At 40.3% G+C, this 144179-nt stretch overlaps 5 protein-coding genes and 1 pseudogene across 10 annotated transcripts; 1 reads left to right on the forward strand and 5 right to left on the reverse strand.

Annotated features, from left to right (window-relative positions):
* Positions 1-8752: 8752 nt before the first annotated feature.
* dop1b.L (DOP1 leucine zipper like protein B L homeolog) lies at positions 8753-84233 on the reverse strand. Of its 3 annotated transcripts, none has more exons than XM_041581553.1 (37): positions 84016-84233; positions 76377-76535; positions 56520-56701; positions 54586-54756; positions 50037-50226; positions 48746-48844; positions 48179-48302; positions 47678-47787; positions 46625-46739; positions 45558-45678; positions 45192-45311; positions 44557-44659; positions 43612-43803; positions 42881-43517; positions 41540-41811; positions 40338-40490; positions 39164-39264; positions 38291-38481; positions 34972-36544; positions 30494-30605; positions 29083-29268; positions 28151-28276; positions 26429-26563; positions 24148-24203; positions 23363-23467; positions 22835-22901; positions 22024-22171; positions 20009-20094; positions 18551-18660; positions 17641-17787; positions 17450-17511; positions 16049-16177; positions 15681-15817; positions 15487-15539; positions 13840-13998; positions 9995-10124; positions 8753-9750 (listed from the first exon to the last, which is right to left on the reverse strand). In XM_041581553.1, the coding sequence occupies exons 2-37, from the start codon at positions 76512-76514 to the stop codon at positions 9496-9498; spliced, it is 6795 nt and encodes a 2264-aa protein (XP_041437487.1). In that variant the 5' UTR covers positions 76515-76535; positions 84016-84233; the 3' UTR covers positions 8753-9495. The 3 variants fall into 3 exon arrangements, with proteins under 3 accessions (XP_041437487.1, XP_041437488.1, XP_041437486.1); XM_041581554.1 differs by having other exon boundaries at positions 29083-29265; positions 34972-36547; XM_041581552.1 differs by having other exon boundaries at positions 34972-36547; positions 84016-84231.
* Positions 84234-87223: 2990 nt separating this feature from the next.
* cbr1.1.L (carbonyl reductase 1, gene 1 L homeolog) lies at positions 87224-109287 on the reverse strand. 2 transcript variants are annotated; one of them, XM_018245918.2, is made up of 4 exons: positions 109210-109287; positions 90868-91141; positions 88398-88505; positions 87224-87785 (listed from the first exon to the last, which is right to left on the reverse strand). In XM_018245918.2, exons 1-4 carry the CDS (start codon positions 109222-109224, stop codon positions 87349-87351), a joined length of 834 nt encoding a protein of 277 aa, XP_018101407.1. In that variant the 5' UTR covers positions 109225-109287; the 3' UTR covers positions 87224-87348. The 2 variants fall into 2 exon arrangements, with proteins under 2 accessions (XP_018101407.1, XP_018101406.1); XM_018245917.1 differs by lacking the exon at positions 109210-109287 and having other exon boundaries at positions 90868-91242.
* cbr1.2.L (carbonyl reductase 1, gene 2 L homeolog) lies at positions 98921-100972 on the reverse strand. The gene is made up of 3 exons (XM_018245916.2): positions 100609-100972; positions 100131-100238; positions 98921-99497 (listed from the first exon to the last, which is right to left on the reverse strand). Exons 1-3 carry the CDS (start codon positions 100895-100897, stop codon positions 99061-99063), a joined length of 834 nt encoding a protein of 277 aa, XP_018101405.2. The 5' UTR covers positions 100898-100972; the 3' UTR covers positions 98921-99060.
* On the reverse strand, positions 101528-103622 carry LOC121399812 (annotated as a pseudogene).
* LOC108707868 (carbonyl reductase [NADPH] 1) lies at positions 105520-109224 on the reverse strand. The gene is made up of 3 exons (XM_018245919.2): positions 108936-109224; positions 107448-107555; positions 105520-106045 (listed from the first exon to the last, which is right to left on the reverse strand). The coding sequence occupies exons 1-3, from the start codon at positions 109222-109224 to the stop codon at positions 105609-105611; spliced, it is 834 nt and encodes a 277-aa protein (XP_018101408.1). The 3' UTR covers positions 105520-105608.
* A 211-nt stretch (positions 109288-109498) lies between the features above and the next one.
* setd4.L (SET domain containing 4 L homeolog) lies at positions 109499-122152 on the forward strand. Of its 3 annotated transcripts, NM_001086205.1 has the most exon segments (13): positions 109499-109671; positions 111575-111671; positions 112708-112803; positions 113208-113245; positions 113720-113808; positions 114827-115256; positions 116710-116884; positions 117695-117776; positions 117928-118008; positions 119013-119136; positions 120295-120977; positions 121216-121477; positions 121587-122152. In NM_001086205.1, coding segments are annotated over 10 exon segments (1371 nt in total). In that variant the 5' UTR covers positions 109499-109671; positions 111575-111598; the 3' UTR covers positions 120478-120977; positions 121216-121477; positions 121587-122152.
* The last annotated feature ends 22027 nt before the right edge of the window (positions 122153-144179 follow it).

Below are 144179 nucleotides of genomic sequence, written 5' to 3' on the forward strand. Positions count from 1 at the left end.
CTCCCATTGACTTATATACAACTTCCGTAGGTCTGAGATGCCGGATTTTCAGATTCTGACTTTTTTCCATCCTCTGGGTTTAATAAATCTTGAAAAAATGTGAGGCTTTTTTTCCACTAAAAATCCAGAATTCGGACTATAATAAATAACCCCCTAAGTATCATGTCCTGATTTTGTTGATGATAAAAGAAAGATAGAGAATATTTTTAAAGGATAATGATATTCATTTGGAAAATCCTTTGTCTACAGCCCAGTCCCTTCTTAAAGGAGAGCTAAAGCCTAACTAAAGAAGTACCTAGAAATGTTATACATTATGTTTTGTGCTTCTGTACCAGCCCAAGGCAACCACAGCCCTTTAGCAGTAAAGATCTGTGTCTCCAAAGATGCCCCAGTAGCTCCCCATCTTCTTTTCTGCTGATTCACTGCACATGCTCTGTGCTGCTGTCACTTACTGAGCTTAGGGAGCCACTCACAATATACAGTACACATAGAATAGAAATGTCACAATATAAGGCTGATTAGTAATTAATACACATAATTACTACATGGCAGCACAGAAACCAGTGCAATTAGCATCAGAATTGAATAATCAGCAAACCTGTAGCATCAGCTTATATTACAGCCAGGGAAGCTCATTTTCTGCTGGATAATTAGTGACGAGCCCTAAGCTTAGCTTCTCAACAGCCAATCAGAGCCCACTGAGCATGTGAGTGTCACAGACACTTTCCAAGATGGTGACCCCCTGTGACAAGTTTGAAGTCCTGGATCATTGCTGCTATTGACAAGCTCAAACTTTAGCCTCGTGCAATAAGTTCAGTGTATAAAACATGACATTTTTAGCCACATTCATTATTTTTAGGCTTTAGTGCTCCTTTAAAGTTCCCCGTCCTGTCCCAACTCCCTTTCTGAAGACAGGAATCTGTTTGCCTCTCTTATTGCCATTTGTGACGACAGAGATGGGCAGGTTGGGAGACTTGGATGAAGACTTTTAGACCCATATATCAGATATTTTAAAGCTGTACTACAGTAAACATACACGTGACTGATACAAGAGCAAAAGAGCTCAGTAGGACTTCGGTTGTAATGATGAATTAATGCTACTAAATAGGTTCAAACCAAATGTCATTATAAACTAAGCCAAAGAGAATAGAATATACTTGCCTAGGACTCTAAAGCTGGTCATAGATGCAAAGATCTGATTGTTTGAATCCTCGAACGATCGGACTTCCCCATCTCCCGACCTGCCACTAACCATTCAGATCAAAGTAGAAAAGAATCAGCCGACGTTCTGCCCCTGACAGCAATCGTAGGAAAGTTATGTCCGACAAAGCTAGTGACAGTCTCCCACTGAAAATCGTCCGATCAGCAATACACTATCGGCAGCCAATAGAAATCATTTAACCTGTCCGATCGACCAAACGAGCGATCTCCATGAGACGAAAAATGACAGGACTCTCCACACACGGTCCGAAAATCATACGTATCGAGGATTCGTACGATCGGATCTGTCTGTCAGTCCCAACATGCTCCTGTAACGATCTCGTAAAGAGGAACCTTGTGTAGTGAGCAGTAATTTTGGATGCACAGGTGACCCTGTGGTTCCGGTGTTCACCGACGCCCTTTTGGGGCCCGGGCTTTCTGCTGCGGGAGCCAACAAGGAAGTGCGTAGGCAAAAAACGTAAAGAAGGTACCGGCAGGCAGAGCCTAGGGCGCCTGCACGGCTGCTGCGCCGGCTGGTTGAGTGCTTCTGCGCATGCGCGAAAATACCCTTCTGCGCATGCGCGAAAAGACGCTTCTGCGCATGCGGGAATTGACGCATGCATACTTGCACAGATGGGAACAAGCGGGCGGTCGGCAGAGAAGGGACCGGACTAGGGGTAGGAGTAAGTAAGTGCCTGGCGCCCCTCCACCGTTGCACCCTAGGCACGTGCCTACTCTGCCTATCCCTAGTTCCGGCCCTGCCGGCAGGGATCAAGAGGAAGCGAAGTCAGAGTCAGGCGAAAAGTAAAGGTCAGGCGGCAGGACACGTAGTCGAGGGTCAGGCAGAAGTCGCAAACCAGGAAAATCAGAAGTCAGTATAACGCTTGAGCAGGAACAGATAAACTGAAGCCAACAACAAAATGGAGTACTGGGCTTTTAAATGCAATTTGGCAACACAGATTCAAATTTGGCACTGATCGGACGCTCTGCGTCATGACAGGAGCATCAAGATGGATGGAAGGAGCCGAAGCAGGAAGTGCGTGCATCTACACTCGAAGAGAGACGCGCAGGGAGGTAACAGCTGGGAAGTATCTCCCGGCGCATCTTACAGCTCCTCCCTCATGTACTACAGGAGACATTCCAAGTATGTGAACAGGTACATTAACATGAATATTGCTACTTAAAAGGTAAAATCATTTTAAAGGGAAACTCCACCCAAAAACTATTTTTACATAGAGATAGAAAATTAAAGTTTAAGCAGCTTTCCAATATAGATGAATTGATTATATTAAAAAATATAAATGTTTTTTAAGTGATGTGTAAATATAATTGCTCATCACAATCGCTATTGTTTCTTTATGTCTTTTTGTTCACCTGGTTGTGACTCCTGAAATAATGTAACACGCTGATGCAGACCTCCTGCTTCTTTGAAGGGAAATAGGGTTAGGGAGTGCTTGGGGTGTCTGTGCCTATTATCTGTTGCTATATATACTGTATATATATATCATTTGTTTTTTATTCAAGTTCCAGCTTATTGTACAGAATGAGTTTGGGGTGTTAGTACCCACTGCCTCTCACCATTTATAACTTGCTTGGCCGTGGCTTGTCAGTACTCACACACACACATATATCTATCTATAAGCTGATTGTGAAAGTGCAGTTGCGTGCAATGTTCATGTGCGTTAATAACAGTAAAAAAATTATAACGGAAATGAAAAGGAAGAGTTGCAGGAAAGTGTGTGTTACATCAGGCAGAGGAGAGGAGGGGTTGAACTGTTCTTTAAAAACAAATTAAAACCAAAGCCACGTGAGGTGCCAAATAAACAGCCGGCCCCTCCTCTTCTGTCAGCTGATCAGTCACACGTAAAAACACTGAAACGAAACTTAAAGGAGAATTCAACCCTAAAGTTAAAAAAAAAAAAACATAACCCCTACCCTACATAGACCCCCTCCTCCCCCAGCCTAAGTGTTACCCAGTAAATGCCCCTAATGTTTTACTTACCCCTCGGTGCAGATTCAGGCTTCGGAGTTCACGGGTGGCAATTTCTTCTCTTTGGAAATCTTCGGAATGAGACCGTTGTGGCGGCGCAGGCGCAGTTGGAGCAATTTTCTGTTTCTCAACAACTGCCCATGCGCCAAAACTCACGAAAATTGCCAAATCGCGAATTTCTAAGTCGTGGGTTTCATTACGAAGATTACGGAAGAGAAGAAGTAAAACTTTAGGGGCATTTGCTGGGGGTAACACTTATGCTGGGGGGAGGAGAGAGGGCAGTTTATGTAGGGTAGGGGGTAAGGGTTTTTCTAACTTTAGGGTTGAATTCTCTTTTAAGAAGAGCAGGGGCTGCTATACATTACTATAGGACAGGGAACTTTCTATTCAGTGACACAGGAACACAATGTCAGTTAATTTAGGGGCCGATTCACTAAGGGTCGAATATTGAGGGTTAATATCGAAGTCGAAGGATTTAGCGCCGATAGTTCGATCGAAGGATAATTCCTTCGATCGAACGATAAAATCGAAGGATTTTAATCCAACGATTGAAGGAAAAAGTTAGCCAAGCCTATGGGGACCATCCCCATAGGCTAACATTGACTTCCGTAGCTTTTAGATGGCGAACTAGGGGGTTGAAGTTTTTTTTTAAAGAGACAGTACTTCGACTATCGAATGGTTGAACGATTTTTACTTCGAATCCTTCGATTCGAAGTCGTAGTCGAAGGTCGAAGAAGCCCATTCGATGGTCGAAGTAGCCCAAAAAAAAACTTTGAAATTCGAAGTTTTTTACCTTCGAATCCTTCACTCGAAGTTAGTGGATCGGCCCCTTACTGTATGAGACCTGTTTTATTTAGCCCCGAAATCAGACACAAGACCCTTCATCACTCCAAACTGTAGGACTACAATTAGCATTGCCACTCACTATTTTTTTCTAATGGGACTTTTTTGTCAAAATGAATTAAAGTCAATTGGGGTTTTTTCTTATTGCGACTTTTTTTGTCAATGCCCAGTAAATGCCCCTAATGTTTTACTTACCCCTCGGTGCAGATTCTGTCCAGCGGAGTTCACGGGTGGCAATTTCTTCTCTTCGGAATTCTTTGGAATAAGACCATTGTGGCGGTGCAGGCGCAGTTGGAGCAATTTTTTGTTTCTCAACAACTGCCCATGCGCTGAAACTCACGAAAATTGCCAAATCGCGGATTTCATTACGAAGATTACGGAAGAGAAGAAGTAAAACTTTAGGGGCATTTGCCAGGGTAACACTTATGCTGGGGGGAGGAGGGAGGGCAGTCTATGTAGGGTGGGGGGTAAGGGTTTTTCTAACTTTAGGGTTGAATTCTCCTTTAAGAAGAGCAGGGGCTGCTATACATTACTATAGGACAGGGAACTTTCTATTCAGTGACACAGGGACACAATGTCAGTTAATTTACTGTATGAGACCTGTTTTATTTAGCCCCAAAATCAGACACAAGACCCTTCATCACTCCAAACTGTAGGACTACAATTAGCATTGCCACTCACCATTTTTTTCTAATGGGACTTTTTTGGTCAAAATGAATTAAGTCAATGGGCATTATTTCTTATGGGACTTTTTTGTCAAAATGAATTAAAGTCAATGGTGCTTACAATTAGCCATTCTATAACATACTAAAAGTTAAAAGGTGAACCACCCCTTTAAAGGCCATTTTATTGCATATCTGGGTTTTATAATAATCCAATCACAAAGAGCAGGGAGTCTTCTTTCATCCATCTTTTATTAACATTTATTATTATACAAATTTGGAATATTTTGTAAATCTGTAATCCAGTCTCTAGAATGTTGCAGTTTGTATGAATGTCCGCTTATTCCTTCGTTGCAGTGAAAGTGATTATAGCGCAATAACAAACATTATTCAATTACATTCGTTTTAAAAAACATCATAAATTCACATTCAGAACACTAAACACACAGCACATCTCACGGACCAAAGAATCTGTACGGCATATCCAGAGATCTCGCTGGAATAAAACAACAATGAAAACAATTTGGTAAACATGTAAACAAAACTTTTTTTTTTGTTTTGGTTTAAACAATGTACAAAGATCTAGGACTCGTTTTTTGTCTGTTCAAGCTCAGAATGAATATTTTATATCTCAGGTGTCTGAATGTAAACTAAACAGAGATAAACAACAACCAGCACAATCTGGGTCCTTTTTCCATTTACTGTACAATTGTTTAGTGTCCCTTAAATTACAAACCCATGAGGATCCTATTGCACCTCCCCTGATACATTCCCTGGATTATAATAGATACAGATCACGTTTATGGTAAATTCCAAGCAGAGGAAAGAGCAAATCTATTGAAAGCAGTGCCCCTGTCTATTCTCTGTACTGGTGGTTCAGACTGTTGATACAACGTAAGACAAGGCAGCTGATTAACAGACCTGTCTTTGCTGCTGGGGAACTAAGACTTTTGCAACATTGTTTAAAAGGAAACAACCAGGAGTAAAGCGCAATTGTTTTTACAAACCACTGAAAAATCTTAATAAAGGTATATTGGAAGGTTGCTTAGAATTAGGTTATCTTTTCACATTTTTATATTGGGGTTGACTTACCCTTTAAGAATTTTTCACAAATTTTAGCCCAGTCCCTAACCTCTTTATCAAGTTACAGTGCAACAGCAATACTGTTAGAGATAAGAGATGAGCTGTCTATCAATGTTAACTCAATCATCCATTTCACATATTAGGGCAGAGACACACGGTCAGATTCGGGGAGATTAGTCTCCCGGCGACAAATCTCCTCTTCTTCGGGCGACTAATCTCACCGAACTGCCTTCCCGCCGGCTTGTGAGGCAACTACGGAAAATCGCTCCGAGTGCCATCCCGCCGATTTTCATTCTAGCCAGTGGGAAGGCAGTTTATCGCCGGCGACTAATCTCGATGAATCTGAGCGTGTGTCTCTGGTCTTACCAGGGGATTCCAGGAATATCTAGGAAAGCAAATACATATTCATAACTAGAGCTGCCACCTTTTTAGAGATAAAACACTGGCCTGCTTATCTATGTTATTTTAACTGGCATCAAGCAGAACATTTACTAGCTGGGCTGACAAAATACTGGCCAGGAGGCAACCACAGTCATCATAAATATTGGCTACTCATCAACTACATTGGGCCTCCTGGGGGCACATCCTTGTTAGGACACTTCCATGGCAAAGTTTAAAATCTCTAAGTTGAATATGTTGGCTTTGCACACTCAGAAAAAAAATTCCAAACAAAAGGTGGCATAAAAAAAGAATCTCTTTATATATACAGTATATATATATATATATATATATATATATATATAGTTCTTGCCACATTGCTGGCAAGTGTATCTGCTCCTTGTTCTTTTTGCCTCAAACATATAACTGGGTGGTATGTATCTATATCTGACAAATACTGTGATGTATATATTGCTTTGATGAAATATACTGTAACTTTGATGGATGTACATTATATTGCTATACTCTATATACAGAGATTCTGTTTCATACTATCTTTCGTTTGTATATTTTTCTCTGAGTGTGCAAACCTAACATGCAATACAGAGTCCTGGATTACTTAGAGGCACATTCATCAATATCTGAATTTCGAAATTCATGTGAATTTTTTTTTAACTCACATAAATTAGATGGCACTCGAAATTTGAATATTCGATTATTTATTAAATAATACCGATTCAAGTTTTTTTTCCCGAAAAAACTTGACTGTCAGGAAGGCTGCAAACATCTCCAAATTGCTCACTGGACCTCTCCCATTGACTTCTACAGCAATTCGGCAGGTTTTAGGTGGCGAATAGTCTAATTTGAATTCTTAAAGGGCCAGAGTAAGCTAAATCTTGAAAATCGATTTTCTTTTTAAAAAAACCCCAAAAAAACTCGAATCTAGTTTGGATAATTCCCTAGTCGAATTTGACAGTTTTGACCATGAAAAAATTCAACCCTTAATAAATCTGCCCCATAATGTGGGGGTACCTGTGGGTTGTTTGCACCTAGTATTGAACTTTTGCATGTTTTCGCTCCCTTGCTGGAGTGCCCTCTGTTGATCTGTATTTTTAAAAGCTCAAAATCCCAACACCCCAAGCAGATACAGGATGGTAAATGTTGCCTACGGATATTCATGGCAGACTCATGGGAATATGCCACGTTACCATGATATTCACGGAGTCCTTGATATGGTGGGTGCCATGAGCAGGGTGCTTATGGGTGCTACAGGGTTCTTGGGGAAAGACTGCAGTAAAGTGCTGCACATGCAGCTGGATGTGACTTATCAAGATTCTTTCATTGACTAAAACTTGTCAAAATTTCGCACACACCAAGAATAGAGATGACTTAAAAGGCTTTATGAAAAATAAAATGACTAGACTAATAATAACAAGCAACGTTCATAAAATACCCCCGGCATGAGAATAAGAAACAGAACATACAGAAATGTAAAAGAGTTAGGGATCGTCATAAATTATCAAAACAGCACAAGTCAAATAATATCTGCCAGAAGCCGATACAGCAAGACTGATTAATAATCAGAATATACAGACTGGGTCGGTCCTATGTTGTCATGTAATCTAATGTGGATTTTATAGTTTTTGTATTGTTTAATACAAAATCTGGCTCCATGATCGTTGTCCCTGCAGCTGGAGTTGTAAACAGTAAAGGGGATGTAAAGGCAAAAATAAAATCCAAAACAAATCTCTACACAGTCGCCAACTGCTCTACAGGGAAACAAACAAAGCTGCTTGAGTTCTGCATGGCTGACAAGTAAGACAGGGGCTCCCCGTGCTGTCCATAAGTATGATTGTTTCCCTGCAGAGCAGTTAGGGACCGTCTGACAATTCCTATCCACAGCAGTAAATGAAGGGAGAAATTCACTGCATACAGTCAGGTTTCTTATAAAAATGGTATACTTTTTTTTAATTAAAGTATATTGGAGATAGGTTTCTTTTTCATTAAAGAAAGTAAATGGGATTTTATTTTTTTGCCTTTACATGCCCTTTAACAAAGAGGATATTGAAGCTAGCAGAGAAGCACTATGGGAGTTATCCATTCCCCCAGGATTTTATCCATGCACTTCTTGTAATGGATTACATGACTAAACACATAACTGATGATATCACTAAACACCATTTATAAGAATATCTTTAGAGGTTAATAATGGCTCCGGTGTATTATAAATCCCATGTTATAGGTAATGGGATTAACATCTGCATTTTGCACTGAGCGATGATGGTTTATGCATCTAGAATAACTGCATATGAACAGTGTGATTATTATAATCATATAATACACAAAAGCCATGAATATCTTGTAAATTATATCCTTATAAACGGTTAGTTCTGATGTCATCACTTATAAACCGTGAGTTCTGATGTCAATTCTGTCACATGACTCACTAAAACTTGTGTATTATAATAAATAAAGTACCCCCAGTTGAAAAATATGAGGGGGTACTTTATTCACTATATGATAATATAATACACAAGAGCCATGAATATCCTGTAAATTATATCCTTATAAATGGTGCCTAGTGATATCGTTGGTTATAATCGGAGCTCAGTGATGTCATTTCTGTCACATGACTCACTGAGACTTGTGTATTATAATAAATAAAGTACCCCCTGTTGCAAAATACGAGGATATTAGAAGACCTTCAGCCTCGTGCTTTTATATCATCATGGAACTCCTTCGTAACTTACTGTATAATATCCTTATATTTTACAATAAAATAAAAATACTTTATTCACTATATAATGCAGCCTATGAGAAGGTCGGTGAAATATACACAAGCAGCTAATGTATCGTTTGACAAAGGAGAACCCGATCTGCATAGTGAAGGTAATAAATAAACATAATAATCTCTCGTTGGATATTATTTTGTTATACTACGGTCTAGTTCTGCATTCTGGAAAACGTTACTGCAGAAGGGAATCTCAAATGCATAGCTCCAAAAAATCTAAATATATACATATATATTACACTTCAGTAGTTTACTTTCCTGTTGAAAGAAAGAAAGAAAGAAAGAAAGAAAAAAAGAAAAAAAAGAAAGAAAGAAAGAAAGAAAGAAAGAAATTTCACTCACTGACATCTCCTGAAACCTGTTAGATCTATAAGGACTTTTAAAACCCTTAGGTTGATACAAGATTCTAAAGTCTAGTCGTTCTGCAGCTGTCTTACAATAGATGGTTCTAATATCTGCTTGTAGCATTCACAGCAATGAGTAATGCCGCATCCATCCCAACTGCTGTACAAAGGTAACGGAACAACTGCGTTTCCCTTGGTTTAAAGTCAACTTCCCAGTTTTTCCAAGAAATCCGACTCGACGTTCTCTTCTAGCTCCTTCAAAACCCTTGTGAAGTCTTCAACGGGGTATTCAATGGCGGGGTCTGAACCTTGAGATTGTCCAGATGTCTCCCCTTTTGCCTTGAACGCATAGCTGAGAGTTCTAAAAAATGGGGTGAGCTGTGTGATGGAAGATATGGAATGGAGATTCAGAAGAGGAAATTCAGTCCGCCTCCATTTAGGATCTTCAGTGGTCTTCTCCTGTAATTAGGAATGCAAACTATATCAAAATTGAGATTTAATATGCAGAACCATTTAGATCTATAATCACCCTGGCCACATACTGGGTGATTTTTAAGGCCTTTCCACCATATTGATTTTACATTGATCCAAACCGGAGTTCGGCAGAACTTAATTTGAACAGAAACTCAAAAGAATTAAAAAAGTCACTTCATTTATCTTAAACTAACCCTGTCCACGGCATTATAAATGGGGGGATACTTACCCCAAACCTGAATTTCAGTAGTTCCAATATTCGGAGCACATGAGGTTTGCATTCTTGGTAATTATCCACTTTTTCTGAAGGCACGCTGCAAGCTTCTGTGTCTACTTCAGGTACGAATGCCCATCTGTATCTGTAACACAGGGGTAACAACTTGATGAAGCAATGGGTAACAATGGAATTGTGCTGCCCTGCTGGAACCTATCAAGTGATGTGTTATAGCAGCCACAATTCATTGGCAGATGTTGTACCTTGGTGTTTGATTTGACCAGCCATATAGTTCTTTATTTGGCCAGAGACTCAGCATGATCGGCAAAGAACAAATGTGAGAGGTACATCATTTAATTGATACAGGAGAAAAAGGGGGAACTATTCAGTTCTAGCATTACACACAAGGGCACTCATCGACAAAAAGGATCTCTGAAATTATTGTCACCGTGGCTTTTCCAGTAATTTCAGTTAACTTGATATGCACCGTGTCAACCTGATGGTAATGTCATTATTCTTTCAATGTGCACAACTGAGAATCACAGGGCTCTCCGCTCTACTGAATGCAATTTACACTGTACATTGCTAGGCTCAAATCCTAACATCTTCATAGATTTTATAATTACAGGCTAATTTATTTCCTGCAACGCTCACCCTTCCCCCGGTTGGGTCCGGGTGCAACTGCCCCGGACCTCTCGCTTAATTCACCAAGATCCGTATGCATTAAAAGTAACCAGGTCAATCACTGCTCTGGATGTCTTGCCAAGGTGCAACGCCCGAACCCGCAGCTTTGAGAGACTTTCGTAGCAAATACAAAACCCTTGCGGTGTACAGATTAGTCGGCAGCGGTGAAATTAAAAGCAGTTTTATTTACCAGACAATCCTCTCCCTAACGCGTTTCGTGTGATCCCACACGTACTCATAGGAATGGGTACGTGTTACAAACATTTAATTTAAAAAGTATTGGGAGTTCACGTCACCACTGACACGTTTCCTCCCACTGATAACCCTGTTGGGTAAAGTTCTGCTTAGCAGCTGTTTTCAATCATGTTATCAGCATACAGTTTAAAGGTCTATTACATTTTTAACCACAATAATTTCAATAATCTATAAAATCGCATTCAAATGACTGCATAGGTATCACGGTATTTAAATGATTAAATCATTACATTCAATAAATTAGATTAAGTTTAAGATAGATTAAATCAATAAAATTCATTCAGCGCCACATTTCAAATAAATTGATTATAATACCGAACGGTCGACCATGTTATCATTATCAGGGTTTATTACTTGCAGGAAAAATCGATTTCGATCATTACTTCGCCACGTTATTATAAGTCTATGCTAATGGAATTCAAAGCCGTGTTCTCTCCCCAGCAGTTAGGATTGCCACCCGGCCGGTATTTACAAAATTACAAATTTACCGGCAATGTAGCTGCCGGTAAATTTGTAATACCCTTAAAAAGACCCCCTCGGCCAGCCCCCAATCCCCTTTAAACTTACCTTGTCCATCGGTTCTTCTCCTGCTCGGGCCGTGGCCCCGCCCCTTTATGCCATAACCCCGTCCCCTTTGACGTCACATAACACCCCCTTTTTGTACCCGCCCCCACCAGCCGGAATTTTTTGGGGGAAAAGGTGGCAACCCTACCAGCAGTTGGAGTGTGCAATGTGGATTGAAACAATGTTACTTCATTGAATCTAGAGTGCTTCCCATGATTTTATTTCATTTATTACATTGTTACCTATGTTATGGATACACTTGCGGGTACCGTATATACTCGAGTATAAGCCGAGTTTTTCAGCATCCAAAATGTGCTGAAAAAGTCTACCTCGGCTTATACTCGGGTCGGCGGGCAGTAGCCGAGATTGCAGTCACTTTTAATCATTCCTATACCAACAGTTCACTTGGGGAGAGACTGCAATATCCCACAATGCCCTCTGTTGGTTTTATGAAAGAATAACAGTGCGCCCTCTGTTGGTTATATCAAAGAATAACAGTGACTGCAATATCACACAGCGCCATCTGTTGCTTGTATCAAACAATAACAGTGACTGCAATATCACACAGCGCCATCTGTTGGTTATATCAAAGAATAACAGTAACTGCAATATCACACAGCGCCATCTGTTGGTTGTATCAAACAATAACAGTGACTGCAATATCACACAGCGCCATCTGTTGGTTATATCAAAGAATAACAGTGACTGCAATATCACACAGCGCCATCTGTTGGTTGTATCAAAGAATAACAGTGACTGCAATATCACACAGCGCCATCTGTTGGTTATATCAAAGAATAACAGTAACTGCAATATCACACAGCGCCATCTGTTGGTTGTATCAAACAATAACAGTGACTGCAATATCAAACGGCGCCATCTGTTGGTTATATCAAAGAATAACAGTGACTGCAATATCACACAGCGCCATCTGTTGGTTGTATCAAAGAATAACAGTGACTGCAATATCACACAGCGCCATCTGTTGGTTATATCAAAGAATAACAGTAACTGCAATATCACACAGCGCCATCTGTTGGTTGAATAAAGGATTAACAGTGATGGCAATATCACACAGCGCCATCTGTTGGTTATACGAAAGATCAGTGATGGTTTTATGACACACAGCACTCTCTGCACAATTCTCTGTCACCATCAACTTTGCAAAGAAGTCCGGTCGATCATGGGGGAGTCTCTTTGGCGGAAGGTGCGCTGCTGGGAGACAGGGCTGTAGTTGTGTCTAGGCTTATACTAGAGTCAATACGTTTTCCCAGTTTTCGTAGGTAAAATTAGGTACCTCGGCTTATACTCGGATCGGCTTATACTCGAGTATATACGGTATATTATTATTTCTACTTAGAACCACCTTAAAATGTTAATCTCCTAATTTTAAATCACTTAAAAAGAAGAATTGTCTGGTAAATAAAATTGCTTTTAACTTCACCGCTATCTACTGAATGTACATTGAGAGAGTATAAGAAATTGCAGGAATCTCAGGCTGTTGCCTAAGATACACACAAGGGCTGAAAAACCAGCCCCTGCATGCAACAAAAAAACTGTTTATCAAAGGGGTGGTTCACCTTTAGGGCGGGATGGCACTTGCGCCGCCAGGCAACTAAATCTCCTCGAATCTCCCCGTGTGACCTTACCCTTAAGTTAACTTTTAGTATTCGACTAATTCTAAGCGACTTTTAATTGGTCTTCATTAATTTTAATTATTACAAAAACATTATATTTTTATTACTCATCTATCTATTCAGGCCTCTCCTATTCATATTCCAGTCTCTTATTCAAATCAATGCATAGTTAATAGGGTCATTTGGACCGTAGCAACCAAATGGCTGAAATTGCAAACTGCTGCTAAATTAAAAAGCTAAATAACTTTAAAATCACAAATAATAAAAAATGAGAATTAATTGCAAATTGTCTCGGAATGTAAAGGTGAGGTGTACATGGAGAGATCCGCTCATTTGGCAATGTCGCCAAACGAGCGGATATCTCCCCGATATGTCCACCTTGAGGTAGGCAATATCGGGCTGATCCGATCGTGGGCCCTAGGGCCCAACTATCGGATACTAACGATGGCTAACCGGTGGTTGGATCGCGGGACCGCATCAACGAACAGATGCGGGCGCAATCCAACGGGACTTTTAGTTCCGTCCGATCGACATCTGGCCGACTTTCGCCATATATCGATTGGGGAAGCCCGTCGGAGGGCCCCATACACGGGCCAATAAGCTGCCGACTCGGGTCTGTCGCCAGCTTTTATCGGCCCGATTATGGCCACCTTAACTCTCTACATCATACTAAAAGTAAACTCCAAGGTGAACTACTCCTTTAAAACTGTTCAGACTTACAGTTGAAACAAAGGCATCTTATCTGGTGGTATCGAAAGAGCCGTATCCAAAAATTTGCAGGCAGAGAGGTAAAGTTCCAGTGCTCCCTGTTGGATTTCACAGTACATCGTTCCATTGACTTCAGCTGTTGCAGTCTTGTGTTTGTTTGCCTTGCTTGATCTGTAAATGACATGCAGTTGCATAACTACAGAGCAGCACTATAAGCAATATGTTATTGTAGGTATAAAGTAGCAACACTGTCATACAGAACTCTATCTGTAAAGTATGGCACCATTACATTTATACATGTGGGTTATATTAGCATGTGGAACTGTTTTGGGACACATACGCACCCTGGTAAGTAAAACAGAACAAGACCATACAGCAGGTTTAGCTAAAGGAACAATACCAACATCACTTTTTTCAACCCAATATTGGTAGATATCTTTCCTTGCTACACCCAAGGGTCATTTTGGAAACAGTTACAATGGCGCATATTTTATTGCACCTTTTTAGGAGCTACTGCATTAGCTTTTGTATTTTAAGCTTGATGGCACAAGTCTGTCTAAATTCGCCATTGCAGAATATGCCCCGTGTGCCATCAGTCTTCTTGTACATGAACTCAAAGGGGGGATTTCACCAAAGTGGACATAGTCCATTTTTGGAGGAAAAGTGGTAGTAAACTTCAATAAAATACTTTCTCCATATTCACAAACAGAAATTTGCCTAAATTCAGACTCAATCACCACTTTTCATTTTTTAGTGAATGAAAGACAGTTTACAGACACTTTTATGAATTTGTCTTTCAAATGATATAAATATGGAGCAGAAAAACATTTTTAAAATGGACTAAAGCTCAGTATAACTCTTGACCATGTGTCAGATCAATTCTAAGATAATTTGCTTTGCTTTGGTTCACCCAGTTTTTATTTCACACCTCCTATAGGTGCCCCATTGGGTAAGAATTGGCATATTAGTAGAAATTAGCATTTTATAGTCAGGGCACAAGTTTCTGCCTAACCCTATAGTCATAAAAGCCTCATTAAAAAAAACAGTGTATTTTATATGTAAAATGTTTCGAACTCACGCTTTTAGCTTAATGTTTTAGTTAAAAACATTAAGCTAGTTTTAGCAATATGAGCAATTTCAGTGAATATATTATCTAAAGGAAAAGTAAAGCCTCACAGCCATTATTTTTAGATTTAACAGCACTTGACCTTAGATAATAAAACATATTTCTGATACAAATCCCTATATTATGCAAAATAGCATTTTGTGTATTTAGAGCCTTATATCTTGTTACAGAAGTTGAATTACACAAACATACAGGCAGATTTAGAAAGCCCAGGTTATCCTGAAACAAATAATGTATCATTTTCCTAGGTAAAATAAACTTCCCTGGAAATTCCAATTTGATGGCTGATTGAGAGGTTTAGTAAGAGCTAAAGACAAGACAGCGAAAGACAAAATCTCAAAACTGCCTGTTTAAAAGACAAATGCACAAAGGTGGAGATAGAGGTTTGTGAATTGGGTGGGAAATCTGACATTTTTAGCTCCACTTTTATGTTGTCTCAATATCACCACTTTTCTCAATTCCCCCCAAAAACTGTTCTGCCTAGCGAGTCTGTAACTGATCACAACATGCTGGATTGAATGACACCAACTTACTTTGTTGGGACCTCTTCCATTAAATCCTCTTGAAGTTGGACAAATGTGTGGATCTTTAAATTAAAAAGAAACAAAAAGATAAACGTACTAAAATAAAATCCAGGGTGCGAGTGGATTCTATAATCTTGTGTGATTAATATATATTTTAACCATATCAACATTTTAGAATGATGACTTGATGAATGATTCCTTACCAGCTCAGTCACCATAATTGGCCACAGTGAAGTGAGATGCTGAGGGGATATCCTGAGCAACAGAACACGAAAAAATAGGTACATCTGAGCAGCCATGATGGGAGTCTGTCCCATACGGATATTTTCCGTCAGACGCTCTAAAAAAAATAAATAGTTAATGTTCATTCAAAAAAGAACTGGAACTATGAGAAAAGGTATTTATTCCACTAACAGAGCAAAGGTGCATAAAGTAATATAATTGTCAAATAATTTTAATCTTGGTGAATTTATTTTACAGGATTAATGATTGTGAAAAGTATACGCAGCACAAGTACTATTAATTGGACTCTTTATATTGTTTCTTAATACGGTATGAAACACAGATTTACCTTGTAACAGAGGCAGATACAGATGGTACTGATCAACTTCTCCACTGAACACAGCAAAGCCCTGGCGTTTCAATAGCATAGCTTTCTGCTCGCTGCTCGAGTACAGCTTTAGGGAGCTGCTGGGCATGTCTGCAACAACATCATACGTATCATATTAAACAAGGCAGCATGTAGATATGAATTCGATAGCAGGCAGATCTATCAATTGGTATGCTTGAATTGATTAATTAAAGGGATCTGACTTGCGTCAGAGGAACATCAATAATTAATTGAGGTAGAGCGATATTACCTTATTAATTGTGCTGTGTTGTAAAAATATACTACTTCTTTAAGAACACCTGGTGAAACACACCTACTGTTTAAACCAAAGGTAATGCGTTTTTTGAATTGAAAAATGACTTTCCAATAAAGTGCTTAGTAAACCAAAACCCTTAAACATTATGAAGTGCTAATGCAATAAATTAATTCTGATATTTCAGCTCTTTCGCCAATTTAAAGTGACAGTGCTCAGTAACTAAATTCTGATTTTCAGGCTATATAATTCCTGTATAATAGTGACTTAATAAAGTGGTTAAAAAATAAAATAAATCTATAACTATATCCAGAGATTGATTGCAGGTTTAAATGAATTCCCACTACGGTACTAACCCAAAACTCTAACCAGAACTGGATTAGGATCTAATGACAATTAAATAGCTAAAAAGTGAATATATGCCAAAGTACTCAATTCATTCAGTAAAGTCAATGCAAATGCTCGGATTTCATAGATAAGTATGAATAGGAAATAATAGATGGTGGAGAGTAGTCCCAATAGATCTATCTTATAATTTTGCTATCCTAGGGACCCCACAAAGGATAGAAAAGAACAAACCAAAAATTTTTGTAAAAAAACCCCCGAAGGTTTAAACTAAAATGGAATGAACCGTTATTGACTTTTTTAATAACGGTTCATACCATTTTAGTGTAAACCTTGCTCTTCTGAAAAACTGATTTCAGTGCAGAAGTCTTCTGCAGCAGCACTATTAACTGATGCGTTTTGAAAAAAACATGTTTCCCCATGTTTTCCCTTTGTGCTGATCTACTGCCCAAGACATAAATAGATCAGGTGCCCATTGTCCCATGGGTGTCACTTTATTTGCTGATGAATCTGACATCCTTTTTATACTGGATATTCATATGGTACATCATCACTACAACTCTAGTCTATTTACTCCTCTCCATGATGAACTGGTAAAAAAAAACAAAAATGTCCATTGAAGTCTACGGCCTTGGGATTCATGCTGATTACTAGGACTGGTAATAGCCAATATCTCAGGGCAACAGGGCAACTTTTAATTTTAATATGTATTGGTGTTGGAAATATCTTCTCTTATATAATAAAACCACAAACATTTTACTTACTCATTAAATCCTTAAACATTGTTTTCTCATGAGTCAAGAAGTGATCAATGATTGCCTTCCAGCTGCCGGAGAAGAAGAAACATCATTAAGAGGGATGAGGGTTGTTTTTAGGATCCCCCACACTGATGTTGTTTGTCTATTTCTACAATCTACTAAGCACCAGGAGAAAGCATAAGGTCTACTGAACTTACTGAACACAGGACGTGTCCATCTGGAAGAAGCCTGGATCCATGAACAAGTCCAAAACTTCCTTCTTCCAGGCTCGTTTCGTGTAGGCGTATCCACTGAGACTGCCCAGGAGCTGGGCACCAGCACGGAAACTGGGAATGTTGTATGCACTAGGAGAGCCAAGATCATCATCATCAGAGTTTGCACATATATGACTTACTGAACAAAAATGGCACCTACCACCCATGTATTTGATATCTATATTTACTAGGGAATTCAACTAAAAGGATTCAATCAACATCTACCATGTAGCTGTATTCAGGGTCAACAGTCTTAGTACCGCATACTAAATACTGGTCATAAGCTCCAACTATACTTAGAATTAGACTTTATTATCAAATTTGATTTCTTGATAGTCCTACATGGGGGTTAAAAACACAGTCGTATTATCTCATCCTGTTAAATTTTTCATATATCGTTCAAACTCAATAAAATATATGGATCTGTTATTCAGAATGCTCGGGACCTTTGGTTTTCCAGATAATGGATCTTTCTGCAAAGTCTACTAGTAAATCATGTAAACATTAATTAAACCCAATAGGCTGGTTTTGCCTCCAATAAAGATTAATTATGTCTTAGTTTGGATCAAGTAAAAGCGACTGTTTTATTATTACAGAGAAAAAGGAAATCATTTAAAAAAAAAAATCTGGATTATTTTGATAAAATGGAGTCTATGGGAGATGGCCATTCCGTAATTCGGAGCTTTCTGGATAATGGGTTTCCGGATAACGGATCCCATACCTGTATATGAAAAGGAATAAAAAAGGTACAACAAGCTGCAAGAAGAGCATAAACAAAAAAGTTTGCAGATAAATTGAGAGTTCTCATGCCCTATAAGTATTGGCTTCACAAACTTCAAGGTCCAGAATGTACCTGTGATTACGTAGGTAGGGAAACACGTAGTACAGGAGGCGGGATATTAGAGGTACAGCTTTCTCCTTCTCATCACTTCGGTACACCATGTCTAAAAGAGTAGCTAAAACCTTTAATCGCCAAGAGAGGGTAACAGAGGGTAATATGTTAGGATAACAGTTTTCATTAAGCTACAGGTCCAGCTATGCACTTTAACTTTCACAAGGTAATCTAAGACCAGACCACAAATCCAAAATACATATAGGTTTTAGGGGGTTATTTACTCAAATTTATCTGGTCTGGCTTTTTGGGGGCAAACTTGAATTTTTCATGGAAAAATAAAACTCAAATTTTTCCACATTTATTATACCCCAATGCTGCAAAAAGCCAGAAGATATGGGTTTTCGCTCAATTTTATCAGGTTTTTTTCCGATCAGATTTATTAATAAATAAGGCAAAATTGGCATGGGAGTTGGGTTGAGCTTTTTTCATTTTAAATATGAGATAAATTTGGATTTTAGTTAATGACACCCTTAGGGGCACATTTACTTAGGGTCTAATATCGCGTGTTAATTAACCCTCGATATTCGACCGTCGAAGTAAAATCCTTCGACTTCAAATATCGAAGTCAAAGGATTTAGCGCTATTCGATTAAATCCTTCGAATCGAACAGTTCGAAGGATTTTAATCCATCGATCGACCGATTTTCCTTCGATCAGAAATTGGCTAGAAAGACTATGGGGACCTTCCCCATAGGCTAACATTGATGCTCGGTAGGTTTTAGGTGGCGAAGTAGGTGGTCGAAGTTTTTTTTAATGAGACAGTACTTCGACTATCGAATGGTCGAATAGATTTTTAGTTAGAATCGTTCGATTCAAAGTCGAAGGTCGAAGTAGCCATTTCGATGGTCGTAGACAAAAAAATACTTTGAAATTCAAAGTATTTTTTATTCTATTCCTTCACTCGAGCTAAGTAAATGTGCCCCTTAATGTCACTGAATCGAGTGTAAAATTAGGTTTCATTTACAGTACTTGAGTCTACTATGAAATGCTTACAGAACACAAAAGAGTTACTGGGAATGTCAATTTGTATGTAATGACATGTATGCAATGACTTATGTCCTTACATGCAGGGCCAGTGTACTGATCAATCTCTTCTATGATCAATTATACTTACAAGATAACAGACTGCTAGGGCTATGTAATAAAAGGCTCTAAATTTGCCCATGAGCAGTAACTCATAGCAACCAATCAGCAGGTAGCATTTAGTGGTCACCTGTTTAAAAGCAAACATCTTATTGGTTGTTATGCTTTTGACTGTTATACATTATCATGTAATTTCCACCCTAACATGGCTCAACCTGATAGGTTTTATATAAAGAACATTTATTCTTAGAACAAAAAGAGAAGGAATCGAGTTGCTGATTGGCTGCATTAGCAGGAACCTGGTATCTGTTGGTGACACATAAGCAGAACCCACCTCTGCGAGTAGAGACAGCGCCTGGACACTGTATATGGAGGGAGCAGAGGCTGACACCATGGACGACTGAGCTACCACAGAATCATCTGTAAACAGCAAATAGGAAACTCAGTCAGATATAATAGGAAACTAATACAAAGTGGAGAAGTTCACATATTTCCAATACACACTATATACAGTAACTCAAGGTCGTACTAGGGAACCCAGGGCCCACTGGGATGCTGTGTCAGGGCCCCCTGAGCCCCGACCCTGCAGCAAATCCCCCTCCAGACCCCGACCGTAGGCAGTTCATGCCCTCCCCCCGCAACCGCAAGCGTGAGACACAGATTACAGCTCACCACTAATTTTTGTGGTCACAGCAATAAGGCTGTGGCCACAAAATTAACATAGACAAATACAAGAGATCCTCTGCACTCAAACCATTATTAATATATTAAGGACATTGAAACATTTTGTGCCTTAAGCTACTAAAAATGCCTTCCCCTTTAAACAAAACAAGGATTGTTTGTCCATATATTGCAATATATTTAAGATGGCCAACTACGTCAAAGTCATTCCCGATATGCTGAGCAGAACCCCCGAGTTTCATTAAAGGGGAACTCTACACAAACATAACGTAAGCTTTCTAAAAAGCAAACATAATTTCAAGCAACTTTGCAATATACATCAATTAAAAAATATGTAGACGTTTCATGATTTTTAATAGTTTGGAACTGTTCCCTAAGCCTAGCCCCCTGCTCTCCTGCTGATCTGTCTGACTACTTTGCTGAGCTGGCTGACTACGGTTACACTGTGTCCTCAGCCTGCATCCTCCCCACCCCACAATTCCCTGCACAAGTGATTTCAATAAGGAACGGAACATCACAGTGCAATGCATTGTGGGTTATGTAGTTCCTGCATGTTGCCTGTAAACTGTGGAGAAGTTGTTACAATTTGTAACATCAGTGTTTAGTCCCTCCTTCCCTGCCAGGATTTCAAATGATGCAGAAAGAGAACTGTTAAACAGCTGGATTTCAGCATAGAAAATGGCATTTATTCATACTTTTTGAAGAAATGGGTAACTGATGTGTATATTAGGGGGATCTGTGTTATGTGGGCCTCTTTATCAAATTTTAGATTGGAAGCCGGAGTTCCCCTTTCAAGGCAGCTGTTGATACAATAGTTGCTACATAAAAATGTATGAACTAAATGTAGCAAATTGTAACAATTGTTACAATTAAATGTAACAGTTCAGAATCTGCGGTTGGATTACTGAGCTGATTTACCAGAGATTAACATTAATTGAAAAAAGTCTGAAAACAACTGAACTAAAGTTGATAACACACAAGGAGATTCCCAGTATTTTTGGACCCTTGTGATTTCCAGCTTGGCTGGTGGGTGGTAAAATGCTTAGGACTGTCCATGCTAGAGTCCTGCGCGGGTCCATTTTTTGGGACCCGAACCAGCAAGTACCTTATCCGCAACCCGGACCCGTGACCTGCTAACCATCAAGAATCAGGAAGTGCTGTCATTGTGAACCGGAAGTGACGTCATCGGAAGTAGACATGATCAGGGAAAAAAGGAGTAAAACAGGAAGTGCTGTCATTGTAAATCGGAAGTGACGTCATCGAAAGTAGCCGTGACCAGAAGAAAGTAGTGAATATCGATATTGAGAAGACCCGCGGCCCGACCCGCAATCCCGCAGAACCGCCGACCCGCAGGTATACCCGCACCTGGAACTTCTAAACGCAACCCACAGGGTACCGCAGGTTTTTGCGGGTAACCCGTGGGTACCCGACCCGCTGCAGGACTCTAGTCCATGCATTGACTGGATTAGGAATTTCCTGGGACCTGCTGGTGCACTCAGAGGTCAGGCGATTAGCTCTAGAAAATGCCAAACAATAGACATGTGATCCATGAGCCCACTGTCAGGGTCCAGGTGATCATACTATACAAAGACGCAAGAATTGTAAAAAGACAACCACTAAGATTATTCTCTTATATTTTACATGCAGTATGTACAGTAAATGTCTCACCATGTAACTCTTCTTCCTCTGCCTCAGTGTCGTCTAATGAAATTTGGGGCTGAGCCTTCACCTCCAGATTCCTGCTCAGCCAACTGGTCTGTTCTAGGGAAGAACCAGCAACATTCCCCACGGCCTCCAGGATCTTCTGTGTAACTTCCTGCAATGTGGGAAATACCTGGGTTATTCTAAAGCAACAAAGCAGGTTTTATGGAGGACATCATGTTAAAAGTAGAGTGAATATAGAAGAAAATGCATGAAACAATGCAGAGGTTGAGTGAGGATACAATGTAATGTGATATTAGCTTACTAAAAATTTTCTGTGGATTCCCATGCTCTTGTGCTTAATTGGAACTATCACGAAAATGAAAATTTAATATAAGCTTTAGCATAATAAAATAAGAAACTTTCTAAATAAAATTAATATTCTGCATTTTTTTCTGAAATAATCAAGTTTATATTCACTATTCCTCTCTCGGCATCTGTTTCTCTTCATTCTGTCTTCATGCAGCAGTTGGGTGTCAGACAGACAGTTAGATCCAATATAACTTATAGGGGGGCTCCTTTTACCATGAAAATATATTAATTCTCACTATTAAAATCGCCAGACATCATGTCTCTCTACATGCAGAATTTGTGCAAAGGGCAGTTATTTTGTTAGGCAGTTTTTGTGTTGTTGGGAATTACATTTACAAACAATTTTTGGAACAAGAGGGGGCAATTGCACATAAAAAGCAAACAAATGATACCAAGTAGGAATGCATGGAGGATACAGTGTTAGAGAACACATCAAATAATACATTGCATTTTTATGTAACTTTACCTGAAATTCCTTCTGGTCCTTCTTGCTTTCTAGATTAGGTGTTCTGGTCACAAAATCATTGAGCATACTGACAAGAGAGAAAGCAGGGTTTACAGATGATTATATAGAAATTACAGAAAGCAGAGCTTTTGTGTGGCTACTGGTGCACAAGCAAATCTTATGGAATATTGCATTCAGACCTACTAAACACATTTGGGTCCAGTAGAAGCTACAAATATATTCTATATGTCTATGTAGATATTAAATGATTTAATTAACTTTGGGGCAACAGAAACAGCTACAGCAATTAGCCGCCAATCTGATATAGCTGGTTAGATCAGTACCACAAACCCGCACTGTATTTTATGCTGCCCCATTCGTAGCAAACTGGTGTCTGCTTCATTTATTAAAATTAATTTAACCTAATTATTTTGTACAAGCACCCAATTTATTTTTCAGTATAACCGTTTCATGATTCAAGCATTTATTTTTATAGCGATAAACGATTATAATGTAAGAATATACTGTGTGTAGGAGATAAAAAATTACCTTAACAACAGGAAAAATCCAGGTGGAGCCAAGTTTAGTGGAACAGATTCTTTTAATAATGTCAGCAAGGACTGGGAATTTTCCTGCAAATCCGACCCTGAAAGCCTGTAGATAAAACCAGTACTAATAAACTAAATGAAGCCTCATACACAGCCCAATGTTCTATTACAATCTTTTATATTTTCTGGAACTGTTGCAGTTTAGGTATATGAGTGTCACACTGTGAGGCAGGAGTAATAAAGGCTTGCATTGCACATTGTGCACAGGTAGATGGTCTGAATGCTCTGTTATAGCTAGAATGCCTGAAATAAAGCACAGAAGGACTGCTGCTTACAGTGGGGATCAGATACACTGTGACTGAATGCCCTGTTATACAGATAACTTATACAGATAGCTAGAATCTCAGCTGCCATAAAGCAGGGCAAGACTGCTGCTTAAAATGGGGATCAGATAGAATGTATGCCACTATGAATGTTCTTGTGAATGTTTTCTAAATTGTAGGTAGGTAGGCATAACAGCACTGATTCAGTTTAGTACCCCTAAGAGCAGGGGTCCCCAACATTTTTTACTCTTGAGCCACACTTAAGTATAAAATAATGATGGAGAGCAACACAAGCATGCAAAAAGTTCCCGGGGCTTCCAAATAAGCTGTGATTGGGTATTGGTAGCCCCTATGTGGACTTACAGCAAACAGGAGGCTCGGTTTGGCAATATTTATGTTTTAATGTAACTAAAGCTTGCCTTTAAAAGACCAGTAACATAAAAAAAATTGTTTCTACATTTACCTTTGTATAAAAGTATAGCTGAACTGCAGCATTGGAATGTCAACTAAAGCCGACTTCTGGAAAAAAAGAAGAAAAAAAGCCATTGGAAGTGATAATGAAGTTAACCACAATAAAACGGACACATGGATTTTCAGACAAGGCAAAAAAACCAGTGGTTTAACACAAAGCTAGCAAATGTGTTGATGTAATAACAATATACGTATTTTTATTATTAGATTTGATTAAGTTCAATTACATGTGTCATCTGGCATATTGCAACAGACTACTGAGCATTGGTCATGTGACATTATTTCACAATAGCCAATGAGGAAGCTGGGAGTAAAGTAGACATTTGTTTGTAATGTATCTATTAGTCTGTGTCTAATGCAACTGTGCTGGATGAGTAATCCGGAAAACGTTTCACCAAATTGTGCATCATCTTTTACAGAGTGGTTGAAAAGTGCTGAGTTTTATGTAATTTATATTATTTTTTTAATATAAACCATTGGTGCAATGTCAGCCAGTGACTCTTAAAACTGTTCAGATATGGTCATCCGAAGCTGAAGGGACTCTCCAGGATTGTTTTAAGATGACAGACTGGGATACTTTTTTTTACAAAGAGGGGACTTAAATGGTTTTACAAACTGTATAACTGATTATGTAAAGTTTTGAGTTGTGTAATTCCTGTTAAGAAAGTTCACTGTTTTTCTAATAATAAACCTTGGGTAGTAAGGTGCTATTGAATAGGAAAACAGTGGCCTTTAGAAGCGGTGATAGGGAGGGAAAAAAGGAATATTTAGAGGGAGTTAAAAGTTGAAATCAAGGAGGGGAAAGAGATTCACAGAAGAAAACTTAAGATGAAAATCCAACAGAGGAATATTAAGGAAGTATGGAGAGCCATGAAAAAATAGAAAGAAAAAAATAGTCATAGAAAGAAGATCGATCAGAGATTAGAATGTGGTATTGAAAAGGTCAATGAGATTAATTCATTTTAATAGATTTGAGGTCTATAATGAATCTGAATGTCCCCTGTTAGAAAAAGAATAGTTATAATGAGGGCATGAGGGCACAAGGGATGAAGTTAGGAGGGAATTTCTTAGGATTTGCCCTGGGAAATCTGCAGGACCTTTGGTCTATGTCCTAGAGGTTTAAAGGGTTGTGCTACCCAGTTTTGCTTTCTTTTTACGTTGAGTGACTACTATGAGTGTTCCTGTTCTCTGGAAAACTTTGTGCCTTTTTCTTGTGCAAAGTGTAAGTACTCTAGTACTCTTGGTGACTATAGACCTATAGCACTGACTTTGCATGTTATGAAATTACTGGAGTGGTTAGTAAGGTAGTGGAGTTGTCGATCAATCTTTTGCAGTTTGCCTACCAACCCCATATTGGAGTGGAGGATACTACTATCTTCTTGTTAAAAAAGGCATGTGCCCAGTTGGATGAGATGGGTAGCTATTTAAGGATTCTGTTTTTTTATTTTTCAAGAGTTTCAATACTTTATATCCTGCTTTGCTTGGGCCTAAACTTCTGCAAATGCAGGTTGATGCTGAATTAGTGGCCTGGATCATTAACTAACTCACTGGCCTAAGGCTATGATTAAGTGCTGGATGACACGAAACACATAAGGCTATGTATTAATTTCTTTTGTGGCCTAAAGTTCTTTTACAAGCCTGTTTGTGGGATCTGTGAGTGCCTGCCGTTTTCTCCTTTAGTATTAGAAGGGGAAAGGATGCTGAATACTACTGACAGTTTTTTTGAGTTGTACTATAAACTGTTTACACTTAAATGTGGCCAAAACTAAGGAGATGGTAGTGGATTTTAGAAAATTGAGAATGGGGTTGGTGTAGCTATGTATAGTGCAGGAATATAAATACTTGGGTATTTTTATTGATAATATGCTAGATTGGGCTAAAAATACAGAGGTACTATATAGGAAGGGTATGGGAAGGATTGTTTTCCTTCGAATATTAAGATCATTTAATGATTGTAAGGAAATGCTGCTGCTCTTCAATCACTCAGTGGTAGCAAGGTACCACCAAAATCAGCAGAATTTCCTTACACAAGTTAAGGGGTATATTTATCAAGGGTCGAATTTCGAATTGAAAAAAACTTTGAAATTCGAATTCAAAAAGACCAACTGAAATTAAGTCGAAGTTTTTTTTTGGTGGAATAGGTCAGTTTTCGATCAAATAGGTCCGTATTCGGCCGAATTTGAATCGTACGAATCGCAGGAATAGCGCGTTAATGTCCACTATATATTATAATAATAACAAGACCTAATCTCCTAAAACATTAGCATTAATACCTCATCTCCTTTTATCTGTGGCGGCTTCTTGACAACCTCTTTCACCAGATGCAAAATTGAGTCTGTCTTCAGAGTCTTCAATGCGCACACAAGGTCAACAAGTGTGAGCTGAGACTCACTGGGCATTGGAAGTATCTGCAAAAATCATTGTAAATAGAATTACCAACTATAATGTATAATTTAAAAGGGCTTGTTTGATTTGTTTTCCAGGTTGCAGGCAAAGTTTTATTCCTTCTCTTTATATCTGGGCTAACATGGAGGTCATTCAAACAAGGTCTAAACTTGAATCTAAGTTCCTTTCAATAGGAACTAACCTATTGCATGTTCCTCCAAATAGGGACTTAGCTAGATGGTAAATTACTCACTACAAAGTCTAAAAACTAGTGGACCAATTCTTATTGTTTAGGGTTAAAGACTAATCTATGCTTGTGACTGTTAGAGGGGGACTAATAAGGTGTACAGGCCCACTCTGATTCATACATGTAAACCTGTATACAGGACCGCCATCAGAAATCATAGGGCCCCATACGACAACATTTCCTGGGCCCCCTGGGCTGCGCCCACCGCAAGCCCCACCTACAGGTCCGCCCTCCCCACCCCACAGGTCCGGCCCCCACCACACAGTAAAAAAAAAAAAATATTAGTGGCTAAGGTTCCCACATGTTAATAAAAAATAAAAAGATATTGGTGGTCAGGGCCCCCCCATAAAAAAATATTGGTGGCTACGAGCCCACGAGAAAAAAAAATTGGTGGCCAGTCCCCCCCCCACATTATAGGAAAATTGGTGGCCAGGGCCCCTTAAACGTCTATGCCTTCCCGAAGTCGGCAGCTCTCAGAAAGCAGGGGGGCCCGGATAATCATGTAAGTGTGGTGTGGCCGGGGCCCCCTACAACTCTCCCCCCTGTCCCCCCCTGATGGCTGCCCTGCCTGTATATCATTGCAATGACATGTTTCGTTCTATTTTGTATGTATCTTTTTGGTGCAAATAGAGTAGGGATGCACTGAATCCACTATTTTAGATTCGGTCGAACCCCCGAATCCTTCACAAAAGATTTGGTTGAATATTAAACCAACCAACCAAATCCGAATCCTAATTTGCATGTGCTAATTAGGGGTGGGAAGGGTAAAAATGTTTTACTTCCTTGTTTTGTTACAAAAAGTCACTCGATTTCCCTGCAAATTAGGATTCAGATTCGGTTCAGCTGGGCAGAAGGATTTGGCCGAATCCTGCTGAAAAAAGTCTGTATCCTGGCCGAATCCCAAACCGAATCCTGGATTCGGTGCATCCCTAAAATAAAGACATTAAAATAAACGAGTGGACCAGTTTCTCCAAACCCAATCCAAATAGAAGCCAGGTTCCATCCAAAAGGATGAAACCTAGAGCAAGTTATAACTATGTAACTATGTAACCTCCTCCCAACTGCGACCAACCTAAAAGACGGGTTCTTCCCAATAGTGCCTAAGCTATATAACAGGTTCTTTCCCTCAGCATAATGCATTTGCATTTATGCCAAACGGGGTCTTACTTGACTTAAGTTCCCCCAAAAAGCATCTAATGTAAAGGGTAAGTTCCCTGAGTCAGTCATATACTCACAAAAAGGACAAGTAAACATGCATTAGTAACCGGCCTAGCCTACATATAGGTAACTTTTATTGTACATTCATATTTTAAAAAGTGTCAGTATCACTTTAACATATCTCTCTAAGCATATGGGTCCTTACCTTGGCCTTACTGAGACTTTTGTTAAACCTCTTCTTCTTCCACACCGCAGCAACTGATGCAATAAGCTGCACCCCCAGGTGTGATGTCAAAGGGTTTAGGAAATCCAGGATTTTCTGTTTCAGAGTCTGTCCCAAACAAAGAAAACAATGAATTAGTGCATAAAAAGCAAATAGTTTAAAAAAATTGTGGTATGGGAAATGTATTAGCAGGATATATTACTGGGACCAGCTGAAAAAGCTTCTAAATGACATTTATCATACCAGAGTCCGTTCCTTTTGTATTTTTAGAGTCTGTACAGAGGGTTACCTTAAGTCTATGCTAGAACAGGTTATTATTCACCTCTCCTTAGCAACATTCTGTTAGAAAATATGTATAGTGACACTTGAAAAGACCAAACTTTGCACAGAAGTAAAGAATGCAGGAACATCTGTAGTTATACATAAAGCTTACTGTAGAGAAAGCATAACTTGTCACTGCTGGGGACAAGAGCGTGTAGGGGTCAGTTTGAATAGATTTTTTGTAAAAAATACAAGTTTTTATTTAGATTGTAAGCTCTTTCTCTTTTGGGCTGGGCCATCTTTACGTCAGCTACAGATTTTTTTTAAGTGTAATCTATATATATTTGATATATACCCACATTTATTGTACAGAGCTGTGGAATAAGTTGGTGATTTATAAATATATGATAATAATAATAAAGTCTTATATCCAACATTTAGGGAGGGGTCTAAAATAATTTTGCTGTGGGGCCCAGAATTCTTTGAATTATTCACCAAACCCTGCAGGTTTAGTATCTGAGAGTATTATTGTATGTATGCAATGAATAAATCCAATGATATTTGCAGATATAGCTAGTGGGTTTAGGTAGATGTTTTTATTTGTATTGCAACAGTGTATTCATGTATTGAAAAGCAGATCTATGATTTCTTACTTTGGTTGATTTGAAATACACTGAAGAAGACGCTTTGATGGTGCCCAGGAGATCCGAAGGTCGCTTTTCCCGTTCTTGCTTGCTGATGATGCTCCAGAGTAGGGACATGGTGTTAATGATGCGGGGGAGCTCTTCCAGCAGAGAATTGCGGGCATTCTTCAGATTAGCAGGGTCTGATGAAGAAGACTGAAAATAAAAGAGAAGTTTATATTTATTGCGCAGCTTGTCAGAGGGATTCTTCCGTTATCTCGGTGGTGTAATGCCAACACTATAATAGCCTATCTATAATGCATAAATACCCAAAACTACAGGGCTGACTGCCCTAGGGGGATAAAAGACTCCTGCAGGCCAAGTAGGTTATGACTAAAGCTGGTCTTACATGCCCAGGACTTTCTTGGCAGTGTGGCAATTTGTGATCATTCAGCCGACCATTTGGGCAAGTGTTTCACCTCAAGGGGACATCTTCAGCAGGCTATCCTGGGATCCTATAGCACCTCTTTCCTAACTGTGAGGCTTTCCTCTTAGGGGATTTGGAGCAGTGGCATGGGAGCTCAGAATAAAGGCCAGGTACACCTAAAAGAACAGCTTGGAAGATATGTTAGAGTTAGATTTGGAGAGAAAACATTTGTTGTCATCAATAATCTTCAAAATATGACTAATACACCAATATTGTCTTATATCTTTAACCTCGTTATTAGCTATGGAGGCCCTGACCAATGGTAAGACATTCAAGGGAGCACTGAAAAAGTGTAACATTCACTGCACTACAAGACAGCAGCCAAAATTACATTTTCCCCTCTTTCAGTGAGTGCATCAGACATCAGCAGTTAAAGGGATTCCGTTGTGATTTTTATGATGTAGTTTTTATTTCTAAATTACAATGTTTACACTGCAAATAATTCACTCTACAATATAAAATGTAATTCCTGACATTTATAATATTAATTTATAATATTTATATTGGTGTGCAGGTGCATCTCAGGTCATTGTGCCTGGTCATGTGCTTTCAGAAAGAGCCAGCACTTTAGGATGGAACTGCTTTCTGGCAGGCTGTTGTTTCTGCTACTCAATGTAACTGAATGTGTATCAGTGGGACCTGGATTTTACTATTGCGTGCTGTTCTGATCTACCAGGGAGCTGTTATCTTGTGTTAGGGAGCTGCTATCTGGTTACCTTCCCATTGTTCTGTTGTTAGGCTGCTGGAGGGGGAGGGAGGGGGTGATATCACTCCAACATGATTGGGGGGGCAGCTGGGAAACTGACAATATGTCTAGCACCATGTCAGATTTCAAAATTAAATATAAAATAGCAAAGATGATAAGCATTCATCAGCAACAAATTGCTTTGCTTGCCTATGTACCTTGTGAATACCTAGGTGATTAGGCAAAAAGTAGATATACAGAAACTTTACCTTTTTCGATTGTGTGGGATGGTCCAGTAGACAAAAATGGCCAATCATGGTAAGGCCTTCCAGGAGCGTGAGTGGGTAATCGGGAGAAACATTTTCTCTCTTAAACGTTGTGCTGTTGGCATGAGCAGAGTTTACAGTTTACTGCCTCACAAGGATACAGCTCCAAATGAACCCTTTAATCTTGGGGTGTCACCTCTCAAGCTGTAGTGAACTTCCTGTATTCCTATTCAACATCCCTATTCTACGTAGCTACAGAAGCCTAGTGAGGTTGTCTACATTACATTATACAGGTATGGCATTCGTTATTAGGAAACTCATTATCCAGAAAGCTCCGAAATACGGAAAGGCCGTCTCCCAAAGACTCCATTTTATCCAAATAATCCAAATTTTTAAAATTGATTTCCTTTTTCTCTGTAATAATAAAACAGAAGCTTGTACTTGATCCTAGGCATGCACCGAATACAATATTTTGGATTTGGTGAACCCCCGAATCCTTCTTGAAAGATTCGGCCGAATACTGAACCAAATCCAAATTTGCATATGTAAATTATGGGTGGGAAGGGGGAAAACATTTCTTACTTCCTTGTTTTGTGACAAAAGGTCACGTGACTTCCCGCCCCTAATTTGCATTTGCAAATTAGGATTCGGTTCGGCCAGGCAGAAGGATTCGGCCGATACCTGCCGCTAAAGCCCTAATCCTGGCTGAATCCTGAAAAAACAGCCTATTGAGTTTATTTAATGTTTACATGATTTTCTAGTAGATTTAAGGCATAATGATCCAAATTACGGATAGATGTTATCTTAAAAATCCCAGGTCCGAAACAGTCTAGATAATAGGTCCCATATCTGTACCATAAAAACATGTCTCATACTTAGAGCTTTCTTTCTTTTGTTACTTTTTCCAGCATGCTCTACAGGGCGAGGTGTAGTTCAACCAACCTCAATGCTTCTGCTCATAAGTGGAAAATGCAGGCTAAACGAAAAATCAATAATTCAGAGCTTTCTGGGTAACGAGTTTCCGAATAACGGATCCCTTACCTATACACTACAGTAGATTCCTTTTATTGTAAAGGATAAGACTATTGCAATCTCCTACTAGCCGGTCTTCCTGACTCCCATCTCTCTCCCCTCCAATCAATCTTAAACTCTGCTACCAGGATCATTCTGCTCTCTCCTAAAGGGAACCTGCTCAACCCCAACTAAAATCCCTAGCATGGCTGCCTGTTAAGCAAAGGATAGTATATAAAACACTTTTACTAACATTCTAAGCCCTTCACTCCTCTGCTCCTCACTACATTTCCTCTTGTCTCGCTATACATTCCTGGTGGTCTTCTCCGCTCCTTCTCTTAAAACGATCCACATCCACTGCCACCTCTCATCTCAAACCTTTCTATCTTGCTGCTCCTTAACTCTGGAATTCCATCGCTGAATTCCTCCGTAAGGAACCCTTCTCTTCAAGAAAAAACTAACCCCAAAATGTAATAAAAGGCACTAAGTTTGCCCAGGAGCAGTAACCCATAGCAACCAATAAGATGTTTGCTTTTAAACAAGTGACCAGTAAATGCTACCTGCCGATTGGTTGCTATGGGTTTCTGCTCCTGGGCAAAATTAGTGCTTTTATTACATAAACCCTTAAGAGTCTACCTTTTGGAGCACTAGAACATTAGCCTAGTCCTGTTCCTACTGACTATGCCTTACCTTGTGCATCTTTTTTCATCTCCAATTTGTGCATGTATGTTAGCCTCCCATCCACTTAGACTGTAAGCTCTACGGGGCAGGGATCTCCTTCCCACTATGTCTCTTACCACATAGCACTTAAGCTATTTGTCCTGATATGATTATGTTTTTTGTGATTTATCTTCCGTGTATACTTATATATATATATATATATATATATATAGAATTGTCTGTGGTGTCCGCACTCCTTAGCTTGTAAACTCGAGGTGCACGATCAATAAATCATAGATAAAGGTTGGAAGGATCAGCACACTCCATTTTGCGATGAAAAAAGTGTTTTTTATTATTAAACACACATAACTCCAACGTTTCGGTTCCGCCTGGGAACCTTTATCAAGGATGGTGTGCAAGATACAAACAGTGATTTATATACCCACCCCCCTAAGTGAATTTGGCGCCTTCATGACGTCACATGTCCATATACTGTCAGTAGTTTCAAAAAAAGTCTTTCTTTTCTGTGCTCATATGTGCCATTTCAACCTTTGACCACACGGTGTCAGTGTTGTGCCTCTCCAGAGGCTCTTATCTCCATATATTGTAACCTAACACCCAGTCACATAGTAAATCCCTTGAAGAAATTGAAACATATTACTTACAAGTAGTGGAGACTAATCACATCAATCATAGTAGTATTAGATTGTTACAATTACCTAAAAAATGGAAAAGATACTGTTACAACTTGGCACTTGGCATACATTTGTTGCAAATTAGGTTAGGAAACAGCTTAGCTGGAGTTGCCCATTGAGTCCTTTGGGCGATACACAATCCAACTCGTGTATCCAAAATGCTTCTCGTTTCAGCAATATATTATCAATATCGCCACGTCTTGGTGGTCTTTTAATCTGGTCGATTGGCATACACTTAAACGTTGATGGATCGTGTCTAGCTTCTTTCCAGTGTTTGGCTACTGGTTGCTGGGCAATATCCTGCTTACCTGGTTCAACTTTTCTCTCCGTATCCAGAGCTGCCCTGATGCTTGCCCTGTGCATATTAATCCTTTCTTTCAACTGCCTAGTTGTTTTGCCACAATAAACCAAGCCACATGGGCATTTTATAATGTAAATAACCCCACTGGAAGTACATGATAGGTTCTGTTTGATGGCATATTTTTTACCTGTCCTGGGGTGCCTAAACTCTTTCCCCAGGATCAGTGTGCTACATACTACACAGCCTGTACATCTATGGACACCGGGCCGGGCTGTTAAAAAATGCTGCACCTTGGGCTTTGTATATTTACTTACTGGATCGGACGGACTCAGATGTTCTTTGAGGTTTGTGCTTCTTGCATAACTGAACTTTGGCCTGTTGGAAACTTTAGAGCCTAGAACATCATCTTTTGCCACAATATCCCAATACTTCATTACAATGTCTTTTGTTGCCTTACTTTGGGGGTTATATTTACTGACATAGTATATGTCCCCTGTATCACTGTTTTTTGCCTCGTGTGCTTTGTTTTGTAGCAACTGTGCTCGTTCAATACATTTGACTGCATCTATAGTGTTTTGGATCAAACTACTGGGATATCCCCTTTCTAGAAACTTGTTTGCCATTTTTGATAAATCTTCTGCACACTGCTCAGGGACACTGTCTATTCTCACTACCCGCATCTCTGTGGGAGAGCTACTACTTGCTACTTGTTACAATGGACGTGCAAAGCCTTTACACTAGGCAGTTGAAAGAAAGGATTAATATGCACAGGGCAAGCATCAGGGCAGCTCTGGATACGGAGAGAAAAGTTGAACCAGGTAAGCAGGATATTGCCCAGCAACCAGTAGCCAAACACTGGAAAGAAGCTAGACACGATCCATCAACGTTTAAGTGTATGCCAATCGACCAGATTAAAAGACCACCAAGACGTGGCGATATTGATAATATATTGCTGAAACGAGAAGCATTTTGGATACACGAGTTGGATTGTGTATCGCCCAAAGGACTCAATGGGCAACTCCAGCTAAGCTGTTTCCTAACCTAATTTGCAACAAATGTATGCCAAGTGCCAAGTTGTAACAGTATCTTTTCCATTTTTTAGGTAATTGTAACAATCTAATACTACTATGATTGATGTGATTAGTCTCCACTACTTGTAAGTAATATGTTTCAATTTCTTCAAGGGATTTACTATGTGACTGGGTGTTAGGTTACAATATATGGAGATAAGAGCCTCTGGAGAGGCACAACACTGACACCGTGTGGTCAAAGGTTGAAATGGCACATATGAGCACAGAAAAGAAAGACTTTTTTTGAAACTACTGACAGTATATGGACATGTGACGTCATGAAGGCGCCAAATTCACTTAGGGGGGTGGGTATATAAATCACTGTTTGTATCTTGCACACCATCCTTGATAAAGGTTCCCAGGCGGAACCGAAACGTTGGAGTTATGTGTGTTTAATAATAAAAAACACTTTTTTCATCGCAAAATGGAGTGTGCTGATCCTTCCAACCTTTATTTATATATATATATATATATATATATATATATATATATATATATATATATATATATATATATATATATATATATATATATATATATATATATATAGTACTTTTCTTAACAGTACTTTGCAAATAAAGTTATACATACATAAAGATTAGAGCAAATTATGGTGTCCTTTAAAATGTTGGAGGTTATGCATGTTTCACTCTTTTATCCCTCGCAGTACATTCAGGGTTTTTCAACATTTTATAATCCTATATTTTCACATTAAAACAAATTTCACATTAAAATGAAATTTACCTAATCTTAAAAGCCTCATTTTCATACTGCTTTACAAGTTCATCCAGGTTTTTACAGATTTGCACGACAAATGGAGCAACTGTTAATCCCAACGATTTCCCAAAAAAGGGCAAAGAAGAGGTGACCAAAGCAACCCACTGGGGATGCATTCCATAGCCATAATCTGGGCGCAGAGCTTTTACAACAGCCGAGACAAACAAACCCTGGGAGGTTATGCTATGGGTCTGCACATATTGCATGGCGTTAATAGACTGCTGGAAGTTGATGCCCCGTTGCCATTCCTTAGTGAGGTCTCCTTGTGCATCCTGATCGTCTTGTAACTGCCGCAGATGATGCTCTAACACAATCAGCACCTGCAGAAGCTTCAGAAGCTCAATCTGAAGAGGGTGCTCACTCCATATCTGGTCTTGACCAAAATTAATTATTCCTTCCTCAAAAAAGCCTTCTTCCTTGTCTCTGTTCCCACTAGCTGACATCAGCTCGTACTTTTTCTGGCTTGTGTACATAGAAGCAGACAAAGACAATAGCACAAATTCTTGCACTTTGCATCTTTCCAGCAAACAGTGTATGAACTCAGCTTTCTTCCCCTCTGAGGATTTAGCAGTGCTGACCAGCTGAGACATTATTCTGATCAAAACTTCAACACTTTTCACTTGCACATCTCTGTTTCCAAGCACATCTTTGTGGCTGACCTTCAAATAACATGGATAATAGGAACGTAAGAAACTCAAGCAGAGGTAAGTCAGAAGTTCTATCAACAAAGAATGAGGGCACATCAGTGGGGACTGGGTTTGAAGTTTGCCGTAAAAGCTCTGTCCAACTAGGGCCTCCTGGTGCCTGGCAAGTAGGTTGTAGATTAAGTTGAGATGTGCAGTGGAGCTAGTGTCCATGGTGGTCGTAGCTACGGACTCAATAAACTCTTTGGGGTTGGTTTTTAGAATGGCTTCCAACACAGTAAAAGCATACAATACCCTCTTAGAATCATAGGGTTGTAGGTACAAAAGAATGTGTTTGAACAGAGCTTCAATCATCTCCTCCTTCTCCTTTTGTTGCTTTAGAATCTGAGAGCTTTTGATTGCCTGAAGCTCCACATCAGCTTCATCATCACTAGAGAGGGATTCAGAGGTCTGTGTTACATCTGATTCTGTGCGGACAAGACTTAATAATGCATTTTGTCTGGGCATGTCCATGTTTTGTTGGCCTGTGTTCTTAAGAATAGCTTGCCCTGCTGTGTTGTCTCTACAGTTCTGATCACTGCTGAGGTCCAGGGAGCTTGGAGAGAAGGATGAAGTGTTATCACTGCCATTATGCCCAGTGCTGGTATCTGCTGATTCTGTATGTTCACTGTCATCCTGCTCTAAAATATACGGAGCATCCCTAAAATCTGCTGTACGGTTCTCAGTCAACTCAATCTTTATTTTCTCTGGATCCTTCTCAACTTCAGCCCAAAGGGCATCTCTGTCCACGGTGTTAATCTGGGGTAAATTTTCCTCAGAACTGCTTAAAGGAGAGTCACGAAATCCTGCGGAGTCTTTCAATGAGGTTCTTTTCTTCCGACACCAGTAGTGGAACTCTTCTGAAAGAAAATAAAGGAAAGTTACATTTTGTTTCTAAGTTACTAATGGCAAATAAGCAACACATGACAAGATAATATTTTTTAATTTAATGTCCCTTTAAACATATCATTAGAGAGGCAGGAAAGTGGATTTAATATCACAGATTAGGTGCAGTATATTGACGACCTTGGAATTATCTACTGATGTTAGCAGATTGTGTTGCATTTTTAGTTTGTTTAAATGGCCCGGATAGGGGTACTCAGCACAATATGCACATAATGCTTGCTTCTAATGCAGAGCACATTCCAGGTGCCAAGTACATGCTTCTAGAGTGCTTTGTGTACCGTGGGGGCTCTGCTTTTGTACACATATGAAGGGACCTGCCAAATAACACCCGGATCCCACTTACCTGCAGCAAGGACAGTGCCCATACACAAATGCAGGACAGTGCTGCATACACAGACAGATGCAACTTGAGGGAGACAAAGTGCACCGTGAGCAATAGGTCTCAAAAAAACAACAAATGGCCTTGCTGCTTGCACATTCCATAGAAAACCCATTAACTTCTCATTCTAGAATAACTACTTTATTCTACTAATGAAGTGATCTCTAAGGGGCAGATTTACTAAGGTTCAAATGGTAAATTAGAATTTTTTTTTCAAAACCCACACATTCTAATTTAAAGGGCAAGTAAAATCTAAAATAGAATAAGGCTAGAAATGCTGTATTTTGTATACTTAACATAAACATGAACTTATTGCACTACAAGTCTAATCAATCACATGATTTATGCTTTCAAAGTTGGTTACAGGGGGTCACCATCTTGTAACTTTGTTAAACATCTTTGCAAGACCAGGACTGTGCACATGCTCAGTATGGTCTGGGCTGCTTAGGGATCGTCATAAATTATCAAAACAGCACAAGTCAAATAATATCTGCCAGAAGCCGATACAGAACGACTGATTAATAATCAGAATATGCAGACTGCACTGGGTCCTGTGTTAGTAGTTTTTGTATTGTTTAATACAAACTTTCTCCAACTCTCCAGAACCAGTGGCTGCAGCAAAATAATCCTCCAAATAGAATCCCAGTTTATCTGTTTAAATCTGGCTCCATGATCTTTGTCCCTGCAGCTGGAGTTGGAAACAGTAAAGTAAATAAAATCCAATACAAATCTCTACAGTAAGGTGGGGGCTCCCCCTGCTGTTCATAAGTATGATTGTTTCCCTGCAGAGCAGTTAGGGGCCATCAATCCACAGCAGTACATGAAGGGAGAATTTCACTGCATACAGTCAGGTTTCTTATGAAAACTGTGAACATTTTTTAAATAAAATAGAAAGTAAAAATGGGATTACATGCCCTTTAAAGCCACCAACTCAAATTTAAATGTGATATGTATCACACCTCGTCCCTGGAAACAGTTCTAATTCGACTATTCTCCACCTTAAACCTGTCGAGTTCATGTACAAGTCAATGGCAGAGGTCCCTTGAACTATTTAAAGATGTTAATAGTAGTGATGAGCCAAATTTTTGCCAAGTTTTGCTTCAAAAATGACGCTTCATAGACGGCAATGGGAGAAAAAAGCAGAGTTTTTTTTCGGAGGAAATTTGATTCAAGTTTTTGGGTTGGGACTATTCGATTGAATTTTAGACCCCATTTTCATAAATAACATACCATTCGAATTGTAAAGAAAATCTAATTTATTAGAGTTTTGAAAACTTCACATTACTTCAAAATTCGAACATAACCCTGTGTCTGCTACCTGAAGAGTTCTTCTGTTTGATGCAGTGGATAGAGTTCCGTTGAGTCTTTGGGTGGAGCAGGAGCAAGAAAACAGCTTCCAGAATCCGTGCAACATCATTCAAGGACAGGGCCCTTACCAGCCACCCCTGAGCAGCGGCTCCAATAGCACCGTCAGAGCAATTTAAGCTATCGAGGACCACAAATAAGGACCTAGAAACATAAAAAAAAAACTGTTATCCTGAGAAATCTGGGGATAAATGTCGATTTAATCTATATTCCTCTACACTTTTGAGGGGGAACATTAAAGCATGTCTGCCTGGTTTATTACGCCCCTTGCTGAATGTGTCTCCACCCAGGTTTTGAATTACTTAAAAGAAGATACACCTAATTATACATGTTATTGTTTCCTACCATTTAGTAGCTATATAGTGCAGTTCCCCCAGCTCTCCAGTACTATTGAAATCAAAGCGACTGGTGGTCGCATTGAGAGGTAATTTTAAACCAGTACACATAGCATCTAAGAGTTATGCTACTTATAGGTTCTGTGCATACTGGTTTTCAATTGGCTCCCTCTACAGAGAGGAAAGAGTGCACTCGGTGACCACTTTTATTTCAACAGAATCAGAGATCCAGATGGAGAACTGGAAAATTACAACTAGCAAACAAGAAACACACCAACAAAGGTATATTAGAAAGTAATAGAATCCTTAAACTAAATGGGAACCTTTTGCTTCCCTTTTAAACAACCACTATATTTTGGGTGCATATTATAGCTGTGAAACTTCTCTAAATTTCTTGTTAAAAATGAATAAATAAACTGTGATTTTAATTTTCTTCCTACAGCAGGAGATAATATAAAGATTTAATAATGCAGCCACCCTAATTAACCGACCTGTCAAAAGAACGGTTATGGGATGTGACTCTGCTCCCCTGAATCTCCCGTGTCAGATGCCAAATCACAGAAAACCGGAACAGCGCTTCCAGTCTGATCAACTGCGCAAGGGAAACAAATAAATATAAGTGAATTATTGCAATGCATAATAAGAGCACCAAACTCTAGAGAAAAGTGGTAATGTAAGGCTTTGGGTCATAGAACATAACTCATTGGGGGAAAGATTAGTTACAGCCAGGGCAATATCTGCAAGGAGTCCGTATGTTCTCCCACACTTGAAACACAAACAGGTACGTTAATTGGCTTAGGAATCTTAGATTGTAAGCTCCACTGGGGCAGGGACTAATGTCATTGATGTACAATCTCTGTAAAGGGCTGCAGAATATCCTGGCACTATTTATATATAAATAATAATACATGTTTTATTTAACATAAAACTTTTTATAAATTGAAAATATTGATAGCTATACAATTTAATGTAAAGCCCTCGGCATATACTCTATATAATATCCCAAAATATTTAATAAATATTTTTCTATTTTACATTTCACACAGATGTACATAACCCATCCAACGGTGAGATGGAAGAGCTGAAGCTTTATAGATACAATCTGGTATTTTCTATTTAATGTATAATGAATAGCTGCTTAAAATTACATTTCCTTTGTATTCATTAGGGATGCACCGAATCCACTATTTGGAATTCGTCCAAAACCCCAGAATCCTTCGCGAAATATTCGGGCGAATACCGAACCAAATCTGAATTTGCGTATGCAAATTAGGGGTGGGGAGGGAAAAACACTTTTTTACTTTGTTTTGTTACAAAAAGTCATGCAATTTCCCTCCCCGTCCCTAATTTGCATATGAAAATTAGGAATCGGATTTGTTCCGGCCTGGCAGAAAGTTTCGGCCGAATCCTGCTGAAAAAGGCCGAAGCCCGAATTCGGTGCATCCCTAGGAAAAAAAACTATTTTATGGTGGCGTTTTTCTATTAATTTTTATTTATAGAAAATAAAGGAAAGGAAACACTGCTGATTGATGCCGCATGAAATTGGAAAGCTAACAAAACCTTTAAAACACTGGACATCTCTCAGAACATCTCTCTGGCCAAATCACTGAAAATCTAAGGTCAGGACAGGAGGGAACAATATGTACAATACAATGTAGCCCTTACTTTGTCATTATGCAACAGAGTCTGGCAGATGATCTCTTCACAGATGCTAGCAGATGGAGCCAAGCAATGAAGTCTGTAGAACAGTTCCACGCAGGTGATGTGATGCTCCCGGGTTTCTATATTGAGCTGATTCCACAGTACATGTGCCACCCTCTAGTGGGAGACATTAAAGACATGTAAACCCTCCTCACAAAAATTTAATCAGTAAACAGCCTCTTTGAAATCTTTCGTTACCTGCCACTCTGGTTGTTAAAAGGTTAACAGTAAGGCTGCAGCATCCCCTTAATCACTTAGAATTCCTTCTCCACCTCTAACCCACTCTGGCTGTCTGGCTTTGGCTGTTGACTAATTAGCATGCTCAGTTCTTCTCAGCTCAGATCACTAAACACACCCTCCAGTCTAACAGCCAATGCAGAGATAGCATTGCTGGTTCCCATTGAAACTCTAGCTATCTGAGCCTATTTTTTTCTCCTAACCACCTCTCCTGAGCTCAGCTTAACCAGTACACTGATCATTCCCAGCAGAACTTTTTATCAAAGTATGTTGCAACACTGCATTCTGCATTGCATGAACTTTACAGCATACATGTATCAATGTTACTGATGATGTGTCAGAAGGAAAATGGCCACCGGGTGAAAGCTGCTATTTGTTTTAGGAAAATGTGATGGCGCCGGCAAATGGAGGGGGAATATGCAGTACAAATGATGGGGTTTGGGTGGGAAAGATATGCCCAAATACATGGTAGGAAAATGTAGGCTTTACATGTCCTTTAACAGCATGTTACAGAAATCTTTTTAGTGGTAGCTATGGCACATATTATATTGTATCAGCTGCATTGCACTGCAGAAATCATCCATAGTAAATCAATTGAATGTGAACTTTCCAACTCAGAGCCCTGTACTGCATACACTTTTCTCTTTATAGCTTATAGCTTTCTGGAACACTTACACAACTAATGAATGGGCCGCTACACCTTACTTTTTCCCTACGGATTTGTCTAATGGAAATATTAGGTGGTGAATGAATAAATATATATATGAAACATTTCTATATCAGCCATAGTTCTAAGGTTATCACTGAGAGTGATAGAAAATGATGATCACATAAGACAACATGTTATTATATTTCCTATTTTAGTGATGCACAGCCATGTAAAATAGAAGAAAAGAATACATATTTTATATGTCATTGAGCCAACATACCGGATAGAAATCAGTTTTATCAGCAATAAGTCTTAAAACTCCAGGTGACACAGGCGGGATTGTGACCATCTGGAGTTTCCCAAAAACCTCGCCGAACCCTGGAGTTTTACTCCTTTTCATTCGATCTTCCAGCACCAGAGAGAGGGACTGAGAGTGGTTGATGATTTCGAGCAGGGTAGAAATGGCCACATTTTGGATATAGCAGTCCTTCACACAGCAGCACACTGTCATGAGAGACTTGAACCACAGGGGGGAGCTAGTATCACCAGAACCTTATATGAAATGAAGAGAAAGGCAAATAAGTAGAGAGCAACATCCTGGACCCAGTACATAAAATTGCTTTTTCCCTTGAAGAGATACTAGGGCTCATTTCTGATCGTGATGGTGGAAAAAGTTTAATCAATTGAAATTACGTGCAATGTGATGAAATAATAGCATAATGGCACAATTTGCTTGGTGCAGATCAGTAGCACCTATTGACATAAACCTAGAACCACTGCTTTGTCCAAATTGGAAGTAATTCCAGAGTTTCCATGTGTCAGTGAGTAAACTTAAGCATTATTCATAACAGTAGATTGGGAGGGTGCTTTGGCACTCCCTGCAAAGAGCTAAATTTTGAGTCTATTTTAGCACTTTGCACTCACTTTTGTGATCATAAATGAGGCTATGTTTGGTTTGCAGATCTGCTGATAATGATACTGCTTAGATGATCTACCTACTTCTATGGTCTGAGGGACTGATTCCCTCAACAGACAATGGTTAACAATATGGTTATGATATTTCAAGTCTTATGAATAGTGAGGTTCCAAAAAAGTAGAGAATGCTGACACAAACAACTTAAATTAAAGGGATTCTGTCATGATTTTATGATGTCGTTTTTTTATTTCTAAATTACACTGCAAATAATTCACTGTCCAATATAAAATTTAATTCCTGAACCAGCAAGTGTATTATTTAGTTGTAATATTGAGTGATGTTCTTAGGCAGCTGTTATCTGGTTACCTTCCCATTGTTCTGTTGTGAGGCTTCTGGGGGGCGGGGGAGGGAGGGGGTGATATCACTCCAACTTGCTGTACAGCAGTAAAGAGTGACTGAAGTTTATCAGAGCACAAATCACATGACTGGGGGCAGCTGGGAAACTGGCAATATGTCTAGCCCATTTCTAGCCCCAATCTGTTTGCTATTTTGAGAAATGGATTTCAGTGCAGAATTCTGCTGTAACAGCACTATTAACTGATGCGTTTTCTTTTCCCATGACAGTATCCCTTTAAAGATTATTTTAGGCTTGCAGTTCACCACCATTATAGTGGCTATGTGATACAATAAAATGATCTCCCTTACCAGGCACTTGAGAAAGAACAGAATATAAATGCTCGGTCTCTTCTTCTGACATGTATACAGGGAAAGTTGCACAGTCCAGCAGCACATGACAAGCAGCGGCAAAGGCCTCCCTACAGTCCTCATTTATCTCCCCCATGTTCCGTAGTAAACGTTCAATATCCCACTCCTCCTCTGTGCCTTTATTTGTTGTCTTATTAGGGCTTTGTTTCAACACTGGGGCACGGGGTGTGAAGAAGTCTGTCAGCATCTGTTTGAACTGGGGTCCAGTGATCTGCTTTGGTTCCCATGAACCTCTCTTTTTTGTGTTCATGTCATTTTCAGTGATTACCCCATTCTCAGGTGAGTTTCGCCCTTCACCTTCAAGCTGGATCCTAAAGAGCTGTTTGCTTGCAAAGTTGGCCACCAGCTCCTGGAAACAGTGCAGAGTCATCTGCATGTTCCCTCCCTTCTTCCACACATCTCCCTTATCTGGGCAGACCCTTGGCATACGTAGGTGCTTAGACAGCTCCGGAGAAGAGGCACTCAGGCCAATGCCACTGTCCTCTGACTTGAGTGGGTGGAAGACTGGTTCATCATCTGCCATCTCCCCCTCAATGTCTGGAGGTGGATTCAACGTCTCTGATTCTTTCAATGGATCCTGAAATGGAAAGGAAACAATCAGGTCCATCTAAATTCTACCAGGACAATAAAATGGGTTGGAAAATATAAAGGTGGAGTAACCATAAGCCTACCATGTCTGAACTGGGTGTTTCCATGTCAAGAAATGCTGGTGGCATCTGCACTTTGCTGAGAACTTTAAAGCAAGTCTTTAGGGCAAGGGTCAGTTCCGGAAGGCTCAGGGCATCTATGTTATCAGACAGAGACTGAGCCATGAAACTCAGCATCTGAGGTAGGTACTGTGTCTGTACCTCTGAATAGAGTTCCTAAAGAAAATTGAAATAATTCAAGTGGTTAATTATTATAATCACACCTTCTATAATATTTTTGATAAAAACCTTCTTCCCTTGATTCACTATAGACATGAAATGAATAGCACATAATCCCATTTAACCACTAGATGAGCAGCACATGTAATATGGAAGCAGTAAGTTAAAATGTGTAGAACAATCTGTGAACTCTGCACCCATACTCAATTATAGTAAGCTCTGCAGCATTTTTACTTTGAGATTGTTTTCAAAATACATATGAAAAAAACTCTAAATTAGCAGGTAGATTATTTTTCTGTTTGATCAAATTTGCAATCCACATTAGTAATGTATGTTTTATACTTCAATGTAAGATTACACCTGAGTGAAATAATTCTCAGACAGGCCTAATAACTGGGCATATTTGCTAAGAAAAGTAATAGCTGATATGGCAACCCAATGGATTTGTTACAACTTGAGGCAGAAAATGGGAAAGGCTAAACAATGATCAATATTGCTATGATTCAGTTTGTTTTCACATTAATTTCTGTTTTCATGCTAGTAGAGCAGCTCAGATGTTTTGGGAAGTATATCTAGTAACAGAGCATTCTAAAATAGAAACAAAGGATTGGCTTTATGAGTCACTCTGGACATTTCGTGTATGGGAAAATATAGCAAAGATACTAAAATCAAGGACCTCCCACATCAAAGTGTCCCACAGCTAACCTTTGAAAGTGTGAACATATTTATAAAACTGAGAAACTTCCATACCAGAGGAATGACATCCAGAAGAAATACCAGCAAACTGCAAACTTCTGTAATACTGGGAGCTCTGCCCAAATAGTCACCAGCAGGGTTATCATGGTCCTTTCTCCTAATGGAGTAAAAAACAATTAACTGGAAAGCAAATCATTGATCACAATTAATAGACAAGTGTAATGTTACCAGGGCTTATAAGACTCAAGTAAAGCAGAAATAGAACACAGAACACTCTAAAAGCAACTTACATGGAGAGGGATAGAGGGAGTAGAACCATAGAAAGAACCTACATGGAGAGGGATAGAGGGAGTAGAGCAATGTGATGGTAGCTTATGGTGGGAGGAGTAGGGAGGAGGTAACACACGCAATGGGAGAGAGTAGGCCCATCTTATAGGTAGTGGGATAATTATTTTTAAATTCACACTTTGGGAGGCCAAAAACAATGATGGAAACCCCAATCTTTGGGTCTACATTGACTAGTCATATTGGCACGGATTTCCACACTATAACTGATTTCTGCACATCTAATCTGTCTAACGTCTAATAATCACAGTCAGGTTTCTTTCACGTTGGGTTTTTGCGGCATACTATTCATCAGCTTGACCAGTGAAAAATAACTAAAACACAAGGGTACGGCACCCGCTCACCTGAAGCTGTCCTCAAAGCAGATGGTCATGTAATCCCACAGAAAGTCTGAACTTAAAGATGAAATCAATAGGTTGACTGTTTTCACAATCTCAGAGGCATTCTTGTTTTCCTTAATGGCACTGTAAAATAAAATTGAGGAGTAAGATATTGAGTAGTCTTCTTCTAAACAATCCTAAGCAAATCCTGAATAAGATCATAGCGTGTAAAGAAAAGGTGAGATGGTGAGAGTGAAAGGCTTAAGTTATAGGGCATTCTGGGAACTATAGTTTTGCAGGAAAGGAGCTGCGGGTTATAAATAGTGGCACTTAAAGTGAGTATTTTTTCCCTGATTTCTGCCACCCCTTTGATTATTGCTACACACCCACCTTATAAGCGGGGCACCATTTTGGCTGTAGCTGAGCTGCATTTGTGTCCCCAACGCATCTCTGCAGTAAGCAATGAAGGCTCGCATCACTTCCAAGAAGAGTTCTCCCACCACTGGGGGGCCTGTAATTAGACAAAGGCACTGAAATGTAGGGCAAAGACATGAAACAAGGTACTGGTTTGGTGTAGGCAGGGTTTAAGGTGGATCATATAATTTAATAAAAATGGAGCGTATGCAAGATGGCCTTCCCGTAATTCGGAGATTTCTGGATAACAGGCTTCTGGATAACATACTTCCTATACACACACACAATTTTATATATATATATATATATATATATATATATATATATATATAACCCCATTCGGGGTTTACCTTGACGTGGTATGGTGGCTTATCAATTTTATGATCATAACTTTGTAACAAAATAACCCCTATTTGGGTACATATGCAATAGCATTTATTATACTTATATATATATATACACTTTAAAGCCTTTAGAGTGCTCCCACAACCCCCCTGTTTTGATATTATATATATATATATATATATATATCTATATATCTATATCTATATCTATATCTATATCTATATCTATATCTATATCTATATCTATATCTATATCTATATCTATATCTATATCTATATATATATCTATATCTATATCTATATATATATATATAGATATAGATATAGATATATAGATATATATATAATTTTTTTTCACATTTAACTTGCTGTCCCAGCACAAAGAAACAAGGGCACAGAGTACATTGCACCTGCTGCACCCACATATTCCTTTCACATGTCTATAGATGGGATGTGGCTGATAAAGCTGCAAAGAAGCTTTGTTGTCAGCAAGAACTGTACAGATATTGTACTCAAACATGACTAAAGCTGTGGGTTCCCTTCACCTGACATAACATAATCACATAATAACCCATTCTAGTGTTTTGCACAGTACAATACCCTTCTCTGCACATTCAGTGTATGAGTAATAGATCTCCCACATGATATATCAGCAGACAGAGCAAAAGATTGTAAGAACGGTACCAGGAGCTTACTTACCTATCTCAGGCTTGTCCAGGAGGCTAACAAGGATACGGAAAGGTTTCAGATAAACCAGCAGACCCTGCTCTGTGTCTGAGTCCAAGGTGTTCTGGTGCAGTATCTGCATTAAAGCCTAACCAGAGAGATAAAGGGGTTTAGATTTAATATGATTTGCATATATATTTAAGGATTTTACTTACACATAGACACTATAAAATAAAGGCTATAGCAAGAGTCAAAACTATAGAATTCTATATAAAATAACAATGGCAATATAGGTTACATCATCCCTTAGCGTAAATTACCAATACCCAAATTTTCCTGGCCTATATAACTCATTTTGCAGTCGAGTGCTTTTATATGGTCAGTGACATCTAATATCCTTATAATTTACAGAAGGGGGACATTATCCCTTATAATACATGAGTGATACTCAAAGTTCCCTGTATAACTCTGCCTGTAGCCTTGTGCCTTTATATGGTCACAGACCCCTCAGTGACTTCTAATATCCTTATAATTTACAGTAGGGGTACATTATCCCTTATAATACATGAGTTATACTCAGAATTCCCTGTATAACTCAGCCTGCAGCCTTGTGTCTTTATATGGTCACAGAACAACCTCTCAGTGACTTCTAATATCCTTATCATTTACAGTAGGGGGTACATTATTCCTTATAATACACGAGTGATACTCAGAGTTCCCTGTATAACTCAGCCTGCAGCCTTGTGCCTTTATATGGTCACAGAACAACCCCTCAGTGACTTCTAATATCCTTATCATTTACAGTAGGGGTACATTATCCCTTATAATACATGAGTGATACTCAGAGTTCCCTGTATAACTCAGCCTGCAGTCTTGTGTCTTTATATGGTCACAGACCCCTCAGTGCCTTCTAACATCCTTATAATTTACTATACAGTGTTCATATCACCTATGTTTATTAGATGCTATAATTTCGATGTTGTCAGGATAGAGCACAATGACAAAGTTCCAAAAAAATTATTTTGTTTGAAAAATAACTTTATTGCTTCTGACAGGGCTTTAAACAATGCACTTGCCTATTCCTACCTCAACCAAAAGCTCTTTGGAGTATTTTGCAAAGAAGTGGTTGCAGTACTCTTCGTCACCCAATGAGTCCTTTAGTTCTGGAGCCACATGCCTTCCCTTGATATCAGAACCTGTAAGATGACAAGGATTTAAACAGAAAAGGCAATTGGTCTGTGAAAATCACACATCAATGGAATTCCCTGCATTTCATGTATGTAAATCATGTAAAAAGCACTTTGTAAGTTAGACTTCTTTAAGGGCAGTGGAACAATATATTTGATAAATCTGTTCCACCATTGGGTAACAGTTGTGTCCTTGAAATTTGCCAGTGCACTACATGATTGGCTATACAGTATTTTAATACCAATGGGAGAGACGTGAATATACAGGGGACCCTCATTCCACTCACTGCAGTAACAAAACATCACCCCTCTGATTGGGCTACACAAAGAGTCAAATGCAGAATTGTAATGGCAATAAATACTAAACGGCCAATGTTCCCATTTCAACCTATCCACATACCCAGCAGCCAGGCAAACAGCCTCCTGTTCAGTGACATGTCTCTTCTTAACACGGTCTGGATGGATCCAGCAAGTATTCTCACCATGTCTGATCGGTGCAGCAGCACGGAGCATTCATCGGGGACCTAAACCAACAAAACACATCTTTAAAATACATGATAAAGTGTAGTATTTAAAGGGAAACTGTACTGCTTATCATAAAAAAAAAAGAAATATATATATATATATATATAGTACAAATAAGAGTGCAATGGGCAAGGCTATTCAAAAAGAAACGTTATATTCTACCTTAGGGTTGTGGACATCATATAAACTGAGGAGAATATGCAGAGGAGAACTCTATGCATACTGTATAACCAGCAACACCCTTATACCTTATGAATCTGATTTTAAGAAAAATAAACAAATGGCAAACTCTTCTAAGAATACCTACTTTCTTGTAAATCTGCAAGGCTAGGAGCTACATGCTCCAGGATAACATGCCTAATACAGGACACAGTGCTGATAATCTGAGCAAATTCAGCTCTTCTCACCCATGGAACTGTACTACCTCGGCAACATATCTTACCAGGCATGTGTTAAATGGAAAGAAGAACAGAAGAATTTCCAGTGTATTTCGCTGCACAAGGACGTTGGAATCCACGACTGATGCACACAGAGATTTTATCTGCAAAGAACCAAAAAAATTTAATTTTTGAATGAAAGTCTAGTAGTGTCAGTTTTAGTTTAATAAGTAGATTGCATTTCAGATAAGTATTGTACAGTTTCTAGACACTGTATACTTATCAAGTTCATTTTATGGCCAAACCGCCAAAAAGGCCTTTCCGTAAAGTCATACATGTTGATAATTTATTAAATGCGTGGTGAGTAGACACAGATTATACAGAAAAGCTGATTTTCAGCTGGAGCCCTATTCTTACAACCAGAAAACAAAGTGCTTAGTATTCCTTTAATTTAACTATGTTTTAATAGAATACAGAAATACTGGTTTTGCATGCACAGCTACAATATATACTGTATAGGAATTCTGATATACATGCAGTGGAGTAACTTGGTTTCTGGGCCCCACAGAATTTGTATAGGGCCCCATAATTTTTGAAATAAATATATGTGACAGGGAGCTAAAGCAAAACCACTGCCGATCGCTTGCTACCTTCTATATGGGAGTGTTGTATACACAAATCAATATCTGTCTATGTTCATTAAGATTGCAGCAGAAGAAACAATTCAAATTCCCTGTGGAGTCCCAGGAATGTGCTGGCATATTGTGTTGGCTGTAAAAGCTCCCCTGACTCTCTCCACTTTAAGGTGCTGTGGGGGAAATTAGAAGTGATCTCACTATCTGTACAGCTGGACTCTGCGTTCAATTCTCAATATTTAAAATACTAAAAAATATCACACAATATTTACCTGCTAACCCCCATGCACAACCTCCAATGAAATTAACTTCACTGCTAGAAATTCTGTCACTCTGTATATACTACAATACACTACTGTACCAGCTATTGCTGCATCAATATTAGCAAGTATTTACAAAGTATATAATGTATCTGAGAGTATAGTGTATGATGGTTTAGCTAAAAAAAATACAGTGTATGGAATTTTAATAAATAAAGTACCGACAGTTGTAAAATATGAGGATATTATAAGTTACCTCGCAGTTCCATGACCTGTATAAAAACACTCGGCCTTCGGCCTCGTGTTTTTATATGGTCATGAAACTCCTCGGTAACTTATAATATCCTTATATTTTACAAGAGGGGGTACTTTATTCACTATATATTGAAAGAAAATGACAGTTGGAATTTTGCTTATTTACATATGCTTTACATCATGATTGAATGAGATGTCAGACTTACAGCTAACTCCTGATCCTTTCCAAGCATGTAACTTTGTGATTGGACAGATAAATCTTTATTAATATGACTAACAACAAAGAGAGAAGCGGGAAGCCGAATGGAGCTGCTGACCAGGACACTTCCCCAGAGAGAGCCATAGAAGACATCTTGTCCCACCACCACAGCGAGACGCTGCAGCAGTTGGTCTGTCCTAGAAGAGGGAAAGAACAGAAATATAAATTATTACTAGACAGCATTTTGAATATTGGTGCTTTCCACCAGATAACGACAGTGGTCAAAACGCTGAAGGCCAAAAGAGCACATTTTATAGCACTTTTATGTAACAAACTCGGTAAAGACACATGTCAAACCCAAGTACCCAAATAGCTGCTGCGCACATTGTTGCAGAACCACAATTCAGCAGCTGCAAAAAAAAGAATGGAAGTTGTAAAACCACAACCGATGGATTATCATAATACTATCTATGCTATAATAATGGAAGGCCAATGTTTGTATTTCCATTACATTTTCTGGAGGCACATTTCATGGGAGCTGCCATGACGTTTGTTTTAAGGAAGAGAAGCCTGAAATGATCCACAGACTATAGTAACAAGTACATGGTATTGTGGTTTGACAATTTTAGGATCATAACTTTGTAACTAAAAAACCCTGTATTTGAAAATACATGCACTTGCACAGAAACTAAGTTACGGTACTAATGAAAGAAGGGACCAGGGAATGTGCATTGATCAATCCCCACAGTTAATTCTTACCATGCGAGACCTGGTCTAACTACAACTCCTTGTATCCTTTCAAAAGTTGAGCTACTAGAGTAATGCTTGGAGTTCTGACAACTGCGGTGCTCCAAAAGTTACTAGTCATTGACCTTTACTTACATTCTTGTGACCACATTATTATATGTCTCCTTGCCTGCAGCAAATTACATCTTTAGATGAAGCCCAATTAGCCAACAGGCTTATACTAATATTTATAATATTCCTTGCCAAGTTGATAATATGCTGAAGGGAACCGGTTAGACATGCCTTTAGGTTCCCACAGTGCATACAGTAGTATCCAGGATACATGGGAGGGAAGCTAATAATTTCCATTATAATTGGAGTGTACTCTGCTTTTTTATATACAGTAGATGTTCTTTCATTCCTTTTCTCTACCATAAACAAGATTAAAAAAAATAAAATTATATATATATATATATATATATATATATATATATATATATATAGATATATATAGATATATATAGATATATATATATATATATATATATATATATATATATATATATATATAATATATATATATATATATATATATATATATATATACACACACACACACACACACACACACACACACAGCACAGACAACTTTTTTCTAATTTTGGTTCTGCCACAATGAATTTTAAATGAAACAATTCAGATGCAGTTGAACTGCAGACTTTCAGCTTTAATTCAGTGGGTTGATCAAAAAGATTGCATAAAAATGTGAGGAACTAAATCCTTTTTTTTAACACAATCACTTCATTTCAGGGGCTCAAAAGTAATTGGACCACTGACTCAAAGGTTATTTCATGGGCAGGTGTGGGCAATTCCTTCGTTATATCATTATCAATGAAGCAGATAAAAGCCCTGGAGTTGATTTGGGGGGGGGGGGGTGCTTGTATGTGGAAGATTTTGCTGTGAATAGACAACATGCGGTCAAAGGAGCTCTCCATGCAGGTGAAACAAGCCATCTTTAAGCTGCAAAAACAGAAAAAACCCATCCGAGAAATTTCTACAATATTAGGAGTGGCAAAATCTACAGTTTGGTACATCCTGAGAAAGAAAGAAATCACTGGTGAACTCAGCAACGCAAAAAGACCTGGATGTCCACAGAAGACAACAGTGGTGGATGATCTCAGAATCATTTCCATGGTGAAGAGAAATCCCTTCACATCAGCCAAACAAGTGAACAACACTCTACAGGAGGTCGGTGTATCCATATCAAAGTCTACCATAAAGAGAAGACTGCATGAAAGTAAATACAGAGGGTGCACTGCAAGGTACAAGCCTCTCATAAGCATCAAGAATAGAAAGGCTAGATTGGACTTTGCTAAAAAAAAACATGTAAAAAAAACAGCACAGTTCTGGGAAAACATTCTTTGGACAGATGAAACCAAGATCAACCTCTACCAGAATGATGGCAAGAAAAAAGTCTGGAGAAGGCGTGGAACAGCTGATGATCCAAAGCATAGCACAGTTCTGTATAAAACATTTGGGAGGCAGTGTGATGGCTTGGGTGTGCATGGCTGCCAGTGGCACTGGGACACTAGTGTTTATCCATCATGTGACACAGGACAAAAGCACAAGAATGAATTCTGAGCTGTTCAGAGACACTGTCTGCTCAAATCCAGCGAAATGCAGTCAAAATGATTGGGAGGCAATTCATAATGACACAAAACATACAGCCAAAGCAACCCAGGAGTTATTAAAGCAAAGGAGTGGAATATTCTTGAATGGCCAAGTCAGTCACCTGATCTGAGCCTAATTGAGCTGCATTTCACTTGTTGAAGACTAAACTTGGGACAGAAAGGCCCACAAACAAACAGCAACTGAAAGCCGCTACAGTAAAGGCCTGGCAGAGCATAGAAAAGGAGGAAACCCAGAATCTGGTGATGTCCATGAGTTCAAGACTTCAGGCTGTAATTATCAGCAAAGGGTTTTCAACCAAGTATTAGAAATTAACATTTTATTTTCAGTTTTTTTAATTGTCCAATTACTTTTGAGCCCCTGAAATGAAGTGATTGTGTTAAAATAAGGCTTTAGTTCCTCACATTTTTATGCAATCTTTTTGTTCAACCCACTGAATTAAACCTGAAAGTCTACAGTTCAACTGCATCGGAGTTGTTTCATTTTAAATTCATTGTGGTACTGTATAGAACCAAAATTAGAAAAAAAAGTTTTGTCTGTCCAAAGATTTATGGGCCAAACTGTATATTTAAAGGAATACATTTTTAAAATATTATTTTTCTTTATAGTATTTAGAATTCTTCATTCTGCCACTAAGTGGAATATATACCAAAAACTACAAGCAAAACAGAGCCTCTGGAAAATGGCTGTTGCAAAGGCTCTAGACGTCCATGTAACCAGCCTTCTCAATGTTGCTGTCTCTCTTATGTAGATACACTTTAAGCATATTGCCTCCATAGACTTGTGAGGTATGGATCTGACCTAAAGAAGCATGTGGCGGGAGAATAAGGGTAAGGTAGACCTACATACAGCTTAAGCTGGCCATAGACGCAAAGATCAGATCGTACGAATCGAGGATTCGTACGATTTTCGGACCGTGTGTGGAGAGTCCCAAATTTTTGGTCTGGTGGAGAACAGTCGTTTGGTCGATCGGACAGGTTAAAAGATTTTTTCGGCTGCTGATAATATCTCTGCGTGTATTGCCGATCGCACGATTTTCAGTGGGAGACTGTCATTAGCTTTGGTCGGACATAACTTTCCTACGATTGTTGTCAGGGGCAGAACATCGGCTCATCTTTTCTTTTGTACTTTATTTGATCGGAATGGTTAGTGGCAGGTCGGGAGATGGGAAAGTCCAATCGTACGATGATTCGTAAGATCGGATCTTTGCGTCTATGGCCAGCTTTAGACACTGTCCATCTTCCCTCAAGCAAGAGAAATGCAGCTTTTTATCCAGAATAAAAGTCCAAGCTATAAATATGTATATTTTTGTTTTGTTTATGCTTACAGAAGAATAAAACAAAAAGGACCTGAATAAACAAGTGATTGTTTCCTTTTAAATGAAAACTAAACCCTAAAAATTAATATGGGTAAAAATGTCATATTTTATATACTGAACTTATTGCACGAGGATAAAGTTTCAGCTTGTCAATAAAAGCAATGATCCAGGACTTCAAACTTGTCACAGGGGGTCACCATCTTGGAAAGTGTCTGTGACACTCACATGCTCAGTGGGCTCTGAGCAGCTGTTGAGAAGCTAAGCTTAGGGCTCGTCACTAATTATCCAGCAGAAAATGAGCTTCCCCTGTAATATAAGCTGATGCTACAGGTTTGCTGATTATTAAATTCTGATGCTAATTGCACTGGTTTCTATGCTGCCATGTAGTAATTATCTGTACTAATTACTAATAAGCCTTATATTGTGACATTTCTATTCTATGTGTACTATATATTGTGAGTGGGTCCCTAAGCTCAGTAAGTGACAGCAGCACAGAGTAATCAGCAAAAAAGAAGATGGAGAGCTACTGGGGCATCTTTGGAGACACAGATCTTTACTGCTAAAGGGCTGTGGTTGCCTTGGGCTGGTACAGAAGCCCAAAACATAACGTACAATATTTCTAGCTACTTCTTTAGTTAAGCTTTAGTTCACCTTTAAGCCACATAGTGATCACAGTGCTGATGTTGTTATACCGTGTTAGCCAGTAATAGGGCAAAAAAATAACAAAAAGATGGTATAAAGGTGATACATGTATTGGCTAATTAAGATAATCGTAGCTAGCTTTCAGAACAATTTAAGTTCCTTTTTCAAGCTGAGCATTTACCTATCATAAATCTCAGATCCCTCCTCTAATCCAGGTAGCAATCCAGTGATGAAAGCCTGGAGACTGGGAAGCAGCGCCCTCTGCAGCGGGATGAAGTAGGTTTCATACAAGCCCAGAAGAATAGGCCTCACCGACATGGCTGCGTGGGACAGCAACGGAAAGAGCCCAGAGCTAAAAGAAAAAGATTAAAAAATATATGAATACATATAGTTTCCACTAGACATGAGTCCCTAACAACCAGGTCTGGACTTAGATTCAGTATCAACCCTGGTATTTCAGGTACACAGAGACCCAATAAATAGTAACTGTCTCTGGTATTTGCCTGAATCTATATATTGTCAGTCAAGGCCTGTAAACAGCTCTCCAGATGTTAACAGGATAATATTGGGAGTTGTAGTATGACAACATGTTTAGTGACACAGGTTAAACCAACTAGGGATAATAAAAGTTGGGAATTTGAATTAATTATAAGTCAATTCATACCTTACAGCAAGAGAACATAATGTATGTTTGCAATTTGCTTCTTTATGTATATGACAACCATATATCAAAATAAGTTACAATTACAGTGCAGTATGCATAACCGATAGTATCTTAAAGGGATACTGTCATGGGAAAACATGTTTTTTTCAAAACGCATCAGTTAATAGTGCTGCTCCAGCAGACTTCTACACTGAAATCCATTTCTCAAAAGAGCAAACAGATTTTGTTATATTCAGTTTTGAAATCTGACATGGGGCTAGACATATTGTTAGTTTCCCAGCTGCCCCCAGTCATGTGACTTGTGCTCTGATAAACTTCAGTCACTCTTTACTGCAGTACTACAAGTTGGAGTTGGGAGATCATCCCCTCCCTTCCCCCCCCAGCCTAACAACAGAACAATGGGAAGGAGAACGAGATAGCAGATCCCTAACACAAGATAACAGCTCCCTGGAAGATCTGAGTACAATACTCAATAGTATAAGACAAGTCCCACTGAGACGGATAACAGCCTGCCAGAAAGTAGTTCCATCCTAAAGTGCAGGCACAAGTCACATGACTGGGGCAGCTGGGAAACTGACAATATGTCTAGACCCATGTCAGATTTCAAAATTGAATATAAAAAAAATCTGTTTGCTCTTTTGAGAAATGGATTTCAGTGCAAAATTCTGCTGGAACAGCACTATCAACTGATGCGTTTTGGAAAAAACATGTTTTCCCATGACAATATGAATTTAAAGGACATGTAAACCCTACATTCTCCTACCATTTATATAAATCGGGAACATCTTCTCCACCCAAAATGCATCAGCTATACTGAGTATATCCACCCTCTGTTAGCCAGCACTATCAAATTTTACTAAAACAAATAGCAACTTTCACCGGCGGCCATTTTCCATCTAACACATCATCAATGATTTCCATTTGCAAACAGGACATGTATGCACTACAGTTCATGCAATGAAGAATGCAGGCTTACACAGTCAGAACATATTTATCCTGCTTGGATTGAGAACTGTAATAGTCACGATGAGCTCAGGAGAGGAGATTAGGTGAAAAAATAGAAGCAGATAGCTAGAGTTTCTATGAGAACCAGCAATGCTGTCTCTTCATTGCTAGGCTGGAGGTCATGTTTAGTAATCTGAACTGAGAAGAACTGAGCATGCTCAGTAGTCAACGGCCAAAGTAAATTCCCAAGGGGGGCTGAGTTGGTTAGAGGAGGAGAATGAATTCTAAGTGATTAAGGGGATGCTACATTACATTACTGTTATCTAAAGAGTTCAAAGAGGCTGTCCGCTGATTACATTTTTATGTGGGGGGTTTAAATGTCCTTTAATATGCAAACATGAAGCAGTAGGAAAAACAGACACTTATAGAGCTGATAAATGATACCTAAGATACTGGTCTTGAACAATGAGCCTTACATACACATTATAAAGAAACTTCGTTTTTACCTGTAGAGAAAGAGGTCTTTGGCCAGGCATTTTGTCCCAATAATCTTGAATATGATTTCGTAGGTCTCCAGGGCCTTTAAATGAACCCCACTGGGCAGGGCTGGGTGCAGGCATTGTGCCAATCGCTTGCTAATGATAATGCGCCTTGGGAGCAGGCAGTATTTTAAATTGCTCTGCAAAGCCTGCAAAACAAAAACATGTCACATTACGGATAATTCTTTCACAATAAAGCATGTGATTTTGGGTCATAAACACACAAACAAGCAGCAAGACTAAGATCCAGGGCCCAAAAGTGACGCAACAAGCTCCTAACCTTGGCCTGTCTGCTTAGTGCCCGTGTTTCTTTTAGGATCCAAAAAAGCCACAATTACTCTGACCAGGTAACCTCACGCACAAAAAAGTGGCCACATTTTAAGGGGGTTGTTCACCTTTAAATTAATTTTTAGCATGATGTAGAACATGATATTCTGAGACATATTGCAATTGGTTTTCATTTTTTATCATTTGTGGATTTTAAGTTATTTAGCAGCTCTCCAGTTTGCAATTTCAGCAATCTGGTTGCTAGGGTCCAAATTACCCTAGCAACCGTGCACTGATTTGAATAAGAGACTGGAATATGAATAGGAGAGGCCTGAATAGAAAGATGGGAAGTTGAAAGTGGCACTAACTATACATTGGTAGCCTTACAGAGCATTTGTTTTAAGATGGGGTCAGTGACCCCCATTTGAAAGCTGGAAAGAATCAAAGGAAGAAGACAAATAGTTAAAAACTATCAAAAATAAATAATGAAGACCAATTGAAAAGTTGCTTAGTATTGGCCATTCTATAACATACCCAAAATTAACTTGAAGGTGAATAACCCCTTTAAGTTAACTTTTATTATGTTATAGAATGTTAATTCTAAACAACTTTTCAAATGACCTTCAACTTTTCTATTTCTAGTTTTTGAATTACTTGCCTTCCTCCTTTGACTATTTCCAGCTTTCAAATGGGGGTCACTGACCCCCATCTAGAAAACAAATGCTATGTAAGGCTACAAATATATTGTTATTGCTACTTATTACTAATGTTTATATCCAGGCCCTCTCCTATTCATATTACAGTCTCTTAATCAATCAATCGATGCATGGTTGCTAAATTCATTTGGACCCTAGCAACCAAATTGCTGTGATTGCAAACTGGAGAACTGCTGAATAGAAGCTAAATAACTCTTACAGCTTACCAGTTGGTTGCTTGGTACTGTTTTACCCACTGGCTGTCAAGTCATAAAATCCCCAGCTCAGGGTTTAGCAATTAAATCTGATTATGTAGAGATCAGTTTAATCCCAAGTAACCTGGCTGTCAGAGATGCTAGGTAGGTTTTAAAAGTGATAACAACATGTTCTAGAATACATGTCAGTGTCGCTTTATATTGGAACAATTTGGTTGTAAGGGGCAATGACCCCAGAGAGCAGACTGTTTTTATTGTTATTATTTGTATTACTATTAGGGATGCACCGAATTCACTATTTTTGGATTCGGCCAAACCCCTGCATCCTTCGCAAAAGATTCGGCTGAATACCGAATTGAATCCTAATTTTCATATGCAAATTAGGGGTGGGAAGGGGGAAAACATTTTTTACTTCCTTGTTTTGTGACAAAAAGTCATGCGATTTCCCTCCCCGCCTCTAATTTGCATATGCAAATTAGGATTCAGATTCGGTTCGGCCAGGCAGAAGGATTCGGCCGAATCTTGCTGAAAAAGACTGAATCCTGAACCGAATTCTGGATTCGGTGCATCCCTAATTACTATCCTCTCTCTGTGTTTCAGTGTTTCAGTGAACAATAACATAACCTGGCTTCTTGCTGTAGCAGAAATGTCCCTGCTCAGGAAGTTAGGGCTGCAAAGGAAAATAAGTCCATTTACCCTGAGTAGATATTCAGATTTTGGTTGACGGTGTTACAGTAATTTGTGATAAGGCTGCAGATGATGGCGCAGATATTTAAGCAAACACGCATTGGGCACACCTCAAAGTTACACATGTAATGCAGAACCTGGGAAATGCCTGAATGACTGAATATAAGAGCACGCTTCCTTTGCTTTACATGCTGTCACAAAATACAAAGACACTAGTATTTATGTTTTTATACAATACTGGTCCTTCCTGTTGATCCTTAGAAGAAATGTTCAGCCTGTCCTATTATAATTGTGAAAAATCCATGAAAACCCCAATGGGGTGACCTTAACACCCTGTATAGCCGGCAGCCTGAACTGTTATATATTGGAGGGAGTGGTGGAGGGGAAAGGTGGGCTTTAAGGGCTGGGACACACTGGGCGATTTGGGGAGATTTAGTCGCCTGGCGACTTATCGCCGCGACTTTCCGCAACCAATCTTCCCCGAATGCCTCCCCTTGCTCTACGCCTAGCTAAAATGAAAAATCGCCTGCGTTAATCACACGCGGCGATTCGTTTTCCGAAGTCGCCCTTAGTTTCCTCGTGAAGCAGGTTCAGAAAACAAATCGCCGTGTGTGTTTAGCGCCGGCGACTTTTCATTTTATCCAGGCGCAGAGCGAGGGGAGGCATTCCGGGAGAAAAGTTGCGGCGATTAGTTGCCAGGCGACTAAATCTCCCCAAATCGCCCAGTGTGTCCCAGCCCTAAAGGTAGATGGATTCTGCTTCCCTACATGAACGTTCACAATGTGTCTGCCCTTAATCTGGCTTTGTAGGTAAGGTGACAAATCCTTTTATCATGGGCAAGCCCTATCTACCTGCACCTAAACCAGTCCTACCTGCCAGTGTACTTGGAGGTTAAAGGAACAGTAACACCAAAAGTCTATTAAAGTAATGAAAATATAATGTACTGTCGTGCTGTCGTCTGAATAAACACATTGTACACTACAGAGCTTGTCTGTTATCTGCTGTGTATCTTGTGCCTTTTCTCCTTTTTCAGCTATGAATGGCTGCCCCCATGGCTACACAACAGCTTGTTTATATAAACTATAGTAGTACTTATCTGTTATCTACTGTGTATTCTGTGCTTGAATGGCTGCCCCCATGGCTACACAGCAGCTTGTTTATATAAACTATAGTAGTACTTATCTGTTATCTACTGTGTATCCTGTGCTTGAATGGCTGCCCCCATGGCTAAACAGCAGCTTGTTTATATAAACTATAGTAGTACTTATCTGTTATCTACTGTGTATCCTGTGCTTGAATGGCTACCCCCATGGCTACACAGCAGCTTGTTTATATAAACTATAGTAGTACTTATCTGTTATCTACTGTGTATCCTGTGCTTGAATGGCTGCCCCCATGGCTACACAGCAGCTTGTTTATATAAACTATAGTAATACTTATCTGTTATCTACTGTGTATCCTGTGCTTGAATGGCTGCCCACATGGCTACACAACAACTTTTTTATATAAACTATAGTAGTGTTTCTGAAGCAAACACAGTGCAGGGCAGCAGTACATACTGGCATTCCTTTCAAACACTTACATTTTTTGGTGTTACTGTTCCTTTAAATAAGCAGAATTATGGCCGTTACAACTGCGCGGTATAAATGCCCCAGTACGGTCCAAAGCAAATGCAGCGACTGTAACGTCCTGGCACAGGGCTGAACTCGCTGCTCCAGGACATAACACACAACTCCAACGTGTCCAATGCAAACAATCACAGGGAAACACACAGTCATGCTGGATCCTCTGTCATTAAAGGGAAACTAACATGAATGTTCCCCTTTATATTTGCTTTTTGCCTATTTTTTGTACTTCGGTCTCCCTTTTGAAAGTGAACGTGAAAAGCAGTCCAGTTGCTAGGGACAGTTGTTTTGGCTACCAGTAAGAAGAATAATTGTGTAACTAGTTTTAGTTTTGTTATTATCAATTTTACTGCTCATCTATATACCAGGGCAGGTAAACGCTCAGATATTTCTGCAGAATTGTGCTTCCTGGGGGTTATTTCTATACAGGGATACTTTTATGGTAACTTTCTGTACAAGCTATAAGCAAACTATAAGCTGTTCCTGCTGAATGTGCTTAATACATCGGAAGGACACAATTGTCCATGCAGTGCCCCAAGAATCAGCTCATTGTTTTTGGAGAAATTAAATGAATTGGAAGTGGTACACATTAGAAAATGGCTTCCTCCAACAGCACCTTCATACTTAAATACAGGTTACCTGTTATCCAGAATGCTCGGGACCCGAGGTTTTCCGGATAACGGATCTTTCCATAATTTGGATCTTCATACCTTCTACTAGAAAATTGCGTAAACATTAAATAAACCCAATTTGCTTCCAATAAAGATTAATTATATATTAATTTCGGTCAAGTACAAGCTACTGTTTTGTTATTACAGAGAAAAAAGGCAAAAGGAAATTGTTTTTAAAATTTTGGATTATTTGGATAAAATGGAGTCCATTCTGTAATTCAGAGCATTCTGGATAACGGATTTCTGGATAATGGATCCTATACCTGTAATCCAAATTTTTAAAAATGATTTCCTTTTTCTCTGTAATAATAAAACAGTAGCTTGTACTTGCTCCCAACTAAGATATAATTAATCCTTATTGGAAGCAAAACCAGCCTATTGTGTTATCTTAATCTTTAAATGATTTTCCAGTACACTTAAGGTATGAAGATCCAAATTATGGAACGATCCATTATCTGGAAAATCCCAGGTCTCCGAGCATTCTGTATAAAAGATCCCATAGCCGTATTTGGATAAAATGGAGTTTATGGGAGCCGGCCTTTCCATAATTCGGTGCTTTCTGGATAAAGGGTTTCCCGGATAACAGATCCCATACCTGTACGGTAAAACACTAAGTGCTAAAATGCAAACTATATTTGCACAGATAATAAATCTCCCTTTCTTTTCCAACTAGTTCCCAAATTATCCATAGTGACCTTTTAATAAGGTGCTACAGGTGGGTCCCTTATCATAGCACAATGGGCTAATGGTAAATTCAGGCTTGAAAGACAGGTTCGGCGGCTTCCAATACAAGAGAGGAGGTTTAAGGAGCTCTTCCTTTGTACTAGATTACGAAGATTGTAAAACCTGCTTGTCACCTTTTTCAGTAAGCAAATTGTTGCCTTGGGATACAGAGTGTGCACTTTATCAGAATGATTTATATACCATATGCCAAATGTCACACAGGTGAAAATTTCTTTCAGATCCACTCAGCTCAACTGTATTCTAGTATTAAAGGGGTAGTTCATCTTTAAATTCATTTTTAGTATGTTATAGAATGGCCAATTCTAAGCAACCTTTCAGTTGTTTAATCAAATGTATTAAAGGGGTTGTTCACCTTTGTGTTAACTTGTAGTATGACGTAGAGAGGCAATTCGCAATTGGTTTTTATTTTTTTTATAAATTTGTGGTTTGAGTTATTTAGCTTTTTATTCAGCAGCTCTCCGGTTTGCAATTTCAGCAATCTGGTTGCTAGGCCCCAAACTACCCTAGCAACCATGCATTGATTTGAATAAGAGACTGGAATATAAATAGGAGAGGGTCTGAATGGAAAGATGAGTAAGAAAAAGTAGCAATAACAATAAATATGTAGCATTAGAGAGCATTTATTTCTAGACAGGGTCGGTGACCTCCATTTGAAGGTCAGAAAGAGTCAGAAGAAGGGAAATGATTTCAAAATTATAAAAAATAATGAAGACCAATTGAAAAGTTGCTTAGAATTAACCAGTCTATAACATAAAATAAGTTAAGTTAAAGGGGTTGTTCACCTTCCAAACACTTTTTTCAGTTCAGTTGGTTTCAGACTGTTTCCCAGAAATAAAGACTTTTTTCAATTACTTTCCATTATTTATTTTTTACTGTTTTTGCAACATCTAAGTGTAAAGTTGAATGTTTGTGTCTCTGGTGTTTGAGTCTGGCAGCTCAGTAATTCAGGTGCAGATTCTGAACTGTTACAATTTTGCAACATTTAGTTGATCCATTTCTCAGCAGCATCTCTTGGAGTATTAGTAACTATTGTATCAATTCTAACAGCTGCCTGTAATGAAACTCAGAGATTCTGCTCTGGGGGGACAAAGATATGAAATGTATCAACTAAATGTATTCATTTAGAACAGTTTACAGGGTCAGCAACCCCCCCCCCCCCAACCAGAGCCATTTAGAAGGTGAAAATTACACTTTACACTTCAATATTAGAAAAACAGTGACACAAAGAAAATAGAAAGTCATTGGAAAAAGTCGTTATTTCTGGTGATCTATCTGAAAACAACTTGTTGTTTGAAGGTGAACAACCCCTTTAAAGATTAAAGGTATTGTTTCCCTGCACTAGTAGAACTGGTGTTTTTGCTTCAGAAACACAACTATAGTTCATATATACAAGCTGCTATGTAGCTATGGGGGCAGCCATTGAAGGCTCAGGTTACATAGCAGATAAAACAGATGCACTTTTTAGAATTGCATTGCATTCCATTACAGAGATTATCTGTTATTTGCTAAGTATCCTGTGCCTTTTCTCCCTTTTCATCTTGAATGGCTGCCCCCATGGCTACACAGCAGCTTGTTTATATAAACTATAGTAGTACTTATCTGTTATCTACTGTGTATCCTGTGCTTGAATGGCTGTCCCCATGGCTACACAGCAGCTTGTTTATATAAACTATAGTAGTACTTATCTGTTATTTACTGTGTGTCCTGTGCTTGAATGGCTGCCCTCATGGCTACACAGCAGCTTGTTTATATAAACTATAGTAGTACTTATCTGTTATCTACTGTGTATCCTGTGCTTGAATGGCTGTCCCCATGGCTACACAGCAGCTTGTTTATATGAACTATAGTAGTACTTATCTGTTATCTACTGTGTATCCTGTGCTTGAATGGCTGCCCCCATGGCTACACAGCAGCTTGTTTATATAAACTATAGTAGTACTTATCTGTTATCTACTGTGTATCCTGTGCTTGAATGGCTGCCTCCATGGCTACACAGCAGCTTGTTTATATAAACTATAGTAGTACTTATCTGTTATCTTGTGTATCCTGTGCTTTAATGGCTGCCCCCATGGCTACACAGCAGTTTGTTTATATAAACTATAGTAGTCCTTATCGGTTATCTACTGTGTAACCTGTGCTTGAATGGCTGCCCCCATGGCTACACAGCAGCTTGTTTATATAAACTATAGTAGTACTTATCTGTTATCTACTGTGTAACCTGTGCTTGAATGGCTGTCCCCATGGCTACACGGCACCTTGTTTATATAAACTGTAATAGTCTTTCTAAAGCAAACACTTAACTTTTACCAATGTGGAGCAACAGTACATTATATTTAATTACTTCAAAACAATTTTCTTTTTTTGTGTTACTGTTCCTTTAAGCAGTGGGCCGAAGCTGAACATAAACATCTGAACACAACAGATGCTGATTTCAATTACAAATAAAGCTGCTGTGTTCAGTGGAGGGGGGGGGCACATACATTTTGGCACATGCAGTGAATAGCCTTTTCTTTTATTGGATAGTTGTTTAGAAATACATTTCTTATTAATTGTAATGCAAATAATAAGGGAATCATCCCTTTTTATATTGGAAATCTTGAACAGCCAAGTGACACACATTAATGTAAAGGAGAACTAAAGCTTAGTTAGAATTGTAGCTAGAAATGTTGTACATTATGTTTTGGGCTTCTGTACCAGCCCAAGGCAACCACAGTCCTTTAGCAGTAAAGATCTGTGTCTCCAAAGATGCCCCAGTAGCTCCCCATCTTCTTTTCTGCTGATTCACTGCACATGCTCTGTGCTGCTGTCACTTACTGAGCTTAGGGACCCACTCACAATATACAGTACACATAGAATAGAAATGTCACAATATAAGGCTGATTAGTAATTAATACAGATAATTACTACATGGCAGCACAGAAACCAGTGCAATTAGCATCAGAATTTAATAATCAGCAAACCTGTAGCATCAGCTTATATTACAGCCAGGGAAGCTCATTTTCTGCTGGATAATTAGTGACGAGCCCTAAGCTTAGCTTCTCAACAGCCAATCAGAGCCCACTGAGCATGTGAGTGTCACAGACACTTTCCAAGATGGTGACCCCCTGTGACAAGTTTGAAGTCCTAGATCATTGCTGCTATTGCTATTGGATTAGGGGGTGTGGCCACAAAAATGGGCATGGTCAAAAAAAATTCTATTTAAAAAATGTTGGGAGGTATGCGATTGAGAAGCTGAAACTTTGAGTTGGTGCTCATACATAAAATATGGCATTTTTACCCATATTCATTTTTTGGGTTTAGTTCTCCTTTAAAGGACAGTGTAAGTGTAGGTTTAAGTTATTTTAAAAAGACATGACTTCTCCATGTGATTATTAAGTAAACCTAAATGGCGCTCAGAAAATGTTTCATTGATTTTTCCTTCCATGTCTCATGTGTTGTCTAAATGACTCACTGAGGTGAGAAAGGCATGATCAATAGTTTGGATTAACCCCTCGTAGTAACTAGGCTTCAGCTCCACTTTGTAAAAACAGTAACAGTTCAAAGGGCAGTTCAGGAATGAATACCAACAGTGCAGTCATAGTGACTTTGGCAAAGAGGAAGGCGAAATGTTCAAATGATTGCTTGCCTGCCCGACAGCATTGCAAAACTAGTTTACAAGTATGCATGTGGGTGTGGGGGTGCTGTTTAACCCCTGCACTGCCTCGGAACTGGGAATCAGGACAATAGTAAAGAAGGGCAGAGGGACAAGACTTAGATCAGTCCCTGGAAGAATTCCAAATTAATGTAAAATTGTTCAAAGCACTCTTCTAAGCAATTTACAGCCATGGGGACAGCCATTCAAGCACAGGATACACAGTAGATAACAGATAAGTACTACTATAGTTTATATAAACAAGCTGCTGTGTAGCCATGAGGGCAGCCATTCAAGCACAGGATACACAGTAAATAACAGATAAGTACTACTATAGTTTATATAAACAAGCTGCTGTGTAGCCATGGGGGCAGCCATTCAAGCACAGGACACACAGTAAATAACAGAAAGTACTACTATAGTTTATATAAACAACCTGCTGTGTAGCCATGGGGCAGCCATTCAAGCACAGGATACATAGTAGATAGATAAGTACTACTATAATTTATATAAACAAGCTGTTGTGTAGCCATGGGGGCAGCCATTCAAGCACAGGATACACCGTAGATAACAGATAAGTACTACTATAGTTTATATAAACAAGCTGCTGTGTAGCCATGGGGGCAGCCATTCAAGCACAGGATACACAGTAATAGATGACAGATACGTTCTGAAGAATCCCATTGTATACTACAGAGCTTGTCTGTTATCGGCTGTGTATCTTGTGCCTTTCTCCTTTTTCAGCCTTGAATGGCTGCCCCCATGGTTACACAACAGCTTGTTTATATAAACTATAGTAGTACTTATCTATTTTTTACTATGTATCTTATGCCTTTCTCCTTTTTCAGCTTTGAATGGCTGCCCCCATGGTAACACAACAGCTTGTTTATATAACTATAGTAGTACTAATCTGTTATCTACTGTGTATCCTGTGCTTGAATGGTTGCCTCCATGGTAACACAACAGCTTGTTTATATAACTATAGTAGTCTTTTTGAAGCAAACACACCAGTTTTACCAGTGCAGCATAACAGTACATTATATTTTCATCACTTTGAAAGACTTTTATTTGTTGGTGTTACCGTTCCTTTAAAAAGAGCCCTTTGAACAATTTTACATTAAATTGTCTTGAGAGTTTACATTTCCTTTAATTCAAACATTTCCTTTAATTCAAACAAGGATTTATCACAGGCCTGTGTAATATAAAGCACTAAATTTGCCCAGGTACAGTATCCCATAGCAATCAGCAGGTAGCATTACTTGGTCATCTGTTTAAAAGCAAACATATTATTGGTTGCTAAGGGTCACTGCTCCTGTCATTACATACGGAGGAGGTTAGTATGAAAAAAACTGTACAATTATATTGGTGCTTATAAAAGTGCATGGTCTGCGGCCACATGACATTTTATGATCATGGAACTACACAAAGTATCCTAACTAACCACACCCCTTGCTGTTCAACTGCCAAGGGTATGAACATGGGTCAATAATTTCTATGGTAAAGTTCACAACCAAGACAAGCTATATGGCAACCACCACTCATATTAATAAATAAATGTTAAAGGAACAGTAACTCCAAAAACTGAAAAAGTGTATCAAAGTAATTAAAATATACTATTGCCCTGCACTGGTAAAACTGGTGTGTTTGCTTCAGAAAGACTACTATAGTTCATATAAACAAGCTGCTGTGTAGCCATAGGGGCAAAGGAAAGTTGTGCTCACCACTATTTTTTAAAACCATTAGGCGGGGGTGCAATGAGGCTGTGACCACAAAATACATATAGACAAATACAAGAGTCCTCTGCACTCAACCCATTATCAATATATTTAAGACAGCGACATTTTGTGCATACTGCTACTGAAAAATGCCTTACCCTTTAAACAAAACAGGGATTGTTTGTCCATATATTGCAATATATTTAAGCTGGCCAACTACGTCAAAGTCATCCCATATCTGGCCAGTCCTACGCTTAATTTTCATCTGATTCATTAAGAATTCTATTGCTTCATTATACATTTTACAAAGGGACTAGGTTTTACCTGCAACTTACTAGCTGCTTTCAAAGTAAACCTCCCAAACTTGGCTGCCCTTTTATTAGACACCAGTGGGATCACCTGACTATAGCTGGGAAGGGTGGGAGCTAATGGATAATGGGTTGAGTGCAGAGGACTCTTGTGTTTGACTATATGTATTTTGTGGTCACAGCCTCATTGCACCCCCGCCTAATGGTTTTAAAAAATAGTGGTGAGCACAACTTTCCTTTGTTTGTTATAGTTTATACAGGAGCAGTGACCAGCTCCATGTTGTAGCTCCCACCCTTCCCAGCTATAGTCAGGTGATCCCACTGGTGTCTAATAAAAGGGCAGCCAAGTTTGGGAGTTTTACTTTGAAAGCAGCTAGTAAGTTGCAGGTAAAACCTAGTCCCTTTGTAAAATGTATAATGAAGCAATAGAATTCTTAATGAATCAGATGAAAATTAAGCGTAGGACTGGCCAGATATGGGATGACTTTGACGTAGTTGGCCAGCTTAAATATATTGCAATATATGGACAAACAATCCCTGTTTTGTTTAAAGGGTAAGGCATTTTTTAGTAGCAGTATGCACAAAATGTCGCTGTCTTAAATATATTGATAATGGGTTGAGTGCAGAGGACTCTTGTGTTTGACTAGCCATAGGGGCAGCCATTCCAGCTGGAAAAAAAGATAACAGATAAAACAACACTGTCTTGGGCAGGGCTTATCTGTTGTCTGCTATATAACCTGTGGCTTTTATCCTTTTTTGCAGCTTGAATGACTTCACCCATGGCTACACAGCAGCTTGTTTATATAAACTATAGTAGTACTTATCTGTTATCTACTGTGTATCCTGTGCTTGAATGGCTGCCCCCATGGCTACACAGCAGCTTGTTTATATAAACTATAGTAGTACTTATCTGTTATCTACTGTGTATCCTGTGCTTGAATGGCTGCCCCCATGGCTACACAGCAGCTTGTTTATATAAACTATAGTAGTACTTATCTCTTATCTACTGTGTATACTGTGCTTGAATGGCTGCCCTCATGGCTACACAGCAGCTTGTTTATATAAACTATAGTAGTACTTATCTGTTATCTACTGTGTATCCTGTGCTTGAATGGCTGCCCCCATGGCTACACAGCAGCTTGTTTATATAAACTATAATAGTACGTATCTGTTATCTACTGTGTATCCTGTGCTTGAATGGCTGCCCCCATGGCTACACAGCAGCTTGTTTATATAAACTATAGTAGTACTTATCTCTTATCTACTGTGTATACTGTGCTTGAATGGCTGCCCTCATGGCTACACAGCAGCTTGTTTATATAAACTATAGTAGTACTTATCTGTTATCTACTGTGTATCCTGTGCTTGAATGGCTGCCCCCATGGCTACACAGCAGCTTGTTTATATAAACTATAATAGTACGTATCTGTTATCTACTGTGTATCCTGTGCTTGAATGGCAGCCAATATGGTTACACAGCAGCTTGTTTATATAAACTACAGTAGTACTTATCTGTTATCTACTGTGTATCCTGTGCTTGAATGGTTGACCCCTTGGCTACACAGCAGATTGTTTATATAAACTATAGTAGTACTTATCTGTTATTTACTGTGTATCCTGTGCTTGAATGGCTGCCCACATGGTTACACAACAGCTTGTTTATATAAACTACAGTAGTGTTTCTGAAGCAAACACACAGCTTTTACCAGAGCATGCTAACAGCATATTATATGTTTATTACTTTAAAACACTTTAATTTGTTGGTGTTACTGTTCCTTTAATATCAGAAAAATCACAATCAAAGCAAATGAGCAGTTCACAGAGAAGTCCTCTGAATAAACAACCCTCTTCAGCTACAGCATTTTCTAGGCTTTAAGATAAGTAGTAGCTCATTATACAGAACTTTGTCTGTAGACTGGTTATTTGTTCTTATTGTGTTCTGATTAACCAGGAAGTAGAATTACTTCACAGTAGCTTTAATCTCAGATTTTACCCTGTTTAGAGTATTAAATAACCGTAGACATTCCCTGATTGTAGGCAAAAGGTATGGAGAGCACAAGCCCTATTCATTACACTAATGTTGCAAAAAGGAGAATACTGCCCCTTTAAGAAGGTCTGATGACATTGCTATGGTGGAATGGTTATAGTTTGGAAGGTTCTGCTAAATTTGAAGAATGTCTCACTTGCTCTTGTAAGTTTGCTGATGTCTAATTGGTTACTAATGCAATTAAAAGGGGGTTAACAGTGTTAGTGTTGTATAAGTAATATAATTGGTCTGATAATGTATTTCCGGACTTGGCCTGCCTCAGTCATTCATTGATACTTTAATGGGGATGTCAACCCAAAAGTGAAAAAGCGCCATTACTGTATACAAAATAAAAAATATAAATGTTACTGTTGCCTTAACTTGTTTCCCCACACGAGGCTCACTCTAACATTGGGGCTCATTTATCAACACTGGACAGTAACCAATGGGAAACAATCAAATACTTGCTTTATTGTTCTACTAAAAAGCTAATTACTGGTTGGTTGCTATGGGTAACTGCCCACGTGCAAATCTGCCCCTTGTTGATACATGACATCAGTTATGTATGTATCCAAGTCATTTGAAATCCCTTCCCACTCACCCAGACGCCATAATTTACTTATTTTACCGAGTGAATAATGGTAAGATATTCTCCTCGGAAATCCAGCTTCATATCCCATAATCCACCAGTCCAACCATGTGACTAATGGTAGATATATTCTCCCCAGCAACCCAGCTTCATATCCCATAATCCACCATTCAAACCATTTGACTAATGGTAGATATATTCTCCTCAGCAACCCAGCTTCATATCCCATAATCCACCATTACAACCATGTGACTAATGGTAGATATATTCTCCTCAGCAACCCAACTTCATATCCCATAATCCACCAAACCATTTGACTAATGGTAGATATTCTCCTCAGCAACCCAGCTTCATATCCCATAATCCACCAGTCCAACCATGTGACTAATGGTAGAGATATTCTCCTCAGCAACCCAGTTTCATATCCACCCATTCCAACCATGTGCAAATGCCACTACATTATAACATTTACATTTCAAATAATTCCACTGAACACACAAATTGAAACAAAGTTTTAAGAAGAGGATAATGTCATGTCTACTATATATTATAAGGATATTAGAAGTAGCTGAGTGGTTATGTTACCACATAAAGGCACAAGCTTGTAGGTTCACGGAACTCTAAGTGACTCCTAATATTCTCATATTGTACAGAAAGGGGTACACAGGAGTCCTGTGACAGATATTACATAACTGAGCACCACTGAAACAGGCTTAAAGCTTCTGCGATCAGTTCAAAACAATGGACACATCTATTTTAATGGATATATTTATATCATTCCCCTTAATGTAACATAAAAACAGTTCAACTTTATTAATTTTACATATGATTACATTGCTTCTCCTTTAAGCGATTACATTTTCACTGATCAGTGAAAATATCTGTGGTGTGAAACAGAATGAAGACTAATTGTTTTTCAGTGAGTTTCGTTACTTACAGCCTCCCTGCTGCCATATCCTGTTTAACAATACAACATTTGTTTTCCAGGCCGCACCTCATGCCAGGGCATTCTTGGGAAAGCAGTGTTTATCATGCACAGAATACTGTGCATAAAGGAATGATCATGCTTGAGGGCCCCAGTATCACCTGTCAAGACCCAAATAAAAAGGACAGGACCGTTTCTTAACCCTTATAGATACAGGACCACTGGGACAGAATGCTCTGTTATACAGATAAGTAGAATCTCAGCCATAAAGCAGGGCATGACTGCTGCTTACAATGGGGATCAGATAGGAAGTGTGTCACTGTGATACAGTGCTGTTATAAATAATATTGAAATAGCAGGGCACTCAGGATAATGTTAGTGCAAAAAAAACGTTTATTTTTACATAGAACACGTTTCAACCCTTATTATATTGCAGGGCTCTTCTTCAGGGGAACAATAAAAAAAGCAGGCCTTGCAGGCCTTGTTTTGTTATAAGGAAAACTAGAATCTCAATAAAGCAGGGCAGGACTGTTGTTTAGGTTACTATGTAAAAAGTGAAGTTTCTACAGAATAACATTTCCTACTGCAGAACTGTTCCAGAGTTCAGTACTGAAAGCAAAGTATGGAATTACTCTAAAAAAAAATCACACGTTCAGCTGCACAAAAAGAAGCTGTTCCTGTTTGACCAGTCACAGTGAGACTGAAACATTTCTATCAGTGAGAGTAACTGCATCAAAAAATATAATTTTTTTTTAATAACTCCCTAACCCCCCCCCCCCCCCCGTGATCAGCTTTACCCATTCCAACAGGTTTAACCAGTACCCCAGGAGAGCAGGATATGTCAGTGACCCTGGACTGGAGCAGTGCTGATCTTCAATAGTCTGGAGTACAAATGCATACAGTAGGATTGCTCCCAGCTAAGTGTCTATAACAGGTTCGACAGAGCGAGCAACATGTAACTCTGGTCTGGGAGGGGTGGATTAGGGTTTTTAAATAAATAATTGCCCGGGCATTTAATTAAACCTTTCACATGTAAACAACTCAGAATGCATTTGTATATCAACCATAATCTCTCTTTTATTTCCTACTTGACTTGTACTCACCTGTACTCAGTCACCCAGTAAGCTCCCTTCCCTGTCCTCAGTCACCCAGTAAGCTCCACTTGCTCTACAACTCAATGTTACAGACCTAGCAGTGCAAACTGGCAATATAGTGTGTTGTCACCTTTTCTAGGTAATATACCAGCCCATCGCTGTTTTTTTCATCATTAACAATGGCAAAAAGTACCCATTTCACTGGCTCAGTCAATAATGCGTTAGCCATATGGGAACCCTAGCAGTGTCTCTTTCTTACAGATACCCAATAAATCTATAAATACAGCACCAATATACACATACAAATATACACATACACATACAAATACATGTAAAAGCCACATCCAGTTAACTTCTGAATTTGAGGATATCCAGGTCATTAACTTTAATTTACACAGATTTGACTGGATCATGAGCAGGGTTCAATTGTAAGGAACAGAGCAGGTAAAGGTTATTGTGACTCCATAATAGGGAATAAGCCTATTGTTACAAGAAGATCTGTTGCTTCCCTAGCTGTAGAACAAACAGGGCTGCCCAGGGTGCTGCCCTCCATATTTATAACTATAAAAACCTGAAGAGCAGAAGGGTTACCAGTTAGACAACTTTGCACTTAAGACTTGACCTGATTTGTCTTTGCACATTTGCATACAGACAGTAGCATCTACACCAAAGTTTGTTTCCGGCACTAAGGTAAAAGAGCCGGGACAAATGTTAAAGGACAGGGAAGATAAGAGAGGGGAAAGCAGGAGGACACTGGTAGAAATAATACCCCATAGAAATGTAGAAACACTAAACCTCCCTCAAGGGACATATACAAAACTATCATATAAATATATACTTACTCGATACTTCTAGTTCATGATCTTCCTACCTATGTACTCATTAAACACAGAGCATTATTACGGTATGTTTCATCATTTTCATTTTCGTCAGTTTTACAATTTAAAGGAAAACTATACCCTCAAAATAAAAACTTAAGCAACAGATAGTTTATATCATATTAAGTGGCATATTAAATAATCTTACCAAACTGGAATATATACAAGTAAATATTGCCCTTTTACATCTCTTGCCTTGAACCCCCATTTTATGATGGTCTGTGTGCTGCCTCAGAGATCACTTTAACAGAAATACTACAACTCTTACTGTAACAGGAAGTCTGTTAATTAGCTCATGTGATCTAAGAAGTATTGTTTGTTTGGTATGTTTGTGTGTGCAGTGAATCGTATGATCCCAGGGGGCGGCCTTGATTTTTTCAAATGGCAATTTTCTATTTATGATTACCCAATGGCACATTCTACTAGAAAAGTATATTATTATAAAAATGGTTTGTTTACATGAAGCAGGGTTTTACACATGAGCTGTTATGCAATATCTTTTTATAGAGACCTACATTGTTTGGGGGGGTATAGTTTTCCTTTAACCAGAAACATGTGTGGGCCTACAAGCTGAATAGTGAACAGGTAGAACTGCACGGCAAATACATTGAATAATCAAGCCATGTAGCCTCGGAGCCATTCTACACGTCCTTGCAGATTCCATTATATCATTGCTCTTGTCTCTCCTCCACTCACAAGCAGTCTCAGAGATTATTAATGGGTACATCTTGCTTGCTCTGTACATAATAGCCTTTTAAAAAGGTAATAAACCAACAGATCTCCTTGAAAATAACATTTAACCATGAGGAAGACTGTGCTATTCTGAGAAAATCCACTCCAGTTTTTTTTATTCGTTGTGGTATGTGACTGATTGAACTTTTGGATGTTTTTGCATCAAATCACTAGAGGGTGTAAATTTGCTAGGCACCCATCACAGTGACTAAAATCACTAAGTTACTTGTGCTAGAGTCCTGCGCGGGTCCATTTTTCGGAACCCGTACCCGCAACCTGCAATCCACAACCCGGACACCCAACCCGCATTCTTACCCCGCAAGTACCTTATCCGCAACCCAGACCCGCGACCCGCTGACCATCAAGAATCAGAAAGTGCTGTCATTGTAAACCGGAAGTGACATCATCGGAAGTAGACGAGATCAGAAAAAAGGAGTAAAAATAGCTTTTCAAAAGACCCGCGGCCCGACCAACAAACCCGCGCATATACCTACCCTCGGAACTTCTACCCGCAACCCGCAGGGTACTGCGGGTTTTTGCGGGTAACCCGCCGGTACACGACTCGCTGCATGAATCTAACTTGCGCTACCATGTGGGGAGGGAGCGCATGCGCAGTACAGAATGTCTTCAGCTATTACGGTACTAAACAATAAAGAGTTAGAGGGCTCTTCCTTGCAGAGAGGGACCCAGGCATTCATTAAATATGGAATTCCCCTGGAAGGGAAAATCTATCTCCTTTGAACTGTTCTGAAGTACCATAGGGAAGCAGGACATTTAAAATAAAACTGTTCTTCTTTTGCTTCAGCCTGAGCATTTGTGGTTGAAATATATAGGATATTAGTTACACATATACTGTAAATATCCTATATATTTATATATAGCCAAACTGCACACAACTGCTGCAAATGCAGAAAGACCTAATGTTTAAATAGGGAGTCCTGTGCTCAGCTATGATTCCAATGTGTAATTATACAAAGCTGGAAATTGTATTGTTTGGAAAAGACTAAGACTTAAAGGAACAGTTCAGTGTGAAAATATAAACTGGGTAAATAGATAGGCTGTGCAAAATAAAAAAATGTTTCTAATATAGTCAGTTAGCCAAAAATGCAATGTATAAAGGCTGGAGTGACTGGATGTCTAACATAATAGCCAGAACAATACTTCCTGCTTTTTTGGTTTCCAGTTCCACTGATTGGTTACCAGGCAGTAACCAATCAGTGACTCGAGGGGAAACCACATGGGCCATAACTGTTCAGTGAGTTTACAATTGATCCTTAGCATTCAGCTCAGATTCAAAAGCAACAGTTATAGCCTGTGTGGCTCCCCCTCAAGTCACTGATCAGTGGAAACCAAGAGAGCTGCAAAGCAGGAAGTAGTGTTCTGGCTATTATGTTACACAACCAGTCACTCCAGCCTTTATCTATTACTAACTATATTATAAACATTTTTTTATCTACTGTATTTACCTAGTTTTTATTTTTAAACTGAACAATTCCTTTAACCAGCCTTTGGGCCTGGCTGGGAACAAGAACTATGGACAATCAAAGCAAGAGAAGTGATTTAAAGATCAGTAACGATTACAGAATATACCCTTGTAGTTGACCTTTAAATCTAGAGTGTGCTCCAACTCTGGCTTAGTAAGTGCCACAACAAAGAGCCTCTTTGTTGTAGAGCCCTATAGGTAATGAACAAACAGACTTGGCACCACTGGATGGAAACAACATGATAAAGAAAATTCCGAAGGTTGGAAGAACTAAACAATGTAAGTGTACGTTGCACTGAGTGCACTCCCTGATATGGGGAGTATTGGTGAGCCTTTATAACAATGCATATGCATCATCCTCTGGTGGCTAGACACTAGAGAAATCAATTCACACAGGAATAATTGGTATACGGGTATGGGACCATGTTATCCATGCATTGTTGGTGTCTGTACTCTGCTCCTTGGGTGCAATTTGCTATTACAGTGATCCAGATAACATTATCTTCAATCTCTGTGGACTTAGGCTAGTGCCAGACGATGTTAAAAGAACAGTAACACCCAAAAATTAAAGTATTTTAAAGTAATGAACATATCATGTGCTGTTGCCCTGCACTGGTAAAACTGGTGTGTTTGCTTCAGAAACACTACTATAGTTCATAGAAACAAGTAGCTGAAATTGAAAAAAAGCTATAAGGCACAGGATAAATAGTGGATAACAGATAACATTATGTTGTACAGAGCTATCAACTGTGTAGCCTGAGCCATTTCTCCTTTGAATGGCTGCCCCCATTGCTACACAGCAGCTTATTTATATAAATATTAGAGTTTCTGAAGCAAGCACAGCTGTTTTACCAGTGCCGGGCCACACTGCATTATATTTTGTTATTTTAAAACACTTTGATTTTTTGATGTTACTGTTCCTTTAAGTAAATGCAGATTAATGCAGGTTAACACATTTTGGGTGACACATTACAGGAAGTCACCCAAAATGTGCTTTTTGGGGTAGAAGGTGCGAAAGGATGCCATGAGAGAATAGACAGAAACCTGCAGCTCTCCAATTGAAAAGTCAATTTTTATTCAGTCTTCCAAAAACCACAAATTTTCCTCCAATGTAACAGGACCCAGAGTGCATGGTGATGCACCTGACACATTTCATGCCATTTACTAAACATCACAAAAGCCTTCAAAATCATGCCATCTACAATACTGGCTTGGGCACCTGCCACTACAAGTCTGAAAGCCCTTTGTACATTGCATTTAATAGGACCTCTACTTTTGCATTCCCATGGAGTAGACCCAACCTCACTGGTCATGGACACAAATCGCAAGCCCTTTGTATTCTAAGGAAAGATCTGTGAGGCACGGCTGCACATGGAAATATAAACCGCAGAAGCAGGAATTGAGAGTGAGCACACAGGATGTTGCTGGGGGGTGTCGCTTCTTACAAATACTCGGTATAGGTGTTTCTTAACAAGGAAAGGCAACACAACATTAAACATATACTGTGTATATTTCCAAGGCAAAGGCAGTGGAACGTACCTTGTTGAGTTTCCCAAGTGATGATATCAGATCCGCCCATTCACTGGAAGACTCAAAGTTCCGCAGGGCTTTCTCGATGACGGAAGAGTAATTTCTGTATCTGTAGTCTCCCAGCAGCTCCTGTTCTTCTGGATCCATCTTTCACGCATGCCCGGGCCCCTACAGACAAGAGAAGATCCCTGAGTCCCTGATGTATGTACAGTAACAGGAGAAATGAATTCCAATGGAAGATGCATAATGTAACACAGGCAGTGGGACAAAGTGGCCTAACCAGACTCATTGCCCCCCAGGTCAATGTTTAGATCACAACAGGGGCTCATGCAGACTCATCAGGAGAGGATTGCATCAAAAGCCCGGTATGTGCTTTGCCCAATAGATGGATCCCTGAGCAGACATCAGCTGGGCAGCCCATCATTTTGGGCCTATACGCAGACCAATAAGCTGCCAACTTGATAAGGAGTAGCTAAGTCAGCAGCCAATGTCAGTCCATGTAGGGCCAGCATTATAGACAGGATAATTCATATATATATATATATATATATATATATATATATATATATATATATATATATATATATATATATATATATATATATATATATATATATATATATATATATATATATATATATATATATATATATATATATATACACGTGATGAATTAATTTGCTTTTATTTTGTACATGCCTTTTTCAATGTGGGCCAAAATGTCAGATGGATGAAATGTACAAAATAAAAGCAAATTCATTTATCACATATTGGAGTGCGGGTCTTTGAAAAGATTTATACATATTATTTGACCCTGCACCCACATTTATCAACACACACATTCTATAGGCCATCAGGTCCCATAGAGCCAACATAATATAATTAATAATCTGAAATATTATTTCTATAAATGCACTCATCTCAGTATCCATCCATCTCAGTATCCATCAGTGTGGCAGCACCCAATCATATGAATAGGCACAAACATGCAGAAACATGGGCACAATAAATCACTGTCGCAAGATTCAGAGTACTGCAGCATGTTTTCTTTGGAGTTATATGTGGGTCCCCGACAGTGGGACCAGCAGCTTGAACCCGATGCTACAAGTGGATTGTATAGTTGAGCATTACTCTTATTGTGTTGTAAACATGTAGAATAAAGTGCCCCTGAGTGCAGAATGGCTTGTGCCAGTGTGCTTTATGGAACATTATAGGTAAAGGCTAAATGCACCCCACCCCCTTTTAAAAAAAATCCTATTCAATCCAGTTTTGAACGGGCAGATTTTGATAAATAAAAATATAAATTTTTCAAAAAATGGTGTATTTTTAAAATGTGGTGTCAATGTCCACTAGTCCTCATAGAACTGAATGCAACCTGGAAATGGGTGACAGTGGTTTTCCAGACTACTATAACACAAGGGATTGCAGATGATTTAGATTCAAGTCTATGGGCACCTGTTCTGGAGCTTTGGCATGACATTTCCAGCCTGCTAATAAACTCGCTGCTTAAATTGATTGAATTGGCTGCAGACACAATTGCCCTTAAAAAGATTCCAGCCATAAAGCAGGACAGAAATGTTGCACTGTGAAAGACAGGAAGTAGAGTTAAATGTTAATGGTAACTAAACTGTATAAATCCATGTTGGAAAACCCCAGGTTCCAATTACTTCAGATAAATAGAACCAGGAATAAGTCCAGTTACCAGCCCAGGTAACAGGAACCGTACCCCCAAAGCAAAGAAAAAAGTCATCACTTTAACTGAACAGAATGCGACTTCTCGAACACTGTAACAATGACAAATTGTTAGGATTCCAAAACGAAGCCATCCAAACGTGAGAGAGAGACTGTAAGCAAGGAATACATTGAAGGAATAGAAGGCTGTTTATTATTTGTATGAACATTCATGGGTTACCCCAAAGGAAGAGCAATTAATGCAATTTTTGTACCGCACTACAGCTTGGAAACCATATAAACCAACTTAATGTACAAACCACAAGGCTCCAGACTAAAGATTTTTCTAACCGTAGAGCAAGTACTCTTTTGGAGGCTCCCATACTAATTGTAGCAAAACCAAATATGCTGTATACATGCAGGTGTGTAATAAAGCAAGGACAAAGCAAGGATTATTTGGAGGCCTTTTTATGTATTGGTTTTTGAAACAGTTATTATGGTCTTGACAACAGAGATTGTTTTTTTAAATAAACAAAGAGAGAAAACGTTCCCCTAACCCCGTGACAATATAAACAGATGGAGCAAATTTTATTTAAACCTTTGGCCTAGATGGTTCAACACATCAATATATTTATAGAGATAATTATCCAACCTCTTGTGCTTGTCACTATGTTGTGTCCTGGAGCATTTTGTAAAAAAAAAGCAAAGTTTGCTCCATCTGTAAGACTAATTCAGCATCAACACTTGACTAATCTATTGCCAACAGCCCTAGTGTCACTGGAGGAAGGACCATACAGGCAGAGGAGGACAATGCAAGAATTGCCCCCTGAGATGTGACTGTTTGCACTCAAAACCAACTTGACCTGCTGATTCCCAACACACACCCAACTCAGTCCAAAGTCCTCTTGTACCTTAGTCCGACTCCTATCACCAACCAAAGAAGAGGGCTTGGCACTATTACATCATCTATTTTACTATTTCATCATCTCTGCTTGACCCACCAGAACTTGAGACACCGAGAGGAGGACCATACAGGTGGAACACCAGAAGGTTCTTTGGGGCAGATTGAGGGGCTCCAACCTCCTTTAGAACAGACTCACTGCTTTGACTGAACCTATCCATTCTACAGGTAAAGACTAGTTTAAATTAATTTAAATTTTCTGCTTGCTTTGCATTTGTAACAGAGATAGAGATCAGGAGAGCACAGTCGAGGGGTGACCTCCAGCTGCTATTGAACTGCACCTCTGTACCAATCGTTAGGCAATCAGATTGAGTCCCGGGGGTTGAGGTCACAGTACCATGTGCTGTTAGGCACCAGATGTGGATATACAGATGGTGAAACTTTGAGCTACGCCACCTGATCTGGACAGCTCGGTACACAATGAAACTATTAAAGGGCCAGTACATCACAAATAATGTTTTTTTTGTAATTTTTTTTTATCAGGGAACTTCATTTTTTTTTTTTTTTACATTAAACTGTAACAAGAAAGATGCAGCTCCTAACATTACATTGAGCTACACGAGTCAATTGTAGAATGTAGAAAAAGGCTAATTTTTCATTAGCCGATCAGCTCATTACCCCCACTTGCCACAGCCACACCCCCTCTTTTGATTGACACTTTCTGTTCAGCATAGGGGACAATAAAGTGATCAGTTGATATATAGGGGGAGGGGGGGAATAGTAACATAATCTTATTATAGTGATGCAACTTTGTATCCCTATGCCACATAACAGTAAAGTCGCGTAAATATAGGGGAGCAGACCCCGCTTCCCCCTGACCCCCTATAGTTACAGCCCTGGCATCATGAAAGCAGACTTTATACAGCAGCATGTACCATCGCTCTATCTTGCCGCAAATATCCCCCTTTAACCAATGGTTCAAATGAAGGAGATCAAACAAAGGCAGGAGGAATATCAAATATTTACACACACACATCTTTCTCCGAACTGCTTCATGTGACTGCCCTTCACTCACATGTGCAGACTTTCCAACTGGTGATGACAGCTGCCCATATACAAGTCAACAATGGCTGCTGGGCTTGCACTGGGCCAAAATCCCAGTATCTGGGATCAACCAGACAATTCCAGTATAAGAGGGGAAGAGGCCAGGTCAAGTAGTATTGCCTTGGATGCTAATGTTACTTGTTTCGGGCAGCAGGGGCAATTTTGGGTGCTTCTTAGCTGGCTGAAATGCACTCAAAATTTAAAAACTGGATAGCACACTCTCCACAAGAAAAACTGTTTTATTTGCCAAAAGGAAAGGTAACAAAATCAAATCATTTGGCCTACGCGTTTCGACCGTGAAATGGTCTTCATCAGGGGCACAAAAAGTAAAAATTAAACTAGTGAAAAAAGGCTGTTTCATGGTCAACACACGTAAGGCAAGTTATTTGATTTTGTAACCTTTCTTTTTGGCAAATAAAACAGTTTTTCTTATGGAGAGTGTGCAATCCAGTTTTTCATTTTTGAGTGTACACATCTTGGAGACTTGAATGGGCAGCCTCTTTTTGGATTAGCACCTCGAATCGATTTTAGGTGTGCGCCTTCTAACCTTTTTTGTAGTTTGGCTGAAATACACCGGCAAAGAATAGGCCCAAATAGCCAAAAGCTGTTATAAAAAGAGAGGCCACAATCTGCACCCACTTCTATTCAGGGTACCTACCGTATGTCACCCCCAGAGCACTGGGTACCAGTGCACATGCCCATGAAGTCCAAGACACCGAGAGGAGGACCATACAGGTGGAACACCAGAAGGTTCTTTGGGGCAGATTGAGGGGCTCCAACCTCCTTTAGGTACATATTTACTAAATAGTGATAGGAAGGGTCGATGCTGCCAAAACAAATAAAATTAGAGGTTCTCTGTGTTTTTTTTTTGGGCCTGCCAAATGTTATAATATCGTCCACTTGTAACGCTAGTTCAACTATGCCCAACTTGGCATACATGCACAGATTCGGTCTGGTAGTCTAGCCAATGTCCACCATACTGCCCAACCGGCAAGGCATGTAAGTCATCCTAGGGGCAAATGATTCTCAGTTTCTGGAAATGCCAACTTGGTAATGAAGCTGAATACAGCTTGCTAATAGTTTGACAGCTAACTAACAGCCTCAGCAAGTGAGGGAATAGAAGTGATTCCTCATGCTGTTGGGTATCGCTAGTGCATAATGAGTAAATACAGGGCATGGATCCGGCACTTGTCAGTAAATACACACCTGTGACTGAATCGTAGGATCACTTTGTATTTCCAACTGCTACACTCATCCCTCGACACCCATTTGTTATAGCATTAGACAGACTGACTGTGCTCCAATGGGCCTACACAATTGCCACTATAAGATAGCAAGGCCAATATTCCAATCTCACGCAATGCTGGTGAAGCCCATTAATAACAGTAGCCAATACCCACCAGCAGAAACCATTCCGTCAGCAAGTTCGCTGGGCAGCGGTGCTCCTTAAGAAGTTCTGCAGCAGCTCTCTCAGACTCACAAGCTGAAGGAAGTAACTGATAGAAAACAATGTTCTCCTATGTCTTGGATATAAGTAGTGCAGGGGTGTAAAAGGGTACCAGAAAGATTATAGAAAATTTTTAAAAATGATTTGCTTTTTCCTTACAATAAAACAATACCTTATACTTGATCCCAACTAAGATATAATTAATCATTATTGTTGGATGCAACACAATCCTATTAGGTTTAATTAATGTTTAAATTATTTTTTAATAGACTTAAAGGGATACTGTCATGGGAAAACATGTTTTTTTTCAAAATTAATCAGTTAATAGTGCTGCTCCAGTAGAATTCTGCACTGAAATCCATTTCTCAAAAGAGCAAACAGATTTTTTTATATTCAATTTTGAAATCTGACATGGGGCTAGACATATTGCCAATTTCCCAGCTGCCCCAAGTCATGTGACTTGTGCTCTGATAAACTTCAAAGACTCTTTACTGCTGTACTGCAAGTTGGAGTGATATCACCCCCTCCCTTTTCCCCCCCAGCAGCCTAACAACAGAACAATGGGAAGGTAACCAGATAGCAGCTCCCTAAAGGTCCCCATAGACGCGACGATTCTTCTTGCCGAACGACCGATTTTAGGGAAGCCCGACCAATCCTTCGAAATTATCGTGCGGTTAGTGGTATTCGAACGATCGTACATCTTACGATTTTTCGGCCGACATCTGTCGGGAAATTGATCGGCCAGGTCAAAAAATCTTTGTCGGTCCCAGTGCAATCTCTCTATGTTTGCAGGGCCAAGCAGGCAGCTCCCCTTTGTTTTCCTGGTAAATTGGTCTTTTTAGTTGATGGTAGATTCGTACGATCGTACGATCGTTCTGAGAAGATCGTGGTCTCACGATCAGGATCTGATCTTTTAAAAATCTCAACATCTATGGCCAGCTTAACACAAGATAACAGCTGCCTGGTAGATATAAGAACAACACTCAGTAGTAAAAACCCATGTCTCACTGAGACACATTCAGTTACATTGAGAAGGAAAAACAGCAGCCTGCCAGAAAGCACAGGCACAAGTCACATGACTTAGGGCAGCTGGGAAATTGACAAAATGTCTAGCCCCATGTCAGATTTCAAAATTGAATATAAAAAAATCTGTTTGCTCTTTTGAGAAATGGATTTCAGTGCAGAATTCTGCTGGAGCAGCACTATTAACTGATTCATTTTGAAAAAAAACATGTTTTCCGATGACAGGATCCCTTTAAGGTATGGAGATCCAAATTATGGAAAGACCTTTTATCCAGAAAATCCCAGGTCCATGCATTCTGGATAACAGGTCCAATATCTGCATATATGGTACATACACAAACACATATATAGTGAATAAAGTACCCTTATTGTAAAATATAAGGATATTATGTTACCGAGGAGTTCTATGACCATATAAAATCACGAGGTCGAAGGCCAGGTCATGGAACTTCTAACATCCTCATATTTTGCTACAGGGTGGACACTATTTATTATATTACGCAAGCTTCAGTGAGTCATGTGGCTCCGATTATAACTGGTGACATCACTAAGCACTGTTTATAAGGATATAATGGTGAGTTCTGATGTCATTTCTGTCACATGACTCACTGAAACTTGTGTATTATAATAAATAAAGTACCCCCAGTTGCAAAATATGAGGATATTAGAAGTTATCTCGGAGTTCCATGACCTGTATAAAAACACGAGGGGGGTGTGTGTCATCTGCCAAAAGGTGCTTAAAGGGCACCGACTGGACATGGGCATTCTGCAGTGACTTCTAACTAGTGATCAATTACATAGCACAGGGGCCCTAGTGTATCAAGGGGTTACAGCATGCAATGACAATGCCAAGTGTGTGTATTACACTAACAGGGTGGCCATCTGGGCTCCTGTACTGGGAGGACATTTAGGTCCAATGCATAATCACGGAAATAAATGTATTTTCTCATGGCCCCTGGAGTGACAGACCCTAATGAAAGGTGTCAGGCTATCCTGCGTAGAGTTGAAAGTTGTAGTTGAACTATATCTATACAAAACACTATGCCCAAGCACTGCTTTTGCCAACCTGCATCATTCCCCACACTGACACCCAGCTATGAATTTAGCAGGACAATCATTCCTCAACCAATCACAGCCCTCCACAAAAGGGGATTATTTACCCTTTACTAATACAGTAGCAACACATTGGGCAGTATCATTCCCACTGCCCCACAGAGCTTACAATCTAAGGTCCTTTTACAAAGACCTTTAATTGTTAATATGTTGCTGGACTACAACTCCCGGCATTCTTCATTTTATAATCCAAAATAATAGTATAGAGGGAGGGAGGGATCTGTATCAACGCCAGGATTAAGAAGCAGAGATTATAGGTTTAACTTGCTCTTGGTGAATAAGCCCCTGTGTGTATATTGTGGGTGTCTCCAGTTTTTAAAGGGGTGATTTTGGCCACGCAGTCCATTAGCGACAGAATCGCAACAAGCCGCAGTCAGTGTACTACTCACCCGCTCAGCCGCGTCCCAGCCCAGTCTCTGGCGGCAGCAGCAGCCTCCTACCCGCACTGACACATTCCCACTGTCCGGCTGCCCTCACTACAACCAGCTTGTCAGCAAGAGGCCGGCACCTACCACTTGAGGAGTAGGGGGGCAGACCTGCTGTAATACCGGGCAAAGACAGATGGTTCTTTCTATCCTTCTTCCTAGTACCTTACCTCTATAGTGTTAATACAAGACAATGAGAGGTATTTACACGCAATAAAAAAGACCTTTATTCGCAAAACTCCTGAGAATAAATTACATCGTTACCCCCCCCCACATTAGGCACATGGTACAGTCCCAGCAGGCTGCCTGGTTGGGCTTGTTCTGCAACTGGTGATGTCACACACCCAACATTTCTCTCTCCAGAAAGCCCATTGGCTGCCTGACTTCTATCCCTTGTATCATGATTATTATTGTTATTATTATTATGAAGCAGCCTGTCATTCTCATAATAAATCAGTAAATCGTCCCTATTATTACTATTATGATTATTATTATTAGTGTTATTATTAGTATTATTATCATTATTCTTATTAACTATAATAGTCAATGCTATTATTATTATTACCATTATTATTATTATTATTATTATTATTAATAATAATAATAACAATAATAGTCAATGTTATAATAATAATTATTATTATTATCAATACCAATAATAGTCAATGTTATAATACTAATAATTATAATAATAATAATTATGTTATAATAATAATAATTGCCAGAGAATAGTGGAAGTTATTGCACCGCAACAGATGGAAGTGGGCAGCTTAGATAATATAGCAGAAAGAATCTCAAGACACACAGGATAAATACAAGCAAGCTGCCTTGCGTGTTTATTGAGAAGTGCAATGTTTCGGGGTCACGCCCCTTTCTCAAGCTTGCAATTAACACGCAAGGCAGCTTGCTTGTATTTATCCTTTGTGTCTTGGGATGCTTTCTGCGAGACTGTTTGTGAGGCGACCAATCCTCTACCTATCTGCACCAGATATCGTTTCATTAATTAGCAAAGGGTGTGCGGGAGACAAAGTTGAACTACAGCTTAGATAATGTCACAACATCTCTCCTTTCTCTGCACACTTACTATACACACTCTTCAGCCATTACAGCTCCATCCTAACACCTTCATGCCATACACTACACTCTAAGGCTGTTTGTTTTGATGGGCAGAATTGCATATTTCCCATACATTTGGGAAAGGAAAATATTGATTATTTGCCTGGAAAATGAGGTTCACTGTTGAGGATCACCGTACCAGAGGCCTCCCCTTCAGACTAGAAGAAAAGAACTTTCATTTGAAGCAACGTAGGGGGTTCTTCACAGTCAGGACAGTGAGGTTGTGGAATGCACTGCCGGGTGATGTTGTGATGCTGATTCAGTTAATGCCTTTAAGAATGACTTGCATGATTTCTTGGACAGACATAATATCAAAGGCTATTGTGATACTAAACTCTATAGTTAGTATAGGTATGGGTATATATAGTTTATGTGAGTGTAGGGAGGGGTCAGTGTGAGTGTGTGTGTATAGATACTGGGATTCATTTGGAGGGGTTGAACTTGGTGGATTTGGTCATTTTTCAACCCAACTTAAATGTGTAACTCTGTAATGTGAATAAAAACACAACCACTCCTGATGCCCCCTCACATTTCCATCTCTTGCTGCTTAGGTATGGCTAATGCACAATACTTTGCTATATCTAGAAGTAAATCTAGAGCAACTGGACTTGCTGAATCATCAATGAATGATTAATCAGCAAGTCCAGTTGCTCTAGATTTACTTCCACTAGCTATAGCATGACCTGGATAAATGAAAACCTTCATAGACAATACTTTGCTGCATCCTAGTGGTTGTTCCTTGGTATAGCAGGATTTATCATATTTGCACCAGTGTGAGGCCCAGTAAAATATTATTGGAATTTCTCCATAACCTGATGGGTGGGGTTACCATCGTTTTATGCTTTATCAGCAACTTTTAGTGCAACTTTAACTAATAGCTTGAGGATCTTGAGCAAGGTGAAAACCCCCATTCAAAGCTTTCACTGATTTGCCTCAGAGGGGGGGATTGTTCCATTGGATCAGTCCCTGCATCAGCTTTCTACTAAGAGCTAATTCCACTATATTTGTATTACATCAACCCTTTCTGGCATCTAATGTATCCGCCAATTTAACCACTTCAAGGAACCTGCCAGCTGGTACCAGCTTCCTTCTAAACTCAGTAGATGCCCTTATGTCCTCTGTAGGATCTACTGAGGGTTTATGATATGCCCCTCTTATATATTTCTATTAATCATATTTTCTCCTTAAACCCTCTTGTTCGGTGTAAATCTTCTGGCCAGTCTGCTATTTCCTTTACCAGCTTAGTTGCTCTTCTCTGTACTTTTTCTACAGCAGAACTATGCTTTTACGTTTTCCTGGGGACTGCAAAAAATATGTGTCAAATTTGGAAAAATGTAAAACCCGGAAAGGAAAGAAGATTACTTACCTGCACCAGACTATGAAGAAACACCGTCATATCCGGGATTTATAGTAATATGTATTTATAAACACTATACTCTCTAACACTCTATCCAACAGTAACCCTTTAACATACTTCCTACTGTGTAGAGAAAGGCAAGATCAGACTGACCTGCCTGGATACCAGGGAATCTCCTGGTCGGCCCCACCGTAGGACGATTCCAATCACCTCTCATATTTTCGCCATAGAATCTTGTCACACAAATACCATTCAGTAAATTTTATGTTATGGCTGTTAGAGTAAGCACTGGCTTCTCCATCCAACACTAGAGAAAGTTTTAAAGGATTTAAATGCTACTATAATAAATTTGAAACAACTGACTACAGTCAGCTGAAAGTTACATTTGAGAGAAGAAGAAAGTCTTGTGATGCTGCTCTGCTTAGAATACAAAGTTAGTGAGAAGCGATGAGTCAACCGACCTCACATAACTTTCCTTTTATTCCACCAGAATGCAGTATTCTCTAATATAAGGAAGGGAGGTTGCTAGTTTTCCCTGCTATATAAAACCTTATAAATATAGATAATATGCTGATCGGGATGGATTTTGCCGCTGTACATTACATTGTGTTTATTGGTAGACAACTCAGAGAATTCCCCCCCCCCCCCCGAGTCCAAATCAGACAACCCCCATTTTCATATCATATGAGTGAGTCACGGTTTAGATGAATTATTTATTTATAAAGAACAGGGCACACAGTAATAATAAAAGGTCTTGGGTGGTTAGGCTGGGCTCTCATGGTGTGAACATAAGGAATAACACAACACAAGTTATTACTGTCTAGTTACCAGGGCACAACTTTCTTCTCACTCACCAACTCCCCATGAGGAGAATCTGCATTGCTGGGAAGAAGAGCTAAATACACAGGTGTCTCTGCACCCTCATCTGGGGATTTTGGGGCTTTGGGCCCAGCCATGTCAGTCTTCACCCACCCCGGGCAGCAGGCGTTGAGCAGGATCCCATCATTTTTCCTCTTCTCGTTCAGCTCCCTGGCTTGGATTCTGGATATTACAGTTACCCCAACTTTGGACACCCCATAAGCTGTGTTTGGCCACCCTTCCTTCTGATGGACTCCCTTCTTGGCATCTTCCACAAACTTCTCCATTAATGTAACCAGCTCCTCCTCTGTGATGGTGTCGCTGCGAAACACCTTCTGCAGTTCTGGGCTACAGCCTTTGAGAGCACTGCTGCTTAACATGCTGGATACATTCACCACTCGACCTGAGGGAAAACCCACAGTACAATCTGTGATCAAACCAGGACTCACACTAGCCATCACCATTAAGCTAATCATACATGTCCACATTTTTCTGGGAGGTCTCTGTGGTCAGCTTAACTGACAACAAGTTTACAGATATATAGAAGGGGTATATTCCAGGGGTACCCAGGGCACAAATAAGCACTCACCCCAAATCTCTTCAGGGGTACCTGGCCTTCAGACTGGGATCCCTTAGCTCATAACAAGGTTACAGATATATAGAAACATTGGGGTAACAGTCACCCTGCTATAGTTCCAGGGGTACCCAGGGCACAAATAAACACTCATCCCAAATCTCCCCCTAACTGGCCTTCAGGCTGGATCCCCTTAGTTCATAACAAGGGTTACAGATATATAGAAATATTGGGGTAACAGTCACCCTGCTATAGTTCCAGGGGTACCCAGGGTACAAATAAGCACTCACCCCAAATCTCTTCAGGGGTACCCAAGGAAGCAAATGAGCATTCACCCCTTAATCCTCATAACTAATCTTATGCCCCCTAGAAGAGCCAAGCCCACATTTTGGGTACCACTGCCTTGCAGAAAACACATGTCATTCAGTACCATGTACTCACCATGAGGCTTGATCTGAGGCAGCAGCTCATTACATATATCCCTGGTGGCAAAGAAGTTGGTTTTCAGCGTCACATCAGCCTGGGTGCCAAATGGTGTTGGATCAGCACCTGATGAAAAAAAGGGTATAGTCAGACTTGTATAGAGGCCTAGGAGTTTTCCAACAGTCTAAGCTTCTCAGTTTTTACTAAGCCAATAGGCTGGCATCCCTTGTCTGGTGTCAGGGTGAAATTAAGCTGGGGCCACCTTTAAGTTAACTTTTAGTATGTTATAGAATGGACAATTCTAATCAACTTTTCAGTTGGTCTTCATTATTTATTTTCTATAGTTTTTCAATGATTTGCCTTTTTCTTCTGACTCTTTCCAGCTTTTAAATGTAAATCCAAAAACAAATGCCCTGTAAGGCTACATATGTATTGTTATTGCTATTTTTTATGAATCATCATTCTATTCGGGCCTCTCCTATTCATATTACAGTCTCTTATTCAAATGAATGTATGGTTGCTAGGTAATTTGGACTCTAGCAACCACATTGCTAAATAGTGCAAACTGGAGAGCTGCTGAATAAAAAGCAAAATAATAAAAAATGAAAACCAAGTGTCTCAAAACATCACTCTCTACACCATACTAAAAGTTAGCTCAAAGGTGAACAACCTCTTTAAGGACAAGGCAAGTGTATTTGAGTTCTGAGAAGCACTGCTGCCCCATGCAGCTTAGAGGTACCAGTGTGGTTGGCTTTTAAGCTCTCTAGCGCCACCTCCAGTCCAGCTCCCTATTAGCAGCTTTGTTGGATTTTTAGACTGGGCTCTGTGTCCCTAAAGATTAGGCAGAGGAGGGAACTAAAGCTCCAGTATTTCTGAGCTGCTGTGCCACAGAGAAGTACTAATAAATAATGTAATATTTCCATATGCAGAAATAAAGGGTCAATTTCCCTAAAGGTGGCCATACACAGGCAGATTAGAGTTGCTGATATTGGTCCTTTAGACCGATTCCGCACTTTATCTATCCATGTATGGGGCATTCCGACGGACCTCCCTAATCTATATCAGGCCAAAAATCATCCCTTGCGATCGAGGAAAGCATCGGCTAATTGATGAGGTTTTTGTCCCATCGGCGCCCATTGCCATTGTTGTACTCCAATTGTTTGGCCCTAGGGCCGAACGATCGGATTAGCCTGATATTGCCCTGCCTTTTGTTGGCATATAAGGGAAAGATCCGTTTGTTTGTCAATCTCAAAAAAGAAAATACTATATTATATGGCCACCTTAAAGGGGTTGTTCACCTTCCATACACTTTTTCAATTGAGTTGTTTTCAGATTGTTCTCCAAAAATAAAAACTTTTTTCAATTACTTTCCATTTTTTCTTTTTTTACAGTTTTTCCAAAATCTAAAAGTCCGTGTCTCTGGTGTTTGAGTCTGGCAGCTCAGTAATTCAGGTGCAGACTCTGAACTGTTACAATTTTGCAACATTTAGTTGATCCATTTCTCAGCAGCATCTCTGGAGTATTAGCAAATATTGTATCAATTCTAACAGCTGCCTGTAATGAAACTCAGGGATTCTGCTCAGCAGGGACAAAGATAAGAAATGTATCAGCTAAATGTATCAATTTTGAACGGTTTAGAGGGTCGGCGACCCCCCTCCCAGAGCTGCTTTAGAAAAATTTAATTTACACTTTAATATCAGAAGAACCATTGCTCGCAGAAAATAGAAAGTAATTGGAAAAAAAACAATTGCAAATTGTCTCAGAATATCACTCTCTACATCATCCTAAAAATTAATTTAAAGTTGAACAACCCTTTTAAGTCAGCACTAAGGGAAGTGTTTTTATGCCAGTTAGCATTTGTGCTTGTATGTTCTCCCATTGTTCCTTGCTGGGTTCCTCCCCACCTGATTTCTGTAAAACACTGCAGATTATGTAAGCCTTATTTAAAGGATAATTTAATAATTAATACAGTCAAGGTGATTTGGAGCTTTAAAGGCAAAAACACTGTTACATAAAGACAGTCACACAAACAAGAAATGCAGGTAATTCTGGGTTAAAGTCAAAACCCAAGCTTTCATGTCATGTCATGTTAGCCAATCACCATCCTCTCCAGAAGCGTCAGCGAACTCTGTTCCAATGAGATAAATTCAATAAATAAATCCAGGCAGCAAACTCTTTAAGCCACAGATTCCCCTTTTTAGAGGGAAGCGCTGGAAATAAATCAGCCCAACTCAATGTTGCTTTCATTAGTCTAACATATACTTGTGCAAACACAAGGGACCCCTATAATGCTAAAATATTAGAAGATACTGGATTCTTTGAAGCTGACATGGGAGTCAGGTCACAGTCATGTACTCCATCTGTAATGTTGCTATTTGTTATAAATACAATGTAACTCCCGCCAGCCCTTCCCATGAGGTCCCAGCCTGGGGGAAATTAACTAAATGTGGTTCTAGATGTGATGTATAAGTCGTGGGGTTGTACTTACCTTTAAATGCAATGCCAGCGTTGTTAATGAGCACATCGATCCCACCGTACTTCTCCTTTAAGAAACTCCCCAGGGTCCTAATGCTCTGCAGATTGTTGATATCCAGCTGGTGGAAGAGAGGGGACAGCCCTTCCTTCTCCTTCAGGGCCCTGACAGCTTCTTCTCCCAACTTGGGGTCTCTGGCTGTCAGGTACACGTCTCCCTTGAACTGTTTGCAGAGAGCTCTCACTATGGCCAGTCCGATCCCTTTATTGCCCCCTGTTACTACTGCCACCTTTGCACCGGCCATTCTGCTAACACAGTCTGTAAGAACCTGCTGCTGCACCTCTCTCCCAAAGCAGCAGCCTGTTATATTGTCATTCCCTCCCCTCCCTCTGTAACCAGACCCAATGTTGCAATGTCTCCCCGCCTCCAGTGTCTGACCCGCCCCCAGTGCCCCACCCCACCCCCATCTCTGCCCCGCCCCCAGTGCCCCACCCCACCCCCATCTCTGCCCATAGCCTCTGGTTTTGTGCTAAACAGCACCACCTGCTGCATTAAAAGGGTGGTTCACCTTTATGTTAACTTTTAGAATTTATAGAATGGCTAATTCCAAGCAACTTTTCAATTGGTCTTCATTTTTTTAAAATAGTTTTTCAATTATTTGCCTTTTTTCTGACTCTTTCCAGCTTTCAAGTGACCCCTATCTGAGAAAGAAAGACTTTGAAAAGGCTACACATTTATTTCTATTGCTACTTTTTATTACTCATCTTTCTATTCATATTCCGGTCTTTTATTCAAATCAGTGCATGGTTGCTAAGGTCATTTGGAATCTAGCAACCATATTGCTGAAACTGTAAACTGGAGATCTGCTGCATAAAAAACTAAACAACTCAAAAAAAAAACAAAAAACAAAATCGAAAATATCACTCTCTGCATCATAAGAAAAGTTAATTCAAGAACCCGTTTAATGTAGAATGTTTCTCTATGGTCCAGCTGAATCTGCTGCAGGGTTTGCCCACAGTTGTCAGTTGCTCATTTCCAAATCAGAAAGCAGTTCTAATTAGTGATTGTTAGCCTCGTTAGCTTCAGCCTTATCCCTAATTCTTAACCTTAGGTCCAATGGTATAACTAGATGTTACTGGACCTCATAGCAAATACATTTTAGGGCCACCAACATATCCAGAGGCTGTCCTGCTTTACCCATATATGTTACAAATGCTCATTAATTAGGGCCTCATAGGGCCCCTATACCTCCTGGGCTGCTCGGAAGCTGCAGGGTCTGCTTCCTCTGTAGTTAGGTCCCAATATGTTGTTATACAACTACAGGCTGCCCTTTACCAAATCCAAGCGAGGGGTCAAGGGTGGGACATCTGGTGCCTCCACTGGCTGAAACAATTTTTACCTGTCTCCGTCCCTTTCTATTCTTCTGCATTGCTGCTTCTCACTTTTGAGTCCTGTGAAGAACCATGCAAGTCTGACTTCTGCTATATGTTTCAAGATTAAGAACCAGCAGTGCACATAAAGGAAAAGGCAGATGCTGCTATCAAAAGCAATTAGATTTACAAATAACTGGCATTGTGTAATGAAGTTATATTATTAAGCAACAGTTTATTTCTGGGTTTGTTTCCCCTTTAGCCTTTCCCTCTTGGAAAATGTACCAGCACCAGCGGTGCCAATGATGCCAATAATGAATCCCTGCAGCCATATTTACATAGTAGAATGGGCCTGGGCTTGCTTTGTGTGCATGTGACTGGCAGATTGAAGCAATTGTCTGCAAATCATTATTATAACGTAACATGATCTGTGCTGCCTGTGTTCTCATGTCAGCATGACTCAGCCTTTTCTAATGTTGATCCTCATCAGAAGAGCTGAGAGAAAGACTAGTAACAATGATATGTATAAACTAAACCAAATGCACTGATTTACCCGCCTCTGCTCAGCGAAGTGTGTATGGATAGACTCCTGCTTGATAAACCTGTCCCCCAACCTGTATAAATGGAATATTCCATCTTGTCTTCTGCCAAGTTATCATTCACTCTGTCTGAATAAGTCACATGGTATAACCCAATCAGTGAGGGTAAAACATACTTAGACATGAGAAACATCACATTGATAAGGAAAACAAACCTTCACCCATGAACAAAGAGAAGGACAACCTATCCCCCAATCTAAAGCCCCCCAAGTACCATAGAACTGGTTCATCTTTACTAATCTCAGGCCCCTTAAATATACTCATAGTCTGTACAGAGAGATCCCATAAAGCTATGGCAGCATAGGTATTCCCTGTACTAAGCACAATTCAGCAGGAACAGCCCCCTAAATTTGCTCATATTCTGTACAGAGAGATCCCATAAAACTATAGCAGCATAGGTATTCCCCTGTACTAAGCACAATTCAGCAGGAACAGCCCCTAAGTTTGCTCATAGTCTGTACAGAGAGATCCCATAAAACTATAGATATTCCCCTGTACTAAGCACAATTCAGCAGGAACAGCCCCTAAGTTTTCTCATAGTCTGTACAGAGCGATCCCATAAAACTATGGCAGCATAGGTATTCCCCTGTACTAAGCATAATTCAGCAGGAGATACCATAAAACTGTGCCAGTGGGTATTGTTTGTATTAAGCTCAATTTAGCAGGAACATCAGAGGGAATGATGGCTTTCTCACTGCCATCCAGCCGTGTTTGCTTTCTGTGTATGTGACAGTCGGTAGATTGGTAAAGAGAGTTGCAGATAATTCTGTGCTGCATGTGGCTGTCATCATGACTCAGGTTTTTCATTCTATTGCTCTGTCAGTTATGAACAGAAATGAAAGAACAAACAGTAACAACACTGTATATATAGTGAATAAAGTACCCCCTCTTGTAAAATATAAGGATATTATAAGTTACCAAGGAGTTCCATGACCATATAAAACAAGAAGGCCAAGTGTTTTATACAGGTCATGCAGGGCCGCCATCCAGGGGGACAGGGGGGAGAGTTGTACTGGGCCCGGGGGGTAAGGGGGCCCCAGGGGCGATCCTGGCCCCTTCACTGCCTGAGGCAGTTTGCTGTTGCTGCCGCCCCCCTCACCCATGCGCTTAACTTTTTGCACCGGAGGGGGTCCACGAGGGGGTGGAGAGGGCCAGGAAGCTAGTGCAGAGAGCACATTTGAACTCTCTGCACTAGAATAGCTGAATCTCCAGTTTGAAAACCGGAAATTCGGCTCTTAAAGTACCAGGAGCAGCATTTTTGCCGCCCCTGGTACTTAGTGGGGAAATGCCGTCTGAGGCAAGTTTCTCAAATTGCGCCCTGGGGGGCCTGGCTGCACTGCACTTACTGGATTAGCCTTCGGAAGGGAGGGCGGTAGGGTTACCAGGTCTAATTTCCAAAACCAGCCAAAGTCCACTAGAAAAACAGCTCAAACCTAACCAAGAGGCACTTCAAAAGTAGCCTAAAAATAGCACAATATGTGCTGTGAAAAAAAAGTCTAATTATGCCTTTTTCAAATTTTCACTGTGTTGCAAATTTTTCCATGAAGCAAAATAGGACAGATTCGCCCCTTCACCAGTTTCGTAACTACAGAGGGGGCCCCAGGAGGTATAGGGTTCCCGTAGGGTTGCCACCTTTCTTCATGACGGAGACCGGACAGGGGGGTGGGGCTGTGATATCAGTGGGTGGGTCATGACATAGGTGGGAGTGTCCATGACATCAGGGACGGGGCTATGATTGGCCGATCGCTGTGTCACTCAAGGGAATCCTGATTTCCAAATAAGTTTTGACCTGGCAGCCCTTCAAAATACCGGGCAGTCCAAGTCAAAACCGGACAGGTGGCAATCCTAGGTCCCCGTAATACATATACAATTTTAATAAATATTGTTAATATTGGCAGCTCACTGACAGCAGGTGGGCCCTGCTAATCAAGTAAGTGCAACATGGCAGGACCCCCTAAAGGCCCCTCTTTGTGGTCCCTATTATTGTATGTGGGGGGGGGGAAACCTGGGCACCAATTTTTTATAACGTGGAGGGGGCATGGCCACCAATTTTCTTTTTACCTTGTGGGGTCCCAGCCACCAATATTGTTTTAATGGGATCCCTGACCACCAATTTTTTTTTATTTTTTATTAGCATGTGGGGGGGCCCCTGACCAAAAATTTATTTTTTATTAACATGTGGGGACCCTAGCTACCAATGTTTTGTTTTTTTACTCTGGGGTGGACCTGTGGGTGGGGCTTGCAGTGGGCGCAGCACAGGGGGCCCAGGAAATGTTGTCGTATGTGGCCATGTGATTTGTGATGGAGGCCCTGAGGTCTTGGAACTTTAAGGTGACTTCTAATATCCTCATATTTTACAGGGGGTACTTTATTTATTATAATACACAACTTTCAGTGAGTCATGTGAAATGACATCACTAAGCTTCGATTATAACTGATGACATCACTAAGCACCTTTTAAAAATGTATAAACTGTATTAAGTATTAAATGGCTGCTTACACCTGAGACTTTATCCCTTAAATATTTTCATATTTGTGGAGGCAAAATGCATCTGGCCTCCTACTTCTGGTGTCTGTTTTACCCGGCCTCCCACTGTGGTCCCAAAGCAGCAGATGGTGATACCCCTGGAACTATAGCAGGGCGACTGTTACCCCAATGTTTCTATATATCTGTAACCTTGTTATGAGCTAAGGGGGCCCAGCCTGAGAGCCAGTTAGGGGGAGATTTGGGGTGAGTGCTTATTCATGCATTGGGTACCCCTGGAACTATAGCAGGGTGACTGTTACCCCAATGTTTCTATATATCTGTAACTTTGTTATGAGCTAAGGGGGCCCAGCCTGAAGGCCAGTTAAAAGGAGATTTGAGGTTAGTGCTTATTTGTGCCCTGGGTACCCCTGGAACTATAGCAGGGTGACTGTTACCCCAATGTTTCTATATATCTGTAACCTTGTTATGAGCTAAGGGGGCCCAGCCTGAAGGCCAGTTAGGGGGAGATTTGGGGTGAGTGCTTATTTGTACCCTGGGTACCCCTGGATCTATAGCAGGGTGACTGTTACACCAATGTTTCTATATATCTGTAACCTTGTTATGAGCTAAGGGGGCCCAGCCTGAAGGCCAGTTAGGGGGAGATTTGGGGTGAGTGCTTATTTGTGCCCTGGGTACCCCTGGAACTATAGCAGGGTGACTGTTACCCCAATGTATCTATATATCTGTAACCTTGTTATGAGCTAAGGGGGCCCAACCAAATGTAAGACCACAAAGGGAACTTGGCTAAAAATATTGGGGGTAAAGTTCTGCTTTTTTCTGTGTTATATGTAAGGCGTGTCACATCAGAGAACACTGAATTTACACATTTATGTACATAATCTAACAAGGATTTTAAGATTGGCTCTCAAGTTTGAAACTGAACCTCCCGATATAATCCCCAAAAAGGTGAGGTCTATGAAATATGTACATAAGGATTATGTGTCATTCTCATCAGTCCCTGCCCCAGTTGAGTTTACCTACAATATAATCCCCTATCACAGTCACACCTACTAGGAACCATTTAAGCAGGAGCCAATTTATTTTAGTGTGTAGGAGGAAAGCAGAGCAGACCTACATAGAAAGGCTGATATTTTATTTTCCAGAAAAGTTGGCAGCCCTATAGTACAATCAAGGATTTTTTGGCCACTGATGGATAATTTGTGATTCATAATTTTAAGCAGCTTTGCAATATACATTAGTTACAATTTTTTTTGTTTTTAAATTGTATTGCTACTGAAAGCAGAGTTTGTCTGTTCCTGTCTATTCTCTGCACTGGTGATTCAGACTGTTGATACAATGTAGCCGATTAACAGACTTTTGCAACATTGATTAAAAAGTAACAACCAGGAGTTAAGCAAATGCTGCTTTCAATAGCAATTGTTTTTACAAATAACTTTAAAAGCTCTGGAATGATTTTTTTTTTGATAAATGTATATTGGAAAGTTACTTTGAATTATGTTTATTTTGAGGTTGACTTGCCTTTTAAGTTGGTGAGATTTGTTTTTCTTTAGAAAGTGATTGTGCAGTGACATAACTAGATGTTACTGGGTCCCACAGCAAAATCATTTGAGGGGCCCCCAAACTCTCCTAGGTTGTCCTGTTTTACCAATATACTGTATATTAAAATGACTCATTAATTAGGACCTCATGGGGCCCCTATACCTCCTGGGCCATCTGCAGCCACAGGGTCTGCTTCCTCTTTAATTACGCCCCTGTGATTGTGGATATATAGGAGTGTTGATGTGGTTCCCCCAACTGATGGGTATCTGTTGTCTATTATTATAACCTGATCCAATCGTTGTTCAAATCTGGTAGAAATCCACTTGTCTGGTGATGCCAAGGCTGCAATGTTACAATGTTCATAACCTGCTACAAATCAAGGGGCAAGTGGATTTTTATGAACCTCAGGGTCAAATCAGGACTTTGTGTCTCCAAATACTGTTTTTCCTCTGCAATTTAAAGACCCAATGGCAGATTAAATAAGTATCAGGCACAGGAGAAGCTATAAAAATTCCAGGTCAAAGTGGACTACTACATTTTTAATTCGGTGCATAAAGTTTTTGCTAAACCAAAATACATGGACATTCATCTAGTGATCCTCTCGCCTCTGCCAGGGTTAGAACTAATTCCTAAAATAAACTCCTTGCTCAAATATTGGTGGCAACGAGATAGTTGGACAGACAGACGCTCTCCATTCCAGGCTTGTAAAAAAAACAAGCATATACACAGCCTGGCATGTTTAATGCTGTAACCAGCAATTAATCATAAGCTCCAGATATTGGCAACAGCAAGAGTCTAGCTAACCATTGGCTACTGCATAACTACAGAGTGACATTCATATAATTGTGCTGCTCTGCATCTCTCTCCACAGGTAAATATTGGACATTGTCAGTTATACAGTTCAGTTCCATGGGAGCCCATGTAATATTTAAAATAATTTTGGCTTTTGATCTCCTCCAGAACAAAACTAAGCATAAGATATATTTAAATATATATAAATGATACTTTGTTCCTGTAAGGACTGTGAGAGGGACACTCCTATAGAGGCTGGTAGCAGAGATGAAAGGGCTCATAGCAATGTAAATAAGCTCATGTACTCTCTTATAGGGAATGAGAGATGTTCAAGGATGGGCACACTGCAGTTTTCCCCATTATTGTGACCATGGTACATGAACTATGAGATGGACATTCCTATACAGGACTGGTAATAAAAAAGAGGGGGCCCAAGCAATTCAAGTAGGTTCCATCATGATGACAATAACAGATGAACTGTGTCCCCAGGTACTGTTTTAGTTTCTATATATCTGTAACCTTGTTATGAGCTAAGGGGATCCAGCCTGAAGGCCAGTTAGGGGGAGTTTTGGGGTGAGTTCTTATCTGTGCCCTGGGTACACCTGGAACTATAGCAGGGTGACTGTTACCCCAATGTTTCTATATATCTGTAACCTTGTTATGAGCTAAGGGGATCCAGTCTGAAGGCCAGTTAGAAGGAGATTTGGGGTGAGTGCTTATTTGTACCCTGGGTACCCCTGGAACTATAGCAGGGTGACTGTTACCCCAATGTTTCTATATATCTGTAACCTTGTTATGAGCTAAGGGGGCCCAGCCTGAAGGCTAGTTAGAAGGAGATTTGGGGTGAGTGATTATTTGTGCCCTGGGTACCCCTGGAACTATAGCAGGGTGACTGTTACCCCAATGTTTCTATATATCTGTGACCTTGTTATGTGCTAAGGGGGGCCAGTCTGGAGGCCAGTTAGGGGGAGATTTGGGGTGAGTGCTTATTCGTGCCCTGGGTACCCCTGGAACTATAGCAGGGTGACTGTTACCCCAATGTTTCTATATATCTGTGACCTTGTTATGAGCTAAGGGGGGCCAGTCTGGAGGCCAGTTAGGGGGAGATTTGGGGTGAGTGCTTATTCGTGCCCTGGGTACCCCTGGAACTGGATTTATACACTTTTTAGATAATGTTACAAAGATACAAAACATGATTTCCCAGCTGTTTGTGAACTGCACCTCCAACAGGTCATGCCCCCCCCCCTCTTTGATTTCAGCTAATTATGAATCTCAAACTGTTTGGTAAATGATATTTTATTTCTAATGATAAAATTACATTTCAGGTAGATGGAGTGTTATAAGGTCTCAGATGCTTAAGGCAGAACCTTTTTATGGGGGCACACAGGTTAGTAATGAGTGCCGGGGGGAGGTTAGAAATTTACCAGGGCACAACTTTCTTCTCACTCACCAACTCCCCGTGAGGAGAATCTGCATTGTTGGGCAGGAGAGCTAAATACACAGGTGTCTCTGCACCTTCATCTGGGGATTTTTGAGCGTTGGTCCCAGCCATGTCAGTTTTCACCCACCCCGGGCAGCAGGCGTTGAGCAGGATCCCATCATTTTGTCTCTTTTCATTCAGCTCCCTGGCTTGGATTCTGGATAGTACAGTCACCCCAACTTTGGACACCCCATAAACCATGTTTGGCCATCCTTGTGTCTCATGGACTCCCTTCTTGGCATCTTCCACAAACTTCTCCATTAATGTAACCAGCTCCTCCTCTGTGATGGTGTCGCTGCGAAACACCTTCTGCAGTTCTGGGCTACAGCGCTCAAGGGCCATGAGACTGACAAAACTGGACACATTAACCACCCGACCTAAGGAAAACAGATGGAAGAAATCAAGTCTGAATCTAGGAGGCACCTTCTAGCTCCCGTTGACTTGATAGATGATAATGAGGACTAGATATATTATACATTATCTCCAGGCTTTGGAACACAGATTAAAACCAGAAGTTCTGAGATCCGGTTATTCCAAGTACAGTATATACTATAATTTAATTTTATTTATTATATAGTTTGTTACTCCATATATTCTATATATGTAATTCATGTGATGTAGTTGTATAATCACATTTACTTTACAGTGCTACGCAATATGTTGGCGCTATATAAATACATGTTAATAATAATAAAATAATAATAATAATTTAATGTTTCTGTTTCAAATTAAATCTAATTTAATTTTACATTGTGTAAAAACGGATTTGGGTTTACTTCCCCTTAACCTGGAAAATGAAGCCTTTCCTCAGTCCAGCACTGTTGATTACATCAAATAAAAAACTCAAATTTATTTGCTTACATTAAAACCACAGGCAGGGCACATTCCAGCACAAACTCTGACTATTCGTACATTTAACACAGGTGTGCGCACTGTCCCTTTAAAAACACTAATAATGCGAGACGGACAATAGGAAATACCTTTCAGTCAGGGTGCCACTAATAACTCACCATGGGGCTTAATCAGTGGGAGGAGCACATTGCATACATCTCTGGTGGCAAAGAAGTTGGTTTTCAGCGTCATCTCGGCCTGGGTGGCAATTGGGGTGGTGTCAGCAACTGGTGAGATAAAGAGACACAAAAGGAACACAATCTAATAAACGTGTTTTCTGTTTCATAAACACAGCACTAGCCCTACCAACTGGGTACAGTTTAGCCTTAAACGACCCTGTAAGTCACAGGCTCATCTAGTGGGTGGGACTAGAGCACATATGGCAGCTTCCAGACCTAGACTTGGTTGCAATATTCATAAAGGCCTGTTACAAAACCAGAAGCACCTTGGCAGCCTTATTATATTATTCGGTGTCTATATTATAGATACAATGTATCACTCCTGCCAGAGTCTCCCATGAGCCTATGTGGCTATATTGTTATGATAATCTCTGGGTTGGTATGTGGTGCAATTTATCAATCCTAAAGTTGTACTTACCTTTAAATGCAATGCCAGCGTTGTTAATGAGCACATCGATCCCACCGTACTTCTCCTTTAAGAAACTCCCCAGGGTCCTAATGCTCTGCAGATTGTTGATATCCAGCTGGTGGAAAAGAGGGGACAGCCCTTCCTTCTCCTTCAGGGCCCTGATGGCTTCTACTCCCAACTTGGGGTCTCTGGCTGTCAGGTACACGTCTCCCTTGAACTGTTTGCAGAGAGCTCTCACTATGGCCAGTCCAATCCCTTTATTGCCCCCTGTTACTACTGCCACCTTTGCACCGGCCATTCTGCCAACAGAGCTTACAAGATACAGGGATCTAATAACTGGGGCTCCAGTATGTGATGTGAATGTGAAAGCAGTGCCTCTCCCTAATTTATTTACCAGCCCGAAGCCCTGCCCGCCCCACCCTAACTGTATACAGATTAAATTCTATATATTAAACAGTGCCACCTGCTGCACATCTGTGGAATTCTCTATATCAATGAAATTATGGTTTAAAAACATAGGGTGAAAAAAATTGGTTGGCTTTAGTTCCCCTGCAGGAATGGTTTCCGAAATATGACAAGCCCTATCAATTACTTAATAAATACATCCAACTTTAAAAAGAACTGTGGAAGGGGCATTCCTATACAGGGCTAGTGATAAAGAAGAGGGGAGCATCTCAAGTAGGTTCCATCATGATGACAATAACAAATGAACTGTGTCACCCACAGACTGTTTCAGTTTCTATATTTCTTTAACCTTGTTATGAGCTAAGGGGGCCCAGCCTGAAGGCCAGTTAGGGGAGATTTGGGGTGAGTGTTTATTTGTACCCTGGGTACCCCTGGAACTATAGCAGGGTGACTGTTACCCCAATGTTTCTATATATCTGTAACCTTGTTATGAGCTATGGGTGCCCAGCCTGAAGGCCAGCTGGGGTGAGTGTTTGGGAACCCCTGGAACTGGATTTACACAGTTTCTAGATAATCTAACAGTTGAAGGTTGACATCCTTGGTTTCAGTTGATTACGAGTCACGCTATTTAGTCAATTATGTTTTATTTTGAAGTAATTTGAAATATGAAAATACATTTCTGGTGAATGGAATAAGGTTATGGGTGCTTAAGGTAGACTCTTGTGGGACATACATGTGAGGAATGAGCGGCTGGGGGGCAGGGGCTTTATCAATTTACCAGGGCACAACTTTCTTCTCACTCACCAACTCCCCATGAGGAGAATCTGCATTGTTGGGCAGGAGAGCTAAATACACGGATGTCTCTGCACCTTCATCTGGGGACTTGGTAGAGTTGGACCCAGCCATGTCAGTCTTCACCTTCCCCGGGCAGCAGGCATTGAGCAGGATTCCATCATTTTTTCTTTTCTCATTCAGCTCCCTGGCTTGGATTCTGGATATTACAGTTACCCCAATTTTGGACACCCCATAAGCTGTGTTTGGCCACCCTTCCTTCTGATGGACTCCCTTCTTGACATCTTCCACAAACTTCTCCATTAATGTAACCAGCTCCTCCTCTGTGATGGTGTCGCTGCGAAACACCTTCTGTAGTTTTGGGCTACAGCTCTCAAGTGCCATGTAACTGGCCATACTGGACACATTAACCACCCGACCTAAAGAAAACAAATGGAAGAAACCAAGTCTGAATCTTGGAGGCACCTTTTGTGATGAGAATGGGCACTAGATACAGGATAAGTTGACTATCTCCAGACTTTGGAACTATTTAATTATACAACATGTTGGTGCTAATTTTGACCATTTCTGATCCATAATTCCACGGTTCCCACAATTTGTGGGGGTTACACTTGGCTCCAGGGGTTTAAATGTGTCAAGTCACTTTTAAGGATCACTATGGACATTCTCTAGGTATCAGCACAATACACGGGTGATGTGCTGGAAATGTGTAATGTCACCTGCCAAGACTCCAACACCCACAATTGTGATTCTTCATCTATATACCTGTCTGGGGGAGGTTTTACTTCTCCTTTAGTGAATGATATCTGCTTTCACTATGCATCCTTATATTATTACCACAAGCAGAACATTCCTGCACAAGTGACTGACTGATTGTATACTGAATATAGGTGTGTGTGTGTACTGTTCGTTTAAGGAAAACTAATGTGAGAATAACTGTAGTTAAAACCAAGGGTCCCGACCAATAACTCACCATGGGGTTTAATCAGTGGGAGGAGCTTGTTACATACATTCTGGTGGCGAAGAAGTTGGTTTTCAAAGTCATCTGGGTGCCAAACGGGGTGGTGTCGGCAACTGGTGAAGGAGGCACAAAGGGACCAGGATCTATTCAAGTTCTATTAGCTCAGCACTAATCCCACCAACTGGGTGCAGTTTAAAATCAACCATAAATTTGTGCTTGTATGTTCTCCCATTGTCCCGTGCTGGTTTCCTCCCCACATGATTTCTGTAAAACACTGCAGAATATGTAAATCTTATATAAAGGATAATTTAATACTTAATACAGTCAAGGTGATTTGGAGCCTAAAAGGCAAACACTGTTACATAAAGTCATACGAACAAGAAATGCAGGTCATTCTGGGTTATGGTCAAAACCCCTTTAAGGCCTCATAGGGGTCCCTATACCTCCTGCCCCCCCCCCTGCAGCCACAGGGTCTGCTTCCTCTGTAGTTAGGTCCCAATATGTTGTTATACGACTACAGGTTGCCCTTTACCAAATGCAAGCGAGGGGGCAAGGGTGGCACAACAGTTTCCCTCATCTGGTGCCTCCACTGGCTGAAACAATTTTTACCTGTCTCCGTCCCTTTCCATTCTTCTGCATTGCTGCTTCTCACTTTTGCAATAAAGTCCTGTAAAGAAGAATGCAAGTCTGCTATATTGTTTCAAAATTAAGAACCAGCAGTGCAGATAAATGAAAAGGCACATGCTGCTATCAATAGCAATTAGATTTACAAATAACTGGCAATGTGTAAAGAAGGTATATTATTAGTAGTATTTCGCTGCCGGAAAATAAATTTGCGAAACCGCTGCGAAAATTCACCAGCATCAAAAAAAAATTGGACGCGGCATCAAAAACGAGACGCCGGCACTGTTTCGCTAATTTTTTTCAGCAAATTTTGCGGGAAATTTGCGAATTTTCCGACAAAACGAAACGCCCTAAATTCGCCCATCACTAATTGTTAGACAACAGTTTATTTTTGGGTTTGTTTCCCCTTAAGCCCTTCCCATATTTACATAGTAGAATGGGCCTGGGCTTGCTTTGTGTGCATGTGACTGGCAGATTGAAGCAATTGTCTGCAAATCCTTATTATAACGTAACATGATCTGTGCTGCCTGTGTTCTCATGTCAGCATGACTCAGCCTTTTCTAATGTTGATCCTCATCAGAAGAGCTGAGAGAAAGACTAGTAACAATGATATGTATAAACTAAACCAAATGCACTGATTTACCCGCCTCTGCTCAAGTGTCTATAGGTAGAATCCTGCCTGTTAAACCTGTCCCCCAACCTGTATAAATGGAATATTCCATCTTGTCTTCTGCCAAGTTATCCTTCACTCTGTCTGAATAAGTCACATGGTATAACCCAATCAGTGAGGGTAAAACATACTTAGTAATGAGAAACATCACATTGATAAGGAAAACAAACCTTCACCCATGAACAAAGAGAAGGACAACCTTTTCCCCAATCTAAAGCCCCCAAATTCATCTGTTCTAATCTCAGGCCCCCTAAATATACTCACGGACTGTACTGATAGATACCATAAACCTATTCCAGCATTGGTGTTGTTAATATCTCGGTTTGCATAAAAAAAAAATTGTATTATTTGTTCTAGTGAATATCCTCCTTTGTATCATGTAGAACATTCTATTTCCTTATTGGCAAAATAACCAGGATGGTTGGCATGACTCCCACTGTGGTCCCAAAGCAGCAGAAGTTGATCCACCTGGAACTATAGCAGGGTGACTGTTACCCCAATGTTTCTATATATCTGTAACCTTGTTATGAGCTAAGGGGGCCCAGTCTGAAGGCCAGTTAGGAGAAGATTTGGGGTGAGTGCTTATTTGTGCCCTGGGTACCCCTGGAACTATAACAGGGTGACTGTTACCCCAATGTTTCCATATATCTGTAACCTTGTTATGAGCTAAGGGGGCCCAGTCTGAAGGCCAGTTAGGAGAAGATTTGGGGTGAGTGCTTATTTGTACCCTGGGTACCCCTGGAACTATAGCAGGGTGACTGTTACCCCTATGTTTCTATATATCTGTAACCTTGTTATGAGCTAAGGGGGCCCAGCCTGAAGGCCAGTTAGGGGGAGATTTGGGGTGAGTGTTTATTTGTACCCCTGGAACTATAGCAGGGTGACTGTTACCCCAATGTTTCTATATATCTGTAACCTTGTTATGAGCTAAGGGGGCCCAGCCTGAAGGCCAGTAAGGAGAAGATTGGGGTGAGTGCTTATTTGTGCCCTGGGTACCCCTGGAACTATAGCAGGGTGACTGTTACCCCAATGTTTCTATATATCTGTAACCTTGTTATGAGCTATGGGGGCCCAGCCTGAAGGCCAGTTAGGGGGAGATTTGGGGTGAGTGCTTATTTGTACCCTGGGTACCCCTGGAACTATAGCAGGGTGACTGTTACCCCTATGTTTCCATACATCTGTAACCTTGTTATGAGCTAAGGGGGCCCAGGCTGAAGGCCAGTTAGGGGGAGATTTGGGGTGAGTGTTTATTTGTACCCCTGGAACTAAAGCAGGGTGACTGTTACCCCAATGTTTCTATATATCTGTAACCTTGTTATGAACTAAGGGGGCCCAGCCTGAAGGCCAGCTGGGGTGAGATTTGGGGTGAGTGCTTGGGAACCCCTGGAACTGGATTTACACAGTTTCCAGATAATCCAAAAGTTGAAGGTTGACATCCTCGGTTTCGTAGATTACAAGTCACACACTGTTTATTCACTTGTTTTATTATGAATTAATTCTTGTAATGAGGACATACAGACGAGGAATGAGCGGCCGGGGGGCTGGGGCTTTATCAATTTACCAGGGCACAACTTTCTTCTCACTCACCAACTCCCCGTGAGGAGAATCTGCATTGTTGGGCAGGAGAGCTAAATACACAGGTGTCTCAGCACCTTCATCTGGGGATTTTGGGGCGTTGGGCCCAGCCATGTCAGTCTTCACCCACCCAGGGCAGCAGGCGTTGAGCAGGATCCCATCATTTTTCCTCTTCTCATTCAGCTCCCTGGCTTGGATTCTGGATAGAACCGTCACCCCGACTTTGGATGTCCCATAAGCCATGTTCGGCCACCCTTGTGCCTCATGGACTCCCTTCTTAGCATCTTCCACAAACTTCTCCATGAATGTAACCAGCTCCTCCTCTGTGATGGTGTCGCTGCGAAACACCTTCTGCAGTTCTGGGCTACAGCGCTCAAGGGCCATGTAACTGGCCATACTGGACACATTAACCACCCGACCTAAAGAAAACAAATGGAAGAAACCAAGTCTGTATTTTGGAAGCACCTTTCGTGATGAGAATGGGCACTAGATACAGGATTAGTTAACTATCTCCAGACTTTGGAACTATTTATTTATACAACACTCACATTTTGGTGCTAATTTTGACCATTTCTGATCCATAATTCCATGGTTCCCACAAGTTCTGGGGGTTACACTTGGCTCCAGGGGTTTAAATGTGTCAAGTGAATTTGAAGGATCACTATGGACATTCTCTAGGTATCAGCACAATACACGGGTGATGTGCTGGAAATGTGTAATGCCACTTGCCAATACTCTAATACCCACAATGCCTTGTGATTCTCCATCTCTATACCTGTCTGGGGGAGGTTTTACTTCTCCTTTAGTGAATGATATCTGCTTTCCCTATGCATCCTTATATTATTATAACCACAAGCAGAACATTCCTGCACAAGTGCCAACTGACGAATCGTATACTGAATATAGGTGTGTGTGTGTGTGTACTGTCCCTTTAAAGGGATCCTGTCATCGGAAAACATGTTTTTTTCAAAACACATCAGTTAATAGTGCTACTCCAGCAGACTTCTGCACTGAAATCCATTTCTCAAAAGAGCAAACAGATTTTTTATATTCAATTTTGAAATCTGACATGGGGCTAGACATATTGTCAATTTCCCAGTTACCCCTGGTCACGTGACTTGTGCCTGCACTTTAGGAGAGAAATGCTTTCTGGCAGGCTGCTGTTTTTCCTTCTCAATATAACTGAATGTGTCTCAGTGGGACATGGGTTTTTACTACTGAGTGTTGTTCTTAGATCTACCAGGCAGCTGTTATCTTGTGTTAGGGAGCTGTTATCTGGTTACCTTCCCATTGTTCTTTTGTTTGGCTGCTGGGGGGGAAGGGAGGGGTGATATCACTCCAACTTGCAGTACAGCAGTAAAGAGTGATTGAAGTTTATCCAGTGACGGAACTAGGTGGGGGGCGGGCCCTGGTGTGGGCTGTGCAGCCGGTCCCCGCCCCCCACCCTTGTCCGTGCGGCTGGAGCCGACGCCAGAGGGCGCGTGACTGCCGGGGGGCCCTGCGGGGGTGCGGACCCTGGCCCAATTGCACCCCCTGCTCCCCCGTAGTTACGCCACTGAGTTTATCAGAGCACGTCACATGACTTGGGGCAGCTGGGAAATTGACAATATGTCTAGCCCCATGTCAGATTTCAAAATTGAATATAAAAAAATCTGTTTGCTCTTTTGAGAAATGGATTTCAGTGCAGAATTCTGCTGGAGCAGCACTATTAACTGATTCATTTTGAAAAATTTTTTTTTCCCTATGACAGTATCCCTTTAAGCACAATGAATGTGAGAATAACTGTAGTTAAAACACTTAGGGTCCTGACCAATAACTTACCATGGGGCTTAATCAGTGGGAGGAGCTCGTTGCATATATCTCTTGTGGCGAAGAAGTTAGTTTTCAAAGTCACCTCGGCCTGGGTGCCAAATGGGGTGGTGTCGGCAACTGGTTGAGATAAAAGGAGGCACAAAGGTATCAGAATCTATTAAACACAAGTTCTATTAGCACAGCACTGGTCCCACCAAGTGGGTGCAGTTTAAAATCTCTTTTAAAAGTCGCGGGAGGGAGAGGAAGGACAAGCCTATTAAACCATTGCTGAGATCAGGGCAATCTCTCCCCTATAAATACTGTGGCACAGGAGAGGTTAAAGCCTAGTTAGACCAGTACTTAGATTGCCCAGACCAGCAACACTCTCTTGTTACAAGTCTTAGGGAGGAACTCCTCGGGCGATTTCGGCGTGATCTGACGCGCTGAGCAAAAACGCAGTTCACAAGTCGGATGCGACAGAAATAAGGTAAGAGATGGAAACGTCGGATGAAGTCGCATCGTTCATCCGGCGTGACATGACTGTCGGATGCAGACCCAGCGTGAAGTCGTGTCGCATTGGAAGAGCGATGGGATACCATCCGACTTTCCTGTTGCATCTGACTTGACGCCTGCGTTTTTGCACAGTGCGTCGGATTGCGCGAAATCGCCCGTGGAGTTCCTCCCAGAAAGGGGGGGGGAAAAGAAACAAGCCTGTGTAAATGATCAATGCTTTGGTACTGGCAAACTTTTCCCCTTATAAAATGCTACTGGCATGGGGAAGGATCAAGCCCACTTAAAGGAGAAGGAAACCCCCTGGGCGCAAAACCCCTCCCCTGAAATTGCAAACAGGAGAGCTGCTGCATAAAAAGCGAAATAACACAAAAACCACAAATAATAAAAAATGAAAACCAATTGCAAATTGTCTCAGAAGATCGCTCTCTACAGCATACAGGTATGGGATCCGTTATCCGGAAACCCGTCATCCAGAAAGTTCCGAATTACGAAATGACCGTCTCCCATAGACTCCATTATAATCAAATAATCCAAATTTTTAAAAATGATTTGCTTTTTCTCTGTAATACTTAAACAGTAGCTTGTACTTGATCCCAACTAAGATATAATTAATCCTTATTGGAAGCAAAACCAGCCTATTGGGTTTATTTAATATTTGCATGATTTTCTTGTAGTCTTAAGGTATGAAGATCCAAATTACAGAAAGACCCGTTATCAGGAAAGCCCCAGGTCCTGAGCATTCTGGATAATAGGTCCCATACCTGTATTAAAAGTTCATTTAAAGTTAAACAACCCCTTTAAGATTTATGTAGTGAGTCTCACTAGGGAACCAGTATGGCAGCTTCTAGGCACCGACCTGCTACAACATTAATAAACAACAATTAATTCTGCATAACTTTCCCAACAACCCCTGGGGCACTGACCTTTCACTGCAAAGCCAGTTTTTTTGCATTAATCTCTGGGTAGGCAATAGGTACAATGTATGAGTCGTGGGGTTGTACTTACCTTTAAATGCAATGCCAGCGTTGTTAATGAGCACATCGATCCCACCGTACTTCTCCTTTAAGAAACTCCCCAGGGTCCTAATGCTCTGCAGATTGTTGATATCCAGCTGGTGGAAGAGAGGGGACAGCCCTTCCTTCTCCTTCAGGGCCCTGACAGCTTCTTCTCCCAACTTGGGGTCCCTGGCTGTCAGGTACACGTCTCCCTTGAACTGTTTGCAGAGAGCTCTCACTATGGCCAGTCCGATCCCTTTATTGCCCCCTGTTACTACTGCCACCTTCACACCGGCCATTCTGCTGCTCTAATAGCGATCGCAAGCGACAGAGATCTAGAGACAGAGGCTGTTGTACTCCCCGACAGTACATTAGCGGCACCTCCCTTATAACTACCCAACCCTCAGCCCCACCTTTACAGGTAAACGAATCCAGTTCATTAAACAGCGCCACCTGCTGTAAACCAATGGAATTTACTATATCGACATAGCTTGCAGACTTCCTGGTAAATGCCATGTGCAACGTTCAGCCAATAGAATGCGAGGGGCGCGACCTAAGAACCCGGAAGTGGAAAGAACATGCTGCACGTGTTGTATGATGCGCTTCTCAGTCCAGGTTTACTCTCCGCTCTGTCTGTGCTGATAGATGTGATACGGCTTATTGTTTAGCTACCGGCTCCCTCCTATAGGAATGGGCAGTTTAATGAGACTCAGACAGCAGGCCCTGCAGTGTTCCCCATGTTCAAGGTATTGGATACACGTGACGTGTCAATGGCGGTTTATTAATATCCCTATGGCCATACTGCATAATGCAGCCCTGAATGAATATTTTACACAAAGGTTCCATTCAGGCAGATCTCTCTTTAGGGAATTTAAAAAAGGGGTGTCTACCCTGGGCCCTGTGCTCATTACCGCTTTGCTTTATAGTAACATTAGCCAATCTGATAATGAGCTGCTTCCAAATTGATATGATTTAAGACCTGAAAATGCGGATCTTTCTTGTTGGAGATATATATATATATATATATATATATATATATATATATATATATATATATATACACTTCCAAATGAGTATCCGCACTCCAAGGCCAATGGCTTCAACAAAGGGAGGGGTCCACGGTAATTTTGTATACACCAATTATTCTCAGACCCGGAACTCCCTGTTGTAAAAATTCAATTGTTTATTGTTACATGGTATCTATACCCCACGTTTCGGTCCCCATTGGGACCTTCCTTGAAAAAGGTCCCAATGGGGACCGAAACGTTGCGTATAGATACCATGTAACAATAAACAATTGAATTTTTACAACAGGGAGTGCTGGTCTGAGAATTATTGGGATATATACAGCGCCGCCATCAGGGGGGGACAGGGGGGACAAGCGTACCGGGCCCGGGCATGAAGGGGGGCCCGGCAGCGCTGCATTTTTTGAAGATCCGGGCCCCACTTAAGAGCGCCCGAGCCGTACGTCTTGCCTCTTGCGTTGCCGAATGCGGAAGTGGCGAAAAGCCGAAGCCGATGCGCCGAAAAGACCCGAAGTCACGGAAAAAACCGAAGCGCCGAAAAGACCCGAAGTCACGAAGCGCCGAAAAGACCCGAAGTCTTGAAAACAGCCGAAGCCGAAGTCACGAAAACAGCCGAAATTGAAGTCCTGAAGCGGAGAAAAGACCTGAAGTCACGAAAGGAGGCGAAGTTGAAGTACTGAAGCCATTTCAATTCTACTGAACACCAGTTTGTGTGTTTTTTTTTTTTTTAAATCCCCTGGCCACCAATGTATTATTTTAATATTCTATAGGCCCCTGCCACCAATCTTTTTTTTAAAAAAATTTTTTTTGGGGCCCCAATTTTTTTTTTAACTCGTAAGGGGCCCCTTGCCACCATTGTTTTTTTTTTTTAAAAAAAAAAATTACATTTTTTTTTTGGCGGCCCCAATTTTATTTAACTTGTAAGGGGGCCCCTGCCACCAGTGTTTTTTTTTTTTTTTTCAAAAAAATTATTTTTTTACATTTTTTTGGGGCCCCAATTTGTTTTTAACTTATAAGGGGGCCCCTGCCACCAGTTTTTTTTAAAAAAAAAAATTTAATTTTTGTAATTTTTTTTTGGGGCCCCAATTTTTTATAAGGGGGCCCTGACCATCAATAGCTTTTTACAACTTGTGTGGGGGGGTTACATTTTTAGCGCTGATGTCTGTGTGGTCTTTTAACTGCGATGTGGAGTGGGCGGGATATGGGGTGGAGCTTGGTCGTCAGTGTGGGCGGGGCCCAGGGGGCCCCAAAAATTTTGTTGTACGGGGCCCCGTGATTTCTAATGGCGGCCCTGGATATATATATATATAACTAACAAGAAAGATCCGCACTCTCAGGTATTAAATACAAGTTTTGGCCTCCAAGGCCTTTCTCACTTTGACATTTAACAATAAAACTTTTTAAATTTTATTTAAGACCTGAGATTGCGGATCTTTCTTGTTGGTCATATATTGAAATTTTGGATATTACACCCAGGCAATTTAAACCATTTATCGAGAGTGCTGGCTACTTCTGGATATATATATATATATATATATATCTCTCTCTCTCTATATATTGCAGTAATCTATCAGTATCAGTTAAAGGACCACAGTGAGCACTGATCAACATATGTTTCTTCCAGACTATAATTTGAGGTCAAACCACTATGAAATCCAAATGGGGAAGGACGGGGCGAAAGAGGAAAAGGAAAGGCCCATCTGGCACTAAATCCTATGCAGGTACATTGGGGACGGTACAGTAAACTTCTTGGGACAATGAGCAGTTTGGGTGTCTGCCCTGGAATGTTCCTTTGTTACCTAATGTGGTATCTTGTGTGATGACATAGCTCACAGGTGATACTGTTCACCTTTAAAATGTAGATAGTGATATTCTGAGACATTTTGCAATTGGCTTTCATTTTTTATTATTTGTGGGATCTATCTATCTATCTATCTATCTATCTATCTATCTATCTATCTATCTATCTATCTATCTATCTGTTAAAAAGCTTTTTGTTCAGCAGATTTGCAATTTCATTAATCTGGTTGCTAGAGTCCAAATTACCCTAGCAACCATGCAAGAGACTGGAATATGAATAGGAGAGTACCTGGATAGAAATAATAATGAAGACCAATTGAAAAGTTGCTCAGAATTGGTTAATCTATAACATACTAAAAGTTAACCTAAAGGTGAGCCAACCCTTTAAAGGAATTAATGAAAGCAAAACCTGCTGTAGATGGCTTTTTCCTTCCTTTAAGGAACAGTAACACCAAAAAATCAAAGTGTTTAAAGTGATGAAAATATAATGTAATATTGCCCTGCACTGGTAAAACTGGTGTGTTTGCTTCAGAAACACTACTATAGTTCATATAAACAAGCTGCTGAGTAGCAATGTTGGAAATTGAAAAAAGTCTATATGGCACAGGTTAAATAGTGGATATCAGATAACACCATTATGTTCTACAGAGCTTATCTGCTGTGTAACCTGAGCCTTTTCCTCTTTGAATGGCTGCCCCATTGCTACACAGCAGCTTATTTATATAAACAATAGTCGTGTTTCTGAAGCAAACACAGCAGTTTTACCAGTGCAGGGCAACACTGCATTATATTTTCATTCCTTTAAAACACTTTCATTTTTTTGTGTTCCTGTTCTTTTTTAACTCCATAAAGCAACGTCTTATTTTCTACAGTAAATGTGAATAGGTACTTTTTTTTTATTCCGGACCCCACAAATGACCCACCGATCTTTAAAAGATTCCTTGTTTTTGTCTCCAGCCAATCGGAGCCATGAATGGCAGTACATCCAGCTGCAGAGGTGGCTGAAAGGGAGGGGGTTTCAAGGCAGGCACCTACGAGCTGCAGAGTTTGCAGGTATGTCCCACAGTACTGGAGAATCTCTAGCAATAACCTGCCTGTCTGTTTATTAGAACAATATCAATGATTATATGGGGCTCTGCTGTTGTTGAGCCTTATCTCCGCCCCCCAGTCTTCTCTTCTTTCAACCTTCTTCTTGAATTCCTTCAATCTGGTGCCACTTGGGTACCTCCTTCTATCTGCAGAGTCAGATAATAAACACCAGAATATCAGCAGGAATAAATGTGACTAAAATACCTATAACCTGAAAGGTGCCGTATATAATATGGTTTTACCTACTAGGCCTGGGGCACATTTGTCCATATTATAATGGCAGCAGCAACTCATTCTCCCACAAGGCAGGAGGATGTAGCAGCGCTTGGCAATAAGGATCTTCTAACTCTCACTTGCTCTCCCTACAGACACTGGAAGAGGGTTGATGGCTACCAGAGACTTGAAGGTGAGTGTCTCATTCCCCGGATTTTACTTTTGTAGAAACAAAAGGGTGATGTGACTATAGGAACATGCCAGTAGCGCTTTAATATTCTTATTAGGCAAAGCGATAGAGGAAGGAGCTGTTTGTACAGGTATGGGATCCATTATCCAGAAAGTTCTGAATTACAGGAAGGCCGTCTCCCATAAACTCCATTTAATCCGAATAATCCAAATTTTTAAAAATGATTTCCTTTTTCTCTGTAATAATAAAACAGTAGCTTGTACTTGATCCAAACTAAGATGTAATTAATCCTTATTGGAAGCAAAACCAGCCCTTTGTGTTTAATGTTAACATGACTTTCTAGTAGACTTAAGGTGTGAAATTATGGAAAGATCCGTTATCCGGAAAGCCCCAGGTCCTGAGAATTCTGTATAACAGGTTCCATCCCTGCAGTAGAAATTAAATCTGTAAAACATTTCTTTTTGTTCCTTTTATTAGCCAGGGGAACTGATCATTGCACTGCCTGAAACCTGTCTGATCACTACAGAGACTGTTCTGCAGAGTTATCTTGGGAAATATATTAGACTGTGAGTAACCCAATATTTGGCCACTCAAGGTTAAGAAACATCTTGGACACGCTAAAAGATAAATTACTTTTTTATGTAATTCATGCTCTTCAAAGGAGAGAGACCTTTATTTAATGGTCAGTATAGTGTCCATTTAAAGGGGTGGTTCGCCTTTAAGTTAACTTTTAGTATGTTTTTGAATGGCTATTGTTAAGCAACTTTTCAATCTGTCTTCATTTTTTCTTTTCTATATTTTTTTTATTATTTCCCTTTTTCTTCTGACTCTTTCAGATTTCAAATCTAAAAAAACAAATGCTCTGTAAGGCTACAAATGTATTGTTATTGCTACTTTTTATTACTTATCTTGCTATTCAGACGCTTTCCTATTCATATTCCAGTCTCTTATTCAAATCAATGCATGGTTGCTAAGGTAATTTGGACCCTAGCAACCAGATGTCTGAAATTACAAACTGGAGAGCTGCTGAATAAAAAAGCTAAATTACTCAAAATCATAATAAATAACAAACCATAAAAAATTAAAACCAATTGCAAATTGTCTCAGAATATCACTCTTTACATCATACTTAAAGTGATACTGACACTAAAAAACTACTTTTTAAAATATGAATTTACATTAAAAGTTACCTATAGGTCATGTTGAATGTTTTTTGCTGAGAGAGGTTTGTTTTTGTAAGTAATTGTTAGTTGAAGTTCTTAAAGCTGACTGTTTTGCCAACCTGTCCCTGTCAGTTAGAGATTCTAATGCTAACGGACTCCTGCTGCACAAATATGGCAGCCTCCTCATACAGGAACATGGGGCATCAGACAGGTAATGTAAAAGCATCGGGCAAATACTTTATGGCAAAGTTATAAGTTGCTTTCAAAGGCAATATTACGATAGATGTAAAAAAGAGTTTAATTTCTGATGTTAATTTAAAGGTGAACAACCCCCATTAATGATGGCTGGTGGATAGTTTAGAAGCAGGAGTCTTCATTTTATCATTTTGGGTTAATCATCATCATTTCTCTTGATGCACAGATGGAGACCCCATGTTTCCCCACTGCTGGCCTTGTGCACGTTCCTGGTTGCAGAAAGGTTTGCCGGAGAGCGTTCCCAGTGGAAGCCTTACCTGGATGTAATACCCAGCACCTACAGCTGCCCTGTTTATTGGGAGTTGGAAATAGTCCACCTGCTGCCTGCACCCCTCCGGAAAAAAGCTCTGGAGCAAAAAACAGAGGTCCAAGAGCTGCATACAGAATCGTTGGCTTTCTTCAGCTCCTTGCAGCCCCTCTTTTGTGACAATGTAGCAGATATATATACGTATGATGCCCTGCGCTGGGCCTGGTGCACTGTAAATACAAGGACCGTATACATGAAGCACACACAGCAGGACCGACTCTTGGCACAGCAGGACGTCTGTGCCTTGGCTCCATACTTAGACCTGCTAAACCACAGCCCAGAGGTGCAGGTAAAGTCACAAGCTTGTTATATAGGCATAAAAAATGGAAGGGGGGCTCCCAGATCCATAGAATCCAAATATGAAACTTAAAGCATTAATCCTTGGCTCACTAGAGGGGTTAAAATATTTCCCATACCGACACATTGATGACCTTCCACAACTACCTTCTACAATTCTATTTTTACACAAAATCTGGGCAGTCACTCTCAAACGTCACAACGTAGTGCTCCTATCTCCCAGGCTTCCCCTATTTAGGAACTCACTACTCCCACACCTACTACACCTTCGGGACTTTATACTCTGACCCAACTGTGTCATAAAATATCTGGGTGACCAACTTATAGACCCAACCATCCCCTCCTATGAACAACTATCAGTGAAGTGCCAAACACATAAACTACACTTATCTCCAACTTAGACAAACATTCCAGGCCCAGTTTTCATCCTGAACACCAAACTTACATACACCTGCCCCTTCCAAACTAATTTCGCAACTATAACAAACTGCCCTTGCTATGGGTCCCAAACCATTTGAGACAGCCAAAAACCGCTGGCTCATTTATATATCCTTGAGATGACCCAGGAGTATTGAGAGGAAGCAACTGATAAATACTTGACCTCAACTGGAGACCAATTTATCCAATATAAGATAATACACCAACTCTACATCACTCTGGTGAGGCTCCATGCCATGGGTAGAAGACCAGAGACCGGTGTAATATCCTGCAAGCTACGTTCTTCCATATGATATGGTCTTGTCCTGATATAGACAGCTACTGGTCAAGGTCCTTAAGATTCTCGTAGATCACTTGGAATTCCCCAAAATTCTGTCCCCACTAATTTGTCTTCTGGGGGTTATGGATGAGTTTATGGCCTCGAAGTACACCAAGAATAGATTCAGATCCCTCCTGTTTTACGCAAGAAAGAATGGATGGGTCCTCGCCCACCTTCAGTTAAAACATGGATGCAACTGTCAATAAAACCGTACCATTAATTAAACTTACCACAGAAGTAAGGGGCACACAGAGAAAATACAATACATTTTAGACCCTTGTGAAGCGAGATTAGACTAATTTCTTAGGCTGAGAGCCTAATGCAGAGTATCTAGCTCAATATACCCCTCAGACAGCTCTTTTATACCTGACCCACACGGTAATGTCCACCAAACTTCTATAAACAATGTCGGATTTACTGCAATGCAATGTTGGCTTGGCATAATGTGATATGTTTGTTTGTATATATGTTTTACTAAAACTAATAACTTACATTTAAAAAAAAAATGGAAGGTGCTAGGTGGTGTTTAATAGGAAGGGTAGTTAAATTTTAGATAAAAAAAATAGGGGTATCCTGAACCCTAACAGTGTTCAGTTGGGAACTACTGTAATTGGTGGAACTGATATTAGACCTGAGAATGTTGCTCCTCTCTGGTGCCCTCATTTCATTCTCCATTTCTTCCATAAAGGTGGAAGCGGAATTCAGTAAAGACAGACGCTGCTACGAGATCAGGACCAACAGTGGCTGCCGGAAACACGACCAGGCGTTTATATGTTATGGGCCCCACGATAACCAGCGCCTCCTGCTAGAGTATGGATTTGTAGCGGCCAATAATCCGCACCGGAGCGTTTATGTGACCAAAGGTTTCGTATCCTTATAACCTTCTAACCAGTCAATGCCCTGTACAGGTATGGGACCTGTTATCCAGAATGCTCGGGACTTGGGATTTTCTGGATAAGCGATCTTTCTGTAATTTGGATCGCCACACCTTAATGCTATGTAAAATTAATTTAACTGTTCAATAAACCCGCCTGCCTTGTACTGTTTCCAATAAGGATTAATTATATCTTAGTTGGGATCAAGTACAAGCTACTGTTTTATTATAACCGAGAAAAAGGAAATCAATTTTTATCTGAATTATTTGATTAAAGAGGAGTCTGGTCTTCCTGTAATTCAGAACGTTCTGGATAGTGGATCCTATACCTTTACTAAGAGGAGTGAAGGTTTATGTTGCTCTTTTGCAGTTTGTTATTAATATTAATATTAGAGTCAATTATTAAGCACCAACTTATTCTGCAATGCTGTACATAGTTTATGATATACAGACAAACTCATACAGTAGGTAATGAGGGCCCTGCCTGCAAGAGCTTACAGTCTACAGCTGCAGTTTCTCCGCCTGCTTCTTTGTTCTACAAAATTAGAGGTTTTATAGCGGATTTCAGTTACTGTCTCTGCTCTTTGAACTAGGGATGCACCGAATCCACTATTTTGGATTCGGCCGAACCCCTGAATCCTTTGTGAAAGATTCGGCCGAATACCGAACCGAATCCAAACTCTAATTTGCATATATTTGCATATGCAAATTAGGGGTGGGAAGGGGAAAACATTTTTTACTTCCTTGTTTTGTTACAAAAATTCATGTGATTTCCCTTTGTTTTTGTGACTTTGTTCAGATACCATCCTTGCTCATTTGTCTCCTGGGGACAAGCAGATGCCAAAGAAATGGGCATTGCTAAAGGAACATGACTTTCTAGTGTAAGTCCAGCTCTGTTTTAAAACCTACACTTTTAGTATCAATGTAAAGCCCCCAATTTTAAATACGCTGTAATCATTCTAGCTGTGGTAATTTATTTTTCTCTGGATTGGAAAAAAGAGGTTCATTTGGATTTGTTTACAATTTTCCTAGAAATTTGACGTTCGGAATAGAGGGTCCATCTTGGAAACTCCTAACTGCTCTGAAGCTGCTGTGCCTTAGGCCAGAGGAATTGTAAGTAAAATATTTGGCCTGACACCTTTTTCCTACTCTTAACCAATCACTGCTTACAGTTGGGGAATGTGCTTGTGGGTCTGCACCCTGTCTCGCTGGGCGCCACCCCGTCTCGCTGGGCGCCACCCCGTCTCGCTGGGCGCCACCCCGTCTCGCTGGGTTCCCACCCCGTCTCGCTGGGTTCCCACCCCGTCTCGCTGGGTTCCCACCCCGTCTCGCTGGGTTCCCACCCCGTCTCGCTGGGTTCCCACCCCGTCTCGCTGGTTCCCACCCCGTCTCGCTGGGTTCCCACCCCGTCTCGCTGGGTTCCCACCCCGTCTCGGGTTCCCACCCCGTCTCGCTGGGTTCCCACCCCGTCTCGCTGGGTTCCCACCCCGTCTCGCTGGGTTCCCACCCCGTCTCGCTGGGTTCCCACCCCGTCTCGCTGGGTTCCCACCCCGTCTCGCTGGGTTCCCACCCCGTCTCGCTGGGTTCCCACCCCGTCTCGCTGGGTTCCCACCCCGTCTCGCTGGGTTCCCACCCCGTCTCGCTGGGTTCCCACCCCGTCTCGCTGGGTTCCCACCCCGTCTCGCTGGGTTCCCACCCCGTCTCGCTGGGTTCCCACCCCGTCTCGCTGGGTTCCCACCCCGTCTGCTGTTTGGGGCAGGGATCTGCTGCCACCAACAGGTGAAGAAGTGGAATTGCAAAGGGTTTTTGGATCACATTAACTTCTGAACTCAGATCCCTCTCTGCACATTTTCTGTAAATTATTAACCTCTTAAAAGAACTTGCTGATGGTTTTTAGGGATGGCGAGTTCTAGATCCCTTCTTTTAGTCATTGCCAGCACAGTGAGTTACCGGAGTTTAACTGGAAAGCTTCTGGCAGTTTGGGGCTCGTTAGCCGCCAGTAAATCTCTGTTTTGAGAACAGTTAATACTATGACATTATAACAGCAGCTGCCAACTCTTCCCAGTGTTCCCTCCCCTGCCTTCCAATAACCTCCCTGCCCTTTATTCCTATAACAGCACGAGCTGGAAGAAAGTCATTCTGGGAAGTTTCATTTCTGATGCCAATGAGCAGGATTCCCGAGAACTTGTCAGAAAAATCTGTTTCCACTTGCTGGATGAAACCTCCTGTGCCCTTAAAGAGGTAAGTGTGCCCTACATTGAGTATCCGTGGTAGACTTTCTCAGGATGCGGTTGCCCTTTAAAAATGTAAAGGTGATACACTTACTAGGGTAATGTAATAAAAGGTACAAAGTTTGTCCAGGTGTAGCAACCAATCAGATTTGTTTTTCATGTGCTGTACAGTGAATACTGCCTGCTGATTGGTTGCTATATTAGACCTTAAGTAAACATTTCACCTTTTCTTACCTTTATCCCTTAATTCACCATATGAGTAGTGCAACACCGTTGTAACCATGCCTTTAAATGTCTCACTCATAGAATAACCAGGCCAGAGCAACCCTTTTAACTGAATATATATAAAAATTGGGTGCTGTGTGAGTTCATTTATACCATTGCTGCCCTAAAAGAGACAAGTAGGTGCCTTCCACCCAATCAGTCCCAGAATAGATGAAACTATGTGAATCCTCCACTGGGAATCAGGCCCGGACTGGCAATCTGTGGGTTCTGGCAAATGCCAGAGGGGCTGCTATAAGGTCCCATAGAAAGTCAGTATTTAGTGGGCTGGTGGGGGCTGTTTTGGCTTCTATGTGGGCTGTTTGGGCCTCTGTGTACCTGAAATGCCAGGGCATATTTTAATTCTCAGTCCGGACCTGCTGGGATTGACCTATTGCATCCTCCAGAATGTAGCTCTGTTAAAGGGGTCGTTCCCCTTTAAATTAACTTTTAGTATGCTGTAGAGAGAGTTATATTCTGAGACAATTTGCAATTGGTTTTCTTTTTTTTTATTATTTGTGTTTTTTTTCAGCTATTTAGCTTTAATTATTTGCAGTTTCAGCAGTCTGGTTGCTAGGGTCCAAATTCCCCTAGCAACCATGCACTGATTTGAATAAGAGACTGGAATATGAATAGGAGAGGCCTGAATAGAAAGATGAGTAATAAAAAGTAGCCATAACAATACATTTGTAGCCTTTCAGAGCATTTGTTAAATGGGGTCACTGACCCCTATTTGAAAGCTGGAAAGAGTTGGAAGAAAAAGGCAACTCATTCTCGAACTATGCAAAAGAAAAAATGAAGACCAATTGAAAAGTTGAAAACGTACTAAAAGTTAACTTAAAGGTGAACTGCCAAGTTAGAAAGCCCCGCCCTTACTGATTTGCTGTCTGTTCAATGCATTTGCCAGATTTCCCTTGTGAGAAGCAAGAAGATCTCCGATGCTGACGCCGCTGTGCACTTGGCTTTGGTGGAATCTCTGAGACTGGAGGAGAAGAAGATTCTTGAGATATCTGCAAATCTGCTACAGAATGAACCCTCTGCAGGACCCACAGGGGCTGCTGGGAGCTGTAGTTTCACAGAGCAGAAGTGAACACGCTCTTTATTCCTGGTTTGATTGATGGAAGGTAGAACTGAAAAAGTAAAAGGAACAAACCAAGTTGCACCCAGTTTGGGGCCTGAATTAAAGCACAATGCTGCAGAATTCAGGATTTTACATGGCAAAACAAACTGTGGGCAACAAAGGGCAGTGTAACCATAATCTCACATGTCTCTCTGCCAGTTTCCTTAATGCCAATTAGACCGTTCCTACCATCCTGCATAGGGAAATGGAATAGAAGAAGAAATGTTTTATGAATAAGTTCTCTTTGAAGTCATATTTTAAGTTGTTTTTAAAAAACTTTTATTATGATTTGATGTTTTATATGCGAGAGAGAAGAATAACCCTTGGGATACAGCTTCTCTGTATTATTTTATAATGGTGACATTGGCACTGAAATTATAAGGGATAATGTACCCCCTACTGGAAATGATAAGGATATTAGAAATCACTGAGGGGTTGTTCTGTGACCATATAAAGGCACAAGGCTGCAGGCTGAGTTATACAGGGAACTCTGAGTATCACTCATGTATTATAAGGGATAATGTACCCCTACTGTAAATGATAAGGATATTAGAAGTCACTGAGGGGTTCTGTGACCATATAAAGGCACAAGGCTGCAGGCTGAGTTATACAGGGAACTCTGAGTATCGCTCATGTATTACAAGGGATTATGTACCCCCTACTGTAAATGATAAGGATATTAGAAATCACTGAGGGGTTGTTCTGCAGGCTGAGTTATACAGGGAACTCTGAGTATCACTCATGTATTATAAGGGATAATGTACCCCCTACTGTAAATGATAAGGATATTAGAAGTCACTGAGGGTTGTTCTGTGACCATATAAAGGCACAAGGCTGCAGGCTGAGTTATACAGGGAACTCTGAGTATCACTCATGTATTACAAGGGATTATGTACCCCCTACTGTAAATGATAAGGATATTAGAAGTCACTGAGGGGTTCTGTGACCATATAAAGGCACAAGGCTGCAGGCTGAGTTATACAGGGAACTCTGAGTATCACTCATGTATTACAAGGGATTATGTACCCCCTACTGTAAATGATAAGGATATTAGAAATCACTGAGGGGTTGTTCTGCAGGCTGAGTTATAGAGGGAACTCTGAGTATCACTCATGTATTATAAGGGATAATGTACCCCCTACTGTAAATGATAAGGATATTAGAAGTCACTGAGGGTTGTTCTGTGACCATATAAAGGCACAAGGCTGCAGGCTGAGTTATACAGGGAACTCTGAGTATCCCTCATGTATTATAAGAGAAATATAGTAAAGGACAGGATATTGGTAAAAAATACAAAATTAAGCGAGTTACCTATTTTGTTATTAAAACATTGTGCCTATAATATTTTATATTTATTCTATTTTAGTCACACAATGTCCTATTCTTATCAACTTGGCAAACTAGTATTAATGTATTTTTACTGTTCTTAAATTGTTTCCTCTCTTCTTCCTGCTTGTAAATGGGAGGGGTCGCTGATCCCGTGTGTTTTGCTCAACGAGGCCAACATTTATTTGGCTCTTAATTTTTACTTACCTTTTTATTCAGATCCGTTCTTATTTCTCCTCCAGTCTCTCGTTTGAATCACTGGCTACTAAACAAAGCTGTTGATTACGTTCTTGCTCTTATTAAAATCAATCGACCTTTATCTTGTCTCACTGTCTAATCCTTATTTGTCCTCTGGGTGGCGCTAGACACTCACATTCCCCTCTTGCTTCCCACACACAAACATGGAGTCACCTCTGAACTCGGTGGATTTATGGGGAGTAATGAGAGGAAATGGTTCACACATTATAAAGCCTGTAGCAAACTCTGAGGGCTTCCCATGATGTCAGCCTGAAATGAAACTCCGCTGAACATTCCCGTATTCCAGCAAAGCGATTGGCATGACTTACCCTTTATTTGGCAGGGAACGGTAGCTGAGCTACTGTCTGATGGGAGGTGAGAGGTGCCGGGGTCAGGATTCAGGATTGTTTCAGCTGGGAGCCTGTGAATATGGCAGCCAGGTTGCTGCCTGTACCGCAATAAAATGCGTCCTGATTATTTCTATCTCTGCTGGGAAAAAGCATATGGGAGGAATAAAATACTCCAAACCAGATATCTGGGGACCTCCAGATTATTTTGGTATTGATTAAGTCTTATAATAGAGTACCTCATGCTCTTTTGCTGCAATTCTTATCCTTTAGGAATTCCGGGAACCCGTTATCCAGAAAGCTCCAAATTACTGAAAGGTCATCTCCCATAGACTCCATGATTTCCCTTCTCTCTGTAATAATAAAACAGTAGCTTGTACTTGATCCCAACTAAGATATAATTAATCCTTATTGGAAGCAAAACCAGCCTATTGGGTTTATTTAATATTTACAGGATTTTCTAGTAGTCCACATAGGGGCTACTAATAGCCAATCACAGCCCTTGTTTGGTACCAGCCAGGAACATTTTTTTAATGAAAGCTCCTCATTCTTTTTACATCTGAATGTGGCTCACTGGTAAAAAAAAAAAAAAAAAAAAAAAGTTTGGGAACCTCTGGAATGGAATGACTACTTTTAAGCAACTTCCCAATTGGTCTTCATTGTTTAATTTTTATAGTTTTAGAATTATTTACCTTCTTCTGACTCTTTCCAGCTTTCAAATGGGGGTCAATGACCCCATATAAAAAACAAATGTTCAGTAAGGCTACAAATGTATTGTTATTGCTACTTTTTTTTACTCCTCTTTCTATTCAGGCCTCTCCTATTCATATTCCTGTCTCTTATTAAAATCAATGCATGGTCGCTAGGGTAATTTGGACCCTAGCAACCAGATTGCTGAAACTGCTAACCGGAGAGCTGCTGAATAAAAAGCTAAATAACTCACAAATAATAAAAAATGAGAACCAATTGCAAATTGTCTCAGAATATCACTCTCTACGTCATTTTAAGGGCAGATTTATCAAGGGTCGAATTTCGAAGTAATGGGAGTTTTTTTGATCTCCCATAACTTTGAAATTTGAATTAAAAAAGACCAATTGAAATTTAACAAAAAATCTAAGGTTTTTTTTCTGGGTGAATAGGTCCGTAATTGTTCGAATTTGAATCGTATCAATCGAAGTAATGGCGAAGTTTTTCCAAAAAAAAACAAAACATAGATTTTTTAAAGTCCACCAATTGACTCCAAATAGCTTTTATGAAGTCCCCCATAGGCTAAAACAGCAATTCGGCATGTTATAGATGGTGAAGGGTCGAAGTTGAATTTGGTAAATTCGATATACATGATAAATTTCGATATTCTAATTTTTTTCAAATTCAAATCGAATTTGGACTATTCCCTAGTCACAAAATTAGCTCGAAATTCGATTTTTTTTTTTAATTTCGAATTTTCACTTGGACCTTTGATAAATCTGCCTCTCTAAAAGTACATTTAAAGGTGGAAAACCCATTTTAAGGGACAAGGGTTAAGATTAAACTATTACAAGACGCCCCCAAGAAATCATTCTTATAAACATTTAGGGGCATATTTATCAAGGGTCGAATTTGGTATTGATAAAACTTCGAAATTCGAATTCAAAAGACCAACCGAAATTAAGTCAAAATTTTTTTTTTGTGGTTGAATAGCTCAGTTTTCAGTTCAAATCAAAGGAATAGCGAATTTGATTCGAAGTTTTTCCCCCAAAAAAACTTTGATTTTTCAAAGTCCACCAATTGACTCCAAATAGGTTCTAGGAGGTCCCCCATAGGCTAAAACAGCAATTCGGCAGGTTTTAGATGGCGAATGGTTGAATTTTTAAAGAGACAGTACATGATAAATTTCAATATTTGAATTTTCGAATTTTTTACAAATTCGAATTGAATATGGACTATTCCCGAGTCGAAGTACACAAGAAAATAGCTCAAATTTTTTTCATTCGAAAATTCACCTCGACCTTTGATAAATCTACCCCCTAAATATCCATATATGGGAAAGACCGATGGAATAAGAGACTTTTTTGGATTTTGCTAAGCCTGCCTTATAGTTTGTATTTATTGTGCACATGGAGCTGTTGCTGCTTGTCTATACTGTAGGTCACGTCCAGCTCTGCACCCCAACGCCCCCCGACTCTGTTCTGGTGCCACATTTGACCCCTGCAGCTTAACCGTCTAACTGCTGACAGCCTGCTGGGACCCGTGTCCCTCTCTGGGGTCTTGTCTCTCCGAGCGAAATGTCAAACCGTAACGTGTGACTTTCCTCTTGTTCCTTTGATCTGCGCAGTCGCACCTTCGCTTTTTTTTCAACTGATCTTTTTCATCTTAAAAGAAAAAAAAAAAAAAATCAATGAGGCCGAGCTCGGCTTGTGCCAGGAACAGATCCTGCTGCAATGTTTTTTAAGACTTGAAATCATTTCCCTTTGTTTGGTGCCAGAACTGCAGTCACAGACTGATCTGTAAAGCAGATGTAATGTTGCACGTCCAGTACAGCGAGGATATAGTTATACTGAGTAACACCTTCTGCTTCACAAAGAAAACTCAGAACTGTGCAGAACCAGTTACTTAATGTTATCAGTTTACCCTGTCCAAGAGACTATTATCTCACTGTTACTACAGGCACCATCTCTCCCTACTATACCTGCTATCCCACAGTCACTCCCTTCCCAGAGACTATTATCCACTGTTACTATAGACACCATCTCTCCCTACTATACCTACTATCCCACAGTCACACTCCCTTCCCAGAGACTATTATCCACTGTTACTATAGGCACCATCTCTCCCTACTATACCTGCTATCTCACAGTCACACTCCCTTCCCAGAGACTATTATCCACTGTTACTATAGGCACCATCTCTCCCTACTATACCTGCTATCTCACAGTCACACTCCCTTCCCAGAGACTATTATCCACTGTTACTATAGACACCATCTCTCCCTACTATACATGCTATCCCACAGTCACACTCCCTTCCCAGAGACTATTATCCACTGTTACTATAGACACCATCTCTCCCTACTATACCTACTATCCCACAGTCACACTCCCTTCCCAGAGACTATTATCCACTGTTACTATAGACACCATCTCTCCCTACTATACCTACTATCCCACAGTCACACTCCCTTCCCAGAGACTATTATCCACTGTTACTATAGACACCATCTCTCCCTACTATACCTCTTATCCCACAGTCACACTCCCTTTCCAGAGACTATTATCCACTGTTACTATAGGCACCATCTCTCCCTACTATACCTGCTATCCCACAGTCACACTCCCTTCCCAGAGACTATTATCCACTGTTACTATAGACACCATCTCTCCCTACTATACCTGCTATCCCACAGTCACACTCCCTTCCCAGAGACTATTATCCACTGTTACTATAGACACCATCTCTCCCTACTATACCTCTTATCCCACAGTCACACTCCCTTTCCAGAGACTATTATCCACTGTTACTATAGGCACCATCTCTCCCTACTATACCTGCTATCCCACAGTCACACTCCCTTCCCAGAGACTATTATCCACTGTTACTATAGACACCATCTCTCCCTACTATACCTGCTATCCCACAGTCACACTCCCTTCCCAGAGACTATTATCCACTGTTACTATAGACACCATCTCTCCCTACTATACCTGCTATCCCACAGTCACACTCCCTTCCCAGAGACTATTATCCACTGTTACTATAGACACCATCTCTCCCTACTATACCTGCTATCCCACAGTCACACTCCCTTCCCAGAGACTATTATCCCACTGTTACTATAGGCCCCATCTCTCCCTACTATACCTGCTATCCCACAGTCACACTCCCTTCCCAGAGACTATTATCCACTGTTACTATAGACACCATCTCTCCCTACTATACCTGCTATCCCACAGTCACACTCCTGAAAACTGAAAAACCTATTTTAAGATATATATATGTTGAATCTTTAGGCAACCCTTATAATTCCTTCTAGTGTAAATAAATAAATAAATGAACCCATGCCGAGACTGCTCCACACTATTGTGAGCACAAAAGTTTATGCGGTAAATCAATCAGAGCGAGTCTGTCAAAGTTCTCTAATTGATTGGAACAAGTTGGAACTCAGTGCAAGAATACAGCTGTTTATACACAGTGAGTGAAGTCAGAAGGTGCAGGTGTTACGAGGTGACAGCAAATCACAGATTAGATCCTGTAGCTGCGCAGCAAAGGCCCCATAGTGTTGCCCGAGACAGAAGGGGGTGTCTGACACCTCGAACTAAATTCAGTCAGGTGATACGATTTGGAAGACTTGTATCTTTAAAGCTCATTTTGCATTTCATGGATCCCAACCGGCAGTCAAGTAAATATTTCTGGTGGATCAGAGAGATCATAAAATGATATATATATCCCTAAATATTGGTTTGTTTTCCCCCAAGGGGTGCCAGTCACTATTTTGGGAATTAATATAATTACATTCCATTTAACAGGCAGTGTCTAATGAAAGTAACAGTTCCTCTATGTGTTTATGTACAGGGACCCAATAAAATCTGTATAATAATCATGAATCACTTAAGGCCATAGTGTATCACACTAGTGCTCCCCCATAGAAGTTTGCTTTTGCAAACGAGACTTCCAGGAAAGCCGACAATCAAGTTTCCGTATTGGCAGTTGGATTAATCCCATTTGATTTTGTGTTGAGTGCAGCTGCGAGTGCTATTATCTTTAATGCTATATATATATATATATATATATATATATATATATATATATATATATATATATATATATATATATATATATATATATACGTGTGTATGTATTATGTATGAACTCTCAGTTACATTAATCCATCCTAAACAAAATTAAAATTGCACAGCAAAAAAATTTTGCAAGATTAAAGGAAAAGTAAACCTTTAGGATTTTTTCCTTTGCCGACCTTTTTCGTAGTTCCTCCACTGGATCGCCAAATCAAGATAAAATGATAGATCAGCACCACAGGCTATGGAAAAAAAAAAACGAATAACAGAACCTAGTGCAATATTGTTAATATTCAGTGCAGTTACAAGGGTGTTGCAACACAAATCTCTGTGTGTCTTGAACCATAGAACATCTAGGTACAGATTGTTCTCATGTGTTCTAAAGTGTTATAGTGATTTTTACAAAGTGGTATCTCAAAAAAATAAATGTAAAAAGTAAAACAAGGTGCTTTCTTCAAAAGGTTTAATGAATTAAAGCAAGGTGCAATGGTGTTTTTTTCAAACAATAAAACTCAGCATGTGGCTTCTTATTGCACTTACATAAATCAAACTTCTGAGCACATAGCAAACAATCACTTTCTCCAGTGTTATGGTTCCGATTGTGGAGGGGAACCGTTGCAATACAAAGAGATGGGTTCTGCCGGAGTCTCCCATATTTTCACCTGTACATCCACTCACTGTTGCGTTCAGAAGTGATGTCTCGCCTGACGCGTTTCGCTGAAGCCAGCTTCTTCAGAGGTTGTTTTTTTTCGTAGCCTGTGGCACTGATCTATAATTTTTATCTTGAATCCCTCCTAAATAGTGACACAGAAACCTGCTCATTTTGCCAAAAAGAATAACTTGGAAAAACAATGGGCGTGATGTTATTATAAGTTATAATACTGTATATATAATAAGTTATAATATCCCCAAGCTCCCTATTGTTATCCTTTTGCCAATGTGTCTGTAGTTTCCATCTTTATTATTATTATTGCTGAATAACAAATAACCAGCACACATTGTATTGAGAGAAGAGAACCCGGCCACAACAGTATATGTATCTGGCTCGAATCCCATGATAATTGTAGCGGCAGTCCATAGGCCACTCCTGCTAATACAACCCAAAACACTGGTGCAACAGACCAACGGTTGTTACAAAAATTCGAATTACCAGCCCTGGACTGGGAGCCAAAATAGGCCCTGGCATTTTAAGTACGCAGAGGCCCACAAAGCCCCCCCCAGCAGCTCAATAAATAATACAACAGCCCCACTGGCATTTGCCAGAATCCACAGGCTGCCCGTCTGGGTCTGGCAAATACCAATAAACATCATCAGTAAGAATCCAACCAATGAAAACGACATATTACTAATCCAAAGCAACATAACTTGCACAACCTTATGGTTGTAGATCATCAGTTGTGAGTAATAGTAGGAATTACTCATTGTAGCCCCTACTCTTCCTTATAGCTACAAACCACATGCCATACAATAAAAAGGTCAAATGTAGCCTTCGACTACCTAGTTGAGACCTGATAGGAAGGATTGACAGTGTCATAACTAGATATTACTGGGCCCCACAGCAAATTATTTTTCAGGCCCCCAAAATGTTTAGAGGTTGACTAGTTTTACCAATATTTACTGAAATGGTACTTAAATTAGGGCCTCACGAGGGCTCCCTGCAGCCGCAGGGTCTGCTTCCTCTATAGTTACACCCCTGAAGACTATTATACACAGTAAATGTTCTCAGAACGATGGTGCACTTTAGAGGGAAGCAAACATATTTAGTATTGGGTTTTCTAAAGCAGGGCTGTCCAACTAGCAGCACTTTATAGAGCCAGTTTATCATTCATATCAGTCCCTGCCCCACTGAAGCTTACAATCTAAGGTCACTTGCTCATAAAAAGCACTAGGTTTAGATTTATCAGGAGTCCATTTACCTGCTTGAGAATTCCAAACAAACCCAGACGTTTGGGGCAATACATGTGCTTTATTAAAGTATCCTGACCAGAATCAAACTCAGGAGCCCAGTGCTGCAAGGCAAAAGTGCTGAAACCTGGGTGTACTGAATCGATTGTAAGTCCTAATAAACCACTACACTCTGCACACTCTATAGAAGAGGCAAATTCAAGTTCTCACCTTTCCCCATGGAAGCAGTGACATTATTTGTCTATATAGCCTGAAAGGAACCTCTACTATAGTGATCCACAACCAGCGGTTTGTGAGTAACATGTTACTCACCAACCCCTTGAATGTTGCTCTTATAGGCCTTAAAGCATGTGCTTTTTTTTTAAATTCCAGCCTTGGAGGCAAGTTTTGGTTGTATAAAAACCAGGTGTACTGCCAAACAGAGTCTCTTGTAGGCTACCAGTCCACATTGGGACTACCAAATGGCCAATCACAGCCAGAAACATTTTTTCATGCTTGTGTTCCTCCCCAACGCTTCTAACATCTGAACGTTGCTCACGGGTAAAAAAGTCTGAGGACCCCCACTCTGCTGAATTCCCTTGACTTTCCTGTAGGACACCGCTTCTTCTACTGTCCCGCCACCCAGAAGCACTTATGCAGGACCACTAACCATTATAGGCCATGTAAGGTGACCAAAGCTTCATACTTCAGTAGCCTTCGTCCCAACCCAGTGCTCTGCAGTCATGCGTAGAAAGACTCGAATTTGTTTAATTTTACAGCCCTGTACAATTTTCACTCATCCTGCCAAAATAGAAACATAAATCTTGTTTACTTAGCTAATCCCAAGCAGAATGACTTTCTTTGTTCAAGCAGCAGGGACATAAAAAAAAGAGAAATGTATTATTCCCCTCCATGGGAATGAATGGTCTGGGGCTGTCATGCTTTTTCTGTAACACAGTCGCAATCACATGGAATCCGTCACTGACACAAAGCATAAATCCTGTTTTTGTGAACACACAACTTACAGTAATTTCTCAGCCGAGGAACAGAATTCCTTTTATCGTGCTATCTTCTCTCACACTGTTCCTTCCACCCCCCCTACTCTGTTTTCCAGTTTCTCCCCAGCAAATGGTATTTGTCAGAGAGTAATTGGCAAATGCTGGAGGCAGTTTTCAAGGCTGTCTGAATGGAAAATCTCAAAGCAGTTGTCTGCGTTGAAAGAAAATATTACATTTGATCTTTTTTTTTTTTATTGTGCTCGCAGACGTGATGTATGTCTGCATTCTTTAGCTACAAGACAACCCCCCAACCCCCCCCCAAAAAGACTTATAGGAAGTGGAATTGTGCTCTTAATTTACAGTGTGTCTGCAGAGAATGCCAATGGAAAAACAGAAGAAACTCAATGAGCCCTTGAAATAATTGTTTAATAACTTTTCAAACTCTGGTTCAGAGGTCGCCATATTTTAAGTCTTCAAATTCTGCTGATGGGCTTAGTAGCAACGCTCTCAAGGGTCATGTTTTGGGCTAAAGTTGCAAATGATGTAGGGTCAATGCAGAAGGATTCTATGAACTTGCCAAATAGTACAGGGAGGTGACATATAACCAAGAACGAGAAAGGACAGGCACAATGTAGATTAATGCACAGGGAAAAAGTTGTATTTAAAGGGATAACCTCTCACAGACAGCCCCAGGCTTTTGGATAAATGTGTCCATCCAAATCTAGTGAACAGTACTTAGGGGCAGATGTAAGAAGGGTCGAATCTCGAGGGTTAATTAACCCTAGATATTCGACTAGGAACTAAAATCGTTCGACTTCGAATATCGAAGTCGAACGATTAAATCCTTCGAATCGAACGATTCGAAGGATTTTAATACAACGATCGAAGGAATATCCTTCGATCAAAAAATCACAGGCAAGCCTATGGGGACCTTCCCCATAGGCTAACATTGACTTCGGTAGCTTTTAGCTGCCGAAGTAGGGGGTCGAAGTTTTTCTTAAAGAGACAGTACTTCGACTATCGAATGGTCGAATAGTCGTACGATTTTTACTTCGAATCGTTCGATTCGAAGTCGAAGTAGTAGTCGAAGGTCGAAGTAGCCCATTCGATGGTCGAAGTAGCCCAAAAAACACTTTGAAATTCGAAGTTTTTTTAATTCGAATCCTTCACTCGAGCTTTGTAAATGTGCCCCTTAATGTTGATATATCATATGCTTGAGAAATGTAGGAATTTTGGAGCATTCATCTTTCAACTGTCTCTTAAAGAGCTATGACGTGACCAGTAGCTCTTTATGTTTATCTGTGTTAACCTGAGGGACACTATGGCAACTGCCTTACTTTGATTTGGAACCCTTTTAAAGGATGGGGGTTATATATACCGTGTTGGGTTTGTCATCTATCCTGGAGAAAGGTCTCAACAGAGACTAAAGACTTTAGTTCTGTTTAAAACAAAAATGTTGAGTCTTTTTTGCTTCTCCATGATTTACTCCAACCCTAGGGCGAGAGCTTGTATTAATGATACTGTTGCAGGTAAAGATGTGCCTGAGATTGGCCTGAGTTGTAAGATGTTGTGTTTGGATCATGAAGAGGTTGATATGGTTGAGGTGTAACAACAAGAAAAATGATATCTGCTAAGTTGGGTAAAGCAGCCAGAAACTATGAAGAAGAAGGCCAAAAAGATATGATGTTCTACAAGCTGCCAAGTGAAGAATGAGAAAGACGTCCTTTTAGACAATGGCATAGCTTAAGTCCTACAGACCTGCCATACTATTTCGTCTGGTAGTCTGGTTCTCTTTTTGTCGCAAGAGAATTATGACTTCCATCATTACCAAAGGGTTTCTATACTATATGATTGTCCTCCAGAGTTGTGCTTAGTGCAAAAGAATAATTATGTTGACATTGGACAGGTCAACAATGGGCAGCATAGTAGCTCAGTAATTAGCAATGTTACCTTGCAGAGCTATCCTATGTTTGGGCATTACCTTCAATGAGAGTGTATGGCGTATGTAATGTGCTATTGAATATGTTGGTGTTTTATGAATAATAATAATTTATAACTGCTCTGAGCAATGATTATCATGTTACACTCCCTTGGGCTAACAACCATGCCTCATTCTAGGGAAATTACAAGATGAAATATTATCCCCTTCATAAAAGCTAGATAGGGGCAGGGACATGTATTTCTTGCCCAGCCTGAAGGCACATTAAAGGGATACTGTCATGGGAAAATAATTTTTTTTCAAAATGAATCAGTTAATAGTGCTGCTTCAGCAGAATTCTGCACTGAAATCCATTTCTCAAAAGAGCAAACAGATTTTGTTATATTCAATTTTGAAATCTGACATGGGGCTAGACATTTTGTCAATTTCCCAGCTGCCCCTGGTCATGCGACTTGTGCCTGCACTTTAGGAGAGAAATGCTTTCTGGCAGGCTGCTGTTTTTCCTTCTCAATGTAACTGAATGTGTCTCAGTGGGACCTGGATTTTACTATTGAGTGTTGTTCTTAGATCTACCAGGCAGCTGTTATCTTGTGTTAGGGAGCTGCTATCTGGTTACCTTCCCATTGTTCTTTTGTTTGGCTGCTGGGGGGAAAAAGGGAGGGGGTTGATATCACTCCAACTTGCAGTAAAGAGTGATTGAAGTTTATCAGAGCACAAGTCACATGACTTGGGGCAGCTGGGAATTTGACAATATGTCTAGCCCCATGTCAGATTTCAAAATGGAATATAAAAAAATCTGTTTGCTCTTTTGAGAAATGGATTTCAGTGCAGAATTCTGCTGGAGCAGCACTATTAACTGATACATTATAAAAAAAATTTTTTCCCATGACAGTATCCCTTTAAGGTGTTATATGTGGGTTAAAGCTTTTATACTGTCTTGGATATCCCTGGAACTAAAAAATGAACATCCACATATCCTAATTTCTTCAGGAACCAAAAACATCTGAAGACCACTGAGCTATATCAATTCCAGTACATACATGGTTCCACCATACAGACTATTACATTGGCGTTTCCCTTAATACTGGCTTTGAGTTGTTAGCTTGTTGTGACCTCGGAATATAAAACTAAATTAAACTTTCTTGTGTAGTTCTGTTGAGGTTAGAAACCTGGAATAGAGACATCTGTCATAACATTACCTCTCCTTAAATATCTAGGTGAACGATCACATAATAATGGATACACTTTCCTCTCTATTATATCTGAGGTTTCTGTATACCTTCAGGGCATGACTAAATGCTCCCAGCCTGCTGTCAGGACCCTGAGATTAAATACATGCCCGAATGAAGCTGTTTAATAATGACTGCTGCTATACTAAGTAGCTAACAGCTTTATCGTGATAGATTAAGACAAGTTGGACTAATACTTACACAAAGTTGTTAAGACTAAAAAATTAAATGCACCCTCTGGCGTAGATCAGCAATCATTTTTGAAAGCACAATAATGTCAAATGTTTCCATCATATCAGTGTGTTGTGCAGCCATGGATTATATAAAACCATGGCCCAGATTCAGTTCAATGGAAAACATTTTCTATGTGTTCTATATTTATGGCATGGATGAGGTCTGGAATGGCCTGCCCCCCGCGACACCCCACTCCAGATACTTTTTTTTATCCAGCACAAGGTGCAAAGTGCAACCAGTCCCTGTGCCGAATTGCTTTGTGCATGAGCTTTAAGGGGGTGTGTTTTTGCCTGAGAATATTGTAAATGACCCTTAATTAGTCTGAATTATTTATTATTCATTTTATTATTTTATTACATTTGAACTAGGGTTCAAAATTTCCATTATATAACATTTAAGATGGCCATACATGGGGATTTAAAGGGATCCTGTCATCGGAAAACATGTTTTTTTCAAAACACATCAGTTAATAGTGCTGCTCCAGCAGAATGCTGCACTGAAATCCATTTCTCAAAAGAGCAAACAGATTTTTTTATATTCAATTTTGAAATCTGACATGGGGCTAGACATTTTGTCAATTTCCCAGCTGCCCCTGGCCATGTGACTTGTGTCTGCACTTTAGGAGACAAATGCTTTCTGGCAGGCTGCTGTTTTACCTTCTCAATGTAACTGAATGTGTCTCAGTGGGACATGGGTTTTTACTATTGAGTGTTGTTCTTAGATCTACCAGGCAGCTGTTATCTTGTGTTAGGGAGCTGTTATCTGGTTACCTTCCCATTGTTCTTTTGTTTGGCTGCTGGGGGGGGAAAGGGAGTGGGTGATATCACTCCAACTTACAGTACAGCAGTAAAGAGTGACTGAAGTTTATCAGAGCACAAGTCACATGATTTGAGGCAGCTGGGAAATTGACAATATGTCTAGCCCCATGTCAGATTTCAAAATTGAATATAAAAAAATCTGTTTGCTCTTTTGAGAAATGGATTTCAATGCAGAATTCTGCTGAAGAAGCATTATTACCTGATTCATTTTTAAAAAATGTTTTTTCCCCATGACAGTATCCCTTTAAGCTGCCAATTTGCCCCCTTGTGTCTGCCCTTGTATGGACCCTCCCCAGCTTCCTCTCCGACAGATATCTGGCCAAAAAACAGATAACTATTGGGCAGGTTTAAAAATTGGCTCTCACTTGTTCTAACTAGAAACGGAAAACGTCATAAATATGAATGCCATGTATTTTCAATAGTTTGAGGAGCTACAAGCCATGTGCAATGTAGAGATTCCAAATTAGAAGCAGTACTAAATAAATTGCCTGGATTTTCTGTATCATAAAAGCCCTAACAGTAAGTTAACCCAAGACAAATAAAATGCTTGAAGAATACAAAATGGGTAAACATACATACGTCTACCCAAATTATGCCTAATTTAGAGACCCCAAAATGTACTTGTGAATAGCGCATATGAATTTTTATTGCTGACTTTAGCACCTGCAAACATGCAACACTCATTGTCCCTGTGTTTGTCAAAAAGAAACTAAAGACTAAGTTACTTTTTTGGGTTACAAAGGCAACACATGATAAATATGGATGCCAGAAATCTTCTGAATACTTGTATACAACATTTGCATAAGTCTATCTAAAATATATGCACTGTAGAGACTCCTAAATGTAAACAGTGCATACGAATTGCAGGCATTAAGGTTAGAGCTTCCTTGTGCCTTGTGATACATTTTGAGAAAATAAAGATTATGGAGAACTATACCTGAACTGGCTAGCACCCACCGACTGCATTATCTTCCATAAAATCATCCCTGATTCACAATCTTTAACTATGAGGTTGGGGGTTCAAAACGTAAACTAGAGAAGATTATCAGACAAGTGAGGATTCATTTTGTGGGGTTGGAAAGAGGGCGCAGAGATGACCAAATATTTTAAAGACTTGGAAAACTGGCACGTCTTAAGTTCCACACATTGCATTTGTCTGCTGAGAATAAACTTCTCTTTGTGGAACCACATTCTCCTGCAGGGCATAAATGTTTGGCACAGCTTCATCCAACCCTACTCTGCTGCTGTTTTAACCCCATCTCCTTCCTAATGTATATTTTTTTTATTTTTCTTTGTATTGAATACACTTCTGAATATGCAAAATTGTAAACTAAATAATCAACCAATGTGTTCATTATATTACCTGTGCTAGACCAGCGAAAGATAACTCCTGATTGTTTGCCATGGATTATTAGGTAGGGACTGGACTGAATTAGTTATTACTGCCCTCTCTTATCACTCATCAAACCATTGTCTTTGTGCTGGAGATCCCTCAACATGTAAACCAGAGTCGAGCTATCCAGGTCCTCTGCTATTCCTCTTCCAGGCAGTCTCTTCAGTCGGATAGGGAATGTTGGATCCTAGTAAACTGATAACACTTAATTGTCCAGATAGCTGCTGAAAAAATATTAATGAATTCAAAAACCACCATCTACACTGAGATGAAAATCCTGTAAGGGGCCAAACGCGTGAGTAAAATGAGATTGTTGTGACTGAGCTTCCATCAACGTCATAATAGCACAAGTCACTGGGAAGATGATGGAGGCTCAGTCTGCTTTGCTTTTGCCATGGGCGAGATTCTTATGTGAGCTACTGGCTGTTTCAGGCAATCTCAGTGTCTCCAAGTGGAACATCAACAGTGGCATCAAAGAAACATGGCGTCATGTAATGAGACAAGCAAAGTCTGCTACAAGTAGACGTTATTCAGCTATTTGAAAACAAATGAGATCGACTGTGCTAGTTGACTAGACTTGGAAAATCCTGCACCTTTAATTACATTATCATTATCCAGTGCATCTGATTTAGAGTCTGAGAAGCATTCTTATGAAATATGTTTTTTCCATTGTTCTTTGCATATCCAACCTTTGTAAGACACAGAGGTATGTGAGCATCTATTTTGTCTGATGGGGAGAGGGGGTGCATAGGAACCCCCGCATCACCATTTTATGGCTGCACATATATTTTCTAAAAATATGTTCAATACAACAATCTGAACCTGCCTTGGAATGGACTGATGAGTACCAAAGGATCCCCATCAGCCCTTTATTATGTCTATAAGCCTTTACAACCATTGTCCCATTTGGCACTGTCTCCATTTAATTAATGTGAGAGTGGGCCCTGGATGTCAGGTTCTCTGGTGGGCCCTGGATGTCAGGTTCTCTGATGGGCCCTGGATGTCAGGTTCTCTGGTGGGCCCTGAATGTCAGGTTCTCTGGTGGGCCCTGGATGTCAGGTTCTCTGGTGGGCCCTAGGAGTCCCAGCCTGATACTGGTCTGTGAGCTGGAAGATTTAGGGCCTTGGTCAATAATAAAGCACTTTTACAGCTGTTATATCATCATTTTCTGCAATCAATACTTCTAATGACAACAAGGATAATCAGCAGCCAATAAGGCCAAAAGCCTATCAGCTAGTTAGTTAGGCCAAAGGGAATGTGCAACTACATAAAATTTCCTCTCCTTATATCCAGACTTTTTAAATTACATTGACCCCGTCATGGAAAAGTGTTAAACCGATACAATGCAGAAGGGGAATTTAGTAACCAGGAACACATGGAGTGAACGAGTTAACTGACATATAATTGGCACAATTCTAAACCACACCAACAATTATGTGTTTAAAAAAAAAAGTTACTTTCAACGTTCTGTTTCCCTGAACTGATTGCTTTCTGAAAAATGGCTGTGAATGTGGCGGCGGGCTCTATTTGCTTATCTTTTGGAACTGTTTGGAGACCAAACCACAATGGTGTTAGGTAAAACAACTGAGGTTAGACAGTGATAGCAAGCTCCAGGAGCACACAATCTTGGCTTACCACAGAAACCTCAGGCTGATAGAGGCTCCTCCATAAACAAAGGAGTTTGCCACTGCACTAAAGCTTGGTAGGGCTCTTTGTCTGTAATCATCACTCATTATACTCAGGCTCTACCTGTTTATCTGAGATGCACAATGCACCTCTCTCAAACGTGTTTCAACTGATTTTTGGCTAAAAGGTAATGGATGCGGGATTGGCCCATAATTCAAAGGCTTATGAATTCCATTTTCAGCTAAATTCAGAAAGGTTCATGCTTTGGAATGTCTCAAGTTGTGCAAAACAGTGGCTAGCTTATTTTATTTTAGTTCAAGGAAAAAGAACGCCTGATGCGTTTCATACAAGATATTTTACTAACAATTTTAGTACCGCCTCCCTCAAGCTGTCATTTGTCTTTAATTTACCTGTGTCAGTTTGTGTGGGAGCACTAATTTTAAAGGGGATAGTTCACCTTTAAGTTGGCTTTTAGTATGTTATAGAACGGCCAATTCTAAACAACTTTTCATACAATTGGGCCTCATTATTTACATAGTTACATTGTTAAATCGGGTTGAAAAAAGACAAAGTCCATCAAGTTCAACCCCTCCAAATGAAAACTCAGCATCCATACACACAACCCTCCCTACTTTTAATTAAATTCTACATACCCATATCTATACTAACTATAGAGTTTAGTATCACAATAGCCTTTCATATTATGTCTGTCCAAGAAATCATCCAAGTCCCTCTTATAGTCATTAACTGAATCAGCATCACAACATCACCCGGCAGTGCATTCCACAACCTCACTGTCCTCAATGTGAAGAACCCCTTACGTTGCTTCAAATGAAAGTTCTTTTCTTCCAGTCTAAAGAGGAAGCCTCTGGTACGGTGATCCACTTTATGGGTAAAAAGGTCCCCTGCTATTTGTCTATAATGTCCTCTAATGTACAAGCGCCTTTTTTCCAGAGAAACCAACCCCAACTCTGACAGTTCTCTCTCATAATTTGTCTTCCATTCCTCTAACCAGTTTAGTAGCACTTAGTCTTTGCACTCTCTCCAGCTCATTTATTTCCCTCTTAAAGACTGGAGTCCAAAACTGCACTGCATACTCCAGACCAGGGACCTATAAAGAGGCATAATTATGTTTTCATCCCTTGAGTTAATGCCCTTTTTTATGCAAGACAGAACTTTATTTGCTTTAGTAGCCACAGAATGACACTGCCCAGAATTAGACAACTTGTTATCTACAAAAAACCCCTAGATCCTTCTCATTTAAGGAAACTCCCAACACACTGCCATTTAGTGTATAACTTGCATTTATATTATTTTTGTGCATAACCTTATATTTATTTTTTATAGTTTTATAATTATGTAGGGGATCAGAGAAATCCTTCTCCTGTTTTTCTGTCTGTGACATCATCCAGCCCAGTTACAGGCTGGAGAGCCATCCGAATGGCTGGGCACCCCAGTGTATCCTTGGGAGAGAGGGTGTGCCTGGCTTTGGAGCCTTTTGTACAGGGTCTCTTCCAGAGTTTAACAGGGGTTGTGTGGTGAAAGATCCAGCCAGAACCAAGTCTTATGAAACTGTCCAAGCTGTTGAATCTGTGGGAATACAGAGACAGACCATCCTGTTCCCTGACAAGCTGTAAGAGACTCAGAAGGAGAAAGGTGCCACTGGTGAGAATGATCCTGCTGCAGAGCTGCATGTAATCTCCAGTGTGACTGCCTCTGAGAGCACCCCGGTGAGTGAGGCACCTAAGGGAGGATACTGCCAAGGATACAAGCGTGGGGCCCCAACTTGAAGACCGGTCTTGTGCATTTACCTGCTATGTGGGAGCGGCTGCTAAGTTCCAAAGGGAGAGGTACTTTTGGGAAAGGTAGCCCTACCTGGAGTATAAGAGCTCTGGGGAAGGGACATTCTATTTGAACTGAACTGTGTGGTCATTAACCCCTTCCAGAGGATTCTGACTTTGATAGTAAAAGGACTGTGTTGGAGAAACAATAAGGTACCTAATAGTGAGTTAGGTAGTGTCCCACGTGTCCCCAATGCAGGAGTGCATTATGTATTAGATTGCCCAAGTTCGCTATTGTGTTTATATAAAGTTTAAATCTGTTTCATTTCCAAACTATAAAGTTCGCTATTGTGTTTATATAAAGTTTAAATCTGTTTCATTTCCAAACTATAAGTGTTTAATTTTTCCTAGTGGAAGTTCCCTGAGTTGTGCTCCTCAGTATTGCCTAGGTGGAGGCACTGCACTGTAAATCCCAGTTCCCAGTACTTTTCATATGCAAAAGGGACTCAGTGCCCCTGGATTGCCAAGGGTTAATTGTGATTTAAAGTGACAGTAATCAAATTAGGGTTACAATTATTGATTTACCAAAAGACCTCTAATCTGGAAACCCCTGGTAAGAAACATTCTGAATAACAGGGCCCATACCTGTATTGGCGATTACTGGACAAAATATTTTTTGTAACTTTACCGTAACTGTAAAACTTAAAACAATCTTTATAATAATAATCTAATAATGATTAATGCCAGCCTTAGGATACTTACCCACAGAGCATTTAATTGCATTTGTATATGCATCCAAGGCACTGGAATTAAAATGCACCATATGCCAAACTTGTTTACTATACAGAGGCAAAATTCTGCAACACATGAAGCATGCTATGTTCAAATGCATGAAATTGCCAGATTTTGCTTGCGTCTGCAATGCGTCTGTTTCCCATAATTCCTTCCTTTTGAGGACGACATAGACCAGACTGTGAGGGGAGCAATTTTCTCTCCAGAGGTTGAACTTGATGGATTCAGAGTTCAATTGAAAGGAGAGGTTAAGGGCAGGCAGCTGGGTCAGGTAGAACTCACTCCTCTAAACACTGCAAATTCCTTCCCCCTCTATCAGCTCAGACATGTGTGACCCTCACACTTTCAATTTGTTTAGGCCTCTTATCTTGTCATGTTCTCCTGTAACAGAGGGATGAACAGAGGAACAAGGAGAGAACAGACTGAAGCAGTGACTCATGCAGGTACTAAATGGAAATAGCTGCAGGCAAAGAGATACGATGCAGCCGTCATTTCCCTCCCAGGCAAAAACTGCCAGACAAGATGGCCGCCCTCCTCAGTCTGGATATGCAGTGAGATGTCAACAAACCCCATGTCATGAGAGACATAATGATCCACTCTGGGCATATTTCATGTTACCGTTTAGAGGAAAGAGGAATTTGATTAAAAAAAATCCAGTGCTGGATCCTTATCTCATATATGTCATGAGGTTAGTTGCTGTTTCTGTACAGGAGTTGATCAAAGAATGTGAGTAACAGGCAGCAGTAGTTGTACAATGTACAATGCAGAGATCTTTCATGCTTTGTAGTTAAACCTCCTCCCTATGGTCCCATTTTCTGCTGCACAGTTGGACCTTGCGGACAGTGAAAGGGTTGGAGTTTCTTGGCAAAGTGGGTGGTGTTTGGACATTCAGTGCAGAGCAGAGGTGTGGGTAATATGCTCTACAGTTGATAATCCCAATGTTAGGGGGTAAGAGGGCTCATTTATGGTTGAGAAAGTAGTGTACAGGTATGGGACCTGTTATACAGAATGCTGGGAACCTGGGATTTTAAGGATAATAGATCTTTCTGTAATTTGGATCTTCATACCTTGTCTACTAGAAAAACATTAAACATTAAATAAACCCAATAGGCTGGTTTTGCTTTCAATAAGGATTAATTATATCTTAGTTGGGATCAAGTACAAGGTACTGTCATTTTGGATTATCATCATTTTGGATTATTTGGATAAAATGGAGTCACGGGAGAAGGCCTTTCTGTAATTCAGAGCTTTCTGGATAATGGGTTTCCGGATAATGGATCCCATACCTGTAAAAGGTGTCAACCCCTACTCTTTGTCTTCCTTGCTCTGCGAATTGTCCTAGGTGCAACAGAGACATGTAGCCGTCCCCATGAATACAGTGCTGTCTGAATTTGGCAATGTATATATGAGGGTCAGGAGGGACAGGTTGGCATGCCCTCTCCCACCTCAACCTTGTTTCCTAACTTGTGCATCATTCAGATGCACAACTAAGAAAGAGATGGAAGATGCAGGCTGTAATTGGGCCCTGTATATAAGGCTGACACTTTTTGATGCTTTTTCTGATATGAGGTGCAGAGTGTAGCCAGTAGCCAGTACCCACTCAGAAGTGCTCTCAGCCTGAGAACTAAGGGTTGCAGTTTTCGTAAATAATGTCTATGGTGTAGAAGTGTAGCCATGGCAGTAGGATGGTTTTTGTACTAAGACTGACATCTGAGGGTATCAGTGCAGCCATGGCAGTGGGTGACTCTTGAGTTCTGATCCACATCTTAGGATATTAGCTTGGCCATGGCAGTGGCAGTTTTATTGAGATTGACATCTTAGGGTATCAGTGTAGCCAACACAGTGTTGAGGTTGGCATCTGTGGGTATCAGTGTAGCCACGGCAGTGGACAACTCTCGTGTTGTGATCTATGTCTGAGGGTATCAGCTTAGCCTTGGCAGTGGGTAACTCTTGCATTCTGATTGACAGCTGAGGATATCAGTTTAGCCATGGCAGTAGGATGGCTCTTGTGCTTTGATTGATCCCTAAGGTTATCAGTGTAGCCAGGGCAGTGGGATGGCTCTTGTGTTCTGATTGATCTGATTGCCATGTAGACATGGCATTGGGCTGGCGGTTGTGGGGATATAGACATATGAGGATATCAGCAACTGCAGCAGTGGGCAGCTCTTGTGTTGTGTGTCAGTAAAAACAGAAGTTCCTCAACAAAAATGTTACTAAAAAATATCTGTGGCAGCTATATGTGTATTTTATGTTGCCAAGTGTCCCTTACATATAAAGAATAAAGAATGCCTTCAGACTCGCTTTAAAGGGGTGAGGCAACAACCCAAAACAGCACCGTCTCTTCGCTTGAGTTTACATATCTGTACAACTAAGAAGCATTTTCTGTACTGGCCATATGTACTCACAGGTTGTTATTAAATACAGAGGACCATTTTAAGGTGAGAAAGCAACGGCATTTGTCAAGAGTTCACAGTCTAAAAGGAGGTCTATGTGTTAGCAAATGATAAATAATAATAATAATGCTAATTAATGGATATGTATTAACTGTATGTCAGAGGTTGCTAAACTACTATTCACAGAAGATATGTTCTTAATGAGGGGTTAACCATGGCCGGCATGTAGTAACATGATTATTACTGCAGATCTAACACATAAGAAAATTATAAAGGTCCTGAACAAAAGTGCAACCTGTTCTGTATAATTTTGTCATTGGAGGTTTGACCTTATTACTGGAAATCACAATAAGAATTCTTCTCGGTTTAACCTTGCGGCTTAAAATGTTCCGGCACTCAGGGTCATTAGAGGAGCCCTACACGCAACAAATAATATTCTGCAGGAAAGCAAAAAATAATGCATGCAAAGTCATTTGTGACCGTGGCTGTTAAATAGTGGTTGTCAATTATTAACTCCATTGTAAGAAAGTGCCATCTGGGTTTTGGTATCATTTTCTGCCATGTGGTCATGGCAACTGGGTTTTACAGAGTATATGGTAATGTAACTTTAATAGGGAACCAGTTGTCCATACATGTAGAGATCCACTCATTTAGCGACCTCACCAAATAAGCGAATCTCTCCCTGATATGCCCACTGCTGGTAGCGCCCAATGATCAGATCACTAACTTGAGCATACGGGCGAACAGATCGAGGACAGCATCAACAAACCAATGTGGCCCTCAACCCTCGACTTTTGGCCAGATATAGAATGGGGAAGCCCATCGGTGGGCTCCATACAATGTTTATATCTGCTCGTGTATGGGACCCCTTACAATCCTAGTCACACCCTTACCCAAATTATACATATCAAAGGGTTTCTTGGGGATGGAAGGGGGTTTTTACGTAAGGAATCCCAAACCCAGAACAAACCCCAAGGTCTCGACTCACTCTTCCGCAAATAACAGCCGCCTTTTGCTTTGGGAGGAGCCCTCCACTACTTGGATGACGCCAGGTCTTAAAGTGAGAGAACCAGGGGGAGAGTTCTGGGCAGAAGCAGGAGCCAAACGTTAGCAGGAGGAACGGGGAACAAGGAGTGTGGTTGTTGGGCGAGCCGGGTCAATACCAAACGGGCAGAGCAGTACCAACTATAGCGAAGTACAAAATCTAGATCCAAGAGAGTAGTCAATAATCAGACAAAGGTCAGGACCCCTTTAAATTTACAAATATATCAGATACAGCGCTCGCGACAAACCCTGAAGTGGCTCGAGCATGTCCTGGCCTCATCACCAATAGAACATCAGGTAGTCTCACAGGGGGGCTGTATGTTGCTGCTGGGGCCATATAACTGATTTCTGTATGCAAGACACTCTCTCAGCTGGATGTTGGCAAGTTGGGGTTTTTATCTCTGCATCTGATCAGTTGGGAGCAGGTATCACAAACCAGGAACACTGGACAGCAGCCAGGGGAAGCAGCCTCAGGAGCCTGGGGGAGAGGTCAAGACAGAAACAGACTGGAACAGATGACGGAGCAGACTGGTGTGAAGATGGGAGCAGGAACCATTAGTTGACCATAAAGAAAACATAATGGGCCTGGTGGGAACAATGTAGACTATAGAAAACATCTGGAACTGTAAATATTGTAAATACTATGTTAGTTTAATTGTAATCATTTATGTGTAACAATCCATTGGTTTATTATACAATATAATCACTTTAATATACAGTACACTTATTGGTGTGGATTATTTGTCTGCTTGCTCATAAGAACCATAACCCTAGTAAGAGGGGTGAGGTATATTATTATTAATATGATATAATCTTACAACATGACCTGCCCTCAATGTTCTCAATATTCGACAGGTGT

The sequence above is a fragment of the Xenopus laevis genome, chromosome 2L, assembly GCF_017654675.1.
Source record: "Xenopus laevis strain J_2021 chromosome 2L, Xenopus_laevis_v10.1, whole genome shotgun sequence".
NCBI lineage: Eukaryota > Metazoa > Chordata > Amphibia > Anura > Pipidae > Xenopus > Xenopus laevis.

Bases quoted from the DNA above. Each gene is read 5' to 3' on its own strand.
- cbr1.1.L (XM_018245918.2), bottom strand. The intron at 88,506-90,867 runs GTAAGTACAACC...TTTTTTCATCAG, and splicing joins CGCTGGCATTGCATTTAAAG to GTGCTGATCCAACACCATTT. The intron at 87,786-88,397 runs GTGAGTACATGG...GTTTTCCCTCAG, and splicing joins GCCTCAGATCAAGCCTCATG to GTCGAGTGGTGAATGTATCC.
- dop1b.L (XM_041581552.1), bottom strand. From the start codon at position 76,514: ATGGATCCAGAAGAACAGGAGCTGCTGGGAGACTACAGATACAGAAAT. The intron at 41,812-42,880 runs GTAAGGGAGATC...ATTTCATATAAG, and splicing joins TGTTCTTTCTCAAGTGCCTG to GTTCTGGTGATACTAGCTCC. The intron at 36,548-38,290 runs GTAGCAGACACA...ATTTTCTTTCAG, and splicing joins CAAACAGAAGAACTCTTCAG to AAGAGTTCCACTACTGGTGT.
- setd4.L (XM_041580841.1), top strand. From the start codon at position 111,599: ATGAAATCCAAATGGGGAAGGACGGGGCGAAAGAGGAAAAGGAAAGGC. The intron at 111,672-112,707 runs GTACATTGGGGA...TTTTGTCTCCAG, and splicing joins TGGCACTAAATCCTATGCAG to CCAATCGGAGCCATGAATGG. The intron at 113,246-113,719 runs GTGAGTGTCTCA...TCCTTTTATTAG, and splicing joins TGGCTACCAGAGACTTGAAG to CCAGGGGAACTGATCATTGC.
- LOC108707868 (XM_018245919.2), bottom strand. From the start codon at position 109,224: ATGGCCGGTGTGAAGGTGGCAGTAGTAACAGGGGGCAATAAAGGGATC. The intron at 107,556-108,935 runs GTAAGTACAACC...TATCTCAACCAG, and splicing joins CGCTGGCATTGCATTTAAAG to TTGCCGACACCACCCCATTT. The intron at 106,046-107,447 runs GTAAGTTATTGG...TGTTTTCTTTAG, and splicing joins CCCACTGATTAAGCCCCATG to GTCGGGTGGTTAATGTGTCC.
- cbr1.2.L (XM_018245916.2), bottom strand. From the start codon at position 100,897: ATGGCCGGTGCAAAGGTGGCAGTAGTAACAGGGGGCAATAAAGGGATT. The intron at 100,239-100,608 runs GTAAGTACAACT...TTATCTCACCAG, and splicing joins CGCTGGCATTGCATTTAAAG to TTGCTGACACCACCCCAATT. The intron at 99,498-100,130 runs GTGAGTTATTAG...TGTTTTCCTTAG, and splicing joins CCCACTGATTAAGCCCCATG to GTCGGGTGGTTAATGTGTCC.